Here is a 116,482-nt window from a genome sequence, read left to right as displayed (position 1 = left end):
GAGCTGAAAATAATAGTAAACTGTAACAACATAAAACCACTGATCAATGCTAATGTGAACATAACTTTTTAATAAGCAGGGGAAATTCCCGACATTAAACTAATAATCATTTACATCTATAACATTTGTGCTGTAAGAATTTACAGGGATTCAGATTGATATTAAAAACGTTAACTCCTTTAGGTGATGTTTTCTCATTAAAATCGTGCGATATCTTCACTTTTATGACGTCTTGAGCTCTCTCTCTATAGATCTAACAACAACAACAACTATAATAATAATAATATATGGATCTATTACATAGATAGGCCTATGTGTACGTAAATAAAATATACTGACGCAGGGCTCGTAGGCTATTTACCGACGCTTGGAAATGGCTGCGAATCCTTTCATCATCATATTTTAAAAATTATCAGTTTGTTAACAGTATTGAACTATAAACTGAGTATTTCTAATTGTGTTTATATTTTTGAGTATTTGTGCGATTATATGAAAAAAGGTTGTTAATTGACTTTTAACATAAAATTTTAACTTAAAACTGAGGAAAAGCTGTTTTGTTTACATTTGGGATGAGGAAAGAAATTTGTATTAACTGTCAAATATTTAAAAATAAACATGTTTTGTCTGATTATGATAAACAAAATAAGTGAGGGGGGAAAAAGTTAAGAATTGAATTCCTGCCGCTAGTTGTGTTGTGTGTAAAGCTCCTTGGAAAGACCTGCCTACCGGGTTTAGACACAGGGCTATTTTGGGGCTCTTGTCACATTGGTCGTCAGATTCATAACGCTGCTGGGCTGGGTCAGGCTGCTAGCACTCAACATTCACTTGATCGACATAAATAAACACCAAGAAGGAGCCTTGAAGCCGGGTTAACGTTACTTGAAAAAGTTCGTCTTTGAGTGTAAATACTCCGGTGTTTTCGAGACACACGACGCTTCTGAACTTTTGCGTATCGACGTTTGAAGACGAAATGGAGGAGAATGATGTTCAAATGGAGAGTACAGAGCAAATGCAGGAGCCTCACGCTTCCACCTCGGACAAAATCGACTTGTCATTAGGTTAGTAATTGCGAGGCGAGACATTGTGATTTGGATGAGTTGGCAGGAACCGTCGGTTGGTTTCGCTTCTGTGTTAACCTGTAGAGCAACAGCGGTCAGCTGTCACATAAGTTACATTCAACAACAGCTGTGTACACACATCATTTACCTTGAGTTTAGCTTTATAATAAATGACTGGAATGATATGTGACTGAATGACTAAAATGAAGCAACAGTAAAAGTAAAATAAAACCTTCATGCATCTGTACTAGCAGCAGTCAGTCAGCCATATTAACGAATACCTTCATTGTTTAGTCAACAAATTTAAAGAGATGATACTTTTAAGTTTTAGTTTTTTGTCGATTTGTCATGCATATCTGGTATATTGAGAGGGGTTCTGAATAGAAAACCCACCCATTCATTAGATAAATAAATATAAATTTAAAACATAAGGAGCCTTAATATAGCCTATACTGCATAGTAATACTGCAAATTACTACCAAAGTATTTCCATATTTAGCTCAAACAAGTAACATATCCAAATATTATCTAATACATCATTCATATCATTAATCTTTAAAATGAATGAACGCTCTTTCAATGGCTGTTTTAAAATAAACCAGAGGTATAACACTTTGTTCCTTTTGTTTTCACAGATGACATTATAAAGCTGAATAAGAAGGAACAGAAGGCAAACAGAGCTGCCAACAGAGCTAAAACTAAACATGCTGTTAACAGGAACAGCGTCTTGAAGAAACTCAACCAGGTTCCACAGCAACAGAGGGGACTCAGACAAGGAATGCAGCAGTACCAAGGCAAGCATTTGATATTTAAGTCTCTCTTATCTCTTGCATTTGTGACAGCTGACTCATCTGGACTGTTTGACGTATGACTTCTGCCTGACTTTACCTTAAAGGTAAAGATGCTTCAGGTGAATTGTATAAAGACTTGTTTCTCATAGAAGTTTGACTCGCAGGGCCTGGCAGGGTGAGAGGTTTAAGGAGTCAAAGGGGATCCAGGAGGGGCATGATGTCAAGAAGGGATTCACTAAATAGAGCTGTTGCCACTGCCACGGTATCAATCATTGTATTGTTTCTGGTTCTGAAATAAAGTTAAATAATTGAAACACAGATTACTTTTTTATTTATTTTTTTATTTAATATCTTGCATAATAAGGATTTTTATTTTTTTTCATTTTCATTTCATTTTTCAACAATGTTTCTACATCATAGACTGGTGAACAGTTTGATCAGACCACATTCACATCGAGGGGCACATTCAGAGGACAGGGAAGAGGTAGAGGAAGAGGAAGAGGAGGCGGACTGAGCAGGTTCTATACTCTTTTCTCTCTTTTAACTTTATTATCATTCTCATAAAATCTGAATGTGATTTTATGTTTTTGCTTACTTTAATATAAAAGCAATATATTAATAATACAATATACTATAATAATAAGACAATATCATACTTAATTACTAAAGATGGAACAACTGATGAATATTTCTTTTTTGTGCAAACTTATCCTTGCCAGTAAAATTCAGGAATCTCCATCTAAAGTACCTATTGTTACATAATAAAGTATTTATTATTATATTCTCTTCAGTTTAGCAGTGAGTGGAACAATATTATATATTATGACATATATGTCAACAGAAGTGATGAAGTTGGACACAGGAACTGATGAGAATTGGTTTTCTTGGGAAATAGTCTTCCGATTTATAGCCTCTTTGAAGATTCTATTTGAAGCTATAATATCTGCATAAACATAAATACTGAAAGTCACAGATGCAGAAGAGAGAAGTAATAGAAAACATTTCCATGCAGCCAAGGCTGAAATGTTTAGTTTTTTCTTTAAAAAAAAAAGCTTAGGATGATGCAGCTGCAGCTTATCATCTCTAAAAAAAAATCCGACCTTGAAGAGGGTGTAGAGACACACAAAAGCAGAGATATACACTCCCATTTCAAAGTTAATAGGGTTTTTTTATTTATTAAGTATTAAGAAATGAATAGTTCTATTCAGCAAGAAGCAACTTACTTGATCAAAGGTGACAGTAAAGATTTAAAATATAAAAAAATAAATACATTTTATTCATCAGAATCCTGAAAAAATGTTTCCACAAAAAAACAGTTTTCAACACTGATTATATATTTTTTACTTTACGCACCAAATCAGCATATTATAATGATTTCTTAATAATGTGACAGACAGACGTGAAAGACTGGAGTAGTAACTGCTGCAATTTAGTTTTGCCATCACAGGAATACATTTATTTTTTAACATATATTAAAACAGAATACTGATATTTTAAATAATAATTGTAATTTGCAGATAATAATGTTTGACAATATTACTGTTTTTACTGTATTTTGTTTGATCACATGAATACCGCCTTGGTGAGCAAAAGAGACTGGATGATTTAAAACAAAAAACAAACAAATCTAATTTATATAAAATACAACAGAACAATAAATGGGGGAAAAAAAGATGTCTTGGGTGACATCTGGTAAACTCTGTACCTCATTTTTATTAGACTACAGACAATAGGCTACCGTTAACCCATTAAGTTATGGGTTGTGAAATAAAAAAAACAAAATCTTCTTATAAATGACATTAAACTTTTAGAAATAGATCCATGAATTCACCATAGCACAGTCTGTAGTTTAATATAATTGTTTGTTTGCTGTTGTTTGTTGTTGTTGTTGTAGGGGTGCATTGTCAGCAAGAGGACAAAGGGGTGGAAGACCATTTGTATTAGACAGAGGGGTAAGAAGGACAGTCTTTATTAATAAATATAAAAACATTCACATTATACAAAACCTATACAGGGATTGACCTTCCTGTTAATATATTTTAGACCTTCAATTCTGTGTTCTTTGATACTTCAGTTTTCCGCTACAAAAAGGGCTGAGAAACTACAAAAGTATCAGACAATAAGAAGGTGAGTTTAACTACATAAGAATATGACTCTATATTCCAAAACATAATCTCAAGGTGTGCAGACTAAATGTCTCTGCTCGTTTTCTCTCTCTGTGTTTGTCACACCCACATCCACACACATACTGAAGTCGAAGAACAGCACCATCTGGCTCCACGCTGACAGTTTCCCTGCCAAATGCTAAATCTGCACCTGTCGCTGTGTGAGTAAATGAACCTTCTCACTTCTGTCTCATTCACTGGTTATACATTTCTCTTTGTTAATCTTGTCTTTGTCTCTCTCTCGCTCTTTTCAATCCATCAGGAAGACATTTAATCAGACTAGGAGGGGTGGGGCAGTGTTAAGGGGCAGATCATCTAGAGGAGCCGGTACTTCTTCACCTATGGGGATTCCTCTGCAGTTTAACTACAAAGCAACTACTAACCAGGTGAGTTTAGCCTTCCAGTGCAGAGCCTGTATACCCAGTATGGTGGGAGAGTCAGACATTTATTGCATTGTATTAGCCTTATGTGTGTAAAGACAGCAAAGTTTTGGATGATTTAACTTAAACTCTTCAGCTTTTAGAGCCTCTGTTTTTATTTTGTTTTGCAGACTACCGTGTACCTTAATGACCGTTTCACTGACCTGACGTCACGAGGGCAAGGACGGGGCTGGGGAAGAGGTGGTGGAAGAGGAAGAGGAGCTGTTGGAGGAGGTGGAAGAGGTGGAGGAAGAGGAAATATTGTTGGGGGTGGACGAGGTAGAGGACTAGGAAACATTATGGGGGGTGGCAGAGGCAGAGGAAGAGGAAACATTATGGGGGGTGGCAGAGGAAGAGGAAACATTATGGGGGGTGGTAGAGGCAGAGGAAACATTATGGGGGGTGGTAGAGGCAGAGGAAGAGGAAACATTATGGGGGGTGGCAGAGGCAGAGGAGAGGTTGGTGTGACAAGAGGAGGAAGAGGCTTGAGAAGAGGGAGGGGAGGATCAAGAGGAGCCGATCGAACAGTAACTCTTCAGTGATTAGAAATACAACCATTCAGTTTTATGAAGTAATAGTGTTTACTGATAAATGTGTTATTTTTGGTAAAAAAAAAAATCATTACTTTAATGATGTCATTCAACTAAATATTTTTACAGTACAGCGGGATAAGGGGGTTTTATTGCAGTGGACAAACAAAAAAATGAATGTCCTTTTTAAAAGAAAAAGTAAATTATTTGATTGTTATATGTTGAAGGTTTTTACATTTTTAGGTTATGGAAAAATTTAATTTTGAAAAGTACCACAGAGGGTAATGAAGTGCCTCTTCAAATACAGTGTAAATACTGTTTTGTATTCTGACATTAATAGAGGTAAATTCAGTAATAAAAGCTGTATCCTATACTTTAAACAAAATGTAAAAAATGTAAATATATCAAAAGTTGTTTACATTTGATATCATCATATCAATAAACACCAAATAATGGCCTTTTTCTTGAAGAATCATTTTGTGTCGTCTGTGTTTATTTGGACATACTGCTTAAAGGGATAGTTCACCAAAAAAAAGAAAATTCTGTCATAATTTACTCTTTCATGTCATTTTAAATCTGTATGACTTTTTTTTTTTTTTTTCTGTGAGCAATTTTGGTTACCAATGACTTACATTGTATGGACACAGTTTCTTACAGTGTCTCCTGTGAGTGAATAAATGATGGCAAAATGTTCATTTTTGGGTGATCTATCCCTTTACGCAAAAATTGGTCTTTGGCTACTTGAGTGGATATTGAGACCTTTTTATCAGTGTTGTCAAGAATTGGGCCCACTTTAACACTGTTGCTGCGGGTTGTTTTTCATGTCCGCAGGTTGAAGCGACCCCAGTAACGTGACATGTATTTCCCCCCTGAAACACTGTTCCAAGTTTTTTTTTTTTTTTTTTAAACACAGAACATTCACAGGGGATACATACAACAAAAATGTTGTTAAAAACACTTTGTGACTTATGTTAATGCAAATAAATAAAATACATACACAACCAGAATACAAAACACTGTAATATTCTACTAAAGTGATGTGTGGCCAAGTAGTGGTGTGTAGTGATGTGTAGTCACACAGTAGTGAACGCGCGCACACACACACACACACACACACACCATGAACACACACCTGGAGCAGTGTGCAGCCTGGGGAGCAGTTTGGGGTTCGGTGCCATGCTCAAGGGTCTCACCTTAGTCGTGGTATTGAAGGTGGAGAGAGCGCTGGTTATTCACTCTCCCCACCGACAATTCCTGCCAGACCTGAGACTCGAACCCGCAACCTGTCCGACTCTATCCATTAGGCCACAACTGCCCCTAAACCAAGTAGGCCAAAAAATACATAAATAATAAAAAGTACTATAAACAGAAAAACAAATAGATAAAAACTTAATATACACATCTAAAACAAAAAAATCTAATAAATAATTAGACATAAAGATGTCAACTTCAAATAATAACCTGGAGGTCACCCTTACATAGAAGTCATAATTTTTCCATCAATGCAGCTGTTTTAGCAGCTTTCTTATTAAGTGATGAGCAGAGAGATTCATAAAATAATTTCAGATCAATATAGAAAAAAGTCCTAAAATTGGGCATACAATCAGTGACTTTACACTTGTGAAGATGAAATAGGCCACAAAGAGTTAGCAGTTTTAATATATCATCCAGCTCCTTGGATCCTGATTCCCAAATCAAAAATAGTACATTAAGTATTACAAAACTAAAAAGTTTGTTGTAAGCAGAGAAAACAAGCTAAGACATTTCTTTCCAAAAATCCTTTGCATTATCACATTAAAAAAATAAGTGTGATAATGCCATGTCCCAAGTGCTATTGGTCAATTTCCAATATAAAAACTGGCAATTTATTAACACAGATATTACAGATGTTTCATTATTCTTGATGTTTCTTTTTAAGATATTTACTTTTTTTATCAAATAAAAAAATATCAACTTTTAATTAAAAATTATCATTGTTTTCATGTTGTTAAACCTTTTCATAATTTTGGTGAGAAAACAAGAGCACGAAGTGTTAACAATGAATGAATTCTATGATGTTCTGTCATTTGTGACCCTGGAGCACAAAACCAGTCTTAAGTCGCTGGGGTATATTTGTAGCAACAGCCAAAAATACATTGTATGGGTCAAAATTATCGATTTTTCTTTTATGCCAAAAATAATTAAGATATTAAGCAAAGATCATGTTCCATGAAGATATTTTGTAAAATTCTTACCATAAATATATCAGAACATAATTTTTGATTAGTAATATGCATTGCTAAGAACTTCATTTGGAACTTCACAACTTTAAAGGCGATTTTCTCAATATTTAGATTTATTTGCACCCTCAGATTCCAGATTTAGGCCAAATATTGTCCGATCCTAACAAACCATACATCAATGAAAGCTTATTTATTCAGCTTTCAGCTTATGTATAAATCTCAATTTTTTAAAATTGACACTTAAGACTGGTTTTGTGGTCCAGGGTCACATATTAGTTGTTTTGTCTCATGATGTTATCAAAATTAACATCAGATTGAAGGCCTCATATAAGCTAACAGTAAATCTGTTACAAACTTAGCAATGACTAACTTCATGTCACTTCTTGAACCAAAAACCATGTTTACTATAGTTAAACCATGGTAACCACAAATTAACCATGGTTTTGCTACACTAACCTTAGTTTAACCATGGTATCTGTATTAAAACTGTGGTTGTACAAATGGCAATCAATACGCCAAAAAAAAGGTTAATTTTAGTAAGGGTAATTAATACAAGCTCCAGTTAAATCTTGTATATCAAACATACTTAAGCAGACAGGCGCCTGGAGACTCAAACATCCGCTGCTGTCGCAGAATGAGGCGTTTTGAGCTCTGATTGGTGTTTATCACGCGACGTCACTTTTCCGCTATTTCCATTTCTAGTCTGTTCAAAATGGCGGATTAACAACAAACGAACGGTTTCGTTTTACAACGCAAGAGCTGTGTAAGTCGCTATATAGATTGTTTACAGATGTGCAACTGGTTGCAGCATCAGATATGTCTTCATTGCGTCCTCCAGCGGCGTTAATACAGTTGAGAGCAAAAGGTTGTCTGAGGTTTGAACGAGGCCAGGAGGACTGGAGACGTTAGCCCGTACGCTAACTTACACACACAGGCTGTCTGTCTCAGCCTGGTGAGCTGCACACCCAGACAGCGTTTTGGGGGTCTGTCGGCGCCCGTGATGCCCACGAACGCTGTCTAGGTGGGCAGATCACTAGGTTTGGAGACAGTCGCAGAAAGAGTCATGGAAACATCACCACCAGCAGATCTACGAGTATTGATAGATAATGTTATAACTTTATACAGCCAGTGCATGTAGTTGTGCCGTAAATTTTATGCAAACAAGGTGTTTACAGGATATATGGAGGACTGTCTTATTGTGCAGTCAAATGTGGTCATAATAGGGCTGATGTAGTAATCCAGCACCTTTTAAAGATGCTTTGCATCTTCAAAGTCCTGCATCCTGCTGTCCTCGGTCTCGGTTTAGATCAAAACGTGCGAAAATGGCTTTTTATTAGTATTAGATTGTTCTTATTCTCAGAAGTATGCAGGGTCTTGACCCCCCAGACTAGATTTTTGGAGTAGCTGCTACTAAAATGTATCATATGTAGTCCCCCAATCATGAATATATGGTTCAGTGATTGTATGAACAGCACTGCTGAAGTGATCTAAGTGCAGTACATTTCTGATGTGTTTTAGAAAGTTGATATGGCTGACAAAAAAGGGAAATCTGTGGGGGTGAAGAGGACGCTAACAAAAAGAGAGCAAGAGGAAATGAAGAAAAAGGTAAGCGCTTTGAGATACCCAAGATTATTTTTGGGTTGTTGTCTTGCAAAACATTTCTCTGTCTCACTGTTAACAGGAGGAAGAGAAAGCTGCTGAAGTCTTTGAGGAATTTATAGCTTCTTTTGACACTAATGACAAAAGTGGAGTGAAGACATTTGTACGAGGAGGCATTGTAAATGCAACTAAAGGTAAATTGTGCTTTTCTTATAGTAGATGTTAATATGTTTGAATTCGCCTTTACTATATTGAGTTTTATTATTGCCTTTGCCATTTTTATTTAGTATTAATATTTAAACTAATTCATATTAGTTTTTACTAGTTTAGATGTAGTTTTAGTTACAGTAACAAAACAGATCTAATTTATGTTTCAGTGAAATTTAAAAATATGTTCCCTACTGTGACTAAATGTCTCTTTGTTTGGGTGTTTAAGCATTTGTGTTTCTAGAACTCAGTAGTCTGACACATTAAACCAGGGATCTGGTTACTGTTTTGCTGAACCGCTCAAGATGACTTTGTGTATTAGTGTAATGCATATTTATATGTTGCTTGCAGGAAAAAGCTTACAATTTGAATTGTGGATTACTATACTATAAACTATAAATCTAAGCTGTTAGTTAAAATGGAGGAAGGAGCGAGTTATGATTGCATGTATTTGTTGTTCATTTTTCAGAGGAAGAAGCTGCCGAGGTGAAGAAGAGCAAACTCTATAGACCCGCCTCTAAATTCACTTCTCCACCTCAGAATACCTCACCTGTTCAACCTGCAGACGTTAAAAAAACTGTAAGTGACCTTCTGTCTTCTGTAGTCAGATGAGCTTAATATCCTTCGAAGAGGTAAGACTGGGTTAGAAGGAACGTGATGAGAAGACCACCATAATCGGCATAGATGAATCACAAAATACAATAATGCTAAATACAATAATTGGTCTTAACGTTTTTGTTGTTTTTCCATTCTAGACCGTTAAAAAGAAAGTGGAGGAGAAGAAGAAGAGTAATCTTGAGCTCTTTAAAGAGGAATTAAAACAGTCAGTGTTTCACTCAAAATTCACTTCATCTGTTTTCCAAATGCATGTTATTGATTTTACTGTGATTGATTCATCCCTGTATATCCCTGTAACTGATGGATAGAGTTCCTGCCCATATATATATATATATGTTGAAGTCAAAACTTTACATACACCTTTCAGAATCTGCAAAATGTTAATTATTTTACCAAAATAAGTGGGGTCATACAAAATGCACGTTATTGTTTATTTAGTACTGACCTGAATAAGATATTTCACACAAAAGATGTTTGCGTATAGTCCACAAGAGAAAATAATAGTTGAATTTATAAAAATGACCCCGTTCATAAGTTTACATACACTTGACTCTTAATTACCTGAACGATCCAAAGCTGTGTTTTTTTTGTTTAGTGATAGTTGTTTATGAGTCCCTTATTTGTCCTGAACAGTTAAACTGCCTGCTGTTCTTCAGAAAAATCCTTCAGGTCCCACAAATTCTTTGGTTTTCCAGCATTTTTGTGTGTTTGAACCCTTTCCAACAATGACTGTATGATTTTGAGATTCATCTTTCCACACTGAGGACAACTGAGGGACTCATATGCAACTATTACAGAAAGTTCAAACGCTCACTGATGCTCCAGAAGGAAAAAACCATGCAGTAAGAGCCGGGGCATATGTATGTATGTGTATATATATGTCAGTGAATATATATATTAGTTTTATTGTCATAATACAGAAAAAAAACATCTGCCCTGCATTTCATTGTGACTTTAACAGTCAAAAGTGTAAAAGTGTTCTGTCTTTATTCGATCTATCATTCAGAATACAGGAGGAAAGAGAGGAGCGATACAAAAGGAAGAAAGGTGACTCTGGAGGAGTGTACCCAGATGTGGATTTACCTCTAACACGACGATCAAGTAAGTCTGATAAACTCACGCCAAACATTTCACATTGGAAACCTAAAAATCTTTTTATGTATTGTGTTTGTAGTATTTGATGATGATCCTGCAGTGCCAAACACAACAAACTTGTACATCGGCTGCATCAACCCCAAGGTGAGAAGAGAAGGCAGTGTTTTGACCTGCTTATTGCAATATAATCCATGGAAAAATCTGGCCAACACAAAAAGTCACATGGTTTGCTTTAACAGACTGCTTAACAGTGACCATATAGCACTTGTAATTACACAGGTGTGTTACACTACGTTTAGACTCTTATTTACTAAACTTTGACTGTCTCATTAGATGACAGAGGAGATGCTCTGTAAGGAGTTTGGAAAATACGGTCCTCTGGCCAGTGTGAAGATCATGTGGCCTCGCACTGAAGAAGAGCGAACAAGAGTCACCAACCGCGGTTTTGTTGCTTTCATGACACGGAAAGATGCTGAGCGTGCTTTGGCCGCACTGGATGGTGAGGCGTCCTCAATCCTCAAACCAGTGTAAATGAAACATTAGACTGCCGTCTGTCCAGAGACGCACTTAGTTGTACAGTTTTGACATTTGAGCTCTGGTGTCTGTGTTTTGCAGGTAAAGCAATAATGGGTTTTGAAATGAAGCTAGGTTGGGGGAAGGCAGTACGTATTCCTCCGCAACCTCTGTACACCCCCATCGGGGTGCTGAAGACCACTGCCCCCCCTCCACCATCTGGACTGCCATTCAACGCCCAACACAGAGACCGCTTCAGAAATGACTTCACCAAACCACGCAGTCGCTCACAGGAAGACTTTTTCAAGGTAACCACATACACTGTCTCCTGGTGTAGTAGAATATGGAATGCTGAAGTCAAGGTATTTATGAAAGATTTTCTGCTGGCAAGTAGGGCTGTGCAAATAATCGAAGGCAATGAACTCGTCAGTAAAGGCAGTTCTGTGTTTAAATCTCCATCACGTGCTTTCAGATGGAGCAGCATTTACTATACAGAGCCGTAGTTCGCTGACAAGCTGCGCAATATTGCGTTCATATCTGCAGGTGATACATCGCCGATAATGAAAGCGTTATTGCGTAGCTTGGCAGTGAATTACGGCTCTGTGTAGGAAATGCTGCTCCATCTACTAATCACAGAACCGGCTTTACTGACAAGATGCGCATGATCATCGCATTCGATTATTTGCACAGCCCTACTGGCAAGGTATTTTGAGAGCATGAAGCATTATTGAGTAAACAAACGTTTACTTTTTTCAGCAAATAAAAAAAGTAGGGAAATTAAAGGAATGAAGATTACTGCTCGCTGGTTTTAAGTTGATATAAAAAGACTGTGGCTGAGAATTAAGATTTAATGAAGACACATTGGTATCTAAATGGAATCAGTTTTTCATTTTAGATCAAATATTTAGTTGTTTTTCTTTACTAATCAGAAGTTTGGAGTTGGTAAGATGTTTTAAAATGTTTTTAAGAAGTCTCTTATGCTCACCAAAGCTGCATTCATTTGATCAAAAATACACTAAAACAGTAAAATTGAAATTATTACTACTAAAAATAAGGTTTTCTATTTGTAATTGATTCTTGTGATGGAATGATAAGAAGCATTTCATATTATTATTGCTTCTTACAATAATAAACAATATTTGTTTATATCAATATCTGCTTAATATATTTGTAGATACTTGATCATTTTTTTCAGGATTCTTCAATAAATAGAAAGTTCAAAAGGACATAATTTATTTAAAATAGAAATCTTAGTAATAGTAATATTATAAATGTCTTTACTGCCACTTTTGATCAATTTAATGCTTCCTTGCAAAATAGTCAGTTTGTCTTTAAAAAATGGACTGATCCCAAACTTTTGTATGATAGTATATATTAGGGATGCACCGATACCGATACTGGTATCGGGTATCGGGTCGATACTGAGCTCATGTACTCGTATTCGTTAAAATGCCCCGATACTAAACGCCGATACCACGCATGTGATCAGTGCCATATTCAGACAAAGAAACACCAACAACAGAAAAACAGACAGCAGAATGTAGTTATTAGACATTAAGGTTGTCTAAAAATTTACATGCAATAAATACAATGTTAAACATTCAGTATTAATGCCTGTATAGCTGATGTGAGCAAGCTGATAAGCAAAACACTCTGAGTGGATCCAGCGCGCGGCGGCGCAGATGCGCGAGCTTGTCGAGTGAATATCCCTTTCTCACAGATATCACTGGAAAGTTTGTACTTCGGTCGGAAATGTCAAAAACGAGTAAGTAAAACAATGCACAAGTTACTTAACAGTAGGGAGAGAGAGATAGAGAGAGCGCGCGCGCACTTCTGTGGTGTGATCTTTATTGATGTTCGCTCAGCACGCATCATTTGAATTAAAACTAAATCGTAAATATATGACAACCTATAGGGGCATTCATTCACTTTAAACATCATTTATTTTTAACCTTAAGCATTGAACACGAGTGAAACAAGTGAAACTATCAGCCTGTGTGAAATGCGCTAGGCTGTTCTGTACTTGTCCCTGTCATCTGCTCCGGTACACATAAGTGCACGCGCTGTGCGTGTTTTCCTTGCTTCATGCGTGTTTCTGCAATTATATGGCTTTGAAATCTAAATCGCAGCATGTTTCAGATGAAAAAAAAAAAATTCTATATCTGAAAATGATTGATTTATAACGAGTGGTTCCCTGCATAATTACAGCAAAAAGCGTGGTTACAGCACTGAGCCGCTGCAATGGAGCAGCTCTAATGCTATTTAAGATGATGTACCATAGAGCAAATAAATAAATAAATAAAAAATTAACAGTGAAAGTAACAAAAAATTGTAAATTACATTTTAATGGGCATAATTAAGTGTGAAAAATAACCGAAGGATATACAGTCAAACCAAAAATTATTCAGAGACCAGATATTATTTTTTTTATTTTTTTTTACTAGTGGGTGCAGGACACTATAGTTAATTTAAGTAACTGAGGATAGCAAAATAAAGTAAACTGTGACAAATTATACCCAAAAATTCTTCATACAGTGGACTACCAGTAAAATTGATGCAAAAGTGAGACCAAAAATTATTCAGACCAAATAATGGAAAAAAAAAATTAAATTCAGGCTTTCATGAACCTGCTTGACAGCATCCCCAGGAGACTACAGGCTGCCATTAAGGCTAAGGGTGGGCCGACAAAGTATTGATAGTTGTGTAAATATTGTCATACCAACAGCTGTCTGAATAATTTTGATTGATTGATAGAAAGAAAGGTATTATCAAGCTAAATTTGTTCTGACACAGTTTAACTTGGAGTTCTTGTAATATTTTATTAGCATTTTCTAAACTATAGCGAATAAAATGTGAGATGTTGAAGGTGTCTGAATACATTTTGGTTTGACAGTATCTATTTGATAAATGAAGTTAATCAACTAACATTTTACATACTCATTTGTTTTCTTTACCCAATATTTTAAAAATGTACAAATACAATAAAAGTATCGGTATCGGTACTCTGTATCGGCAAGTACCAAAAATTTAAGTATCGGTATTGGGCGAGTACTGGAAAAAGTGGTATCGGTGCATCCCTAGTATATATTAAAGGGATACTCCACCCCAAAATGAAAATTTTGTCAATATTCACTTACCCCCATGTCGTTCCAAACCCGTAAAAGCTTTGTTTGTCCTCGGAAAACACAATTTAAGATATTTTGGATGAAAACCGGGAGGATTGTCCCATTGACTGCATAGTAAATTGCACTTAGCTTCATTTCAAAACGTCCATAAAAGTATAAAAAACTTTGACAAAGTATTCCATCTGCCATCAGTGGTTCAATCTGAATTTTATGAAGCGACGAGAATACTTTTTGTACGCAAAGAAAATAAAAATAATGACATTTATTCAAAAATTCGTCTCCTCTCTGTCTCTCTGTGTCAGCGTAGCGCCATTTGGAAAAGCATCTGATGGACGCAAAGTGCGTACCACTGATCTATATATAATGACTGGATCGCTCGTTGCGTTCTAAACTGCCAACAGGCAGTGGAGCCGCCGGAAGTGTTCGATCCGCCATCTTACTATTCACCCTACCAGCAGAGAGCACCATTGAGTCACATGCCAACCGCTGATCTAAAATCACCCGATTTGATGCAAATCAGTCACACGGGATTCATTTTTATGTTACGTGTATGTAAATTCATTTTTACTTCAGATGTTATCTGCAATGTTTATGGCCTTTTTGTGCAGGATAAGCAATATATTTAAATCGTTTAGGTGGGTGTGTCCACTGCGCACTGCTGACACAGGTAACTGATCCAACACAAAATATAGCCTATTTCTTTATGTACGTAATTATTGAGGAATTATTAAACATGAACGTATTAGTAGCAGAAATGTATTTGAATATACAATGAATACAATAGGCTATAGCCTCTGTTACTATATTACTCTGTTGCACTGAAATTAAAAGCAGCTTACCATGCATAATCTTGAAATAATGCTTCATACTGTATGTAGTGATGTAGTCAGTTATTTCTCTGAATAAATTATGATGTGTATATTTTTAATGTCCTGATTGAACAACATCTAGACTCTCCAAGATCGCGCACATATGTTTATTAGAAGTACCATTTCCATGTAAAATGTTATGTATGCTATTAATAATTTAACCACCGTTTAAATCATTACCTGCTTCAAAATGAATGCTATTAACGAAATCATTGTTGAAACATTTGCAGTTAGCCTACGATTAAAAACACTATAACAAAATTACATAAACAATGAATACTGCACAAGGTGAATGAAGGTACACTGTAAAAGGAAAAAAAAAAGAAAAAAGTTGAGCCAACTTAAAATTTGAAGACATCCAGCTTCAGCAGATTTTTGAGTTTTCTCAACTTGTTGTTTTAAGTTTATACAACAAAAAGTTGCGAATCTCCTACAAAAATAAGTTGAGAACTTTTTTTTTGTACAGTGTAGGCTATATGTGTATACAAAGCATACATCTTTCTTCATATTTCAGAATGAGCACTTTGGCATTTGTTATATATACACTGAGGTCGTGTCCATCTGATGTTTATCATGTTCATCTGATGTTCGCTACTCTAATGAACGTAACTTTTTAATAAGCAGGGGAAATTCTGACATTAAAATAATAACCGTTTACATGCCTAGGGTGTTTGCACTGTAAGAATGTACAGGGATACTTCAGATTTAAAAACGCTGACTTAGGTGATGTTTTCTCAGTTTGCACGATTTCCTATTAATTGAATGGAATGTATGGGAACAGTGGGGAATACCAATATGGCGGCGCGGCGGCTTCACTTTCATGATGTCATGAGCAATCCAGTTCTCTAGTATAGATCAGTGGTGCATATGCAATTGTCTATCATCAGTAAGGCATGTATACGCTGTTTCCGTTCAAATTAGCGTAAATAAACGTACAATACGTATCCATGCGTTAACTGGTGAGAGAGAACAGCGTATGCACTTTGCGTCCATCGGATGCTTTTCCAAATGGCGCTACGCTGACACAGAGAGACAGAGAGGAGACGAATTGTTGAATAAATGTCGGTATTTTTATTTTCTTTGCGTACAAAAAGTATTCTCGTCGCTTCATAAAATTCAGATTGAACCACTGATGGCAGATGGACTACTTTGACAAAGTTTTTTATACTTTTATGGACCTTACTATGCACTATGCAGTCAATGGGACAATCACAAGCCTCCCGGTTTTCATCCAAAATATCTTATATTGTGTTTTCCGAGGACAAACGAAGCTTTTACGGGTTTGGAACAACATGGGGGTAAGTGAATATTGACAATTTTCATTTTGGGGTGGAGTATTCCTTTAAATTTAGAGAAATGTGATGGAGTCAACCTTTAGCTGCAGTAAGAGAAATTATTTTGTTTCATTGTTTGCGGAAAGTTTAAATGTCAAGTCATAATGTGACCTTACTTTTTCACTTTAAAATAATTTAAGTTGGTTGACTTGACTTATATGTGCATCTTGTACCAGATTTGAGTCACAAGCAGATGAAACCAAAAAACTTTACTGAAACACTTTGGTATACTTGGTCAGTTTTAAGTTCAGTAATGTTCATTAGCCTATGGGGGGGGGGGGGGGCATCCTGTGTAACGAGGTTTCATTCCTACCAACCTGTTTGGCTTTTTAGACATTCAGATTCTGTTAAGACTAATTGGCTGCTCTCTCCATATCACTTTTTGATTGGTATGTCAGAAGTGAGTCCCCAAACATGTCAAATCCAAACCCTCCATAAAGCATCAACGATGATAACAAATCTGTAAGTATGACATGGGGAACAATATTAAATTCAAGTAAGATTATTTCGATTTAATACAAAATTGTTACCAAAATATAACATTGAGTACTTTTACATCGCAGATAATTTGGGAATTGTATCTTTATGAGGACTTTTATTTAAGATTTATTATGTGGTTTAGATTTATAAGCTTTAAGCTGGAATAAAAAGTGCCCGTGACCTTAATGAAGCCAGAGAGGTTAGAGAAAGCAAAGTTTCTGAATACACAGAATGTCCCTCAGACAGAGCAAGAAGCAGCGGTGAGAGAAACTCGTCTGTTTGCGGAGCATGTTTCCAGAGGTTTAGCTATTGCTGATGATATTAATCATGCATATTCTGCAGTTTGTTTAAATATAAACTCACTATATTTTTGTATCTTCATCATTTGGTTTGACTTCATGAACAGACTCTGTCCGAGGCCGTAGTGACAGTGGTAATCCCCCCAGAAAGGTACATATTCTCTGCCATTTATTAAAACACCATTGCTACTGAAACATACACACTCACCTGTAGTCTGACACCTAATCACAATGGTTAGTTCAGTGGTTCTTAATCTTGGTCCTGGGGACTCCCCGCTCTGCACATTTTCAATGTCTTTCTTATCTGACACACTCAGTTCAATTCATGGAACTTGCTCCCAAGGAGCTGATGATCTGAATCAGGTGTGTTAAACAAGAGAGACATGCAAAATGTGCAGAGCGGGGGATCCCCAGGACCAGGATTAAGAAAGTTAAGGTTAGTTAATCAGAAAGATACTGTAAGATATCATTGATCTTAGATCGTACCCAAGGAAAATCACTCATACGCTCCCAGATACATATACATGCCTTGAGGTTACCCACCTTTAGCAACATCAGCAACTTCTATAATCTGTTAATACAATTGCGGTAAATAATTTTATAACCAGTCATTTCTACTGTGAAAACATGTAGAACACCACACAGTAGCCTTTTTCTAACAGTAGGAGCTAACACTGTACTAAAATACACTCCCTTAACGGTCTCATAGGGCCATGGTAACATCAGAAAGCAATCTTATTTGGAGTGGACAGAAAATACAGAGCAAAATACAAGTTTCAAACTGCCAGACAGTGAAAATGAAAGAAGAAAAAGATAGAACTGACATGGTAAGGCTTTAGGGATTATTATGGAGTGATGGAGAAAAATGGAGAGGAGAAAAGAAAAGAGTGCCCTTGTTCATTCTCTCATCCCTCTCTTTTGTGGCTGATAGGAACCTGCTGGGCTTGATACACAGAATGATTGAGTTTGTGGTGAGAGAGGGACCCATGTTTGAGGCCATCATCATGAGCAAAGAAAAAAACAACCCTGACTTCAGGTATGTGAAGGGTTTCTGCTTGTTACAGAATATTTGAACCATTAATATTCTTAGATAGCTTGCATAACTTGAAATGGAAATTCTAAATGCGTGTTATTGGTAATATTATGAATAATTCATGCCATAACTCAACCTTCTGTTCTGGAGAATTTTCACACAATACTGTACTTCACAATACAGAAGTAAAGATCTGTTGCTACTTGTTACATTGCGATTTCTGGTTAAAAATGAGATTAGATTAGATTCAACTTTATTGTCATTGCACATGTAAGGTACAGGGCAACGAAATGCAGTTAGCATCTAACCAGAAGTGCAATAAGCAGAGGTACAGGATATACAGCGCCTACAATATGTTACATGTGTACAGATATATACAGATAAGGCAGTACTATGGACATAATTTACAAATTTTTAAATACTATCAGTATGATATACAGATGGGTGATATGAACATACTATACAGATGGATTATGCAGTAAATGTATGTACACTATGAGCAAAAACTATGAACATAATTACAAATGGATATGAATAAGCTATACATTAAGATATATAAACACTAGTGCAATGAACACTGAAAGTGCATAGAAAATAAACATTTCAGTACATAGTACTCAGCGTGTAGATGGATTTTTTTTTTTTTTTTTTTTTTTTTTTTTTTTTAAACCGATTTAGTGATGGGGAGGGGTGAAGAGTTTGTAGTGGTGTGTGAGGGGGTATCATCGGGCAGAGTTCAGTAGGGAGACAGCTGTTGGGATAAAGCTGTTCCTGAGTCTGCTGGTCTTTGTTCGGAGGCTCCTGAAGCGCCTCCCAGAGGGCAGTAAGTTAAACAGTCTATGGTCAGGGTAAAAATGATGAGAAATTAAACATGCATGAATTAATAATTCACAATATGATTAAGGGTAGATTTTCATTTCATGCTAATCTCAAAAGGAATAGGACACCTTAAAATTAAAATCTGTAATTTACTCATCCGCATCTTAAACAGAATGATTTTCTTTTTACTTCACAAAAGGAGACATTAGGCGATATGTTCACGTTTCTCTTTTTTCATACAATGTGAATGTAAGCAGTCTAAGCCAAATGATATTAAGGCTCAGAAATGTTTACTCTCAATTGTGCTGTTTGAATATTATGCACATATTTCACTTTTATGAGAACCAGTGACATTTGGCATCATTGCCATCCTGGTGTAGTCGCCCAACGTTCACTTTTGTGGTATGGAAAAGAGCAAAGTCAGCATTCTGTTAAATGTCTCTCTTGTCAGTTATTCAGGTTTAGAACCTGAGGGTGAGTAAATATTTAGTAAAATATTTTAAGACTTTTGAATGTCATATGTAACTCTGTGTATTTGAATGTCTGGTTGATATTGCAGGTTTTTATTTGATAATAAGAGTCAGGAGCATGTGTACTACAGATGGAAACTCTACTCCATTCTAATGGTAAACGATCCACTGCTTTTCATGGCTAGACACAGTCTTACTCTCAAAAATAAATGTCATTTTCACATCTATATGAAAACTGTTAAACATTTGTCTGTGTCTGTGTCCGTCTTTCAGGGAGAGAGCCCAAATAAATGGAGAACATCACCTTTCAAAATGTTCCGTGGCGGCTCTCTGTGGAAGCCACCTCTTCTTAACCCATATCTCCATGGTGATGAGGAACCAGAAGAGAGCTCCTTCCCTTCTCAAGAGGAAGAGCCAAAGAAAGGGCACCTGAAGGCAGAGTAAACATGTGTTCCTTTCCGACAGAAATAGATGTTGTAGGACGTCATTTTCCCTGAAATGAAATGCACATAGGCCTGCGATGTTTGAGTGCCCACATATGTTTGGTTCTGTAATGTGTGTGCATATTGACTGTTTGTTGTGTCTCAGGCACAGAGAGAGGTTGGAGGCCTTGCTAAGAGGGCTGACTCCTCACAGGGATGAGATCGGCGATGCAATGCTATTCTGCCTGGAGAGAGCGGAGGCTGCTGAGGAGGTCGTCTCCTGCATCACTGAATCTCTGTCTATAGCACACACACCACTGCAGAAGAAGGTACACATACAATTACAGTAGTACAAAGTTGGAGTTCACAAATCAGAGCTAGAGTTTGTTGCATAGCTCTTCTTTTCACTTTTGGACATTTTGTCTTGTGTATATTGCAGATCGCCAGACTTTACCTAATATCTGACATCCTCTACAACTCCTGTGCCAAAGTTGCCAATGCGTCATATTACCGCAAATTGTGAGTCAGTTGTGTTTTCAGTAATTTGTTTCAAGCCTACAGCATTGACATGATGATTGTGTTTAATGAACAAAAATTACATGGAAATTTTCTAAATGCATGTCTTTGTCGCTTTCTTAAAGGGATAGTTCAGCCCAAAATGAAAATTCTATCAGTAATTACTCACCCTCATGTCGTTCCCAACCTGTAAACCTTCGTTCATCATCGGAACATAAATTAAGATATTTTTGATGAATTCCGAGAGCTCTCTGACTCTCCCATAGACAGCAAGGATCCAAACACGATCAAGGCTCAGAAACGTAGCAAGGACGTTGTTAAAATAATCCATGTGACATCACTGGTTCAACCGTAATTTTACAAAGCTACGAGAATGCTTTTTGTGCGCAAAGAAAACTAAAAAAACTTTAGTCAACAGTTTGTCTCCTCCGTGTCACCCTATAGAGCCATTTTGGAGAGTATCACATATGTAAACAGCGTATGCTGTTCTGTGTCAGTAGCACTGTACGTGGATATGTTGTTTATGCTTTGATCTGAATGTAAACAACGTACATGCGTTGCATGCATTTTGTAAATCTCAATTTGTGTAGCAAAGACAATTGAAGGTATTACAGGTTTGGAACGACATGAGGGTGAGTAATTACTGATAGAATTTTTATGTTATTACTGAGAATTTTTGGGTGAACTATCCCTTTAAGATCTACTGCAAGCTCATTCAGATCTCTCTCCAGTCCATTCAATCAATAACCATTAAATTGAACCTCACTCTGCAATTTTTCTTTTTGATAGTCTGTTTCACTCAGAAACAATACAGAATATACAATACAGTAAAAAGATCAGTTGCTACAGCAGTAAAATCGAAACTTCAAAAACTTTGATATTGCCTCTGATGAACTCTGAAGATTTTTCTTTTTTTGTCCTGCTGTGCAATAGTTTTGAGACAAAGCTGGCGCAGATATTTGGAGACATCAGTGAAGCGTATCGGAACATCCAGGCCCGACTCCAGGCAGAGCAGTTTAAGGTGGGAACAGTCTGTTCTAGCATGTCATCTGTCTTGAGCTCCTCCCCTGCAGAGATCTTTGATCCCACTCCCCCTCTAAATTTATCTCTTTTAATTCTTTCTTTCTGCAGCAAAGAGTCATGGGATGTTTTCGTGCGTGGGAAGACTGGGCAGTTTATCCAGACTCTTTCCTGATCCAACTACAGAATATATTCCTGGGGCTTATTAAACCTGGAGAGGAAGTCATTGAAATAGCAGAGGTGAGCTGTGGCAAAGAGATAAAAGAAAAAAACTATAAATAAACTGTATATGATCTGTAAAGTGTACTATATTCATTTGCCTACCTGTTCTCTAGCCCAAATCTCCTGATCTAGATGGGGTGCCATTGGATGGTATTCCTCTAGAGAGAGGGGAAATTGATGGTACACCCCTTGATGACCTTGATGGATCACCTTTGACCTGGGATCCGTCCTCTATTGATGGTGTACCGGTTGACGATATAGACGGTGTTCCCCTAGGAAACGCAATAGACGATATTGATGGTGTGCCATGTAAGTAGAAGGGCATTGAGGTTGTTGGGAGTTTATCTTGTTTTTATAGTCTTACTGCTATTTGTAACCCATTTCCTAATCTGAACACAGTGAAAGTGTTAAAACACATACAATATTGATTTTGTTATATTGGTTTTTAAATTACACATTTCCTCTTTGTGATTGTTTTTGTTTGTCTGATCCAGTTGATGAGGGCTCAGATAAGACTTTACCCACTGTTGCACTGTCTAAATGGGAGAAGGTGGAAGATTCAGAATCCTCAGGTACAATCACATCATGAGTAGTAATACATGACTCTTTTACACACTTTTTATTTACTGCTTTTCCCAGATTATCCGGTCTATATATAATACAGCATACTTAACAAATTCAGTAGTTACTCTTTACTTAGAAGACATGCTAGGGTTCTTTAGAGATGTAATGTTCCAGAAAGTCTGCTTAATCAGTTACCAAAGAAGCATGCTGAAATTGATTAAATAATTTTGTGATTAAATGTGCAAAAATGAGTACACCTTCCTGAAAGTTAGTAAATAAAAAAAAAATAAGAAAAGTCTGGTGTAAGTTTTACAGGCACATATGTTGAACCAAAGCTTTTTAAGAGAAGTAATTTCTTGACCATTAAAAGTGTTATATAATATAGACCACTGAATCATTCTCAGACTTAATGCTGACAACAGTGAGCCCACTTGGGAAAGAACTGTCAGGAGAGTTATTTCTTAGTACAAAAGAGGACAGTGGTACAAGAGGAATACCAAATCATTGTATTGAGTGTGAAAATAGAGCAAAAGTAACAGAAATTCAAAAAGAATGGACTTGTGACAAGACACCTGAAATAATTAGGCCTTCCATTTATGCTTTCATTTAGTGATGATGAGTGATTTATTGCTAGAAAAAGAGCAGGAAAAATACCATGGAAGTGTCTCCGAGCCGGCAAAAGCTATGAAAAGAGTGACCGTTTATAGTAAGATGTAGCCTGCAGAAATGACACGTATAGGTTGTTGTCCACACTGGAACTGCCTACTGTAGCCAAAGCACAATTCATTTAACCTTTTTTCAGGCCCATATTTACAAAATATAGACTTCTGGGAATCAATACTCTGGTCTCATGAGACCAAGTCACTCATTTCGGATGTAACAGCATCCAAAATGTTCTGGTGTTGCTAGAGGAGGATTACAGTGAGAAGAGCCTGGTCCCCACAGTGAAGTTCAGTGATTGTAAAGCTCTAATATTAGGCATGTATGAGTGCTGAAGGTTGTGGCGATATGGATATGAATCCATACCAGCTTTTGCACCTTGCCTGCAAATTAGGAGGAAATGGTGGAAACGATATAAAAGAGAGGCAAAACGGAAGTCTGGGAGTGAGCAGAAAGGAACAAATGTGACGAGAACGGTACATGGAAGCAAGTGTGGGCAAGCGTGTCGGATTATTTGCTTGCGAAGACCGGGTGTGAATGCAACACCTCGGAGAAAATTGGTTGTGCATTGATTGCCGGTTTCAACATAATTCCAGACTAGTTCGCCTGCCGCAGGTACTTCAGTTTCTCTTCCTCTGTTAAAAGCCCCGCCAAAGCTACAAATCTCCTTTCCCGGTGTTGTGCCGAATTCTAACCCCTGCCAGATTACTACCCCTCTTGTATTGGTAGGTTTAGGGTTAGGGGTGGGGTTAGGATTAGGCAATCAGGTAGCGATTTCAACAACAAGGGGTAATAATTTGGCAGGGGTCGATATAGATAGGTGTGTATATTGGTTGGCCGCCCAGACGCAGCCTGTTTCACGCAGGTGATGCCACACACACACATACCCACACACCTACTGAGATTAATGCTGGAGGGATTTATTTTTATTTTTTTTTGTTGTTGTAGTTGTGTATGAAAACTTTGAACTTTAAGACTGTTTCCAAGAGATGAGTTTAAAGGGAAATGTTTTTTGTGAACACGTTTTTTGCGGTTTCATTTTCAATGGACTTGTTGATCTTGTCTAGATTGAATTGAACAAGTGAAAAGCACGTGGAAAGCCTCTTTTTCAATTTAGGTACTTACCTTAATTATCTAACTCAAAATCTAATTTGGGGGCCGCCACCATTACAAGGTATGAGGGAGTTGTGTTTTATAAATGCTGTCATGATTTCACACACCACTGTGTGATGTTTAATACATTTCAACTTTGCCATCTTTCCATGAATTGTATTAGTGATCATTAAGAAAATACATCTTTTGTGTGTATACGGAGGGGGTGTACTCATTTATGCTGTGCACTGTGTATATTCCTTTCAACTGCTGCATCCTTCCGCAAACTTTAAACTGTTCTTATCATCCTTTTAGCCAAGAATGACTCAGACACCGAGGTGAATTCAAGGTAAAACTGCTGGATGTTGTTCATTTTATTCATTGTTCTCTGCGATGAGTTGGCGATTTAGTTTTATCACAATACATGATTGGAGCATTTCAACAGCCTCATCAAATCACATGCTTTCTTTTACTACTTTCTTTATAAGGACTATCCACTAAACATTCTTTTTGTTTACTTTTGCATGTTGGCAAAGTTTTTTGGTAAATCCGGGCTATAAACATGAATTTATAAACAGGAAATATAAAAAAATAGAAAATACACCACTCTTTCAGTTTGGGGTTACCTCATTGTTTCCTGTCCTGTCTTTGCCATGCAGTGGCCTGAAGGAAAACGATGGTGACTCGGATATGAGCAGTGATGAAGCAGACAGTCCCAGCAGGTATGAGGGGGCGGAGTTTAAGAGTTCTCTGAGAAACTTTGAACTGTCTGAAAGCAAAAGGACACGCCTCCGAGAACTGGAGGTTAGTCAGTCACTCATATTTTGTCTCCCTCTCCCTCCCACACACTCACAGACAGACATGGCACTAAAGCTAACTGTGTTGCCAGATATTATAAAAGTGCGGTTATGCATATTGCAGGTGAAGGTGATGAATTTCCAAGATGAGTTGGAGTCGGGTAAAAGACAGAGGAAGTCCAGTATGACTCTCCAACAGCAAGTTCAGCACTACAGAAACAGACTGCTACAGAAGGTACTACACAGAATTGCACAACAGATAATTGTGGTTCTGGATGCTGATTGGTCAATATGCATTCCAATTGTGGTAAATGATACAAAACAACTGGTCGCCACCAAGACTTTTTATTGTTTTTGGCTGGTGAGTATTCTCATTTGACCTTGATATCAGCAAAGTGTATAAGTATTATCGATGCCTGCTCTCTGCATAAGCACAGAATTCGTGTACAAATTTTTAAACTTCTGGTAAATCGGTAAACTCGCTTATTATTTGTGTTTTTGCTTTTCTTTCTGTCTCTGCTTCTTTAGGAGTTTGACAAGGACGACCAGGAAAAGAGAGACAAATATTCACAAAAACAGAAAGACCGGTCCAAAAAAGACGAGCGTAGAGATAAAGGGGAGGACAGGAGTAAAACAAGGGATAAAGAAAAAAGTAGAAAGAGCGAGGACAGAGAACGGAGTAGAGGACGAAGTCGAGACAAAGAAGAGAGGAGAGAGAGGTACACACACACACACACACACACACTTTATTGCATCCATCCCATTATCATTCAAAAACAGTTATTCACAATACCTTGACCAAGCACAATGCATCAAGTTTTCAGTGACAAAAGTAATTTGTCTATTCACTCTTAAGACATAAAAACACTTACAGATCAGAACAGACTACAGTTCAAATGTTTGGGGTTGGTAAGTTGTTGTTTTTTTGTTTAGTTTTTTTTTGTTTTTAAAAACCCTCATTTTGACCTGAAACTGACTTTGAATTTTTTTTTTTAATTAAGTGTTATAGTATTGTAGTATGTCATTTTGACCTGGGAGGGAAGGATCTGTTACACTTTACGATCTCTTATGCTCATCAAGGCTGCGTTTATTGATCAAAAATTAAAACAGTAATATTGTGAAATATCACTATTTAAAATAAGTTTATACATTTTAAAATGTTGGTGTCACGTGATCCTTCAGAAATCATTCTAATATTCTTATTTGGTGCTCAGCAAAATGTATTATTAATGATATAAACAGTTTATTATTTTTTTTCCAAATATTTTGATGAATAGAAAGTTTAAAATAGCATTTTGTTAAAATCTAACATTATTAATGTCATAATGCCATCATTTTTAATCAATTAAATGAATCCTTGCTGAATAAAAGTATTGATCTCTTTAAAACCTTACTGCCTTCAGACTTTTGAACGGTGTTATGTTTGACAAGCAATATAGAGCGTATGTAGCCCCCCCCCCCTTTTTTTTTTCAGCGTATATGAATGAACCCATATAGTTTCACAATCTTCCCAGTCTACTGACATTTGACATCTGCTTCGAGCGTTAAATTCAACAGCGATGCTATAGAGCTACCGCAAAAACTGAAGTTCAAAGACAAAATTCTAAACATGTCTGCGGTGAGATTTATATAAGGTGAGATTTCACTGTTTGTGAGGTTACTCAGCACAGTGCTTCAGAAAGAGAAATCAGATGACCTTAGAAATATCCTGATGCTTGTGGTCACAGCTCCTTGAATTGTAATTGACTTGGTTGTAACTTTGTGTTGTTCTTGGTCATATTACCATATTAAGTGTATGTGAGGATTTTACCACAAAGTTTATCCTCTGTCACTCTTTGTCTTCCATGAAGAACAAGATCCCGCTCACCACGCAAGTCGAAACGCTCTCGATCACCATCACCGCAGCACAAATCCTGGAGGTCATCCTCCCGATCACCACATCGCTCGCACAAAAAGACCAAGAAGAGCAAACACTGAACTCTGACCCTGTGACCGCTGCAGTCGTCTCATAACACAGCCTTATGGAGCCTATGGATGGACTGCTTTTGTCATGCACATCAACATGTTTTTATTCCACAGTTCTTTAATTATGGACTGGCTGATTTACAGCTGTTCATTTGTTTCCAGAACGGTCCTCAGTGTGGCTGCTGCAATCACAACCCTGGGCTTGGCTGAGTTTTTCTAAGATGAAGTGTGAACTTGTACAGATCTTCTTTTTGTTTTGTAAACTGTTTTATTTGTGTTTTGCTCTTGTTTTAAATCCAGTGTTTAAAAAAATGCTGCAAGATTGACCCCTCCACCTCCAGACTTTACAATAAAAACAGTGGAAGGAAAAATTTGTCTTTTGAATACGAGTTAGAGGATTTCATAAAGCAGTTGTTTAACATTGTTGAATATATTTAAATGCTTTACAGTAACTTCTATTAATAGTGCTCATAGGAGGCTAAGAATAAAACTGCTAAACGTGTTTGATTTGTAAGATCCTTGTCGAACTATTGCTCTGCTACGAGTTTTTCACTTGGAAGAAAGCTGATTGTAAAAGACTTAATTTACTCTAAAACCACCCATTGATGATGCTGAGAATACAACTTGTACCTTATTAATAAACATCTCACAACAATTATATACAAATATTGAATAATCACAATACAATATTTATGTAGTCATAGTATGAATACATATGTATTGTATTTCATAAAACATACAGACATGGATTCATAAGGGAAGAACATAATTATTGGGATTTGCTTTAAATGTTTAATATGTAACGTCAGGTGTCTTGATTATAAAGCATTGCAATTTAAGTGATTTCTAATTCAGTTCTAATATGACAAAAGATGGGATACCATATGAAATTTTTTGCTTATGAATGAAATTAATAGGTTGTTTTCCGGTCTTATATGTCTTTTATTGCTGCAGAACTAAGGCATGTTTACACAGGTGAGCAGGAATCCAGGACATCTTTCTTCTGGTCAGTAGAAAAACATTTAATATTATATGGAAAATATTTCCTTTGCTCAGACATAGCAGTGAAAAATATTTTATTGCATACATGTAAAAACAAAACACAGGGAAAATCTTTATATATTTTTTTTATTTCTGGATTCATACACATAAAAAAATCAGGTTCAATTATTTTTTACAACATAAAATAACACTGACAAAGATTCAAAGATTGAAATGAGTTCAGTTAGTGCTCATGTTGGAAATGTGAGATCTCGTGTTTTCCAGAAACATTGACTTTGGGGTTAAAGTGTGCAGTGGGAAATTCAAAGTCTGTGTGTGTGTGTGTGTGTGTGTGTAGGGCTGACTACCTGTGTCTCCCACATCCATTGTGTCTCCATACAGGCTTGCAGTTTCACTCATCCATTAAAATGGCATCATTGCTCTATGCAAATTAAAGCCCTTTTTGTACATACAGTAACACAATACCTCTTCAAATGATATCAAATTAAAAAGAAAGTAAAGAAAGGTGTATAGCTGTAATGACATTTGTCCCTGCTCCTCAACCGTCCCCGCCTTCCAACTTCCTGGGTCCCTGTTCTCTGCATACAAGGCGGGGCTTATAATCTCCGCCTCCCAGAGCACTCTCCAGCAGCTGATTGGTCAATGAATGGGGGCTCAGTTAGGTGTAAAGTGGCACTGATTTTGTTTTAGCTGTGTCTGAAAGCTGAGGAGCTTTTAAATTAATTCTATATACTTGCTGGGTGTCATATTCAGCACAAGCACTCAGTATTTCTTAACATTGACAAAAACTTTAATGGCTCCAGTGAAATCCGCAGAGAGCAAAACTTCAGTGTGGTCTGTTTTCAGGGCCCCTGAGGAAAAGAAGAAGAATGGGTTACTTTTGTTTAGTGCACTTTTGTGATCTCACAATGCTATTTCCAGTCAGTACCTGATGGGATGGTCTCCGAGTCATCTGTGCTGTCACTCTTACAGTCCGAGTCTGGCTTCTCTGTCCCTGGCTTCTCTGTTCCTGCCTCCTGAGGCACAATGAGATCCGGATGCGGAGCAAAAATGGCTGAAGTAACTACGGCATTATGGGCTACAAAGCAGAAAGCACATGTAATTCAAGACCCTAAAAGTACAAACAGTAATGTTTGTTAGAATTTAACTATTAGGGGGAAAAAAATGTAAATGTGATAAAAAAACAAACAGAAAAAAACCCTCCCACACCAGGTTTTATGTGCTTGTTTGTAGGGCCAAAAAATGTGTGATACATCAATCTGACTGTAAAACAATACCAATACTAATAATAATAATTAAATCAAATGAAAGAAAGAAATTACAAATGAACAAATACATTTTTGTTACTATTATTAAGTATTAAAACATTCAATTATTGTATATTAAAAAAAAAGAACCTCATACAGGTTTTGAACGACATGAAGGAGAGTAAATGATGACAAACTATCCCTTTAAAAGCTTCTTTTTCGTTGACAGCAGCTGGTTTATAGGTGTGTATCATTACAAGTTTATGAAGATGATGCAAAAGACCCAAATGCAAAGATGAATGAGTGTGGAACAGCATTTGCTCCAGACCATGTTGCACAGAGACGAGAAGCAACAGATCATGAGCTGCTCATTTGTAAAAGAGGTGCTTTACTCTGCACATATATTTAACTGTCACTGTCCCGTATACGGGACGCCTAACTTTACTTCAATATATTACCATTAAATCCTAATCTAATCATGACAAACTATATCGTTGGAAAGGTCCAAGACTCCTAAATAGATATTTTACCACTGTTTGTTGTTAAAAATTATGTAGGAGCAGTAATAGATTCATTTATGACAAGAGCGCTCCTCAAAACATATACACCATAACAGGAGCTCTGACCTTTGACACAAATTCTATTCGTTTCCTTTTTTCCTATCACATTTTTTAGTAATCATCATATATTATATATCATTTGAAAGCTTAAAATCTCAAAATTCATCCTGTGAAAACCGTTTTGAAATCGGATATTGCGTTACCATAGAAATGGTACTTTAAAATCTTTAGCGGGCTCCTCCCCCTTAGTGGGAGGTGTCATAATCCAAAGGTATTACGGTTTTATAGAATCAAAACTTTTTATAATCTTGAAAAAATACATATCATCGGAAAGGTCTGAGTCTCAAGATTCCATATTTGGTGGTATTTTGTGATAGGAGTAATAGTGAGAGAGAAATTGATACATTTGTGACAGAAAAGTGCATAAAAAAATTCAATGGGGTTTGAAAGGCACCCGGTGGCTGTTTGTGGTATAACTCCTAAACAAAATTGCATAATAACCTCAATTTTTTTTAGATAAACATCAAATTAGGAAAACAACTTTAGACATATGGCTTTAATTTTATGCCAAATTTTGATTAAAACATTTTATATAATATAACAATTGTACTGTACATTTTATTTACAGTAAATTTAGCATTCATGAATTATAACAATTTAACTTTAAATAGTGCACTTTCAAGTCTGTTTTCAACAGTTAAGGGGTTAAATAAATCGCAGTCTTTAGATTTGATAATCGCACTCAGCCATATCACTTTTACCTTTTGATTTTGACTAATCATGCAGCCCTAATGATCATGACCATGTTTTGAACATGGCGGCTGTACAACCTTCAGTCAGTCAAACATTCCAGACATTTGACAGACTGCCAAAACAAATAATTCCTGTAATATTTATCTGTTTAACTGCTGCTGCTCTCAGTATAAGATTCATTTTTGTTCCATCATTACCTTTGATCCCTTCCCAGAAGTCATTGCGGTCTCTCCGTACAGAGGTGAATTTGCTCAGGTCGTGGTATGTGCTCCAAATGTACACATAATTGTCCTCTGAGCCACTCACAATGAAAGAGTAGTCATGACTACAAGAACAAGACGAGATCCTTGAGATTCACTCATATTTTCCAACTTTGTAAGATCAGAGATGGACATATTTGGGCTGTGTGTCATTCAGACTTGCTCTTCTCACCTGAAGCTGGCTTTGATCTGACTGCTGCTGTTCACGTAGCCTTTGTACTTCATAGACAGAGACAAATCTCTGAGGTCATACAGGCGAATGCGAGAGTCGTTTGACGTCACCAAGATCTGCAGTGAAAAAGGAAGTTAGCATGAACTGAGACTGAAAGATGGTGTCAAGTTTTATCACCTTGACATGAATAAAAATATTATTATTCATGTTATACTTAAGTAAATAAATAGGGTTTTAAGTCTATCTGCAGTCTTTTTCTATTTTCAGTCTCTTTCCTCTTACCTTGTTCTCTCCTGGCAGCGGCTCAATACCGGTGATTTTTCGGCCAACACGATTCCTGCCTCTCGTGGAGCGGACGTGGATTTGGGTGTGATATTTAAGGCGCTAAGCAGAACATGATGAAAGAAGTAGTGAGTGATTAATAATCGATATTTAGGGTTGGATTTCTAAATCACTGTTTTTCAGAATCCTATTTCATTTCAAGTGAGAATCATTGCTCCCGTCTAAATCTTACAAGAACAAACACTCACCTCTGTGTCATAAAAAATGCAGCGTCCATCGTAGGTGCCAATAACGGCATATTTTCCATTCTGGCAGAAGTTAGCTGCTGTTATCAGACGTGTCTGTCCGTCCACCTCATTCCACAATGCCACTTTCTTATCTGGAATATTCCATAACCGCAACTTTCCGTCCAAAGAACCACTCAAAAAATACCTGTCATCCTAAACGAAAAACGCAGCTATTAAAACGCAAACTTTCAAATCAGTGGACACATACACTACCATTCAAATGGTTGGGGTCAGTTTGATTTTTTTTTTAATTAAAAAGTTTTGTTTAGCAAGAACACATTAAACTGATTATAACTAACAGTAAATAAACTGATTATAACTAACAGTAAAGACATTTATAGTATCTGATTTCAAAATAAAGTTATTTATTTGAACCGTCTATTTATCAAAGGATTCTGAAGAAATGCATCATGCTTCCACATTAATATTAAGCAGCACAACTTTTTTCAACATTGATAATAATAAGAAATGTTTCTTGAGCACCAAATCAACATAGAATGATTTCTGGAGGATCGTGTGACACTGAAGACTGGAGTAATGGCTGCTGAAAATTCAGCTTTGCCATCAAAGGAATAAATTACATTTTAAAAACCCTTGATAATAATATTTAACCAGGGGCCAGATTTACTAAACAGGGCAAATCAGCATTAGAGTGCAATTCCATAAAAGCGCCGATGGGAGGGGAAAATTCTGCAGGCGATTTACTAACAATGCGCACATGAAAGAACACAGATACAGCCAGAACATTTCCATACTGACCAGCGCAATCTACCGTGAGCAGCACAAATTACCGCCTGCTTTAAGACATGCTTGTTTTTGGCGTTAAATAATTAAATACCAGTCATTTGACGAGTGCAAGTGTTAGTAAATCGCGTTGCATAATTGATTGTAATACTCTCCTCCCATAAATTTGGCACCTGGGAAACTCCTACAAATGCATATTCAATAAAGTCAGTCACAAAAATTCGCCAATTCTTCACAGCGCAGCTTTAGTAATCCTAACAGTACTATTTTAACGCCAAAAGACGGTTTGCGCTAGCACAAGCTGTTAGTAAATCTGGCCCTATATCTGCTTTTTCCAACCCCAAACAGTTGTGTACACGAGAAGCACACTTACCCTGGGATGAAATGCGATGGCTGTAACAAAATCTATGTGCTGAAAACAGCAGAGACACTCCCTTCTGGAGATGTGCCACAAACGAACCGTCTTGTCCATTGATGATGACAGCAGGAAGTAGTTCTACTCAGAAAAGAAGAGATTTAATTATGTCCAATTCATCTTCATTATACTGTAAACTTCAAATGTTTTCCACACTTAAGTGGTTCAGTAGAGCACTGATGACCATATGCTCTCACCTTCGACCAGGACAGATCCAGCAGGTCAGCAGTGTGACCCTTGTACTTGCAGAACGGAACTTGCCGGAATGGCACGTTTCTGTCCTCAGTGTCTGCATCTTCCACTGCAGCACCAGACTGAGCGAGAGGAAGCAGGAGAGACCAATATCTTTATTATATAGCTTTAAATAATCACTTATAAGCATGAAATACAAAATAAAGAACAGGAAGAGAAACCCGAAAGCTAAAATAAAAAAATAAAAATAAATAAAAAAAAAAAAACTTACCCCTCCCTCAGTATCTGATTTTGAGGAACAAAGACTCTCCTGAGAGGGAGATGGTGACACACGTCCTGCAAGATAAGAGAGACCAAAGAGATTTTTTTTTTAAAGGAAACCCAGCACAAAAATAGTAATAACAGATATTTTACTCAATATATTTTTGTTTGATTATTAGAGAATCACACCTTTAGCTAACACCAAACTTAACTGAAATCAATTGCAAGCACTCCATGCAGAGTGCTACTTGTGCTGCCTATGTAGAGAGATCCAATTCTGGTCACTTATGAGGCTTCAAGATGTTTAACATCTCACTAGGTTTTAAAACAGAGCTGGTTGATTTGCATACTTTCTACATGGGCAGCAAAACAATAGCGCTGTGCTTTGAAAGTCATTCGCTTTTATTGATTTTCAGTGTTTACTTCCTAGACAAAGATCAAGCTTAACCTTGGGCTAAACTACACAGTAAGACAAGTGGTGATTTCATTATGAATAGGTCCAATAAACAGATTTGACAACCAGAAAGCATGTGTGTGTGTCTGTGTGTGTGTGGTTACCTTCTGTGTTATATTTTATTCTCATGTTGTTGAAATAGTCATAGGCATTTTTTAGGACCCAGATCCGAACCACATTATCCTGCCCTGCTGTAGCCAACAGCCGCCCACAATGAGAGAATTTCATTGTCCAGACGGCACCCTGAGAGAGACACAGGGGAAGGAGGAGTGGTCAAATCACTGAATAATTAACTAACTACATCACAGATCACAAAACATGCTGAAGTTCACATTAAAGGTCACATACGCTCTCCTCACCATGTGTTCTCCACTCAGGTCCTGCACTACTTTGATTTGGTCAAAGTCAAAGGGCCCTTTGAAGCTGTGAGCAGCTTTAAACTTGACCGGTCGGGTGTACGGCATCCCCTCGTCATCACTGGAGGATGGGTCATCCTGGTCTGTGTGGAACACTTCATCCCGAACGCTTTTGACTTTATTTACTGCTCTTTCTCCGTATTCCTCTGCCAAGTGCTTTGCCCTCTTCACAGACTTGCCCAGAAACTTTTTCAGCTGTGTACTGAGTGAATAAAGATCATAAGTGGTCCTTCAAGATATATGTTTTTATTTGGTCATAATTACACTACCATTCAAAGGTTTGAAATATTTTTAAAGAAATCAATGCATTTGTAACAGCATATTAGAATGATTTCTGAAAGATCGTGTGACACTGAAGACTGGAGTAACGACTGCTGAAAATTCAGTTTTGCCATTACAGGAATAAATTGCATTTTAAAATACAATAAAATAGAAAATGGTTATTTTTTAAATCATAAAAATTACTGTTTTACTGTATTTTTGATCAAATAAATGCAGCCTTGGTGAGCATAAGAGACTTCTTTAAAAAAAAACATAAAAATCATATTGACCTCAAACTTTTAAATGCTAAAGTACATTTTATTTTCTCTTAATTGTGTATTTTTACTCAAAACTATGACTACAGTTATAGATAAACATCCATCTCTTACGTTCTCTGTTTCAGTTTCCCTCCATCTGTGTCTGTAAGTGCAGTCTGGGACTTTTCATCATCATCCGACTGTGCCGCATCATTTCTGCCAAAAATAAAATAAAAAATAGTGTGAGATCCCACCCTAAAGCGTTCAGAGCTGCTGGCTTTCAAAATTAGGTTGCATTTAATCCTGATGTAAAATTAGAAATTAGAAACACTGATCCAGGACCAGATCCAGCTACCCAACTGTTTCAGATTAACCACACTAACAGAAACTACAAAACTGTTATCAGCTCAGCATTATGAAGCACTTCTTGCCAAAATGTTCCACTTGTGTTCAAGTGGTTTCAAATCAGACGAGAGAGGAAAAGGAGAAGGGATTACATGCCTTCTCCCTTCCAAAGAGAAAAACAGTCTGTAGGTTTCATTCTGGCTGATAAAATGAGGGCAGATGAGAGTGTAGCGAATCAGATTACTGATAGGATTCGATTCTGCTGCCTGAGGACCCCACCACATCAGCACAAGCAGAGTGTCATAAAAGGAAAAGGATCCTTGATATTACACATGAAGTGTAAAATCAGCTCAGAAGAGTTCCAAAACTCTGTGATGGATTGTGGATTATAGGATACAGTAGGACATCTTAGGCGCCATGACGTTTTGAAAATTGGTCCATGTTTTCATGGAGCCAAATCAAAGAACTTGTGTATCTACGTCTTAGAATCAAGTGAACAGTTGGTGGTTCTTACGAGATATACTCCTTGGTTCTCCTCATGATGTGCAGTGTGAGCGGGTTGATTCCAGTCGGTAGTTTCTCTTCTGCCTGGATCAAAGGGATCTCCTCACCAGTGTCCAGATTCTTGATCATCACGCTTGCAAGAATCTCCTGCATAACAAACACACATGGATTACTGCTTTGAGTGATAAATCATTATAATAGATTCATTACATCACAGAGACAGAAAACTGCAGCAGGCCATGTAAAATACAACCAAGCAAAAGCCTTTCCCAAATGAATGAAAGCACAGTCGCCCTCCTAATGTAGTTATCACTCACATACCTGCTTTTCAGCTAATCAGTTACAACTACTGGGTGACCTAACCATATTAATATAGTCAAGCTAATAAAGTTTAGAATATGTCCCTCTCAGGTATTAGTTCACAGAGTGCTGCAGGAATGCATCCTAAAACCCAGAAGCAAGCACGGTTCCTTCATCCGGAAGTCAATGGGGTTTTGGTGAAAGTTTGTCGTTGATGTTAAATCTCGTTAAGCCGAAAGGGTAAACTCTACTCAATGGTCCACTTTTACAGTCCTCTTGTATTTATACCTACACTCTTGCAAACTATCATAACTCAAACTGTCCAACTTGTAGATTTCTAATAAAGACTGAAAGAGTTGTTGGAAGCGTAGCGGTGGTGTTGTTGACTGTTGAGTAGTACGTTTATAAGAGTTTGAAACCCACAGAGCTTATTTTCTGCAATAATCCAAAAGCTAATAGAAAAGTCCTATTGGCTGGCCTACAAAACTACATCATCCCTGCAACACTCTATTCTTATGCTCATCTTGCAACGTAGGTGCACATGAATGCAAGTTTGTGCGCACAAACATTACCTCATCTGTAAGCTCTCTTCCTGAGTTAGACCTTGGTCTTTGCGGTCCAGCAGTATCGCTTCCAGTAGGACTTGATGTTTGCTCATCGTTTTCCTGCTTATACAAAAGAACAGACAGAAAGGTACAATATCAAATATTCATGTGAAATCTGAATATTTTTATTATTTGAAATGGCTGTAATTAAATGCGAACCTGTGCAGTGACCACTTTATCACCACTAGTGGCGCTAGCGAGGTCCAGTGAGTGCTGGAGTTCTTTAGCAATACATCGTGCTGTGGCGTTTGGGCTGACCAATCCACACAGTTCATCTGCTGGCTCTACACAGACTGAACAATCATAGAGAATGTTATCGCTTTAGTCATTAATTAGTTAATAGTTCACATTTCATTTTATACCAATAAGAAGTGTTAACTGACATAGAGTGGCATTTTTACTTGTTAAACCAACAATATTTAAAAACTCTTACCTTCTAGCCCTGCAGGTCGTATCACTTCCTGGGATTTTTTAGCAGAAAAGCTGGGCCGTGAGGGGGGAGGCGGCCTTGGAGGTGGAGCCCCAGTGGGCGGAGGTGGCCTTGAGGGCGGTTGCTTTTTGGTGCTAGCTACAATATCTGGCTCCACTGTAAACTGTCTGGGAGGTTTGGAAGGGCCAGGGCCATCTGCATCACTCATATGGATCTGTTCAAGAATATCAGCCGTTTCTGCACAAGGCAGGGATGCGGGTTGCGATGGTTGACCCAAAGCGCTTGTAATGTCAGGAGGGGGTGGCATAGCCTGACCTGCTTGGGCAGGACCAGCCACATCCGGAGCGCTGTCCTGAATGTCCTGTAACCTCACTTCCTTCGGCCTTACGTCAGGCAACTGCTCAATGCAACCCGACTCATGTGGTGTTACATCAAGATCCTTTGGAGGCACCAGGGCGCCCTCAGGAACCAGGTTTTCTTTAACACTGCAGCCTTCTGCTCCTGCCCTCTCCCCTTCAGATTTGGCTGCACAGGCCTCCTCTCCTCTCAACAACTGATCTTCCACTCCACTTTTCTGACTCTCTTCTATAATACTGTCAATGATCTGGAAAGAACAATCAGAAAGAGGGACAGTCAGAAAATCATGCTTTAGCATTCATGTACAATGCAACTGTTCATCAAAACAAAAGCTTTGTTTACACGAGGCATCTAATCTTATAGTTTTTCCCTACAACATCAATAATGATTCATGTCTAAAGAGAGCTCAGGGTTCACATTTATTGATCAAGAAGACTTTGGCATCCAACCAACTTGCAATACGCACTCAGGAGGAGCAGAATTATCAGGAGAGTTTCAAACACATATACCCCGCATTGATTTTTGTTTACTGGCACAAAATTCTGAGTATGTTTTGATGCAAGGATTTCCCTTTTCTTTTGAAAGTTTATTTAACAAGCTACTTATTTTTCTATCCTAATAAAGCATGATTAGCAAGTTGTGATTTAATATTTGCATTAAGCATTTTTCTTGCTGGGTTGCAAGTAACCCGTTGACATACACCACTTAAGAGAAATGACCTGTTTTTTGGGCAGACATCCAACTGCAAACATACACTAGAGAGCACAGAATGCTTCTGTTATAATTACTTATAAGAGAAACAAAGAGAGAATGAAAAGAGAGACTAGATATAAGGAATAAAAAGCGGCAAGTAAGAACTGCAAAGCTTTATCATGGCCAAACCTGAAGAGAATCGTCATGGCGGGATTCAGGCTGAGCCAATCCAGCGGCGACTTCTTGTACCACATTCTCTGCCGGACCCTACAAGCAATCAAAAGCAACAGATGAAAAAAAAAACACCCAATTCTTAAATACAAACCTTCCTCTCAGTTGAAAAAATCAAGTCAAATGTCAAAGGTCTTTACAAAGTCAAATAGAGTTCCAGAATTCTCAAAACGTTCTTTAAAGGGGTGGTTGATTGCGATTTCAGTTCTTTAACATTAGTTAGTGTGTAATGTTGCTGTTTGAGCATAAACAATATCTGCAAAGTTGCAGTGCTGAAAGTTCAATGCAAACGGAGATACCGTCTTTTAAAATTCTGACAGTTTAATGCCCACAAAAACAGCTCGTAGGGACTACGAGCTACTTCCCAGGTTCATTACCTCACAAACCCAGATAAACCCCACCCCCGGGAACATGCAGAAAAGGGGGCGAGGCCATGTTGTGCTGCTTTAGAGAAGAGGAAGAGAAAACTAGGGGTGCACGTAGAAATCTATTCATATATGAATCTCAATTCTGTCTTCTGATGATTCTAATGTATTCACAAGTTTCAAAATCAATCTTCTAAACCAGCGGTTCTCAGTTCTGTTGCTCGCAGGTCCCTGCTCTGTATCTCTTTCTCTTTCTCTCTCTCTCTCTCTCTCTCTCTCATATTCAGCTCATCAGCTCAGCTCCAACAATAAACTGTTCCATTTATACACTTATTTTCACATACTGTAGCTATGAGAAGCGTTATACATGGACGCGCTTGCAGTTGCTGTACTGTATTAAAGCTTTAATCAGGATAAAACCGTATATTAAAAGCTAACAGAAGCAGTAGCATTTACAAATAACAGCGCATCTAAAAGTATGAGACAACAACAAACAAAAAAAAACATACCATTAAGAGCTGTGCTTGCACAGGTTCTGCGCGATCCTCTTCACTAATATTCTCTGGGTCTCAATCGGGCTCAAATTGATAAGCAATATATACGATGCCATTGTTTACAATACAACCGGAGCACCTGTCGCTGAACTGAGGGGCGGGACGTTTAGATGCGCACTAGAGGCGGTTCAGCCAATCACAACACACTGGACCAGCTAACCAATCTGAGCCCATTGCATATTTTTGAGGGAGGAGCTTCATAAAAGCAGGAAATGATCAGCACGTTTATAGAAGAAGAGAGAGAGCGGTGTAGAATAAAGGTAAATTATGTGAAAAATAATGCCTTTTTTAAAACGAAGCATTAACATGTTAGACTGCACCCCATAAACACAATCAAGCCTAGTGTTCCGAACCAAAAAAACCCCAAAAAAAACACCGTTTTTAAAATACTTCAACAGCAGTTGAGCCCTGGTTTGTTTGGCAGGATCGGTTTTATTTAAATAATTAAACAGAACTAGAGCAAAGCCTCAAATTCTACTATCAACCTCTGATCATCTTTCCATCCTGCACTCATGTGACTAAAGCACTTCTCTAAAAGCTTAAAGCTATCAACGAACTTAGACATATGCATCAAACAAACCCATACCCCCTTTCCATATTCATTAAATACATGTTTTTGCTCAAGTTATTATTATTTCAGCTGCCAATAAGGCTGTAGTGCATTTAATTCCACTTTTTTAATTCCACAATTTACCAATGCAATCAAATCAGCAGATTCTGTCTGGAACCACCCATGGGCAAGTTGCTAAATTCCTTTCTATTTGCTTAGTAAATTCTCACCAATTTTTATCACATTTTCACTTTGTAGTGCACAGATAGAAGCATTTGTGTAAATAACAGGAAACTCTTACCCCAGGCTGAGGAAGTTCAAGCTTTGCCGGTGACCTATAAGGAGTAAAAAAAACAAATAATTAATAACACAGGTCTCCAGGACACACACAGCTCCATTTTGACACATAGGCCTATGCTCACATATTGGTTGAAAATGTGTGGATTTTGAGTTTTCATTCGCTTCAGCACTGTATTAAGTCAAGTTAAGTCTAATTAGTGAACATCAATAAAGTTGTGTGTATACATAAACAGTCAGTGGGTGTGAGGGCTCCTCCCAGCACCGAGTTTACATGAGGTCTGAGCCAAATTAAAACTAGCTAGTGTGGCCTGCCTGACACAGCATTCATGAACAGACAAGCCCCTCAATCTCATTCATTACACACAGTTTATTCAGCAACTCTAAGCATAAGACCAGCAACCAAACACAAACTTTTAAATTAGCCTTCAGCAATCACTGATGACACTGTCATAACATTCCTCCGACACGGTCACAGCTCTTCTCACACGCACCTTTGACCCCAGTCATGCTGTGATAACAAGAACAGGTGGATTTTTCTATACTTAACAAGTGGAATTGTTCTTCATAAAAGAGCAATTATTTTTCTGAACCTTCATGTCTTCAAATCTTTGTTCACACTAAGACTCTGAGTCACTGGGTTTCTGAATCATTTGGGCTCCTTTTCTGAAAATAGCAGTCATGTTTGTGACTAAAACGCTGCCTGTCAAACAAGTCTCAGTCTAAATACATGATTTACAAAATGTAAGACAGTAATTTTATAAACGTATCGTATTAGTAGAGAATGGTACTTGAATACAGTGGGAAAATTGCAAACTGGACGACACTTCACCTAAAATCAGGTACATAACCTCTAGTGCTGGAAATGGCTGAGATTCACTTGGGAGGGGGACATATTCTATTTTTAAACCATAAATCCCACTATATATACATGGATGAAATTTGCATTGTGTTTGGAGGCTATTTCATGGATAAAAGTACTCTATATTTTGAAGTGGACTCCATCCCCCACATTTCCAGACCTGATATGCTTATATTATTCCAAACCTCAACCTTAATGACTTTCTTTCCTCAAAGGAACACACTAAGAAAGTTCTTTTTAGGATTTAAAAGCATTTAAAACGATTTGGTTCAAGTGAAAGCACCAAAACAACATAACAGCAACATCATCTGAACGCTACGTGTCAAGGCGAGACTGTGGCTATGGTTCAAAACCACTCAGCTGACTCGAACGGCCAAAACATACTGTCTAGGTAGAGAGCTCACTAGTGCAAAAGTCATATGACTTTATGTATCCACATAATAAACGGTATATGGCTGTACGAAATCAGTAAATCTATAAACATGCAATGGAGCAACTGTTGACAGCTTTTCATTTTCCATTCACCTGACGGACATCAGACATCAACCTGGCGCATTAAGAATAATCTGCATTTTGTTATATTTAAAATAAGACTCACGCATGAGGTGAGGGAGTGAAGTTGACATCCTCCGCCGCATCGTAAAACTCCTCCGTGTCGCTGGTGTCCGACGCCATTGAGCCCGGGCTGCATACAGAGGCCGCCGCCACTGCTGCTGTTGCTAAAGCAAACGAGGAGAAAGTCCCAGAACTTGTGAACCAGAAAACGGGAAAATAAACGACTGACACGTATCTGGACTTGCTCCTGGCGCGCGTCTATGGCATGAGTGCTGGGATAGGCCGCTCCGCTCACCTGAATATACGATAACGCAAGCAGACACACGGCCTAGATTGCACGATCTCAGACAGCAGGGTTGGCTTTTTTTTTTTTTTAAAGCACAATCAGCCGGTTATGTCGATCTAATCAGGAGGTAATGCAATGTGAAGGTCCGCCCGAAGCTTTCCATGCGGGCTGTCAGTGATCCTAGCATATCGGAAAGATCCCCTACCAAGATTTATGATCGAAAAACAAACCGAAACGAGGAAGAGAAACGGAGGCAGGTCTTCTCGCGTCCACCGAATCTCGCAATATCTCGCGGTGTTTGGAGGCATGAACCATGCACAGCTGATCTGTACTCTGAAGCATACTGCATGGACTGAGGTTGTTCCGATGAATCCTTGATCAGTGAAAAAGGGAGGGAGATAGACAGATAGACAGACAGATAGATAGATAGCTTTTGTGATATCTATTTTCCTCCACTGGAGAGTGCAGTAGACTTGGGTCAGTGTAATTCTGCATCATAGCAAACAGATAGAGATAGATTGATGTTAGATGTTATTCTTAAATTAAACATGTAAAATGAACAGTAAAGTATATTCAAGCAGTGAAAATTACTTGATAGTTTTGTAACCCTTTGTAAACAGTGCATTCATTACATAAAATTATCAATTATCACAATATAGTACAGTGCAAAGTTTTTTAAATGATCAAAATTTGGACAAATCACACTTAACTAGTCTACAGTCTGACGGATTTGCTAAAAAGTTGCCTTAATTGTGACATTATCTCATCTTGAATTGCTAATACCAGGTGAATGATTATAATATTTGTATAGCTCCCACAGTCCACCTGTAGTACGATCTACTAATCAAAGTATATTAGTAAACAATACAGTGATGTCATGCCGAACAGTTCTTCATAAACATAGATATTAATACAATACCGTCCAATTACATCCCGACTGTGGAAGAATCAACCAATCACTGCTCTTATCCCTGCGCCATGAACTTCTTTTGGTAACGGAAGTCTTTAGTGTCAAAGATTGATTGACACGAACGTAGACCAATCAGCAAGGCGTACGTGCCGTATTCCCTTGAGGCCACAGCCAATGAAAAACAAGAGAGGAGGGGCTTTGCGAGGTCCATGAGTACAGTGGATTTGGGGGTTTAAGAAGAAAACAAGGGTAAATTCCAGAGGTTGTGGTAAGTCGAAACGGCTTTTAAAAGTTTATTTGTTTAGTATTCTATCTGGCAAACTGACATATCAGTGGCATATACGTAAAGATACACATCATTCAATACGAAAAGTAGCTTGTTGTCAGCTGAAGCTAACGTTTAATGTAGCAGCAGCAGCAGAAGCAAAGCTGCGAATGGGGAGCCATGCTTCAGGTTTGGTCCTTTATTCATAAGAGCTGAGCTGAGCTTTCAAGAACGGACAAAACCAGAAGCCAGGCTACATTCAAAGCTCCGGTTCTGCCGCTAGACTGGTGTCAGTGAGGGCGTGAGGCGGGTTCTGTGTAGTTCCCACTTAAACATCGCCAAGAGTCTCTTCCACAACCCAAACTCTGGGTCTGAACTAACGACGAGTACTACAAACGCCTTGATAAAACGAAGTGCTGCCAACAAATAGATGCCTTATTTCTGTTCATTTAGGGCCACTGGGATCATCTCTTAGTTATTTGGGCTGGACCCCTGCTGTTCTGTTGGTGACCAGAGCTGTTTTCCTTTTGTGTTTGTTTGGACTCACTTTCTAACACGCATTTAAACTTTCTTTGTGCTGTTGTTATAAACTAATTCGGTAATTTTTTATTTATTTACTTAAATAGGACCTGTTTGATTCAGTATGTTAAAAGTTACTCAGTTTTATATATTAATGGTGTCTGCATCGGATTAAAGGCCATACATCAACCAGACTGAGTAATTAAGGACAATTTAACCAAAGAACTCTTGCTTAGTTGTTGACCCTGTTATCAAACAGTGTTTGATGAATTCTAAATTCATGTAGCTCCAGATACTCAGCAGTTACTTGCTCCGGCTGTCAGAGTGTGACAAAAGTTGAGCTCAATTATTAAGAGCATGATTCAGAGCAGCTGGGGGCTGTAAGGGCCACCATGTGCTCACATGCCATGACAACAGTAACATAACACTAATAGCTAAAAACAAACCCTTCTACCAGGGGCCTCTGGCTGAAACCTTAATTTAGTGTATGTTCTGTGTTGTGTATTGTCCTGGCCGTGTCATTTGTTGCTTTTATTTTTTGTTAAGGAAGCACGTGGTTTGATGTGACTTCAAGGCACTTATGATTTTTTTTATTTTTTTTAAATAAAGCCATTCAATGGAGTGTATTGTTTATATTTGCCTCTGACGTGAATATATAGCTAGTAACAGAACTATGAATACTCATTTATGGGTCCTGTGACTACAGTTCCACTCTGCTTGATTGGGGAGGGGGAGGCCCGGTTGTTAAGATAGTTACACCACAAATTCCCTGATGTAATTCCAATTTCTATTTATTATTTCTATTTTGATTTATTTTACCTCTAATTTTTAATCATGCTGCCTTTTTTATTACTGAAAAAATTATACTTGGATGTCTGTTTTTAGCATACACCAAAAATATTATAATTAAGCCTTTTTCATAAGCTGTACTTGACACATTCAAACACTTCATCGTGTGTTTGTGGAAATGGGTGGAAATCAGGATCATTGGGATCCTGAAAGAGAGGACAAAAAAATTGTAATGGTTGTGAAAAGATTCTCTTTTTATGAAGTGTGTAGTCCAACCTGAAATTTCTGAAGATGAGGCTGATATGTGGGCTGTGGTTGTTGGCTGTGGTTTAACATGCATAGTGTAGTAATGTGTCAGAAACACACATTTTGCTGACGCACATGCTTCACGGGATGATTCAACACACTTTTCTTCTGTTTTAATAGTTGTGACCTATTCAAGGTTTTATGAAAACCGTTCAGTCATGTGAAGCTTTGTCAATGGCTAATATGACAGCTTGGTATGCACTGGTGTAGATTTTACATATTGAATTTGACAGGGGTTATAAGGGGTCTTATGCCGTCATTGCTCTGTTTAATCCAGCATTGATTTCCAGCCTCGCATTCAGTTCTGAGTGATGGCATGAACAATGCAGTATCACATTACAGATGAAGAATAGCTTCTAATTTAGAGGAAGGGAAGTTGGTCTAGGTGGCCATAATAAAATGCACAGCAAGGTAGTTATAGTTATAGTTATAAGCCCCTTTCACACAGTGCGTTATTTCTGGAAAATTGCAGAGTGCCTTCTGTATGAACGCAACCACGACCCGGTATTAATAAATTTAAGATCCAAATGAGGCGTGCCTTTTACATGTTGTTATGGGATGTGTGTTAACGCACGCACAGATACCGGAAAATCACTGGCAGTGTGAATGAACCAAGAATCAAACAATTCCAGGACAAATCACAGGACACATTATCTGTTTTTTTGTTTAGTTTTTCTGGAATTGCTGTGTGAAAGAGGCTGTAGTTAACTCAAATGAAAACTAAAACCATTAAAATTACTTGAAATAAGCATTAACGGAAATAAAATATAAAAATCTTTAACTTTTTATAAGAAATTTTATTTTCACTACTTGCCAGGGCAACATTTTTATTTTAGTTTAAGTACAAAATAACTGACACTAAAACTGAAATTAAAATGAATAAGAACTACAGGTACATCTAAAAAAAAATCAAATCATGAAAAAGGTCTATTTTTTTTGTCACTCATTTCAGAAAGTGAAACCCATATATTATATAGATTCATTACACACAGAGTGAAATATTTCAAGCCTTTATTTCTTCAAATTTGGATGATTCTGGCTTACAGATAATGAAAACCCAAAATTCAGTGTCTCAGAAAATTAGAATATTACATAAGATCAATAATAAAAAAAGGATATTTTAAACCGAAATGTCAGGCTTCTGAAAAGTATGTTAATTTCTATGCACTCGATACTTGGTTGGGCCTCCTTTTGCATGAATTACTGCGTCAATGTGGCGTGGCATGGAGGCAATCAGCCTGTGGCACTGCTCAGCGGCCTTCAGGTCATCTGCATTGTTGGGTCTGGTGTCTCTCATCTTCCTCTTGACAATACCCCATAGGTTCTCTATGGGGTTCAGGTCAGGTGAGTTTGTTGGCCAGTCAAGCACAGTAACACCATGGTCATTGAACCAGCTTTTGGTACCTTTGGCAGTGTGGGCAGGTGCCAAGACCTGCTGGAAAATGAAATCCGCATCTCCATAAAGCTTGTCAGCAGAAGGAAGCATGAAGTGCTCTAAAATTTCCTGGTAGATGGCTGCGTTGACTGTGGACTTCAGAAAACACAGTGGACCAACACCAGCAGATGACATGGCAGCCCAAGTCATCCCTGTTGCTTGTGCACCTTTTCCTACCCAAATTATTCCTTCCAGTCAACTTTGCATTTAATATGCTTTGATACAGCACTCTGTAAACAGCCACCCCTTTCAGTAATGACCCTCTGTGACTTACCCTCTTTGTGGAGGGCTTCAATGTTTGTCTTCTGGATCATTTCCAAGTCAGCAGTCTTCCCCATTATTGTGGTTTCAAAGAACAAGAGATACCTGGAATTGAAATATAATAGAAATTATACAGTAAATAAATATTCTAGTATTTTGAGATACTGATTTTTGACTGTAAGCTCTAATCATCAAAAGTAAAACAAAAAGTTTTGAAATGTTTTACTTTACATGTAATGAATCTAAAATATATGAAAGTTTCACTTTTTGAAATAAGAGATTCAAATTTTTGGAGATGTACCTGTATATAGGCATACTTAAAAACTAATAAAAAGGGGGGAAATAATTTAACTAATTTTAAATTTAAAGGATGGAAAATATAAAAAATTGTGGGGGAAAAAATTAAGATATTAACAAAATTATAATGACAGGTATTTTGACAGGCCAGACAGAATGTTTCCGAGATTACCTGCAGACTTTTAGACAATTTTTAGAAAAGGTTGATTAAATAAATACAACAGAGAGTGACTGCGGACTTAATTGACATTGAAGGTTTTAATAGCACATGTGACAGAGTGAAACTGTTAGTTGAAGTCTATAAGAAGACGTACTAAACCCGAACATGTTGGTGAGGTTCGGAGTGTTTGGCACAGTTTATCTTTGACCCCTCTGTCTGTTGCTAAGACACAGTGGTTGCCACGGCAATGAGGAAGAATTGTACAAGCCATTGAAGTGCAGAAATTCTTTCCATGGTGTGATGCTTTCAAAAGTGCCTGGACAGTCGTCTTTATGGAATCAGGAACACAAACATCAATTGAACAAATGTTACCAGGTTTATGGATGCTTTTATTTTTTAAGATTCTTTTTTTCCAAAGCATTATTAGATGCCAGTTTCCTATCATAGCTATGCAAAGATTTTGCTTTCAACCACAGAACGAGTTCAAAGTAAAAAGAGGTGCTAAAGTCTGATTTTGTGGTGGCTGAACTTTAAATTAAATTATTATAATCTTAATTCAAGTGAAGAAGGATTCTGAAATTCTGACAGTAATCAGTGTTGAGTACTATTGTAAGGTTAATGCCTGCTTTAAATGTTCCAAAATGATTGAACAGTTGAAAACTAATCAAATGTAATCAGTTACATTACTTTAATAAAGTAATTGAAATAGTTGCACTAAAAGGTGTTATTACATTTTAAATAGAGTAACTTGTAATCTGTAAACTATTACGTTTCCAAACTTCCCAACACTGGACATGGGGAAAATGTTTCTTTACCCATCTGTGAGCTGTGTTGTGTAGATTTCTAGGTAGGCTACAAGATGTCATTTGTATTTTTTTTTAAAAGGTGTTGTATGTTCAGAAAGTGTATGTAATTGGTTTCAGCTTCTCAACTCTAGTTCATTCTCTGTGATTGACATGGAGAAACACAGCAAGGATGAGCCCATGTTAGATGCTCTTCTTCAGCCTTTAGTCTGATGATACATTATTCTTGCAGCAGTTGATCTTTGAGCTGCACCCTCTTGTAGAATGAAGCTGTTAAACACTCTAGCTGGTCATTGAGATGGTCACAAGCTGTCACGAGTGTGTCTGCACAGAGGTGTCATTCAGTGTCTGCTCCTCAGCTTTGTTTCCTTATCTGTGAGAGAGAACTGTGTATAGTGGCTGATGATGAGGTATATCCTGTGATGATTTTCTTTTCTGTCTCCTGATCAGACGGAAGAGAGGAAGGGGAGGGGGGAGGGGGCAGACAACGCCCCAAATATGAGCAGCTAAGTATTAATAGAAATGCCATATGCTGTACTGTTGCAAATACTCAGAGACAGCGGCAGTAATGGGAACAGCTGTAATATAAAAATTCGATTTTAACTTTGAGATTTGCTAAAGATTGCATTTAACAGTGTTATTAAATTATTAGTATTTTATGATTTAACTTTAAAGAGTAAGTTCTCCCAAAAATGAAAATTCTGTCATTAATTACTCACCCTCAAGTCATTCCAAACCCGTAAGACATTTGTTCATCTTCAGAACACAAGTTAAGTTATTTTGCTAAGTGAGGAATGCACACACAGGTGTTGTGGTATTGTCATGAACACGGGTTGAATTTTTAAATGGAAGAGAAGAAATAGTTGAAAAGTCATTATTTTTGTTTTCTTTGCACACATAATGTATTCTCATAGCTTCATAAAATTAAGGTTGAACCCCTGATGTCACATGGACTATTTTAATGATGTCCTTCCTACCTTTCTGGGCCTTGAACTTTTCAGTTGCATTGCTGTTTATGCAGGGTCTGAAACCTCTTGGATTTCATCCAAAATATCTTAATTTTTGTTCCAAAGATGACAGACTGTCTTATGGGTTTGTAATGACATGAGAGTGAGTAAATAATGACAGAATTTCTGTTTTTGGGTGAAATATCCCTTTAAGTGAGCAGAAGATGATGCCAAAAGTATCCTATCCGTAAAAAGTAATTAAATACTAAAAAATCTAATATCAGCTGATATATTGGGCATCTCTAAGAAACATTTTGGGTCATATGGAAGGGTTTGTGCCATATGAAAATAGGCATTAATTGCATTACAGCCATGAACATGACTTGCTGCTTGCTTTCTGGCTGTTTGCAGGGGAAGGATATTTCTCATTTTGAGTGGACAAAAATCTGTGTAATGCAGGAGGACTCATCAATATTTTTGTTCCAACTATAAATAATAAAATGCTTATAGCAGCTAAAAGTGAAATTTGTTAACAGTATTAACATACACTATACGTTTAAAAGCGGGGGTCAGTAATATTTTTCTTTTTGAAGAAAATTATTACTTTAATTCAGCAAGGTTGCATTAAATTGATCAAAAGTGACCGTAAAGATATTTTTATCATTTCAAACTTTCTATGCATAAAAGAATACTAATAAAACTGCTTTTAACAGTGATGATAAGAAATGTTTAATTTCTGAAAGATCATGTGACACAGAAGACTGGAGTAATGGATGCTGAACATTCAGCTTTGCCATCACAGGAATAAATTACATTTTAAATATATAAAGATGAGAGAGAAAATGTTTGTTTTGAAATGTAATAATATTTCACAAAATTACTGTTGTTACAACATGTTTAAACATGGTCAAAGACAGCTCTGTTTGAGTGTTAACCCACAGAAAATAAGTCTACTAAATTAGATGTCACCCCTTTCTTGATTATTTCCATAATTCATGATGTTCCTGTCTTTCTGCTGATGTTTCAAGGTGTTCTGGGGTTTTGTGCCTGGGCATGGACCACCCTGTGCATAGAGGAGACACCCTGTCCATGGGACTACACGACAGGTACTGTGCAATGTATGTCATCTTATTTTTCTACACACACATACTCGTACTTCATATTGTCTGTTCGTTGTCCCTGTACAGAGACACATGCGTTCTCATTTACCCTCTCTTCTGTCTGGACACCGTACTCTTGGTTTGCTTTGTGCATCTGTTTCTGTCATGAACACAATACGCACATGCTCTGAAGTTCTCCATCGGTCTCATGTGAACTGTCATCATGGAGAACATCGCTGAAACTGTGACATTTGTCCTGCTGTGTGTGTATTATGCAGTCTTCTCAGGTGGTTCAAACAGAAATATGTTTTCTTTTAGATCCTACAATATAGACTAGGCTCTCTGTTGGTAATGTGATGTAATGGTACTAAACATGCTATCTTATTCATCAATTATACATCACTCTGCCCTTCAGTTAGTTTTATTACTACTGTAATTATTGTAATTATATTAATATTACGATTTTTATTCTGAGACCGAAACGGGTTTCCATAAATCAGAAACTCTCTGTCTATATGATTAATTGTGCACGTTCAGGTTTGTTGATATTCAGTAGAGTGCTGCATGAGTAAATTTAGCATTTTTGCACTTCCACTTCCATTGTCCCGAAGTCAGTGGATTTTTGATTGTTTATACTCGCACTCTTGCAAATTTTCTAACTTAAACTTTCCAACTTGTAGATTTTAAATAAAGATTTAAAGAGTTGTTGGAAGCTGTGGGGTGATGTTGATTCTTACATGTTAAAATGTCAAAGAACTTAAAGGGGTCATGAACTTAGAAATCAAAATTCCCTTTATCTTTAGATGTATAAGAGGTCATTGTGCTATAAAAACATTCTGTAAGTTTTAGAACTCAAAACGTTCTCATTAGTCTTAAAGCAGCTGCTTGCATTGAAGCCAGTCTTCCAAAATGACAGGTTGTGGATTGTGCCACTTTATGACGTAATAGTGTTTATTTCATGAACTTTATTCTTAATGAAGTGCCAGACCACATCAGTAAGAACTTTGTCCTTTGTTCACTTCATTTTACCGCCAATTTGTTTATAAACAAGACACAATTCGACACAGGATTTTCAGAAAGTTTGAAACTAAAAGACGATGCTGTGCCGACTATATTAGATCCGACAGTAATGTCGCAGCACACAATTGTGAGTAACTGTTTCTATTACATGATCACTATTGCTTTGTCTGTTATTACAGGTCATTTGATATGAGTGTTTATGCATTTTTAACCTAAATCACAGCAGCGTCCATCTGTGAAGGATGTAGGCTGTCAAACATGCACAACTGTTAGCCAATCAGCAGTGGGCGTTTACTTCTGAATCTACAATCCACCACACCTATTCAAATGGAGCGTTCAGATGAGAGGGGTCAAAAAAGGACAAAAATAGCCTATTACTTCAAAATTATCTATCTTTTTCATGTAAAAATCTTGATGACATAAGTGGACCTCGAGCAGTACAAAATAAAAAACAAAGGCAGTTCATGACCCTTTTAATTTCTTCAATAATCCAAATGCCAATGGAAAGATTCTTATGGATTTTTGTCAAGGAAACCATGATGCTAACTTCCAGGTTGGCATGCAAGATTTTCTGACATATGTTTGGGACATTGAATTTAGTAAACTGCTGTCAGAAAGCCATATGCTTCAGCAAATGCAGTCTATTGTCTTTTGGATGTATCTCTGGAGTTTCTGTTATTAATGTTATCGTGACAAACATCAAATGGTTTGGTCACAGACTAGTGCTGTGACAAGTGAGGCTGAGAGAGGGCATATGTGCTCAAACTGCTGCTTTCAGTGCACACTTTGTTATATCATGGAGACTGTACTGTGTCTTTGCTGTTTAATTCATTGTCACACCCATTTGCAATCCAATTTTCTCTGTGGCTAACAGCTATACAGAAAATTGCCATAAATGCTCTTGAAAATGGATACCTCAGGACACGAGATAAGCCCTTGTACAAAAAAAGTAGTGAAATGCGGGTGTGGTGTTTTTTTTGTTTTTTTTTCACCCCTAACATACACTTGTTCCACTCTTTTACTAACTGCATGCTATCATACTATCCCACTGACTAGTTCTTGCTCACACAGATGATATAAGCGTGGTTCACTGCAGGCAGATGACTAAGATTTGTGTTTTCGGCAATCTACAGTCATGCCTGATTGTTTGCTGTCTGTGATGTGTAAATCACAACAGAATTACAGCTTGAGCTCAGATCACTATAAACACTAAACACTCAATTAAACAGCACAGCTCCTGAAGTGAGCGCAGCATGTTGTTTAACAGAAAAACAAAGGCGACTGTGAATTCCATCGATCTGAGCCGACGTGCCGCCTGCTGAAATGTTGCACGCACTACTCTCATTTTGTGTCTTCACATACCAATTTGGCACTAAAGGGCTGCGCATGTGGGCATGTGGATTTGTGATGACTCAGACCCTTGAGATCATCGGACAAAGACTCAGTCAGCTGGTGTGTAGGACAGTATTGACAGGGCTATTTCTGTGTTCTGTTGGAGGAATGATTTCCAAGACCTGCAGCCAAGTAACAGTCTCTCTAATGGCTCTTTTTAAGATGTATACAGTGGCGCCAAAAGTATTTGGTCACATTTCAACATGCATGTCTTTGCATTATATAAAAAAATATCAAAGAAGTGTTTATTTAAAAAAAAATGTTTTACTCTTTATTTATTGTAAAACAAAGCTAGCATACATGGCTTACAATAACTATATACAAGCCAGGGATTGCATTAAAAAAACAACAACAACACTCTGCTGAATGATCCGTGAATGAACGTTCCGAAGTTAAATAAACTTCAACGGATTTTCCCTGCTCAGGGAGTAGGGAGCAATGAACACTGTGTAGGGAGCATGTCAATCGGAACACAGTTCATGCACGTAGCTCTCTTCTAAGGAGCTGTTTATCTGAATCGGGTGTTAACTAAGCGAGACATGCAAAATTTGCAGAGCGGGGGCGCGAGGACTGGAATTGTGAACCACTAGGGTACATCATGTGTCAATCACCGGTGAGAAAACTTTATAGTACAGTTAGTAAAAGTACTACAATACCAGGAAGGAAGATTGGGTTGTTGATGTTTGCCTGCCATTCGTGCTCTATCTGCACAGCATGCGTGAACGCACTGATGACGTATCCTGTCTGCGCGAACAGGGTGCACAGAGGTATGCAAATACATACATTGACAGGCAGGTAGGAAAGCCAATTAAAACGCTCGGACCGAGCGTTTTGATTGGATGAACATTTCTTCCACAGAATATATAAATACGTTTAGACCACTTAACTTAATGATTGCTATCAGGATGTGAAAAGACTTTCAACCAGAATAACAAAAAATGTTTCTGAAGACAATCACCTATTGCACTTAAGTATCCAAGTACTTTTTGTGCTTATGTGATTGCCATATGGTGGTAGAAAGTTCATAGTGTGTAATAATGTGTTTATGTCTTCTGTTCTATACTGTTAATTTCTGTCACTCTTGTAACTCTCTCGCGCACACTGGTGTGACTCTCATCTTGCCTTTAAGCTGTTTAGGACCCTCGACCATCTGTTACGAACTTGTTGAGGTTGCCATAGAAACAGCTTCTTGGAGGAAAGTCTGAACTGTTAAAGCTGATTTCAAGTAACTAAGATAATGGCTGTGCTCACTATTTGATTGTTGCTTGATTTTCCCATTTTCTCTTATACTCTTTAAATTGAAAGACTCTTTATTGGCATATATGGTATCATGGGAACCTTTAACATCCATGGAACCTTTCCATTCCACAAAAGGTTCTTTATATATTTAAAGTTTTTCACACTGAGAAAAAATGGCTGTGAACAAAGTTTCTTTTGGGGAACCAAAAATGGTTCTTCTATGGCATTGCTACAGAAACCCCCTTTTGGAAGCTTTATTTTTTAAGAGTGTAGCGGTTTAAAGACTGTTTTAGGGTCTTTATGTTCAGCATGATGACTGGGATTCATATAAGAATATTATCTGTGAACTTTCCAAAATTTTTCTCCTCTCTCTTCCATCTTTAGCCATTGTCAGCACTCGCTGTGACACTTTTCATCCACTCACTTATTTCCCCCATCCCACATTACTTCCTGCCTTCTCAGCAATTTTTTCTGCCCTTCCTTAGGTGCTTAATCAAGCGAGTTGGTCTCTTTGCAGCGTCGAGCATTGTACCATATCGCAGACATGTTTGTTGAATGCCTGAAGATAATGGCCAATTCAGAATCCGCTTGATATGCCAGAGTTTGTGTGTGTGTGTATGCGTGCGCGCTATACTCCTAAAATGCTTTGAAAATGACAAATGCGGATTAATAGTGAATTTTCTTTAAGCTTTGCCAAAAATACTTTGCTAGCTCATACAGCCACCAAAAGCTCTCAGATCAAAACATTCATGACATGCTGATCGTTTAGAAGCTTTTGTTCCATCTTCTCTCCCTTCATCCCTTCTTAGAGAAAAGGCTCATTTCAGATGTAAGCCTTGTTATATGATGTTTTGCATAATTTCTGCATAATATTGACTAAATGTTGAAAGTCTTTAAGATTTGAACAAAATACCTTGTCAGTCATATGTTAAAGAGCAGAAGAAAAACCATGGAATATTTAAGTCTTTTTTTTTTTTTTTTGTAAAAAAATTAATCTCTTCCAACCCAGTGGAAGTTAAGAGAACTTTATGTAGGACCTTGTTTACAAAGTGCTTTACAAAAAATGTAGGTTTACAGTATTATGGAAAGAGAGAACATTCTTTGACAAGGAAGAACAATGTGTGTATTATTAATATGAATATTTCACAATATTACTATTTTTACTGTATTTTTGATCAAATAAAGGCAACCTTGGTGAGCATAAAGAGACTTTAAAAAATAATAATAATAATAATAATAATATATAAATAAAAAATCATGTTGACCGCCAACTTTGAACAGTGTAAATATAAGTGATTATGATGGCATAAATGACCAGGTATAGCATTAAATTCAATTCTTAATTCTATTTGATTTAATTTAATTTGTCAAAAACCTATTTACTATCAAGTCAAGTCAAGTCAAGTCTGCTTTATTGTCAATTCTTCCACATGTACAGCACATACATACAGAGAATTGAAATTGCGTTACCCTCAGACCCTTGGTGTAAACAGTTAACATTAAACACGTTCAAATACAGATAATACGGTTTAAACATATGTACATACAACTCTATAGCTATTATATTATATTAGCATGGATAAATGCTGATTACCTATTGTGATTCTCAGCTTTAGTAGAAATGTTGCCCTTGTTTTTATTCAGACTCTTGTTCTCACTAAGAGCAACATGTTCTTTTGAAATGTTCTCTGCTTGAGCCCACACAGTTATTGAAACTCACTCTTTGAGTGTGAAGCACAGATCTATTCACAGTGACCAGTGTGATTTGTGATTTTAACATTTTAAAAGCATTTTCATGGCCAGGGGCGTGGCTAGTGGGGGGCAAAGTGCATAGGGCCCAGAGGTCTGGGGGGCCCGCGATCGCCTACTGGCCATCGGGAGCACCGGGAGCACCGGGGCATTCTATTTGAGTAGTGGGCCGATCGCCGAAGCGAGGGAGACCTCCCCGATATTAGGCGCTGTTTTTAAATCATAGCGCATGTGAAACCGCATAAAGCAAATATTCCAAATGTGTGAAGCAGCGCTCCCCGATGCATCCGCCAGCTGCACGTCAAAGCAGAGCGGGATCAGTGCTTCTTCCACAATTTACAAGAGAAACACAGCAAAAGTCGCTTGATCCATTCAGATGTGAGACAGAATTGTTATACAGTCGTGTGATATGAGAACATTAAAGGTTCTATAGTGATGCTGGCTGAAAACCGCCACGACATTGAGGTATATTGGAAAACGCCAAAAGGCTTGTCAATTCAGCACCATAGTAATTTAACTTTAAGTTATTAACACTCAAATAGCCTATGTGTTGGCAGAAATGTATTTATTATAAGGGAATATTTTAATTTGAGGTGTTTTGTAGTTTTTTCATGTTTAATTTTTGTAACTACAAATTGTATAGTTTATTACTTATTATTTATTTTAAAAACCATATTAATGATGACCATGGTTTTACTTCCTGTGACCACCATCCTACTAATACTAGTCAGCTAAACTCTGGTTTATAAGCAAGATCTACTTTCTTTTTAAATGTTTAGTTCTAATGAATTTTAATTGATGTAAAATGTTAATTCAATAAGCGCCTGATTAAAGATAAATATCAGTGTCTTATATAAATGGTGTTTATTATTTACAAATAATAATGTTCTTAAATGGATTCACCCAAAAATGAAAATTGTCGTCATTTACTCAACATCAGGCCATTCCAAATAAATTTATTTCTTCTGTGGAACATAATTTGAGAAATTCAAGAAATTGTCCATACAGTAGAAATCGAGTAATCAAAATGGTCTGGTAACATTCTAAGGTACATTTATTAGCAGTAACTTTCCAGCAGTCTAGCTCAAAATCAATGCTTTACTGTCAAGTGCTTTTCTATGTGACAAAAATGCATTAAGTTAGTTGAATTTGTCGTGAATTCAGTAATATCTATCAGTATTCGTTTTTGTCCTGTTTTATTCATTTATTTACTCCTAATTGAAGGCCCTATGACCCATCAAAACATTCAAACAAAACATTTGTCCAGGGCCAAATTATAACCCCAGTCCAGCCCAACCCCCTGTGATTTTTGAGGGGGCCCCATAGTAAATTCAGTGCACAGGGCCCAAAATTCCTAGCGACGGCCCTGTTCATGGCAATTACCTCTGCTGTGCCATTAATATTTCTGTTTTTATAGTCAAGGAAGCCCTGCTCTTTCTCCTGGAAAATAAGTTTTCATAATAATAATTATATATTTTAATATATATTATAATAATATAGTGTCCTCCTTCAGATAGTAGGCCTATCTAAATAAACATGCAGCCTTTTTCATAGATCATGAACTGATTCTGGGAAAGTATTGGTTTAGGTTGGTTTCACTCAAGTTGATTGGTATGAATCGTTTGAATTATTCATCTTTATTAGCGAGTTTGTGACATTACACAGCTGCTTGCCACACATAATGTATTGACTGTGGTACTAGCAGAAATGGTTGTAATGTTTGGCTTCAGGCTGTGCAGGTGAGCTGTGAGAGCTGCGGAACAGGAACTGCTTTAGACAACAGCGAGGCTGTGCTGCATTAGTGCCATGTTTACCACTGTACAATGCTGTCGACATGATGGCCGAGACAGCGAGGTTTATAATAGCATCGCTCTCTGTCTCTTAAATACACACACCCTTCTGTCCTCACCCACTTAATTAAGTGCTAAATGTGTGGTGAGGGTGAGCCGTGGCTATTCATAGAAATGTATTAATAGAGTGATTAAGGGGTAAGGAGGGCAGCAAGAGGGTAGGATGTAATAGGATGAAAAACATTTGCTCTTTCACGTGAGAAAATGATGAGTGAAGCACAAGGAAAAGCAGAAACGAAGGTAGTGTGAGGTGTGTGACTATAACAGTATGTCAAATCTGATTCTTCAGGTCATCGAGCACCATCTGTGCACAGTAAAGGTTATTACTGGGGTGTGTGCATTTTTACTGTGAACCTCTCTTTCTGCAACTGCATATCCGTTTCATACACAAGGCTGCTTAAATGGATATTTCACTCAAATTAAATTTTGCTGTTTATTTACTCACCCTCAGGCCATCCAAGATTTGACTTTTTTCTTTTTATTCAGTAAAACAATCAAGAAGATTTTTCCCCATTTTCCTAAGGCTATGGAATGCAGGTAGGGCTGGGCGATTAAATCAATAAAGATAATAATAATTATTATTATTATTAGTATTATTATTTAGTAATTTAGCACACACTTTTGTCCAAAGCGACTTACAAATGAGGACAACAGAAGCAATCAATTGTAGTATTAAAACAACTGAAAACGGATCCAAAGCTAAACCTTTATAAATACTACCTATACACATTTTAAAAATAAAGAAATTAAATAAAAATGACAAATGCATACAACAAAATTTCAAAACTTAACATTTAAATGAAAAAAATAAATAAAAATAAAGCTAAAAACAATTCAAAATATTAAAGAGCAAAAGGTTTAAGAATATAATAATGATTCTAATATAACACTAAGTCAAACACCAAAAAAACAACTATGTACATACATGTGTACATACACATTTATAAATATATATATACATATATATATATATATGTGTATATGTAATTTCATTTCCATTTAGTTTAAGTATTAAGATAACTCAAATTAAATGAAACTTAATAAAAGACCTATACAGACATAATAAATTCAGACATTATTTAACAAAAATTAAAATGGATAACAAATACAAATCACGACAGTATATTTTATAAGTAATCCTAAGAAATAACACTGCCGAAGACACATGCTAAAAACAACAACTTAATTACGCATAGTAAGAAATGGTTATAAAAACTGAAACAGAACTGAAACAAGTAGTAGAAAAGAGGAGAAATAAAAAGTGTTACTTGTCCCAGCCCCGTTGGAGTCGCACGGTAGAGTCGATGGTCTTTACACTCTTCGGTCATCACACAAAGAGGCCTTCACATGATAACTGCCGCGGTAAACTAAGCTTTTTTTATATACAAAAAAATAATGATAATTTCGTTTTTTATAATTATCACGATTATAATTTTCCTCGATTAAAACGATATGAATAGTTCGGTAAATGTTCGATATAATGTTTATGCGCCAAAAGCGGAACGAGAGAGCTAGTCATTTGAAGCACGCCACACAGACCGTTTATCCACTCAGATCAAAGTTCTGCGCGGCGTGAGCTCATTAGAGCAGATATGTTTCCCTATCGATTTGGTCACTCTACATTGCTTGGGAAATACCCTTTCCTCAAATACTACTGAAGCCTTATTGAATCACGCCAGTGAAACTGGCCAATGTGAGCGGGAATCCCACTCTACATAAGGCAGTGCTTGTACGTCATCCATTCAGAATCTTTTCCTTCAGCCAACCTTCTACAAGAAGCAAGAAGCCTATGAAGAAAGAACTACTCACCGTGATCTACACGCTGCAGCGGACACGCCTTCTCTTCCCCTGCTCTGTTCCGGTGAGCTTCGGAATCAAGGATGGCTCGTGATTGCCTCTCCTGTGCGGAGCCAGTCGAATCGTCTTATAGCCACGAATCGTGCGTCTTCTGCCTGGGTAGCGCCTACGCAGAGGCGGCGTTTGGGGGGTTGGACTGCCTCCACTGCGGGGATGGGAGTCTCCGGACTCTCAGGCTCTGTGTGGCCATCGTCCAAGGCGATGAACTCGCCCAACTAGCTCTGCCACGCTCTTCCTCTGCAGCCTCTTTCAAGCCAAGGAGGAAAGTGCCGCGAGTATCTGATACGGATCTGTCAGGATCAGGGGACGAGCCTGCGCCGGCTCAGTGCCCACGTGCACATCACCCCCCTGCTGCAGGTCCCATTCCAGTGCGTTTCATGCGCTGGATTACACTGCACCCCATGGCAGCGACGCGGGGTACCTCCATCACAGTGATGTCGAGTTCCTAAGTGTCCTGTCCAAGGCAGTGGATGAGCTCGGTTTGGAGTGGGCGCCTCCTGCCGAGCTGGCCAGAAGCCGTCTGGACGAGTGATACCTCCAGTCGGATCGCGGCCGAAAGGACACCCCGCGGAGACCCGGCCCCTTTCTCCCCGAGGTGCACAACGGGATAAAGTCGTGGAACGCGCACAACCCAGGTCCCCCCTCCTGTCTTCTGTGCACGGAGCTGACCAAGTGGTGTATGTCAAATCCATGGAAGAAGCTGTCGCTGCCCATCTCTGTCCTACAGCCTCGGCGAACTAGAGAGTGAGAAACAACATGTCTCTCCCTTCTAAACCATGCCGTGCCACTGCAAACCTCGCCGGCAAGGCTTTCTCACAATAGGGGGAATCTTTGGGTGATAGATCATCACCTGTGGCTTACTCTGACCGAGTTAAAGGACTTCTGGACGCTCCCGTGAATCCCTCAGATCTCTTCGGAACGGTGGTGGAAACGAAACGCTCCGGCGCGACACATCCTGCTCGTTCGCACGCCTCTTCTGCTGCTGTTTCAAGTTGGTGCACATGGCGGGGCAAAGACCCAATCAACTGCCCGATACCAATAATTCTTACCTTACTTCAAGATCGATTTGATAGTGGTCGTATGCCATCCACATTGAAAGTGTATGTGGCCGCTATAACAGCCTTTCCAGCACGTTGAAAATCGCCCGATCGGCAGAAATGACCTGATCATATGATTTTTAAAAGGAGCAAGAAGGCTGAGCCCTCCTCGCCCTTCTACTCTACCCACTTGTGACTTGGTGCTTGTGCTTGAAGCGAGACCCCCGTTTGAGCCCATACAATCAGCGAGCTTGCGAGCACGCTCTCTCAAAACAGCGCTCCTGCTGACCTCTGTTAAGCGAGTTGGAGACCTGTAGGCGCTTTCAATTGATGACTCGTGTATGGAATTCGGACCAGGTCATTGCAGACTCACCTTGAAGCATAGAAAAGGTTATGTGCCTAAAGTGCTTTCGACTCCATTTAAAGTGCAGGTCATAACACTATCTGCTCTCCGCCCCGAAACACCGACCGGGACGGAGCCGCTTAATACACTCCTGCTGTGCCCTGTACGTGTGGTGCGCACTTATCGAGCGCTCTAGACAGTTCAGACTCTCGGAGCAACTGTTTGTATGTTTTGGTGTACCCCATAGTCAAGTCAATATTATTTGTATAGCGCTTTTAACAATGCAAATTGTGTCAAAGCAGCTTTACATCGGCTTAATATAAAGCTGGGTGGCTTTATATCAGCTTTACAGTATTTAGACGGGGAAATAGCTTGTCGAAATAGTGTCATTCTCCTCTGGCCAGACAAAATCAGCAGTTTAAATCTAGGCTAAAGCAGAATCAGATTGTGCAAAGGACTCATCTGGTTCCTGTGGTCTTGTCCCGATGGCAGTCTTGGAGACAGGGTCTTCACTGGGGCTCATCTTGGTGTCCTGGCTGTAGAGGTCATCTCTAGGTGCTGATCCACCATCTGATCTGAATATGGACTGGATCCGGGTGGCTGCAGTGACCATCTGATCTGGATACAGTCTGGATCTGGGTGGCTACGATGACCTCGGAATAAGAAAGAAACAGACTAATATTAGCGTAGATGCCATTCTTCTAAAGATGTAACAAGTACATTGGGTGTTTTGGGAAGTGTTCCCGGTTCCGGTTGACCTAATTAATGCAGCCTAACAATCTTTAACGGATTTGAATTATATAAATGCAATAGTGTATTATGTGTAAGCCAGGTTAAAGAGATGGGAGAGTGTGTCTGCTACCCGAACAGTGTTAGGTAGATTGTTCCAGAGTTTGGGCGCTAAATAGGAAAACGATCTCCTGCCCGCAGCTGATTTTGATATTCTAGATATTATCAAATGGCCTTACCTTATGCATTCAATTGCGTTTTTAATGTTTTTCTGTAGGATAGGGTACTTTCCTGCCAAGCAATACGAAATACCTCTAATTTTGTTTTTATCCAGCTGCGCTCTATTTTCCGGGCTGCTTTCTTTAGGGCCCGAGTGTGCTCATTATACCATGGTGTTGGACTCTTTTCCTTAATCTTCCTTAAGCGTAAAGGAGCAACCGTATCTAAAGTGCTAGAAAAGTGAGAGTCAATAGTTTGTTACATCAAGTTCTATTGGATCTGAGATATTGGATATGCTGAGGAATTGAGATAAATCAGGAAGATTATTTATAAAGTAGCCTTTTGTGGTAGAAGTGATGGTTCTACCATATTTGTAACAAGGAGTTGGCTTTATAGCTTTAGCTATATGAAATATACATGAAACTAGATAATGATCTGAGATATCATCGCTCTGCTACAATATTTCAATGCCACTGACATCAATTCCATATGACAGAATTAAATCTAGAGTATGATTTCGACAATGAGTAGGTACTGAAACGTGTTGTATAACACCAATGGAGTTTAGAATGTCTGTAAATGCTGATCCCAACGAATCTCTTTCATTATCAACATGGATATTAAAATCACCAGCAATTAAGACTTCTAGTTTGTCTAGTTGCTGCGCCCCACCCTGACTTTTACTTGGTTTCGACTAGGTCCTGTAGACCTGAGCTGTGTTTACCAATGTCATTGCCGCTCTCATTACGGCTCCGAATGTGAAACTTGACATACTTAGTCGAGCCAGGCTCCATCGCTCTGACACGGCGGGATTTTATACGTTGCCATGCAATGTAGAGTGACCGAATCGATAGGAAACGCTCTGTTACTCACGTAACCTCGGTTCCCTGAGATGAGGGAACGAGACATTGCTCTTATTGCCGTGTCACCTAGCTCAGGATCTTAGAATGCCAAGTTGCTTCAGTCAAAGATTCTGAATGGATGACGTACAAGCACTGCCTTATACAGAGTGGGATTCCCGCTCATATTTTGCGCGCTTGAACGCCATTGGCCAGTTTCACTGGCGTGATTCAATAAGGCTTCAGTAGTATTTGAGGATTAAAGGGTATTTCCCAAGCAATGTCTCGTTCCCTCATCTCAGGGAACCGAGGTTACGTGAGTAACCGAGAGCTTTACTTGCTCACACGAGCACTAAGCAGCGCTGTGAGATCCAGTGTGAAGCGCTTGAAATCAGCGAAGAACACAAATTGATATAAACGGGTTTACAGCCAGATGAAACAGCGCTGACAAACAGTAGAACTGTGCTCAACGAGACAGTCAGAAGGCGTTTCAATCTACAAATTGCCATAATTTACCATGGATTTACTGTAGTAACACTCACTGCACCGTGGTATTGTGGCAGAAATTTGGTTATTTGTATCAAATTTTATTATATTATTAATTTATTAAAAGAGTAATGTAATATAATTACGGTATGTTTTGTGGTTAAACTATAGCATGTGCGCATTTAGCCTATACTAAGTTTTTAAACTACTGTTTGTCATACAAATACCTAAAAACCATATAGTTATATTTTTACCATGGTATTGAGGTGTACTATATGTGTGGTTTTAATTGTTTATTATGATTTAAATGTATGCTACTAAGGAAGACCAGTGATTTAAAAAAAATAAAATAAATGCTCATTCAGAATAATTCGATTTTACCATTCTAAAATGAGGTTGCTATAATTTTTTACAGATGTCACTGATTTTTTTACAGATGTTACTGATTTGCACATTTGATGTTACTACTACTACTATCAAATGTGCATTTCTAAGAGACAAAAAAGTTATATTATTATTATTATTATTATTATTATTATTATCAGGCAACACAAACCCATTTCTTGATTTGAAACACTTATCAGATGCAGAGAAATTAATTTTTCTATTAAGATATTTATTTTAAGGAAAATTAATGGTCTGGGCCCGTATTCATGAAGAATTTTAATGCAAAAAGTAGCTCCTAGTGACAAAATTCTAAGAAAATTCTTAGAAATGTGGGCGTTTACTCTTAAAATTAAAGAAAAAATCCTAGTAAAGAAAAAAGTAATTCAGAAAGCATCTTAACCCTTAAAAGAGGTCTTAAGGTCAAACTTGTTAGGAGTACGGACGAGGACTTTTAAGGGGCTTAAGAGTTTCTTTAACAGCGGAGAAAATGGACGAAAATGAAGAGGGAGAAGAAATGTGTTGCACACAATGCATGACAGTGACTTAATAAGACACTACACATTAGTTCGTGCAGGGATCATGTTTGTGACTGATCTTATTAAAGACATGCTAACATCTCAGACACCGCGCAGAATTGCCATAGCGCCAGAAATTACTACATTAAAATATTTGGCAACTGGAAAAATGCAACTATGCAGCAGTGATGATTTGGGTCTGTTACAGCACTTATTAGGCTTATATGTCTCTGTTCATTTCCTATAAAACACAGTAAATATGCAGGGCCGGCGCCAAGGCGCCCAAACGAGTTACTGTGCCCCTCCACTTTCCATCCTCTCCCCTCCTTGCTGAACGCGATCGATTTTGAAAGCGAAAGTACCGATAAAACAGCGCACGTAATGCGATTGCACGCTTTAGCGAGCGTCAGCAACTGCACGAGATCACAGATTGCAGACCCCCACCCCCCCGACACACACACACACACACACAACGTGATTTGTGCCCCCCCCTAGAAATTTAAATGCCCCCCGATGGAGGTGCCCTGGCGCCGGCTCTGTAAGTATGACAGCATGGTAAATAATTAAGAATATATATATACATATATAATGTGTGTGTGTGTGTGTGTGAGAAAAAGAGCGAGAGGAAAAATTCCGCCTGTAATTTCAAAGTGAAGGCTTATAATATACCCTACTCTTAAAAGCACTCTTTTATTTCCTTCTTGACAACCAACAAATCACAGTCTTCAAAAGATTGTGTCATACATAGCAACGGGGTCAACCCCGCCTCCTCACTAAGATGAAAGTTTTTGTCTTTTCCTTACTCAGAGTTGCTCTCAGATCGGTCCCGAATCGCTCTTAAGCAAAGACTCCTACGTAAAAGTTTTTAAGCTAAATTAAGAGTTTTCTGAGAGGATTCTTAGAATCTTTATGAATACGGGCCCTGGTTTCTACAACTTTCACATTGAAAGAAATAAAGATTTGACACTTATCGTGATAATTATCGATATCGACTGATATGAAAAAAAGGATTGTGATCATTTTTTTTATCGTGGTAATTTTTTTTGCCATATTGCCCAGCCCTAGTTGCAGGTAATAATGTAAATAATGCACAGTTTCTTGCAGATGCCGATTGTTTCATTTCACAAAACCTCTATCATCAAGAGGAGTATTAATTTTGTGTTGCCTCTATATGTTTTTTTCTCAATGTGACTGTAAGCCACTGACTTGCATTTTTTTGAATCACTAAGGACTACAGTTTCAGCTAAAAATACTGTTATTCTTTGATGGCTTGAGGGTGAGTAAATTAACAGTAAATTTGATGTTTGGGTGAACTATCCATTTTAGCACATGCAAACAGGCCTCTAGCATGCTTTACTAGAGTGAATCACATTCATTTTTAACACTTTTGTTTTTTGTTTTTTTTTGACAACACATTTTGTGTAATTTTGTGTGTGAAAAGAAAAAAGAAAAAATTGCAACACAGTGTGTCCAATATGAGCCGTAATTCTTTTCACAAGCTAGTTTCATCGCACTTCACCTTTTCATCATCAATGGAAATCTTCCATGTGTGGAGGTAAGAAAAATGTTTGTAATTGGCGTTAGAAGCTTTTAAAATATCTTTTGTCATCATTAGTAGATGGTTGAGGAGCATTTTACACATACGCGATAGCCAGAAAACTGCCTCACTGTGAGCCGTGCATTAACGCTACATGATTTCAGCGGTGGGAACCTACTTTAGCAAGCTTTATGGTTTCTGTTGTTAGATTTATTGTGAGTGCAATTCCTTTAATTAATCATTGACACGTTATAGTGTTTCACATGAGGAAATTTATGCCATTCACCACATCTCTGAACAGATCTCACAGTGCCATGTATTGTGTAAAATGCCCCAAGATCATTATCTCTGACGCTTAAGTTTTTTTGGCTTTCTAGCTAACATTAGCTTGCTATACTCGTTATGTGTATAAATAACATGTCTTTATTTGCACTCTTGCAGCTTTGAATGGAACACGCCCCTGAAACGCTTGTGATGGTTATTGATGTGACAGACAGATAAACAAGAAACTTCATCTCACCATCACCTGCATGCTGATGAAAATACATAACTAAAAATTAATAATGTGTGATGTCGAATATCAATTTTTTTTTAATTCAAAATACGAATTTTGAATACGAATTGATATTAACTCTTCAGGAGCTTTTCAATCAAGTGACATTAATGATTAAATGTTTTTTTTTTTTATTTGTTTACTTTTTTGCATTTTGACTTGTGTAAATGTTGCAGGTTTAATAAATTCTGTATAAACTACATGTTTGTGTTTTTATTGCATACAAGTACTTGAGACAATTTGTGTGACCTATAACACATTAGTGTTTAAAAAAGTGTAGCACTTTGTGTGTTATCAGGATTAATGAAGTTAGCTAGGATTTAAAAATATAATTTATGCTCCACAGTAAGAAGTAGGTCGTACAGTTTTGGAACTGCATGAGGTTGAGTAAATAATGACAGCATATTCTAGTGCTGGGTATTTTATTCCCCCTTGATTAATATGTCTTCATTTAAACAATGTTTAAAACAATTCTTGATGTCTCAAGATCTTTAACTCTAGCCAGTGTTTTCAGCAGTTGTGCTTTGCTGAATCTATACCGCAGCCCCATCCATGGCAAAAGAAGTTAGTGTTGAGCAATTCATAAGTAAAAGACTCTGAACTGATTCTTTTCAGTAAATCAGAAACATGCAGTGCAACCAGTCAAGTGTGATTCGCAAGCAAATGACTCTGAAGTTTGTACTTTTACCGAAATGGACATTATAAATGAAATTAAACCAAATGAATCTGAATCAAAGTGCATGCTTGTGAATCAGAATTAATTTTAAAATGGATGTGTATAAATACCCAGCCTTAGAATTTAAATTTTGTGAACTATTCAGTTTTTGAGTGTTCACTGACTAACTTGCATACCTGCAAACTCCAGACCGATGGGGGAAAAAAGGTGACAGGAATCACATGACTGGAATTTGCACAAATTACGTAAACGGCCTATTTCAATGTCAAAGGCAAATTTTGCTGAAAGGTGATGGCTTCACAGGTACGCACTTGTTCTCCTCCATGGGCCATCATCTTGTTTCAGGCCATTCTATTTCTGCTAAAGATGTTCAATGAATTTGTATGTCTTTGCGTGTTTGTCTTCTTGGATGTACCTAAGCTTCGTGCTTGACTGAAATTAAAATTGACAATGGCTTGGTTCATGTCTTCTTCACTGAGCTCACGAGAACCTGCGTTTGAAGTGGCCACTGTCAGACCCTTGCGCATTCATCTACAATGCACATTCAGTCTGTGGGTTCAGTAATGCCCTCTCTGCTCCGTCCCACCTGTCTACTCCAAACACTCATCTCAACAAGATTAGAAACATGGAAAATTGCAGTGTCATGTCTTGAAATGCAAATCAGCTTGCTTTCATGTCAGCTTCATTCGGATGCGAGTGGCTTTTGATAAGGTCACAACCCAGATTCCAGATTTTCTAGAAACTATTTAAATCAGAAAAGCAGATGACAAACAATGACATCATGCTAAGCTTCTCTGTGTCATTTAGCTTACCCTTCTTGTAGCCGCTAATCAGTCACCATTATCTGTAATACCTTAATGGAGAATCCATAGTAGCTGGAGAGCGGGGGTTGAGTCAGAAGTAAGCTAAAGAATAACATTGATTTTTATTTTAGTGAGGGGTTAATTTGCTGTTGTGTCTGTTAGTGTTCCTTCACTGATTAACTCCTAATGAAGCCTTCTGTTAACAGATTCACTGTCCAGTTTATCAGTTCAGACAGTGACGCATCTGTTCTGAGCTCAGGCTTACAGCTAGAGGCGCTGTGTGTCCTTTTAAAATGCGGTTTATATCTCTTGCTGTTTGATCACTGCGGTGTGATTACTTTGGTTGAATGCATCTCACCTGCTGTCTGGTACACACATGTGAACAAAAGATTGTTTTAGTGTTGTTAACTGACTTGTGCTATTGAGAGACTAGTAGAATTAACTCACAGATTGCCTCTGATCTCTCTATTTCTAAGCTCAGCTTATAACAAGATCCATAGCAGGCCTATTGAACTTTTAAACTGTTTGTTGTGTATGCTTGCGTTACTTCTCCCCTGTGTTTCCATATACATAATTCAGTTTGCATTGCAGTGCGAGTATAAATAAGTGCTAGACGACTCCTCAAAAAGAAAATATGGTCACAGAGGTTTTGAGTAGATAGATATTTAAAAAGTTGCCAGCAATGACTACCATCCTTTTGGACGAGTATGGGGCACCTGTCTGTCTTTAGTTACATAGGGTAGTGGTTAGATGATATTACTTATCGCACATGTTAACTGCCTGTCATATCTTTAATTTCCTGGTGAAATAACATTGTTTAATTGTACATGGTTGCAATGAAAATAGACCAACTAAACTGACCATTCGCAAAGACCCGCCCTCCTTAGTTAACTGTTGCTACACTGTTAGACATTTCAAAGAGGTTTTTTTACAGTAACTTGTTACTGTAATTAAGATTTACAGTAGCAAACTGTATTTGATTTAGTTGCAAACTGTACTGTTTTACAGTAAATTACTGTAAAAAAGTAAAATTCATCAGTATACTACTGTAATTCATTCATTTTAATATAGATTTCGTCAGATTTTATCATTTTTAAATAGAATTCATTTTATTTTTTACTCTACATAGGTACTACTGGCATTCAATTAAAACAGACACAATAATTACAAAATATCAAATTCTTTATTTAAAACACTGCATGTATAACACTTACAGTCTTCCAATGCTGGAACAGTGCATCTTCACCATTTCTCCTGTCTTAGGATGTTTTGCAGTGCATTATGTTGTATCCTCTGGATTTATCCTCGCAAATAATCTTTAGGCAACAGAAACATAATGGGGGAAAAAAGACAAACAGCCAAAGATACATAGCCATCTGCAAAACCCAGGTGCTGCTCCAAAACATGGCCACCACCTTTGCTCATCATCCACTTTGTTAGTGACACAGATGTCTTCTCTGAAAAACAAGTAGAAATAGAAATGGCACTTTTAAAAGGCAAACCTCATATAGAATACACAAACCTCTCAAAACCATAGTTGTTCTCTTACCATGAATTATCAGTCTCAGGGTGGCTGGCCTGCTCCACATGTCCTTCTTGATGGTTCATTGCAGGTGCCTTTAAAACATACAATACAAAAAAATGCAGTAAATATTAAATTCCATTTAAAAACTATACGAAACTCTAAAACTAGAAAAGTTAGCTAGCCATAAAACTTGTTCAACTTAACGAGTTTATTTTCTCAATAGGCTACTGGCCAACATTAACTTCTAACACCTGAACAAAATTTCACATTAGTTAACCTAATGTTAATGTAAGATAAGCGTTCCTCGTTAAAAAAAAAATTTAATTCGCTAACTTACAAAAGTTTAATTCGCTAACTTACAAAAGCTGACAAAAGTCGTTTGAAACGACAGCACAGTTTACCATAGTAACGTTTTTGTTACTGCCATGTTGACGAGTAAATGTTACTAACGTTAGGTAAACTGGTGTGCAAAAATCTGACACAAACACACAGACAAACGTACATACGGTATATTTTTACCTTGCTTGCAGGTCTTATTCTTTCGTGAGGTGCATCGACACACAGTGCAGATGTTCTCCGGAACTTTTGCGGGTTCATCCCCGGGCAAAACCCGCGGCGCTGCCGTGCTGCTTCGAACGCGAGTGGTGCAGCGCGACTGGATAAAAAACTATATAGAACCCATTATATAATCTATCTACAGTGGATGCGGACAGTAAAGTGATGCCCCGGTATATTTCTGATGTACAGATGTACTCCAAGCGCTCGCGCTCTTTCTGACATGAAGGACAAAGGGGCAGTCGTGGCCTAATGGTTAGAGAGTCGGACTCGTAATCCAAAGGTCTCGGGATTGTAGGTGGAGGGAGTGAATGTACAGCGCTCTCGCCACCTTCAATACCACGACTGAGGTGCCCTTGAGCAAGGCACTGAACCCCCAACTGCTCCCCAGGCGCCGTTCACGGTGTGTGTGTGTGTTCACTGCTGTGTGTGTGCACTTTGGATGGGTTAAATGCAGAGCACAAATTACGAGTATGGGTCACCATACTTGGCCGTATGTCACATCACTTTTGTCACTTTCACTTAAAACGGATTTTCCAATCATTACAAGCGATGTAACATGTAATCAGTCCCAATCGGTTGCGGCATTGTAGACACAGTGTATGGCAAATCGTGTCAATCCAAATGGAAGAAATGGAAGAGAATAAAACAACCTCAATAGAATGGCGCTAAAGAGGCCGAAGAGCAAATACAGTAGTATACAGCAATTTTAAAAAATACAGTAAGTCTCTGTATGTGGGGTCTGACATCACAGAAAATTCCAATGATGCAAAGGGTATTATAGTTATTTACTGTAAAGGGAATTTGCAGTATTATACTGGGTGACATACAGTAAATAACTGCAGAAATGTCTAACAGTGTATCTCCAACAAATTCCAACAAACAATGCCGCTCTCACACTACACATGTTCTCACGCAGTGAAAAATACATCGCGGAGCAAAGAGGAAACTGGCACCGGCATACAAGACAGAGCAGGTTACTTCTGGTATGAAACAAGGTCTCAGGACTCTCAGCTTTCAAATTTGATAATTATTAAAGAAATTCAAACAAATACCGTTTTGTGGCTCTTTATTGACAGGTGACTGTATTGCCTCAGTTAAAGGGGCACGTGACTCGATCGTTTTTTTTATATTTACTTAAAGCACAAAATGAACATGAATGAACATCAGAACATATTTTATTTTAACCACAGACCACAGCATTTTTCACGTTTAAGTCCTAAGGTTAAAAAAAAAATTATTTATTGATAGTTTCTGGCTGTAGCTGTCGGACAAGATGGCGGATTTGGCATTATGATTGGTCAGATGGCCTGTTAATCAAGCTTTTTGTGAACAGTCAATTGATTTGCGTCAAAAAATGATCAGAAATCATTCTAATGCATTCTAATGCTAGGGGGAGGGGGGATCTTTGATGAGTAAAAAGTTCAAAATTAGCATATTTTTAAAAATATTTTTCAACAATTTACTGTCACTTTAGATTAATTTAATGCATCCTTGCTGAATAAAAGGAATAGCTGACCACAATTTCTTTTAAGCCGTAGTTTTAACTACATTTGGTTGCTTGTTGATGGTGTCTTATTTAAATGTAAAAGGAATTTACAATGGACCCAATGTGAGGCTTACTTGGTCACGTTTTTAAAGAATGTAGCACATCCAGAAAGCGATTGAATAAGTTAAAGGACATCTACTCTGACTTTTTGTCAGCACTTTAAATGAAGACGGACATAATCGCAGAAACGAATGTGGTAGCTCTTTCTTTTCCTCTGTCTCCTCTTTGACATGTGCTGTCACGGCAGGGGGTGAAGAGCCCCGCGGTGGAGTTTGTGCCCTGCTTGCACCGCCTAGCTAGAGATGTTTTGAAAAGACCTGTCTCTCATAATGGACATCAGAGAGCAATTCTTCACCATTATACAACACAGAGGAACAGAAGTGATGTTCTTTAATGTTCAAAAGAATCATACTTGGCTTTTATATTTCTTATGCCAGCAGTCGTGTGTTGTATTTTATGCCAGGTCATTAAACTCTTATCTGAGCTCTGAGACTCTCTCTCACTCACTAGCGCTCCGCAGTCAGCTATGGCAAGCCAGTTTAACATTTTTTCTGTACTTAAAACTAACTAGCAAATCTTTTTTTTTGTTTTTTTACTATATTTCTTTCTTAATTCTAATTAACTAATTTATTTTAAATTTTCACTAATTACTATACATCTGATAATAGTACTTATTCTGATAGTAACTAAATTATTCACTTGTAAATATTAATTACTACTAGATACTTGTAAATATTGATTACTCTCTAGATCTTATTAGCTTGTTAACACTCCTAATAGTAACTGTGAAATAATAGTGATCTGCGTTCACATATCAGCTTAGTTCGGACTAGTATATTTTCCATTTGTTATTGGGACTCGGACCCCGTTTACACTAGTTCATTGTTATTGGGACTCGGGCCTGTCGTTTACACTATTCCAGCATTTTCGAGGTCGAAAACAGAGACTGTAGACCCCGTTTTAGTTTGAAAACTCTGGGGTTGCGTTTCAGTGTAAACGAACCAAAACGGATACTTTTGAAAATGATGGCGGGGCTGCCCACATTCGCTCTGCATATCCTTGACGACCGTGTGAATAATAACAGTATGCTCATTGTTGTACCCATAGATATGTATAGGTAGATTCCCATTCGACCGCTCCAAGCATGCAGACGCGTCCGTCATCTAAATAATAGGGGATCTACCTATACATATCTATGGTTGTACCTGCATGAATGGTCATGTGACATGCGTTTTAGATTGTGTAGTGAAGATGGAGATCGTTTCTGGAACGCAGTGAAAACTCCAGTGTAAACGAGTATCGTTTTCATTTTAAAACGAAAATGCACTAGTGTAAACGGGGCCTCAGTTACCAGTAACTATTCCAATAGTTTTCCATAGATACTGGTATCTGTACATGATAGATGTATATATGTCCTAGTTTATAAGTAATATACAGTATATATTTTATTATAATTGGATTGTAAATTATCATATTTAATGTCTAGTCAGAATGGCTACTTCATGGTTTAATAAAAATCATAGTAGTATAATTTAAAATGTTGAAAAATGAAATTTATATAAAACTAGTATTGCTACTAAGAAAAACACAATAGATAAAGTAACTGTTTGAATAGTTAATCATAACTTTTCAGTGAATACTAGTAGGCTACTAATTATATGTTACTAGTAAAACTGAAGCAGCAACCAATAAACATTAAAGTAGAACAGATCACCAGAGAATTTAGACTAATGGCAAACATTAGTATGTAATGAAAAGCTACTATTACAGTAGATATTACAAGGCTTGCTGGGCTTCTGTAGTTATTAAAAATAAGTGCTATTAACCTACAATAGATAGTAGATAAGTGAATGAATGTTAACACGGCTTGCCATACTCAGCCTGCATTCAAACAAGGTGGCACTATAGCTGAACATCCAGTGCACCGACCGCGCATGCCTCTTCCTTGCACTGACCGGACGCGACGGTGTCTATTTTTTTTCCTCCCCTCCATCATCATCATCACCATCATCCCTCTCTCTTTCTCAGGAGATGATGCTCGGCTCAGGCACACCTGCTTTTCACCTCTCGGCTCAGGCTTAAGTGTCATTCCTCCCGGTTTTCCGCCAACCTTCTCTGCGGTATTCAGACAGAGCTGCCTCACTCAGAGAAGCACTGCCTCAAACAGAGCTGCCTGTGTCGGCGGCTGATCCTCCTCTTTATTTTCCTCTTCCTCCTCCCTGCTCTCGGTGAGGGCTGCCGGGGATGGATGCCCGCGCTGGTCGCCTCTTTATGGACTCGCTCTTGACGGCTTTTCTCATTCGCGTTGTATCTCAGAGGTGCTGACTGGATAAACATGCCGTTGAAATGGAAAAGCGGTTCGCCCGTCAGCTGGAAATTTCCCGTACCCGTCCTTAAAACGTCCAGGTCCTCTCCACTCTCGCCAGCATACATGTAAGTAGCTGTAATATTGACGCGTCAAAAAGCGTGCTTGTGTGTTTTAAAATGTGACCGTCAGTAACCGAGGGCGCATGAGTGTGTTTATATTCCGTCTTTACTCTTCCATTAAGGATGCTGCTGCTGTGCTTGTTTCGGGGTCGGTGTCGTCTCCCTTCATTTCTCTGTAACCTAATTGTGAACGTTTAGAGAGGTCTTGAGACCCATTTTTACAACGTTTAGCGTACTTCCGCGCACCGCCTAGTTTTCTGAATCCACATAGTGCTTTCTCTACTCTGAATCCTTCTTGTGGCTCTGTTCTAAGCACCGGGCCGCGATAACAGCCGGCGAAGCAGTCTTTTGTCCTGACGTGTCGTGCGCTCTGGATTGGAGCGCTAGTGTTGTGGTGGTGGGTGGGGGCCCGGTGGGCTGCTGGAGGATGCAGCACTGATGCTGGATGATACACGGAACATGACCGCTAGCGCTTCCGCTCGGCACGGTTTATACACCAATGCACGACTAACTTTTAATGTGTGCTAGAAAAGCAGCAGCGTGTCTTTAACATGATCTTCTTTGGATCAGTGCGCACTAGAGTGATGTACATCAGTGCCCCGTTAAAACGAACCCATTAAGAAAACCTTTTATTATTGAAAAGATAATTATCAAATCCCATTTTATTATTGTATATGCTTTCTTAACTTGTTGGGCTTTTTCCAAGTGACTTTCAGTGCACCATCAAGCCACTGAATTTAATGAGACATACTAATAAAAAAATGAGTTTTGAACCTTTTTGTCAACAGCCATGGCATTTTGATGGATTAAATGTTTTTGTATACCATGTTCAAGATTATCACATAGTCTATCATAAATTAATATAAGAATGTAGTATCATTCATTTAAATTCATAAGTCCTTTTCACATCGCATATAGTTTCAAAGCTGCTGCAGAAAATGCATGTTTCAAATGTTGCAATCAAAAATCCAGATGTGACTGATTCAAGGGATGATATTTTGTACTAATGAAGGGAGCCCATCATCTGGCAGCAAAGTAATGTCCATGTGGCAATAATATACATCTCTAAAATAATACAAGTCATGTAATTAGAGAAAGTCATGTTCTCAGACAAAATGATGCTATCCTTTTACAAGTTGAGACAATGATTACAGCTTGTGATCGTAAAAGATTACAATATAAGGATAATATTTGGCGGTTTTGAAAGCCTATCCAGTTCTAATTTTATTATCTATACATTATCTGATAAGACCATACTGCAATTTATCTCTTTTTATTTATTTTAGATCTTAAAATTTTCCTCAGGCACAAAGTTGAAACCATGACCAGCTGTTTGCGGGAGCAATTTGAGAGTTAACTGTGAAGCGAGAGTTTAAAACGCTGGTATGTCTCGCTAATCATAGGCTATATCTGTCTTCGTTTGAAAGTGGTTTTACTAGTTCAATTCAACTTAAAGGCTAGATCTGAGAAAATCCTTTGGTTGTCTCTTTTGTTTTGATGATAGTTTCTTTCTCCTGTCTGTCTGTATTTCTGTCTTTCTTAGTCTTTCTAGCCGTAACTCTATTGCGCATATACAGTCCTCCTAAATTTCCCCTTGAGAATCAATAAACTCTTTTTGTATATGTGTCTGTATCTTCTCAGATTTAAGGTTTGAGATTGTGGATTACAGTGTTGAGTTCCCGACCCTGCTGTTGCCTCTCCCAGTCAAACCTTGCCCAGTAAAAAAAAAAGTCTATTTTTACTGCTTTGGCTGTGTGTTGTGTGTGATTACAGGGTGAGCTGTGGTCTCTGTATTTCTTAATGGGTGGAGAGATGCCTCTTGGACACATGAATCATTCTCTTTTTGTGTGAGTGTGTATTGAGACAGAAAATGTTGAACAACAGGATGTTTTTGCCAGCTGCTAAAAAAAAAAATACTTATGAGTTTGCACATTCACGTCGAGGAAGAACTGTGAAGTTTCAATAATTGTTTAATTGTAAGAGAATACAGAAGTCCACACCTCAACTGTAATGACACAGAGGAACAATATCATAGGAATCTCTTTCAGAATTTATTTTTCCAGCTGATGTTACTATATTATGTTATATACAATACTACATTGACATCCAGTCAGAATCTACAACTTAATGAGCCTGAGCATTTAAATTGGCAGATGGCAAGATTAATCGTAATAAAACCGAAATTGCAATGTGGCTTTTTGTGTTTTATCAAATTGCAAAGGTTGCAGTTTAATTAGATAAATATGTGCTGTGTGTTTAAGAGTGAATGTTTTCTAACAATGTCTGCAGTATGTTGAAGAAGCTCTATTTGCGGTAAATGCTGCTCCACACAAACTCATTCCCTAACATATGTCATTATTGTTATAACTACTATTGACGGTGAGAATGGGCTTTGAGGTTTGTGTTTTTTTGTTTTTTCCTAAAAAAAAGTCATGTGTCTTTCCATAGGACTATATTCATTTAATTGAGTGTACTCCTGAAGTGTTACCTCACCTCTAAATATACCCACTGCCTGTAGTGAGGATTTCACGCTCTGTAGGGCAAGGGAGAGGTGTCCATATGCAATAAAATACTTGCACAATAAATTGCAAATAATTGTAAGTGGATAGTGTATAATCGAGCATACATCACCACAAAACCTCAAGACAAAAAATAACTTTCTTATATTTGTGTGACTTGAAGGATTCTTGGGCTTCAGCTTAAAAGAGTGATGAGGAGTGACAGCCGGAAAGCTTCTGCCGCAGGGGGGAAGAGAATGACGCACACAGGGGTGTGTGTTTGTGTTGTCACAGGTGAAGACGGTAGACAGTCATGACAGATCTAAAGTCCTGCTCATCTGCTGCTAAAGGGCCTTGACCTTGGTACACATTATGATGATGAAAGTTTAACCTGAAATTTTTGGTGTCAGGGTCGTCCAAGAAATTCAGGGCATGTTTGTTTTGTTGCCAGCACTTGTCTCATGTGCTTTAGTCTCCTGTGAAGACAGTGTCAAACCCATAGAAATGTCGAGAAATGAGCAGACAGCAGTTCGTCCTTTTCACATTCACCTTTCACGCTGAATTCTGTCTGTGTTTCAGCTTTTCATTTCTACCTTGTGATCTCAGATGAAAGGGTGGGATGTATCAGACTTCTTGCTGCCACAGATTGAGAGAAGGCTGCTTTATACATTTATTTGGATTTTTTTTTTTTTTGTACACTAACTTTCAATCGAAATTCTGTTTGGAGGAGACCACCAGCTGTTGTCTCTAGTATGTTTTACATCTGGGTTTATGCTGACCTTTTTTTTTTTTTTATCTTTTCAAGATAAAAACTATTTCAAATATAATTAAATATGACATTAAAGATCAGTTTCTACCGCACTGAACTGCAAGTAGGGATGGAGTCCTGTATGCTAAGTGCATTTAGTGCGCATAGTTTTTCTGTACAATCCAATGAATTAATGTTTTGTATTGTTTCAGTAAGTAATATTTTCATAGGATATTGCTTGCAAGTTGCGTGATTAATTTCAAATATTTATTTTTTACTGCTGTTACAATGTTTGTCCACTTTGATTGAATGTTAAAGGGCATCACAAATTATCAATACAAATCTTATTTTTGTTTTTCAATTCCATGTTGTGATTTACATTATTTGCAGGACATTCAAACACTTGGGTATAGTTCTATATATTTTTCCAAAATGTGTGCATTTATTTTATTTAAAAAAAACAATTCTTTACCTAAATGAAAGTTTGTTTTCTGACAGGTGTTGAAGTGTGTTTTGAGTAATAATATAGTGGTACGGTTTACAGTTCTATTTATTAGAAATAGCCTTTGGCTTGCTGTTTTGATCATGTGACCTCACCAGTATGACATGTGAGCAGGGTCCAAAATTAACTTTCTGCCACACCTGTCAGTGGTGGTTGAATTGAGAGAATTTACTGGTCATGAATATTTCTACTGGCTATGAAACTCTATTAGGTATTATTTTATTGAAGAACAATAGTAAGTGGCATTATATATACCTCAATTCAAAAGTTTGAGGTCTGTTTGAGGTACTTTTGTTCAACATGGATGCATTAAATTAATAAATAGATGACCATAAGGGCATTTGTTGCAAAGGATATAGCGATATAAGGATATATGTTGCAATTAAATGCTGTTTTTGTTTTTTTTATTCATCATTGAATAGAATTTTGTTCATCTGTTCATCAACTTTCTGTTCATCAATTTTTTTTTTTCTCGTGGAGAAAAATAAAATCACAGTTTCCACAAAGATATTAAGCAGCACAACTGTTTTTAACATTGATAATAAGAAATGTTTCTTGAGTACCACATCAGCATATTATAATGATTTCTGAAGGCTCATTGGACACTGACGTCTGGAGTAATGATGATAAAAATTCAGCTGCCATCACAGGAATAAATTACACTTTGAAATATATTAAACTAGAAAAGTGTTATTTTATATTTTGTAGTAATAGTTTATAATATTATTGTTTTTACTGTATTTTGATCAAATAAATGCAGCTTTGGTGAGCATAAGAGAGTTCTTAAAATAAATAAATATATAAATCATATAAATAAATTCATCAGATTCCAAACTTAGTTATTGCCTTGCATATGTGTGCCAAACAATGTAAGTCACTGACACTGTGTAAGAGATGAGACCCCTGTCACAATGTGCCATTTGTCTGACACACACAAAACAAATAATAATTAAATTACAAAAATAATACAACATACTGTTTCATAACTGTTAGGTAATGTTTATGGCGCACACTCTCCCTCCTATTGGCCGGTGAGTTAAAGTTCATTTTGGACCCTGCAGTTCTTAATAAAGCTACCAGCCAAATGGTGAGTAACTCCCAATCCCAAAGCCAATTTTTACTTTCATTTGGCACTTGGTAAGTGTTAATTTTGGGCGCTGCATGTGATTTGTATTAATTGGATTATATTGAATAAAAAAGTCAGTTCTGCAGCAGTGTGTTGTTTGGTAAAAGTCACGCATCTTCTTGCCAGTCAGGAGATTTAAAGTTTCTTTCCCTAATGATTTCTTAATGTAGTTGTACTCCCACACCTTCACTGCTGCCTCTGAACTAATGTGACATGCACACCATACATAATTTCAAAACTATATTCATCATCTGATGAGTCTACACTTCCTCTGACATTAACCTGGCGGAAGAGGCAAGGCAGCTGATTTGTCACCTTTTCACTTTCTGACCTACTATCACTCTTTTTGTATGTATCCATCTTTTATTCACAATGGTTTAATCATAATGCATCAGAGAGGAAATGCAGGAATCACATTTTCACCTCAAGATCACCTCAGATGATGGAGGAGGTTAGAGAAGAGGGTTGGCAAGAGGAAGAAATGGAATAGAAAAAAAGAGATGAGGAAAGAATGAAAGATGAAGAGAATGAGATTGGAGAAGGAAAGAGGAATGGCCTAGGTGATGTGAAGTTTGAGGATGGTTGGCAAGAAGAAAATGTGTGAAGGTGCAGTGGAGGAATGGAAATGGAAGAAATTTAGTGCAAAATATGAAGCAGAAAAAAAAGCCTGGTACTCTCAATAATTGCTTCTTTTTAGCTTTAGTTTACTGTGTGATCAACTCAGATCCAGCTTTTTGAAGTTCAATTAGCATTGTATTTTTTGAGTAGTGTTTTAAAATGTTATGTGTAACTGCAGTAATGCTGATATATTTTCTCTCATCTTCTCAGTCGGTTTAATTTCACAAGGTTGTAATATTTATAAATCCATAATTTATGACCTTGAGTCACTCACTCCTTCACAAAGTGTTACAAAAACTGAAGAGATGATCATTTCTGATTCTGATTGTAAAACAGATGCAGAACTTCTGCAGCAGATGGCTTGTGTTCATCTCCCTGCATGTGTGACAAAAAGTAAAGCATAACTCCTTTGAACCCAGTTTAAGGCCGGAACAATTCATAATTGCGGCAGCTGGACGTCCCTGAGTGGTCACGTGATGACATAAAAACAGCACCACACGAGCTCCATTGAGTCGGGCCTCGTGTTTACCAAAGCCGTTTTGCAAATAATAAGCATATTGTTTTATAAAAAAAAAAAATGGTTGAAGTGTTACAGACGCAGATTTAAGTCACAATGATGAAGAAATTGTGAGCAGCCCCTGGTCAAGTCCAGAGCGGATACTCTGAAGTTCCACTGTAATTAGCATAATCGTGTGTTAGATCTGTACAACATTATGGAAGTCAGTGGAAACACAAGCACAAACAAATACACTGTGTACGCTTCAGCACACACTCATCCATAAGGGGCCTTTATGCACAATGTAAAATGGCAGATGTGAGATGCTTGTTTTATAGTTTGGGAAATTAAGTGAAAAATGTTGAGCTGCAGGGATCTCAGTTTTTCCCGCTTGGATACGTTGTTAGGTTGTTTTTGTGTATTACGTGACATTTGTGCTGTATGGTACTATTTAACTGTGACTTCAGCTGTGTTTACACTGATCTGAAATCAACCTTACCGTTGTGTAATCACAGTCCTTCACAGGTGTCAGAAATTTTCCATAAAAGCGTAATATTGAGCTGATTTAAATATTGAGCTGATTTTTATTTATTAAAGGAACACGCCACTATTTCTGAAAATATTTTCCAACTCCCCAAGAGTTAAACAGTTGAGCTTTACCGTTTTCGAATCCATTCAGCCGATCTCCGGGTCTGGCGGTAGCACTTTTAGCTGCAGCTTAGCATAGACCATTGAATCTGATTAGACCGTTAGCATCTCGCTCAAAAATGACCAAAGAGTTTCGATACTTTTCTCTTAGACTCTTCTGTAGTTACATCGTGTACTAAGACTGAAGGAAAATGAAAAGTTTTGATTTTCTAGGCCGATATGGCTAGGAACTTTACTCTCATTCCGTCTTAATAATCTAGGAACTTTTCTGCAGCAGGCGCAATGATATTATGCAGCGCCTGAAAATAGTCCCCAGCTAGGTAACTTCCAACGTGACCTGTGTTGTGCCCTAGTATTGGTTGGTTTAGTGCTAGGATTAGGGGTGGGGTTAGGATTAGGCAATCAGGTTGCGATTTCAACGAGATGGGGTAATAATTTGGCAGGGGTCGAAAATGGGCACAACACCGGCACTAAATTAGTGTAGCTGAATCGTCTCTCACAAATGTTTCCATGGTTGCAAGGCAAGCAGGTGGTCACGTTGGTTATGTAGGCGAAAGTTAGCCTGTTTTCAGTCTTAATATACGATGTAACTACAGAACGGTCCAGTTTTAAATAGGAAAAATATCGAAACTCTTTGGTAATTTTTGAGCGAGATGCTAACGGTCTAATCAGATTCAATGATCTTTGCTAAGCTGCAGCTAAAAGTGCTACCGCCAGACCCGGAGATCGGCTGAATGGATTCGAAAACGGTAAAGCTCAACTGTTTAACTCTTGGGGAGTTGGAAAATGAGCCTATTTTCAAAAATAGTGGCGTGTTCCTTTAATGTATGTTTTAGTTAAGGCATTTAAAAACATTAATATGGCAAAAAAGCAATATTGTAAAACTTCTATTTATTTGCATAGATTCCTCAATTCAGATTGAAAATTATCTATAAAATGAAATCTCTGCATTTTTCATGATGTAATATGCATTGCTAGGCCTGGAATAGAATATTAGGAAAATACATCATATATATTTGTTAAAAACAATACTAAGGGCGTTGAAAAAAAAAATACTTTCAGCAAGGATGCATTAAATTGTTCAGACATGTTTTTTGTTTTAATTTACCTTTAATTTTTCTAACAATATAAAAACATTCATTGTATGGCAAAAAGCTTAATTGTACTTTATTTGCATACATTTCTCAATTCAGTTTAGTATCTATAAAATAAATTGCATCATTGTCACATTATTCTATGCTATGCATAATTAGCCTTAGGGCTTATGATGGAGGTTAAAAATGTATTGTAAATTTTTTCATGACATTCACTGTTTTCGTATTTTGCTGTAGCACCATCCTCTTCATGTGTATCATTTGGACTGTATTAATTTTGGACTATATTATTTATTTTTTCCTCCCCAATTTTGAACAGAAATGTCTCTTGTAGCCTGTTGTGCTCGTTTGATCTCATTGTTTCATGCTTAATCTGTCAGTATCTGAGCTCTTCATCAGAGTCAGCTGTTTCTGTATCCTCACCCTTTCAATCAGCACGCCAATCTCCTCATTATATGGGGCATAAATCTGTTTGTGTGTGTCACCGAGCGAATCTGAGTCGTCATGTGAGTCACGCACACCCTGGCATGAAATCGGGAGGATTTTTATGGAATTTCAATATGCATTAAAACAAAAAATTAACCCCACATTTCTGCCTACAAATTACTCAGTCCTTACATGCACTTTCACATCAGTAGTGTGAAGCCACACACACTGGATGATAAAATAATGAGTGGCATATTAGTCACAATATTCATCAACAATATAACGTCAGTAATGTGTAATCAGATTCACTTAGAAAAGTAGTCCCACCGCAAAGGGACAATTCAGCTTCAAATTCAACTTCAGCAAGGACACATTACATTGATCAAAAGTGGCAGTAAAAGCATTTACATTGTTGCAAAAAATGTATTCAAATAAATGCTGTTCTTTGAACTTTGTTCATCAAAGCATGCTGTATCACAAAATGTATCACAGTTGCAAAATATTAAGCAGCACGACTAAAAATGATATCTTAAGGATCATGACGACTGAAGTAAATTCAGCTTTGCCTTCACAGGAATAAGTTAAATTTTAAAATATATTTTAAATAGTAAAGTGTTATTTTAAATTGTATTTGAGCAAATAAATGCACCCTTGCTGAGTATAAAAGACTTCCATTGTAAGTGCATTAATGTGTTTCCTGTTTTTATAACCTGAGGGGGAGAGTTGACATGATATCCTGAGGTAACTCACAACATTATGTGGATACAGTCGAAAGCGCTTAAGCTGTTCCTGGAAAATTCCTGTAACCCTTTCCTTTAATCGACAAAATCGACACCTTGATCTTGCATTGCTCCAGTTGGAACATAAAAACTTAGTCATAAATCTGTGGTTCCTCTAACAGCAGGTACATGTTCCCTCCCTCAAGCCTTTTGTCCTAAATTTAAAGTCGTCCTTCACTATGTCTTTTTAGGAAGAACGGTCTAGAAAGGGCACAACAGAATGCCAGTTATATTTAGCTGCAAAAACACATTTTACAATATCAAACCCATCATATCTCTCTCTTGCTCGCTCTTTTTTCACCCATTTGCTAATGTTTGATGTGTCATTATCAGACAGACCTCAGGTGGGTTTCTAATTCTCCTCTCTAAGGAGTGAATGCCCAGGGTGACTGAACTCATTTGCAGAGATATGATCTGAATCAGGAGAAAAAGAGAGCAGAAGTGTGTGTGTGTGTGTGTGTGTGCGTGTGTGTGTGCGTGTGCGCGTGATCAAATCCTAATTAACAGGCAGGGATCTGGTCCAGGAGAGTTGAAAAGGATGTTGGTTAATCAAAGCAGGTGTCGAGGTCCGTGTGCGTGTCTGTGTGTGTGTGAATGTGTGACAGGCCAGCTGTTCTCTGGTCTCGTTCAGCTCTGTTCTTCCTGTTCTCCATAATACAGAATTATTAAAGAATGCTGTTAAGCTAATGCTCTTTTGCTTGCCCTTATTCTCTCTATGTATCTCTCTCTCTTTTACTCTTTATGCATAACCACCATTTATCTAATTCTCTCCCCTCTTCACTAAACATTGTCTTTCTCCATCACATGTTGTGGATGGTTAGTTGTTAGATCATGAAACCCATCTTTCTTTAGTGGATAAAGGTTTGCGTGTGTTTTTGTCGTGTCATCTCGATCCCATCAGCAGAGTCAGTTGTGTGTGTTATGCTTTGCCATTTCATGTCAAGTTGTCTTCATCAAGCCGATTTGCTTCACTACAATCATCATTTAATTTGTCAGTAATTTAGAGGCTCAGATCAATCTAAACTGCTTAATTGAATGAATACCCTCGTGATTTCTCACTCTCTGTCTGCCATGTTCTTGAGTTTGTCGAATTGACACTTGTCATTTGTGTGTCTGTGCAGCGTACGCTTCGTGCTATGTGTGTTTGCATGTTTTCTGGGAATGTGCGTGTATTTAGTGATGCTATATCTCTCGTTGTTTTTGGCAGCCACCAGCACTCGTTTGTGGTGTGGACCACCCACTCTCTGCTTGCTGCATCTCCAACCTATCACCTGACAGGGTAATGCACCAATCAGCTGCCTGTGATATGTGTCATGTGACTGTGCCTGCCATTTTGGCTTATCTCTATTTTTTTTAAACCTTTAATTTGACCAATTTTTCATTGTCTAGTAGTGACTCCCTGACCTGCTTGACCCTTCCTCTCGACCCCAGTTGAACTGGGAATCATCTATGTTCCTTCGTCACCATTCTATGTTGATACTTGGGTCATGATACAGTTCATCATTTTTGGTTGCAAAAATGTGCAACAGTGCCGGCCTACTTTTTCAGTGGTTTTGGTGCTAGACTGTGTGATCTTAGGGGTTGGGTGCTAAAAAATTATTTATTTATTTTTCTTTTTAAATCTCTGATTAGTGGAGATTTTTTCACAGAATTATGGGTAATGTAGTTTTTAATAGTCAATGCTTTGAAATGGAAAATAAGTGCTACCAGTGTATTGTTTCTGTATCGTGACATTAGTATCACAATACTGTTTTTCTTTCATCTTTTTAACCCATACCTCCAGAGTTTGTGCTACAGCATGATTGATCCCAAAACCCCTGGCCCACATTCCTTTCATCCAAGATGGTGTAAATCCGGATGAAAGGGAGATACGTCCTGGTTGGATATCCTGGTTAGATATCCTTGTTAAAACCATGAAGCTTGAAGTTGTGAGGGGAAGAAATAGGTGTCATAGTGCTGGGTTGATTGAAGTCTTGTCCCAAGACCTCATTCATAAAACTTTAGAAGCTTTAGAGGCCGTCTTTGCCTAGCCCCAGAGTAACAGTAAGTGCTTATTATGAGGACTTTTAATTATTCATCATTTTATATGCTTACAGGGTCCAGAATTAACACTCGCCAAGCACCAATTGTGAAAACAAATTAGCTTCAGTAAGTAAATAAAACTCAGCCAGCTGGCTGGCAATTTTATTAGGAACTGTAGCACTTGAAGGTTTAAATTAAATTGCAAGAACAATAGTATGACCAATCAAATCGATGAATGTGATGGAGTGTTTTGAATTCAAATTACTTTGTCTTTGATTATGTCAAAGACCGCTATGCCTCTTAACAGCTTTTATGTAAGTGAAAACTTGCCATCAAACTTTATCTTGAATTTGTCTTCTCCAGAACCTAAAATATGGTGAATTATATAGTATTTGTAAAAAGTATTCACTCCCCCTCCATAGGATGTTGTGTGTGTTTTTAAGACTTTCCTGTTTATCTTGGGCTTTATTTTGAAGTTGTTGTTTTCTTGGAGGATAAATCCTCCATCACAGGTATCTTGTAGACTCTCAGGCTTTCATTCAGGATTACTCTGTGTTTTGCTGTATTCCTTTTACCCTCTCAAGGCTTCTAGGTGTACACAGAATTATCTCTCAAGAATGAGGCCGCAACTGCAGTGTTTTTCTGAGTCGGTTTAATAGCTTGTGCCAAACATTAGTATGATAGCCAAAAATCTATTTTACTCTCATCAGACCACAGAACCTTCTTCCAGCTGTCCTCAGTGTCTCGCACATCCTGGCAAACTGTAGCAGAGATGTCATGTGACATTTCTGAACAGTGACTTTTCTCTTTGCCACTCTCTGCTTAAGCACCTGGGCAAGCAATGAAGCTTGTAACTCTTTCAGATCTGTCATTGGTCTCTAGGGGGTCTCCCCCAGCGGTCTCTTTCTTACCTTCATTTTAATCGTACTCCAGTAGATATTCACTGGCTTGGAAAAATTCTTGTGTCCATCCCTTGACTTGTGCTTTTACGTTTACAGGGCAGCTTGGAGCAGTTTCAGGAGTGTTTTCTCTCTCTCTCTCTCTCTCTCTCTCTCTCTCTCTCTCTCTCTCTCTCTCTCTCTCTCTCTCTCTCTCTCTTCATGGACAGTTTTGGCACAGTAGTGACTCACCAGAAGTTGGACTGTCCAGACACTTGTGTATTAATTTATAAGATGTCTGAAACCAGTCAGTTGCTCCAGAGAGTATTTATGTGTATTGCATTAAAGGGGGTGAATATTTATGAAGTCTACCATTCAAACACTACCATTTTAAAATTCGGGGTCAATAATTTTTGTTTTTGTTTTTCAGTGAACTCAGATATACCAAGGCTGCATTTACTTGATTAAATGTAGAGTAAAAAACAGTAATATTGCAAAATTCAATTGCAATTAAAAAAACTGTTTTCTGTTCATTTTAAAATGTAGTGCATTGCTGTGATGACAAAGCTGAATTTTCAGCAGCCATTAATTCAGTCTTAAGTGTCACATGATCCTTCAGAATAAGTGTTAAAAACAGTTGCTCTGCTTAATGTTTTTGTGGAAACCATGATGTTTTTTCAGGACTCTTTAAACAGAAGGATCAAAAGAACCTTTTGTAAATCTTTTGTAACATCAAAAATGCCTTTACTGTCACTTTCGATCAATTTAATGCATCCTTGCTAAAATTGTAATTGTAATTTATTTTTTAAAATAAAGAAAACATTCTGACCCCAAACTTTTAAGCAGTCCTTTGTTTTAGAGCATTATAGTTGTACAATTTTTGTGAAATGTTTCTTTCATGACACAAATGTGAGGAACAACATGCGCAATGTCAAATTTTTTGAAACTGACATCTCGTATGTGATGCTACCAGTGACACAATGTCATGCGCTATTTGTCACAAATATATTAAATATACACTTCAGTTATATCAGAAAGAGAGAGAAGAAATCAAAGAGATAAGTCTCTATGGTTTTGTTCCTCTGTTATCTGGAGCAGTGGTTGATCTTAAAATGTTCTGACTGTTGCTTTTTCACCATTAGGCTTAGAAAAGGCCAAGCAAGCTGACCGCAACATCTAAAGGAACGTAGACCAGTTTAATTGGGTTTCATGATGCTTTTTTATTCATGTGCCCTAAAAAGTAAGGTTAACATGCCGAAACAGAAAAAAATGTTGTCTTTAGTCAATTGGCAAAACAAGATTTCTCATGAATATGAGTTAGGTTCTGTACACTAAGAAGCTTATCATTTCTGAGACCTTGACTATTTAATAGTGGGGAAACAGCCATTCTATATATGTTATGTGTAATGAACGTTCAGTTGTGTGTGTGTGTGTCTGTGCAACGTGTGAACGTGTTTCTGTGCTGTACTTGTGTTGAAGAATCAGGACGAGCCACATCTGTTTCAAATCTAATGAATCAATATTGTGTTTGCAGTCAAAATAGGTTCGGTCTTTTCACACAGTGCTGTCTATACCCCTCTCAAGCTTGTTATTTCCGCATATTAACCTTTTTTCTCTCTCTTTCTCTGATGGGCAGATCACTGGTGGAAGATGATGATGCTCAGATGATGAAGGTGTCGCTGGGATGCAGTGAAATGGGGCTTTCCTCCCACTTGCAGGCCTCAAAAACAGGAAACACACGCTTCTTTACCAGCAACACACACAGCTCTGTGGTTTTACAGGTGAGTGTATGTGTGTGATTACATATGTCTTTTACTAAATGTCAGGGTGGGTATGTGGGGTGTCACCATCTGCCATTCCGGCATCATATCACACGTTAGAGTTTGTGTGTGTGTGTGTGTGTGTGTTTGGAAGAGACTGTGAAGGTCATCTCTGCTGTTTCTGGCAGTCAGGCTTTAGTTCACACATAAAGATGATAATATTATGATCATCATCCTCATTGGTGGTGGGCTCAGTCCTGCCTGAAGTCCAAGAGAACATTCATTAGCACCTACCTGCGGGTCACCTGACAAGTGTCAGCATGTGCTTGTGTGGGAACAAAGGTCAGAATTTAATTGGAATTTGCCAGTGAGTCATTGCAGACAGATCAATAAGTTAAGGTCACCTGATTCCCTTTGTTTGTGTGCATCTGTTCAATATTTAACCCTGTCTGATGCATGATGTCCTTTTCAGTGGACTATTTTTATATAATAAAATGTTAGTTTAAAACTAAGTGAGGCATTGCAATAATGGCCATATTTCTAATATTAATAATAATTCTAAATGATATCTAGTGTACAAACTGTGGCACTATCAGAATATTGCTTTTTTTTGACTAGCAGCCTGGAAACATTTTTATAAATCACACACTTGGTCTGTGAGAAATAATGTGTTTTTACAAAATATACTTTTTTGCTGTATCATTTATCAAATAAATGCAGCCTTGGTGGGACTTCTTTTAAAAACATTGAAAAATCTTATCAACCCTCAACTTTTGAACAGTAGTGTAGCTTCACTGTTTGTTTACATGGGATAAGAGTGTATATACATGCATGTACACACAGACAAATTCATGTATTGCGTGATTCCTAGATGTCATTAGCACTGACAGTTTATATTGACGTCATGAGGTCATTCTATTGATCACAATGTCAATGACTACGTTTATATGGACATCAGTAATCTAATTATTTACCTTATTCTGAATAAGACAATATTATGATTAAGGTGTTTACATGAGCTGCTTTTAGAATATTACTTTCATGTTGCCGTTTTGTTATAGTACGTTATAGATCGATTAATGTCATTCGTCATTTCATCATTACATCACCACACGATGCCATCCGAAGTCCCCTCCGGAATTTCACGTATAGTTCATCTTTGTGATGATGCCATATACAGGTCCTTCTCAAAAAATTAGCATATTGTGATAAAGTTCATTATTTTCTGTAATGTACTGATAAACATTAGACTTTCATATATTTTAGATTCATTACAACACAACTGAAGTAGTTCAAGCCTTTTATTGTTTTAATATTGATGATTTTGGCATACAGCTCATGAAAACCCAAAATTCCTATCTCAAAAAATTAGCATATCATGAAAAGGTTCTCTAAACGAGCTATTAACCTAATCACCTGAATCAACTAATTAACTGTAAACACCTGCAAAAGATTCCTGAGGCTTTTAAAAACTCCCAGCCTGGTTCATTACTCAAAACCGCAATCATGGGTAAGACTGCCGACCTGACTGCTGTCCAGAAGGCCATCATTGACACCCTCATGCAAGAGGGTAAGACACAGAAAGAAATTTCTGAACGAATAGGCTGTTCCCAGAGTGCTGTATCAAGGCACCTCAGTGGGAAGTCTGTGGGAAGGAAAAAGTGTGGCAGAAAACGCAGCACAACGAGAAGAGGTGACCGGACCCTGAGGAAGATTGTGGAGAAGGACCGATTCCAGACCTTGGGGGACCTGCGGAAGCAGTGGACTGAGTCTGGAGTAGAAACATCCAGAGCCACCGTGTACAGGCGTGTGCAGGAAATGGGCTACAGGTGCCGCATTCCCCAGGTCAAGCCACTTTTGAACCAGAAACAGCGGCAGAAGCGCCTGACCTGGGCTACAGAGAAGCAGCACTGGACTGTTGCTCAGTGGTCCAAAGTACTTTTTTCGGATGAAAGCAAATTTTGCATGTCATTCGGAAATCAAGGTGCCAGAGTCTGGAGGAAGACTGGGGAGAGGGAAATGCCAAAATGCCTGAAGTCCAGTGTCAAGTACCCACAGTCAGTGATGGTCTGGGGTGCCATGTCAGCTGCTGGTGTTGGTCCACTGTGTTTTATCAAGGGCAGGCTCAATGCAGCTAGCTATCAGGAGATTTTGGAGCACTTCATGCTTCCATCTGCTGAAAAGCTTTATGGAGATGAAGATTTCATTTTTCAGCACGACCTGGCTCCTGCTCACAGTGCCAAAACCACTGGTAAATGGTTTACTGACCATGGTATTACTGTGCTCAATTGGCCTGCCAACTCTCCTGACCTGAACCCCATAGAGAATCTGTGGGATATTGTGAAGAGAAAGTTGAGAGACGCAAGACCCAACACTCTGGATGAGCTTAAGGCCGCTATCGAAGCACCCTGGGCCTCCATAACACCTCAGCAGTGCCACAGGCTGATTGCCTCCATGCCACGCCGCATTGAAGCAGTCATTTCTGCAAAAGGATTCCCGACCAAGTATTGAGTGCATAACTGAACATAATGGCCATTCTTTTATTGGTCGGATGAAATATGCTAATTTTTTGAGATTTTTGGGAATTTTGGGTTTTCATGAGCTGTATGCCAAAATCATCAATATTAAAACAATAAAAGGCTTGAACTACTTCAGTTGTGTTGTAATGAATCTAAAATATATGAAAGTCTAATGTTTATCAGTACATTACAGAAAATAATTAACTTTATCACAATATGCAAATTTTTTGAGAAGGACCTGTACAGTTTTGTCTGTACTGCACTTCAATAATGCGACTAAAATAGGAATACTCCACGTCTTAATTCGATGTGTGTTCACTTAGATTATGACTTTAGCCGGATTAAGGTAATCAAAAATCTCTGTTTACATGGTAGATTCTTAATCAGAATATTGTTTTAATCGTATTAAAATCGGAGTATTGATGTCCATCTAAACGTAGTCAGTGACAGCTGTCATTCATCACCTGATCGGCATTCTGGCTTAAATCAGCTACTGCTGTTAGAGGAGGTGAATTGTGTTTATATGGACTTCAAATTGCAGTTTATTAAGATCGAATTAGTTTGTTAAATCAAAATACCGTAGATAAACAATATTTGAAAGAAGCTGAAGTTGAAGACAGCCTCTCTGAGATAATGACTTAATTTCAATTTGAATGTGTCACATGGCACGTGTCCTAAAGCACAGCAGCCCTCATTATCCTACAATATCAATAACCGCTGGAAAAATGATTTGATTCATTCCAGTGATTTGTTGGGAAACCGCACTCAGTTCATTTGATTGGATGTTTATCCCCAGGCTCTGTGTGTCCTCGCATACCGAACATACACAGAATGAGAGTTTTAGTCGAGGAACCAGGTTTAGTGTGTGTGTTTTAGCAAATGTTTTGTGTTGTACATCCATTTATTTTGTAAAAAAGTTGACAATTTGTGCTGACAAAACAATCTTATAGACCTTTTCTATTTTTATTTATTTTAATCTTGTCATCATAATAATAATATTAATGTAAAAGTATTATTTTTGAAATATTATTTTAATATAAATTATTCCATAGTGACACAATAAACACATAGCCCACACACCTACACACAATGTTTGTTAATGTAGACTCAACACAAAATGCTTTTACTGTCATATTAGATGCAGCATTGTCATCTTCTACATTTTACATTTAGACATCCAAAGCGACTTCTGAATGAGGCACATCACAAGCAAAGCTTTTAGTTTTAGATTTTATCAGACGCTGATGTTATGAGGCAGGTAAAGACAGCCTGTTGTCTTTTCCACATTTATCGAGGCATGTCTGTTAAACTCCAGCTCAGAGTGTGTAGTACAGTGTTTGGCGCTTAAAAAGCTTATGTGTAATTTCGGTGAGTGCAGCACTGATTGGATTGTGCCTTATTTCATGTCCTATCACATGCTTGGCATTTGCTTTTGCACATGCTGCTGTATTGAGCCTGACACAGCGGCTTGGAGAGTGTGCGTGCGAGTGGACGATGGCTCTGTCCTGTTAATTATGGCTCGTCTGTGCCATGGGAGCAGTCCCCTCATGCATCTGACCTCCTGTTCATTAATTAACCCCACAATCTTTTATTCAGAAATGACGCTCATGGGACACAGTAATGATACAGCTCCTTAATAGTCACACTCTGTTTTTATGGGTGATAACAGATGCTTTAGTGTTTTTGTTGTTTTTTTTTCAAGACCATTTCGGTCAATGTCTATCCTCCTGCCCGGTGAATTCATTAAATGCATTACAGAAATGCTCGTCACTTTCTCTGTTTTATTTTCTTCCTTCTGTCTCTCAGGGTTTTGACCAGTTGAGGATAGAGGGCCTGCTGTGTGATGTCACGTTGGTGGCGGGAGATGGGGATGAGGCGTTTCCTGTTCACCGAGCCATGATGGCCTCCTCCAGCGACTACTTTAAAGCCATGTTTACAGGTGAGTGAAAGAACAAGACATGGGATAAAAAAGGATTAGGTGAGGTGAAGCCAAGTTTCCAGGTGAGGAAGGGATAAAGGAAGGAACCGATAGGTCAAAGTTTGATAGAAGAGAAAGAGAATCGAGACTCCAGTTAAGTTTGTAATGAACAGATAATGTTGATGCACTATGCTGTACTAATCAGCTATGCTGGATTGTTTTTGTTTGTGTTTAGTACTGTCACTTTAAATCTTCTTTTGCTTTTTTTTTTTTTTTTTTAGTTTGTTTATCATGTAAATATCAGCAACATATCAGTCTCATTTAGTCACACCAGAGACTTTCCCTCGGAGATCAGAATGTTCCTGATTCTCCCTCCATTCACCCTCTTTCTCTTTTAGAAGCGCGCACTGTTTCTTGGGAAGAAAGAACAAAGCAAGAGAGCAAGGGATTAAAAGCAAGGGATTTGCTCTGGGTTATTTGGGAAAGCATGTTCAGAGATAAACTGTTCGATGGAAAGGACTTCATTTCATTATTTGAATTGAGTTCAGCTATTCCCTAAATAATTATGCCATTTAATACGGCATACTACCAAATCCTGGATGAATTTTTAACACAAAACTATTATGAGAGAGCACTAAAACAATTATAAAGAAGCAGTGTGCCCAGGGAATCCTCTTTCTGCAGGCTTATACCATTTCGTAACTAGAGCTGGGGGGAAATCGGTTTATCGATGCATTGTGATTCTGAATCAGTCCACAAAAATTCAGAATTGCTCCAAAGTTTAATTTCTATATCATGGTGGTATGAGCACTTAGTTGCTTAGCGATTTACTAATCTGCCATTCAAATCTTTTAGATCAGTAAGAATTGATATGCTTCTTATAAATGTTTATTTGTTTATGCGAATCACTGCAATAAGATGCAATAGAAAAATATAATGCTATGCATTCAAGATAGTACAGATAGTTCGCAAATCATGTTTAGACTGACAGCAAGTCATTAATTAACTTAAGTGCCTTCTGACTTCTAACGGCTCTGTCTCTGTAGTGTTGTGTGCAAGCAGTGGTGGTGAGAGAACGCGCTTGAGAAACAGTTTAGAGAGGAGAAAGGGTCATCTAGATAAATATTTTTTTACCACTGCAGATAAGTTAGAAATTATGCATCGCGACACAAATGCCAACTTGCATCCAATGCATACTTTTTTTAAATCAGTGCATCGCATCGTTAACTTTTATGCCGATGCACTGATGCGAATCTGTGAATCTTACCATTCCTAGTATGTAGCTGACAAATGTGGTGTATCTGTTATCTTATAAAAGGTCAGAAGTATTTATAAGCCCATCAAAGTCCTGCTCATACATGTGTGCCAGAACAGCTTTGTCTGCAAGACTTCCATAATTGCTGTCTGTATTACTTTCTTTCATTCTCCCCTTGTGTTCTACTTATCCCTTTTGCTCTTGTTCTCTCTCGCTTTCCTTCTCTCTTTCTTCATCTCGCCATAGTTGATAAATCACATCTGAACTAATGAAAGTGGTTTGACTTATTTCAAACGTGGCTCTTGAGTAAGTGGCTCATTATCATGGTTAAGAGAATTGGTGACAGCTTGCAGTGAGACTCGCTTATCTTCTCTCTTATTTCCTCTTTCTCTCGTTCTCCTTATTGTTTCTGTCACTCTCCCTCTCTGCCTTTGATCCGCTCATTTGCAACATTTTTTGCCAATCCCTCCCCCATTCTTTTCTTCCTCATTCTCTTCATCTGCTTTTCCCCTTTTTTATATCTGTTTTGCTTGAATATTTCTATGCACTGATTTTCTCTTGCTTTCATCTCCTCCCTCCGTCATCTTTTCCTCTCTTTTTTTCCCCCAGGTGGAATGAAAGAGCAGGATTTGATGTGTATAAAGCTGCATGGCGTGAATCGAATAGGGCTAAAGAAGATTATAGATTTCATTTACACCGCCAAACTCTCTCTCAACATGGAGAACCTACAGGACACCCTAGAAGCTGCTAGCTTTCTCCAGATTCTGCCTGTCCTTGACTTCTGCAAAGTCTTTCTCATTTCTGGGGTAGGACACTGTTCAAACCATTTCTAATAAGAATGCTCTAATGTACTTTGTAGTATTAACACGCAGTTCTTACCTCCTCTTAGGTGTCGCTGGACAACTGCGTGGAGGTGGGGCGCATCGCCAACACCTACAACCTCACAGAGGTGGACAAATATGTGAACAACTTTATCCTGAAGAATTTCCCCTCGCTACTCGGCACCGGCGAGTTTGTCAAACTTCCATTAGAACGTCTAGCGTTTGTGCTCTCCTCCAACAGTCTAAAACACTGCAGTGAGCTGGACCTATTCAAATCTGCGTGCCGCTGGTTACGCTACGAAGAAGGCCGCATGGAATACGCCGCCAAGTTAATGCGCAATATCCGATTCCCCCTCATGAGTCCAACAGAACTCATAAACCACGTACAGACTGTCGACTTCATGCGTACGGACAATACATGTGTTAATCTTTTATTAGAAGCCAGCAACTACCAGATGATGCCATACATGCAGCCGGTGATGCAGTCGGAACGAACTATGATCCGTTCAGACAATACCCATTTAGTGACGCTAGGGGGCGTGCTACGGCAACAGCTGGTTGTAAGTAAAGAATTGCGACTTTTTGACGAGAAAGCACATGAATGGAAGGCACTGGCACCCATGGACGCCCCGCGCTACCAGCACGGGATCGCAGTGATCGGGAACTTTTTGTATGTAGTCGGGGGACAGAGTAACTATGACACGAAAGGTAAAACAGCTGTGGATACCGTGTTTCGATACGACCCGAGATATAACAAGTGGATTCAGGTGGCGTGTCTTAATGAGAAGAGGACCTTCTTTCATCTGAGCGCTCTCAAAGGACATCTATATGCGGTGGGCGGGAGAAACGCTGCTGGAGAGCTGGGTGAGTCAGGAAGGGATTTTAGTGTCACAGCAGGGGACAGATTTCTAAGGGACATGCTGTGATTCATTTGTTGACATGTTTTGTAAATATAACTAGTTACTATAATTAGTTACTTTTTTAGGGAGTAACGCAATATTGTAATGTATTACTTTTAAAAGTAACTTTCCCCAACACTGGAGCCGTAGTATCTCAGATCAATCATATATTGTCGTAGTACTGTGTTTATTAGTCACGTTGAATCAATGGAAGCAGTTAAATCTTGTTTATTCAGCTACTGATTTCTTCTACAAGCTGATTTCTGGTCTTCGGATGGAGATTTACTACTGATCACAGAACTGCGCTTCACTGATGAGATGCGCATGACTATCGCAGCTTTTGTCTTATCGCGATTGCGATTACATTTCGATTTATCATGCAGCCCTACTATCCGTCAGTTGTTCGTTGCATTAACACAGATCTGAATGCGAGCTTGCAGTGGATCAGATGGTAAAGTCCATCATACATCACCAGAGAGGACTGTCATATCACTGGAATAGCAAGCTGTGAGATTTTGATCAAAAATTATGACTTAAATTTTAAAAAATAAACAGGAAAAAATGGATGCATGGATGAATTGTTCATAATAAGATCAGAAAATGCATTTAGAAAATATATGGGATGATGGTCCATTTTCATATTGAGCCTACAGTATCTCATGATAATAACATTACTGCATATTGTTGAGCATATGTGGTTAACTGTAATATTAATATATTTCAAGGTTTGTTTTTAAGGATATTGTTGTTTACTGTGTACTGTAAGCAATCGTGGAACTTTTTGGGTCACAACTCAATTTCAGGCGTAAAACCCTAAAGCAAAATCACCCACACATTTGAACTCATTCATTTTTAAGGAGGTCAAATTAATCCTTTTATTGCAGAATTCAGTTATGCCAGGATTTGAAAAAGCTCTGTTAAAAAAATCTTATTTGGTGCTTATTAACTGCGGTGCATCATTTTGTTATTTGATATTTATTTGTTGATTATACTTAGAGTATTTAATATGCCCTCTAATACGTTTTCAAGACAGATAGCAATTAGATCACCATAGGCTACAGAAGTTTGGATGCCCCAGAAATGACAGAAAGTGAGGAATCATTGGTGATGCACATGGATGGAGCACCCGTGAAACTCAAAAATTAATTGGCATTGGGTCAAAAAGAGTTTTCAGCAAAAAATATTAATAGTATACAGGATTTATGTCCGCACCATGTACTTTTATAGTCATTATTCCAGCGGCTATGGTTGTATGAGTGCATCAGGCAAAGGTGGAAATTAACCAGAGATGATATTTCTCAAAGGGTGAATATCCTAGTGCAGCCTGGGTAATTAAAATGCAGGTTCCATATAGCAGGACACCAGAACGTAGTGCAAACACATTAATATCTACAGAAACAAAAATGACCCTCCCATCATCCACAGCAATGCTCCTCATAACAATGCACACAAACACACTCACACCAGATATGTACAGCACCTCCAAATTGACAGGAAAGAGACAAAAACACATACAGATGTCACTCTACAGAGGTTTGATGATGGACTCTGACACGCTCACTTCCACAGCAAGACTGAGAAAAAGCACCCAAAAAATTTACTTACAGCTTTCTGCATGCAATTCACTTTGACACACACACACAGACACACACACACACTGGCCTTTCTCATGTTTATCAGCCGACGGTCAAGCCCCTAGTGCTCAGTCGCCCCATGTTTCTATAGTGACCTCCTTCATGGCGGTTAAGTGGAATTTATTGCTTTGAGTTGAATTTAATCTTTTTACCCCGTACTGTTTGAGGACTCAGTCTAATATTACTGCCCAGTGTGTTTGATTTGTCACTCTCAGTACAGGATTTGCAGGAATTTGCCATTACTGCAGTTAAAAATGAATGACAAGTGATTGATTTTAAAAGCTAAAAGCAGTGTTTTTTCTTCATATTTAACTTGCTTTAAAAATGTGGACTGACAGATCCTGATAAATTTGTCATGAGGATTGAGTGAATGAATGCTGTGCGAGTGATATTTACGATCATAGTTTAAAGACGTAGTCTCTCAGTGCTGCTGTCTCGCTCATTAATTTACAGATATAAAGCGTCTGAAAGTTGTATTTTTGGTTCTGAATCAGAACAGATGCAGACTCTCCTGTTGTCGATCATTAGTGGAAAACAGGCTGTCTGTGTTTGCTGTAATAAACAAATTTAGACCATGCTGGCTGCTTTTGGCAATTCCATTGAAAAGTCAAGCACATCAGTTTTAGAAAAACATTGAAATAAATAAGTAGAAACTTTCTGTACACAGTGAACTTATGCTGTTGTGAAGTATGATGAACAAATTGTCTCTCATAATTATTTACATTTATTCATTTAGCTGACGCTTTTATCCAAAGCGACTTACAATTGCTAAATATGTCAGAGGTCGCACACCTCTGGAGCAACTAGGGGTTAAGTGTCTTGCTCAGGGACACATTGGTGTCTCACAGTGGATTCGAACCCGGGTCTCTCACACCAAAGGCATGTGTCTTATCCACTGCGCCATCACCTATTTATTTATGTGTAATCAATGAGGGAGTCATAAATCTTCACTGCTCATTTTCGGACCACTCATTTTCCACCTGCAGCTGTTTAGGATTTTACATACAGTTGGTAGTAAACTGCTAATAAGTACTTGGAGAAGCTTCATTTTATGTTGTTACAGTTTCTTATCCTTTTATCTTTTAGCCAGAAGCAGCATTAAGAGCTTGTTCTGTGATTGGTTTTATATTCTCTTATTTAAAAGTGACATATTCTGAATAAACAAGTCCCCAAAAATGCTGTTTTCCCATCTCAGATTTACCTTGGATAAAGAGAACTAGAAATGAATATATCATCTGCCTGTATCAGATCTTCTCTTTATCATCTGATCTGTGTGGACAGGTACTTTTATAAACCTATGAAAAGCATTGCTTCTGATTTAGAGAGATTAGATAAGAACAGCGAGCAGTTTTTGTGAATATTTAACAAGGTGAAGTAGCGGTTTCTGTGGATAAAGTGGTGTTTTTAGCATTATTGGGTTTATGTTGTATGACTCCTTCAATGATAGTTAATAATAAATCATCATCTCTGTGGGAGAATGTCACTGACTCTATATTAATGGTCATCAGAATCTAAACTTGCATCTGTTCTGTGCGCTGTGAAAGTACATTAGTTTGCTTGTGTATAATTGAGCACTAAAGCATCCCTATTCTCTCTGTTTGTGAGAGCATGATTAATGTACAAGAACTCATTTTTCTCCCCTTTAGACCTCTTCCTGGATCCACATTAACTCAGCTGTTAGTCTAGTCATCTTTCTTGGCATTCAAGAACTTGTTTTCATCTCTAATTCTCACTGTCTCTTGTCTTTCTCTAGCAACTGTGGAGTGTTATAACCCCAGGACAAACGAATGGACGTATGTGGCCAAAATGAACGAGCCACATTATGGACACGCAGGCACTGTTTACGGAGGATACATGTACATTTCAGGTACCTGTCACACAACTGTATGTTTGTTAGTTATGTATGTACACTACTGTTCAGGGACAATAAGATTTTTAAGATGTTTTTGTATTGTCTCATGTTCATGTTTTGTATTGTCTCATGTTCATGTTTTGTATTGTCTCATGTTCATGTTTTGTATTGTCTCATGTTGTATTGTCTCATGTTCAGACTGCATTTATTTGATCCAAAATACAGTAAAAATGTTAAATGTTATTACAATTTAAAACAACGGCTTTGTGTTAATTTAATATAAAATGTAATTTATTCTTTTGATGACTGAATTTTCAGAATCATATCATTCTGATATGCTGATTTCATGCTCAATTAACATTTCCTATTATCAATGTTGAAGGCATTTGTGCTGCTTAATATTTTTGTGGAAGATGTGATATATTTTTTCAGGAATTTAGTTTTAAGAGTCATGCTCAAACTCTTGATTCCAATTGCATTTAGATTTGATTCAGATTCATTTTAATATATCAGTTTTAATGAAAACCACACACTTCACCTTATATGTGCACAAGTTCAAGAGAAAAGTAGAATTTAATTACAAACACGTATCCTCATTCGCAAACACATTTTCACAGATCAGGTAGCTTGTAAGATGTCGTTGACAGGAAGAGGAATATCTGGAGGGTGAGAATGAGATGTTCTCACCACACACAAACTGATCCTCCATAGATCAGTGTGTGTGTCTTTGTGCATTCCCTCTATCAGATGGCAAGAATTTAACTTCTGTAAACACAGAACACAGAGACACTCTCTCACAGGGTGTTAACCTGCCCTGTGCATGATTGTTCCCATCACATGCACACTTTACAGGATTGCAGCTCAAATCCTGCTTTATGGAGATGAGTCCTACTTTCACTGAGAATGATAAACAGAGAGAAAGAGATGGTTGGATGGATAGGGTGGCGAGAGGAGGAGATGTAGTGATGACATGAATCAGAGAAGTGTGTTTCTGTGTGATAATGAACATTGCGGTATGTAGGAGGAGTGTGATCACACACACACACACACAAAAAAAGAGCTGTGATAATGCTGCTCAAGGCTTTCTGTCTTCTTCTCCCACACACACATTAACCACTCCATACATTAGCTTTCACTCTTGCACGAGCACGAGACAGATGACTCTCATTCAACCCTCCAGCAACCTCTAAATAACATTTTGAACTCCTCAACATGATATGTGAACACTGTATACGAGGCAGTGTCACTGTAGTAGGGCCCTATGATTTTCTCCGATACAGAAAACGAGAAATCCAGTCATAAAAACGGAGTCTACAGTATAACATGGTATGTCACCGAATTTGCCAAATTTTAGACAGGTAAATCAAAAGTAGGTCAGAATATATATAATATTTACCGAACAAAAAAAATATTTAGTAGAAAAAATTAAATACACAACACATTTTTCTGAATAAATAAAACAATAAATAATTTTTGTATGAAATAAATGAATTAGGCTTTGATTAAAATTTAATGAGAACTTTCAAATGGAATCCAGAAAAATAATGCAAACCGTATTCGGTTTTCCATTTAATAGGATCTTAAAAATCTTTTTTTTTTTTTTTTTTTTTTTTATAAATGTATACACATTTTATTTTAATAGTTTTGCCATTTTTTTTTTTAATACAATTTATTTATTGGCCTCTAAAACAGATATTCTATGAACACACCCAAGACAATGTGGATAGGGAAAATAAATGTTAATCATAATATCATCTAGAATCAATATATCTCATTTAAAAACCAATCAAATCCAAATGGATAAAATCATGTTCCACTCTGCCTTTTTTCTGTGCTAAATATTGTTTCACTCAGAAATGTCACATTATAAAGGTTCAATGCTTTCTGCATGGTTGTCTGAGCTAATGAAAAATATGGAAAAACAAAACACTGATTTTGATCAATGTGACATTTCTAGAGAGTTAATAGCTGTCTAAAAAAAAATCTGCACTTGTAATTATACAAACTATAACCTCCATGTTACAGTCTCACTCTATTCTGCCTCAAGCGTTGTGTATTTATGCACTCATAAGTCTTTGTCTCATACTTCTTTCCTCCTTCCTCTCCTCCACCCATGTTGTTTCTCTAGAGTATTTTTGGAAGTGCTGATCCTTTTGTTTTTACTCTGGTGACTGTGTCCTTACTCCTGCATGCATGTGTCTCTCTCTCTCTGTCAGTTATATAGGTCATGAAGCAGTGGAGTATTCAGCTCCTCACTCACATGAGCATTAGTGTGCATGCATGAACCAGTCTCATCTTATGTGCTGCCTCATGCTTTGTTCTTTGTCTTCATCTCTCTAGTCTCACCTCTTCTCTCTCCTTTGCAAGTTTCCTCACCGTTTCACTTCAGACTTTCTTTATTTGTGTTTTGATTCACACAAATGCACTGGAAGAGGATAGTGTAGAAAGTCTGTGGGTGTGTTTGACTGAATCATTCTCTTCTCTTAGTAAAGGAAAGAATGGATGGATGGATGGATGGATGGATGAAGAGTTAGAGGGCAAAAATAGGATGGATGGAGAGAGAAAGAGAAGAGAGGGTCTGGTTGGCTGATGCCCAGGTGCCTGATGGGACGGTTCTCTTTATTTTCAGCCCTCCCTGTAGACATGTCCTGTTTTCTTTTTCCTCTTGTCTTTTTTTCTTTTGCTTCCCTCTCTAGTTAATTTTGGTGAGAGTGCGGACCTGGTTGTGTGTTTGTGTGTGTGTGTTTTCGCAGATGCATTATTCAATCTTAACTCTTTCCTCAGCAGCCCTTGAGAAAGTTTATGCATTATTCATTTCTTGTTTTGTATATCTAATGCTCCAAAGAACATTCACTTACAAAGCGTCTGTTTCAGCATAGAAAGTGATGTGAATTCTCTCTGCGGTGTGTTGTGCAGGTGGAATAACCCATGACACCTTCCAGAAGGAGCTGATGTGCTTCGACCCGGACGCCGATAAGTGGACTCAGAAGGCTCCAATGACGACGGTCCGTGGCCTGCACTGCATGTGCACAGTGGGCGACCGCCTCTACGTCATTGGTGGAAATCACTTCCGGGGCACAAGCGACTACGATGACGTGCTGAGCTGTGAGTACTACAGTCCCGCCTTGGACCTGTGGACGCCGATCGCCGCCATGCTTCGCGGACAGAGCGACGTGGGCGTGGCCGTGTTCGAGAACAAGATCTATGTGGTGGGCGGCTACTCGTGGAACAATCGTTGCATGGTGGAGATCGTCCAGAAATACGACCCCGAGAAGGACGAATGGCACAAAGTGTTTGACTTGCCTGAGTCCCTGGGTGGCATCAGAGCCTGCACTCTGACGGTGTTTCCGCCCGAGGACCTCTCGCTCGGCGGTTCGCCGAGCCGCGAGTCTCCTCTGTCGGCTCCTTGAGAATGGACGGAGGGAGAGTGAGAGAGACAGGAATAAACCGGATGGACGGATCGGTTGGCAGACATATACAAATGGATGAGTAGATGCAGATGCATTCTCTCTTGTTCTCTCTCTCTCTCTTTCTCCCTCTCTCTCTCTTTGTCTCCACAGGAAAAAGACAATGTTTGCACTCCCCACTGATATACGTTTCAATGGTGTCTGTGGTGAAACCCCGTCCCTTCCCTCAAACGATTCCACTTCTCTTCCTCATCCCTCCACAAATGCTGAAAAGTCCTTCCAGCCCCTCTCGATGAGAAAGAAAAATGGAAGCACTCCCAGGGTTGGGTGTAACTACATGTTAACATTGCATTTGGGGGGGTTGTTTCGTCTCTTTTGGCAGGAATCACCTAGACTTGAACAACAAGTGACTTTGCAATTCAACTTTTCTACCTGAGTCTCAAGAGTTTTGCTATGAAGACTATGAAGTTTCCCTGATCCTGCCTATTCTGAGGTCGCCTACCCCCTCACTGTTCACTCTCTCTTTACATTATGCCTGCTCATTTTTCCCGTTTCTGTCCACCCTCGCCTCTTGCCCAGTTTTTTTTACCCTCATTCTCTTGTCTCTCTCAGGGGGTTAGTTGACCTTTGACCACAGGATGAGGAAACGGTTTTAAACTCAGGGGTTGGCCTGCCCCCATCCCTCCCTGCCTAACTGATATTACATTTCTCTACTCCTGCTGTTATGAACCATTAACAGAATTGTGTTTTCTAAATTTAATAAAGATTTTGAGAAAAAATAGAAATGGTGGTGTTCTGATTTTCTTAAAAGCATCTGCTGTACACTGACCGTCAACATCATATATTGTGAATACTACAGTCACAGCTTGAAGGGCTGTTTCTAAACACAGTGTGTAGTAAAGGCCTGCAACGCCTTTAGCCATGACTGTTTTCAAAATACAGAAAGGGCTTCAGTGCCAGATTGCATTTATTCAAAGATTACTACACAATCGTATTCTGTATTTGACCAATCAGCATCCAGGATCAGAACAGGCGATTTTATAGTCAAGAATCCACCTCAGTATGAATCTGGTTTATATGGACTTGAGTGGACCAGCATGGACAGAGACACCAAGGCTTTTTGAAAAGTTTGATACAGTCCACATCACCAGTGTCTGCAAAAGTAAGTGTGGACATGCAAGATAGTTGTGACCATTAGACAGAATAAAGGTAATGTGTAGCATTTAAAAGCTGTTTATTTTCTGGTGCATTTGTATGATTTGTGGTTCATTTCAATGGGAATTCACAGGTTCATCTGTTTAGGGGCCTGAGCACAAGCTCAAGATATTTTCACATCTTATTCTAATCTCCCAAGTTGACACATAATAACTCTTGCAAGCTTATTGCTGTACTCAATGTCATTGATTACATTAGCATTCAATTTGATGATAGTGCCACCTGTTGGTCAATAGCAATTGTATTATAAATAATTCCACAAACTGCTTTTAAGATGATTTTCCTAAAATCAACACTGGGGATGTTTTGTCCAATAAAATCTAACTTTTATGCCATTGTTGTGCATGCTTCTCTCTGTCTCAGGCAGGTGTTCGGCTCAGCCCATCGTGCTGGTGGTGCCCAGGTGAACTGCCATCTGTGTGAGTGTGTGTGGCCTCCCGACGAGACATATGGTCACTAATCTATTACAACTTAAATGAAGCACAGGGCTCGGCCCACACTCGCTGTACAGCCCTGTGGGGCACAATCAAATACACATTTTACATTGGCTAATAACTCTGTAAAGCAACAGACCATTGTGCTCTAGTTAGTCAAATATAATTGACTCTGATTAGTTGTTTCAGTGTATGTCACACGCATTTGTTTATACATTTAATTGCAGTTAGTCCAGTGAATGTATATGCTCCTGGCGTGTGCGGGGACTTTCTGGCCCAGTTGCTGTTTTGGCCTTGGGCTGCATCAGTTGTTGTAAATTGCATTAAAGCATCATGGGAAAACGGTACTAAGTGCAGGGTCAAGGGCTGCCACAGATGAGAGCCTAAGGAGTATGTGTGGACAGTAATGCTGATACTATTAGAATAAGGGCAGTTTTTAAAGCACACTGAAATTCTCTGATAAATGTAGCTTCACCGGGGATGCCTTTAGGGCTGGTGTGCACCCATAATCCCAGCTGTCCTCCATAAAAGCAGGATTAGTAAGAAAGTAAGGGCATTATATTTTGGTTTTTGTTCCCCTCCCCCATTTAAAGGGGTACTCCATCCATAAAAAATTAAAATTGATGCCATCTCAGATATGACATATCTAATTCGGATGAATGCAAGATTTTTAACCATCGCTAATGGTCATTTGCAGGTTAATGGGAGCTTTGTGAAATGCAACATCAGTGTTGTGAAGCGTGACGTAAGTGCGAGAAGTGACATGGACTGCATCTGAAAGCTGAAAAATGCTGACTTCAGAGGATGTATTCAAAGGTAGGAAGGAATCAAAGCACTGTGATATCTTCACTTACTGTCATCTGAGATGCCTTCATCTGGTTTTTGAAGGTAGCATTGATATATCCTTTATAATAAAGGTCTTAAGGATTATTAGAAACATTTAAGTAGCATCTCAAATGATGAACACTTTTTTTTTTTTTTTTTTTTTTTTGCTACAAAGTGCATTTACACAGTTTAGTGAATACATTTTACTACACAGAAGCATTTGTTGTTTGTTTTGGATCTTGAAAGTACAGTTAGTTTCTACTTTAGTATTCAGTTCCGCAGTCACGGATTGTATTCTTAAAACAGTTACAAACAATGTGCATAACGATCGACCTACTGAGCAGAAAACACTGTAATCATTAAAAATGAATGATCTGATAAATAATTGATTTAATCATTTAAAATGGATGGTGTGTTTGTTGATGGTCAGACTAAGGACCTGAAATCATGGATTTGCAAAGCACTGTTATGCATGGATGCTGTAACTCATAATGACATAATATCTGAAGCATGAAATAGACTACAGCTTTGACCTTTTATTGCAATCTGAATAAAATTCAGGTGCCATGACCTCAAACTTGTGGCATAAAATCAGCCGAGGTCATGGGAAGGAAAGATAAATGGCATTTTATTATTCCTAGATGTAAGATATGCTGTCATTCCTCATAAATGAATATTATGGTGATGTGACTGATTATTTCTGTCTGGATGGAGCTCATGTTTGTAGTCTGTGCTGATGGTGTGGTAATGTGGTGTCTAGTGTGTCTCACAGCTGCTAGTATGCTAATATTGGATTGTGTTTTGTTTTATTCATTGGGGTGGGGGAGATTGATTTCTACATATTTATAGTTTGATGTTATCTTGATTGCCTATTGCTTGAAGCAGTTAAACATTTAGCACTCATACTGTCATAATAAACCGGCAATTAGAATGCATTCAATGCCTTATTAGTAAAATAAACTCTGAATATGCAAATATATGTGACGGTTTATTTAAATGCTTCTGAATATAACAATTATGCATAAAAGGGTACTGAGACATTTTAGAATATGCATAAACATGCCTTAATATATTTAATATGCATAATCAAGCTCTTGCTATGCTCTTTCACTCACTCCGGTATATTTTGTGTCCGATGAATGCTAAATCTTTGAATTTAGAAAAAAAAAAAAAATTCTTCAGCAAAGCAGCATTAAAGTTTTATTTTTTTTAAATAAATAAACAAAAGTGACAGTAATGACATTTATAATTATTGTTTGTAATGTATTTTGATCAAATAAATGCAACCTTGTGAGCAGAGACTTCAAAAACAAAAATATCTTATACCAACCCTAAACTTTTGAACGTCAGCGTATATCATTCTTGTTATACTTTCTTTAACATGATAATATCATAACTGATATCATATCTTCATGTTTTCTATCTGAAAATAGTGTCTTTTGTTGCTCAGAAGCCTCAAAGCAATACCTTGAAATCTTTCGTAAGAACTGTGCATGCATTCATGGCATTGTAAGTTAATGAATTAGTCTTCTGTTTTCAGGATGAACAATGCGACTGCCTCCGAATTTCTGCCTAAAGAGCAAAAAAAGCCACTCTTGACAACAAATTTGTGTGTTCAGTGTTCCTGTTTTTAATGAGTTGCTTTGTGTCCAAAAATACAATCCACAGAGAGGCTGAAACAAGTTTTCAAGACATATGAACCAGTTTATGACATTATACAGTCTCAATCTTTCAATCTTTCTAATGCAACTGTATCACCAAGTGCTTTAGAGTGATTGTCAACAGAAACATCAGATTATTTTGGATGTCTCAGAACTGCGACTTCCGTTTTCTCCTAGAGGCCTCCAAATCAACCAGTGACCCAGATATGTGTGTACGTGCTGCTTTGTTGTGTCTGCAAGGCTATTGATTTGCATTAAATCAGCAAAAATCATATTTTTGAGCTCATATTTCTTATGTGTCTGAAGCACAGCTGGACTGGAGAGAGTCACAGTGAGCCTCTGCTCTTTGTATTATGGTCACATGATGTGTGTTTGAAAGTGTAGGAGCTCTTTGGATTGTAGCAGAAAGAGAATCACTAGCTGTGTTTAAACTAAGAACATCATTCACAGAGCAGCTCTGCTTCCACTGACAGACTGCTGAAATCTGTGTGAGAGGGTATGAACAAAAGCCTTGAAGGCAACGCATATGGTTAGTTTGGTCTATTTTTATTTGATTTATTTGTATTTATTTATTAATTCTAGAAAAAAAACATGTTTATTTATTCGAAATGTTACTATTTCAAATGAATGTTCTTTTGAACTAAATATTCATAAATATTCAGTAAAGAATATTGAAAAAGATGTCATGGTTTACACACAAATTTTAAGCAATACTCTTTTCAACATATAATACAGCATAATAATCAGTAATGTTTCTTGAGCAGAAAATCAGCATATACATTTTTTTTCAGAGGGATCATGTGACACTGAAGACAGGAGAAATGATTCTGAAAATTGCAGCTTTGCATCACAGGAACAAATGACTTTTTAAAGGGGTCATGAACTGAAATACTTTTGATATATAAGAGGTCATTATGCTATAAACACTTTCTGTAAATTTCAGAACTCTCTCATTAATCTAAAAACAGCTTTCATTGAAGCCAGTCTGTCCAAACGACAGGTTGTGGAATATGCCGCTTTATGACGTAATATTATGGCTAAACACCGCCTCTGCCGAAGATGATCAACGCCTGCTTCTACATCCCTGCCTGTTCAGCCCCTCCCACCTAGTAGGTAAATAAATAACATAGTAGGTAAATGACAAGAGCAGTAAATGTCTACGCAGAAACAAACAATAAAATTTATTTGATACGTTTTATTGTTAATTAAGTGCCAGACCACTTCAGTAAGTACTTGGTTCTTTATTCACTTAATTTTACCGTAGATTTCTTTACAAATGTAAGGGAAATTTTATTATTATAGGTATTATTTGCTTTACTAAAGAGTGTTCTTTAACTGTCTAAAGGCTTGCGTTTTCGATGAGCTGAGAGATAACTGTTTAATGTGTGTGTGCGCATGCGTGAAAGACAAGTGTGAAATGTTATTTTAAACAAAAGGGGAAATTGCACAGTGCTACGTTCAGTAGCTTCTGTTGTTGTCAAAGTTGTCTTAGAGGAGGAAATTTTATTAAGAATAAATGCATGAAGAAACAAAGATGAGGGTTACAAGCAGGTCTTGCCCATGTCATGAGGTTGGGCGAAGAAGTATGTAAATAGAAGGGATAACCAGTTTGTTATAGGATTATGTGATGCTTATAAAACAGGTTTAGCGGGCTTAAACTGTAAAACTTGAGTTTCCCTGATTAACAACCTTTGTGAAAATTCACTAGGAAGAACATGGTGAGCAAAAATTGCAGAAGGTGTGTATCATTAGTTATCAAAGAATGATAAAAAGGGAGGAGTATAAGGGAAATTTTTATTATTATAGGATTTGCTTTACTAAAGAGTGTTCTTTAACAGTCTAAATTCTTGAGTTTTTCGATTAGCTGAGAGATAACAGGATCTCAGATAACAATCTATTGTGAAATGTTATTTTAGGCCTAGCTTCTTAGAAAATGATTCGCATTAAATACTCAGAAACGTATCCAGGGGAGATAGTTAGATGCATAGTTAGATACTTTAAATGGACAAAGCTGTTGAATATGTGTTATGATTGGATGAAATGGAAGCATCCTGACTTGATTAAGGTATAAAATCTGAGTTTGAGAATTTCCTGGTCGTCGCACTCTGCAGCCATGACTGTATACGACTGTATGACTGTCACCTTTTCTTGCAAGAAAATAAATCTTCAAAAGACTTTTGTCTCATACCTTCATTGAAATGGAAAATTGCCACAATAACAAACAAGGCACAATTCGACACTCAATTTTCAGAAAGATGGAAACAAAAAGAAAATGCTGTGCTGACTATATTGGATCCGATGTTGCACCACACAAGTGAGAGTAACTGTTTTTATTACTTGGTCACTATTGCTTTGTCTGTTATTACAGTTCGTTTGATGTGTGCTGATTATTTATGCGTTTTTAAACTAAAACACAGCAGCGTCAAATTTTTCACCAAAATACAGTCTCCAGCATATTCAGTTGTCAGACATGAAATGGGACTGGCTTCTATGGTCAGATGAAACAAAAAAATTAGCTTTTTAGCAGCAAACACTCAAGATGGGTTTGGTGAACACAGGGATAAAAAGTACCCCATGTGTACAATGAAATATACTGCTGTATTTTTGATGTTGTGGGCCTATATTTCTTCTGGAGGCCCTGGACATCTTGTTTAGACACATGGCATCATGGATTCTATCAAATACCAACAGATAAAAAATCAATAAGTGACTGACTCTGTTAGAAATCGTATAACTATATAAAAAAAAATCAAAGGCAGTTCACGACCCCTTTAAAATATATTCAAATAAAAATTTTCTTTTAAATCAATAATATTTCACAATATTACTGTTTTAACTGTGTATATTCAAATAGAAGCTGCCTCGGTGAGCACAAGAGACTTTCAAAAACATAACAAATTGACCAATCCCAAATATTTGATACATTTGTTAATCAGATAAGGCTTCATGGGGATCGTTAGGCTATATTTGTCATGTCTGACAGCCAAAATGAAGTAATAAGAATTCAGTGACAGAAACAAGACATTTGCACTGTGCTCATTTGTTATATTCATGTTTTTCATCTTTGAGCCTTCAGTCACCAAAGAAAATCTTTGATTAAAAACTTGTCAGCAGTCATTTATAGCATCATTCATTGACATGAAACAGTCTCTGCGACACAGTTTCCACCTTCCCACTCTCCTGAACTATTTCTGTTCTCTCAGTTATTTTCGCGCTCTCCAGTTCCATCTTTGCGTGACCTGTGTGTAATGATTTGGATGCCCCTGCGGTGACAGTGGACTGGTGTGCTCCGCTGAGCTTCCTATGGTAATGCGTCCCAAAGCCTCTGGGCAGAGACAGACAGCACTCAGGGTCACGCTCTCTGCTGATCTACACGCGCTCACATGATGTGATGGAGCCACTCAGGAGGAGGGACAGGAATATCTTAAACCAGCGCAAAACCGCATACTGTCTTAGATATTCTGTAATACTCTCATAGATACAAACAGCATTGGTCATGAGTCGACATTCTCATGGGAAAGTGATACAATAACTTTCAGGAAAACAAGTACAAAGCTATCAATTGGGTGGTAGTTCAAAATCTAAAAGGTACAACTTTGTGTTGGCCCTTTTTTTCATGAGTGTATAACAAAACAAACCATTCGACTTTCCATTCGATTTGGTGCTACTGTGGACTACTTTCTAATTTAAGCTGTTTAGTGTAAATAACAGCTATTACCTGAAAATATTTTGTACTTTTACATTAGTAGTTTCATTCCTCAATTAAAATCATTAAGATACTTTTAAAAGACACTGCATATAATGTACAAATAATATTATTGTAGTCATTGATATTTGGGCATGCTAAAATGAGAATCATTTCAATATCTGTAATATTTGTGCAATATATGGCTATATAATTGGCTATATGTCACTTCACTCACTCACTCACTTATTTAATATTTTTATATAATCTTTATTGTAGCATTTAAAAACAGTGCTGAGCAAATGACATCAAACAAAGATATATATATATATATATATATATATATATATATATATATATATATAGGCTATATATATATGAACTACATCACTGGCTAAAGAATAAATTAATGTTTTATACAGTAGATGCAGATATATATTTTGTAAAACAAGAAATATCCCTATACATATTCTTTAACATATATTTTTAAATATATTAAGTTATTAAATTTATTATTAAAATCAAATAACATTTATTATGAACTTCAATAGCCTTTTAAATAGATTTTTAAGTGTCCTAATACTTTTTGTTACTTTGTATATCTCTTATTCGCTGTTTTCTCTTCTTCTTCGTTCTTAAATAATGGTTGATATAGATTTCTGACAGAGAAAGGGAAAAATCAGTGCAAGGAGAAAAAGGGTGAGAGAAGGAAAAGTAGAAAAGTTCATAGTTCAATTATATCAGGAGACTAAGAGAATGAAAGAGAAGAGGCCATGTTTTTGTTGTTATGGATGCCTGTAATTTCATGCTTCTTGTCATCTGCTGTCCGTGAAGAAGCAAAGCGAACTGAAGTGAAAATAGAAATTCTGCCCCGGGTGTGTTGACTACACCAGTGTGATACAAACATGTTATGACATATGACACGACGGTTTATATCAGCTGACACCATGATCAAATCTGACATATAAATATTGTTTAGAGCTGAAGTTGATGTATCTGTTTTCCTGAATGCTGTCTGAGACACGCCACAGGTTCTTGCATGCAACTTTATTTATTTACTTTTAACAGATACACTGACAAGTTCAGCCAAGTTCAGTGTCTGGCCAAATGCAAACCACTTCATAAGTGCTTTAGAAAGCAGCAAGAGCTCAAACTAATTACTAAATTCATTTTAAATGGCTTTAATTATTTGTGATTTACTAGATGAAAACTGAATGACTGAAGTATGATTCAAAATAAGACTGAATCACTGACGTAATTATGATTGATAGCTGTACATGCGCATTTGTTGCTGCCATAAAGCAACCCGTCCTTTTAACGAAATTTTGTACGCATTCACCAAACTTACATTCTCCCAGAACAGTTTGTGAGCGTGGGAAAGAAACAGAAGCCAATCAACTTATTACAAGTCAGTGCACCATCAGGACGATTTCAAACTACTATTTCAATGTAATAAAAAGTACATATAAGTTAGCTGCTTTTACAAATTTTCTACAGAGACCATTTATGTATAGCAATTTAACATTTTGGCCTCTGAGACAGCTTTAAGTGCAATTGAGCTTAAACTGCAACTGTGATGACTCAAAAACATTAATGAACATATCTGTGTTTGTGTGGCATCATTGTCGCTGATGTTTCTTTTGATAGCTGAATATCCAGCTCTCCTTCCTCTTCCTCTTCTTTTGCCCCTGTCCAAGTGTGGGAATTGTGGATCTGGGGTAGCTCTGTTTGTGTCTCTGATTGGCTGAAGGGGCTGTTGTCATGGTGCTGGCTGCTCAAACCACCCTGGCCTAACTGAGCTGGCAGCCATCCTGTCCCTGACAAAATGATTTTAAATTATTCATAGACTAACTGGGCATGGGTTGAGGTAATGTTTGTGACAAGGCCATGCCAGCCTTCAGAGGACTAGAAAGGGGTGCATTTCCCAAAAGCAACTATTGTCGCAAGTTCTGTCATTACCAACGTTTCCCGAAACCATAGTTCAAACGAACATTCGCAAACAGCGTCACAGACTTATGTGGTTGGAACTATGGGTTGGAGCTCTCGACCTGTGGTTAAAAGCTTGTTAGTAAGACATTATGCTCTTGGACACAATAAGCAAGCTAACAGGCAGTACAGTCTATATAGGCCCTATCATACACCCAGCGCAATGTGATGCCAGGCGCGACACAAGTGTTTTTGCTAGTTTCAGCCCGACGCAGTTATCATTTTCATGCACCACGTTGTTTAAATAGAAAATGCATTTGCCTCCATTTGTGCGCTCATGTGCGTGTTGGTCTGAAAACGAGGGGTGTTCAGGTGCATTGAATCAGAATCAGAATCAGAATGAGCTTTATTGGCCAAGTATGTTTACACATACGAGGAATTTGTTATTGTGTCCATGATCATCTCCACAGTTTTGAGCGTGTTAAGCTCCAGGTTGTTAAGACTGCACCATACAGACAGCTCCTTAACCTCCCGTCTGTAAGCAGACTTGTCACCGTCCTGGATAAGGCCGATCAGTGTGGTGTCATCTGCAAACTTTAGGATGTGCAGTCGTTGGTTTAGAGGGTGAAGAGCAGTGGGGAGAGAACGCAGCCCTGAGGAGCTCCAGTTCTGATGGTGTGGGTGTTGGATGTGAATTTACCAAGCTTTACTAACTGCTGCCTATCTGTCAGGAAGCTGTTGATCCACTGACAGACAGATGTGGGGACGGAGAGCTGTGTCAGTTTATTCTGAAGGGTGATGGTGTTAAAAGCGGAGCAGAAGTCTACAAACAGGATCCTCACATAAGTCCCTGGTCTGTCCAGATGCTGCAGGATGAAGTGCAGTCCCATGTTGACTGCATCATCCACAGACCTGTTTGCTCTGTAGGCAAACTGCAGGGGGTCCAGTAAGGGTCCAGTGATGTCCTTCAGATAATCCAAAACCAGTCTTTCAAATGATTTCATGGCCACAGACGTTAGAGCCACAGGTCTGTAGTCATTAAGTCCAGTAATTTTGGGTTTCTTTGGGACGGGGATGATGGTGAAGCGTTTGAAGCATGAGGGGACTTCACACAGCTCCAGTGATCTGTTGAAGATCTGTGTGAAGATGGGGGCCAGCTGGTCAGCACAGATTTTTAGGCAGGCTGGTGACACACCGTCTGGGCCTGGTGCTTTCCTTCTTTTGTTCTTTCTGAAGACCTGGCGCAGTTTAACTTCACTTAACTGAATTGTTGGCGCGTTGCTATTTTGAGGCATCTGAAATAGACTGCGCCATTGACTTTAGACCAGGTTTTAGTTGGTCAATGGTGCAGTATTTTTTGTTATTTAAAGGGACGCTCAGTAGCACACAAACATGCCACATATTAAAAATTAAAGGATTACAATGTAAAAGATTATTATTGTGTAGGCTACATAAATACAAAAAAACCTACATGTCATAATGGATAGTCATTGCATGTATCAGAATCAGGCTACCTATTTTCTCGTGCACGAGCAGCTCCCTTTCCTCTCTCGAGACGCGCTCAGTCTTTGCTCTTGCAAATTCCGCCAGGGAATAGGAGATGAGACTCTGATTGACTTATTGCACATAATGCCCAAAACACACCACTTACTCATTAAGAAAATAGGGACAACCCTTTAGACCATATACCAGGCACGCCGACCGTTTTTCCTGTCGTTAAACTAGCAAAAGTGGATTTGGACACCCTGCGCTGTGCGCTTTAGACCATGCACTTAGATCATTAAAACAGGGCCCTATATCTTTCATTCTGTATACATTTTAATCTATATATTTTTGCACGTGCTCAACAAGTGCCATTTTTGAAGAGTGCGCATGTGCTAAAAACCACCCCCCAGTATCACACCCCAGATTGGTACATTACAACTACAGATGACAGATTAGTATTAATATATGATCCATTATTACCAAAGGACTTATAATTATTACTAGCTTGTTACTTGTTATTGCTAATTAGCCTATTAACTTGCGAATTGTACAGAGATTGTTGTGCATAGTTTCTGGCCACAAATTCACTGATTATCACATTTAAAAAAAAATCTACTCAAACTATTTTATTAAAATTAAATATTAACTAATTCTGAATTTGCTACACATGAGCAAATGAGTATTTGAAACTAAATATTAAGACATATATTGTATTGGTCAGCACGTTTCTCTAGCATTAATTTTGAGAGAATGAGAAACAGAACACATATGCTGTAATGCTGCCCATTAACAAGAGGGCATCAATGAACACTCACAGACTTTCCTGCATAATCTTTCAACACTGTCTGTGTTACCATGACTACCATACAGAAAGAGAAGTATCAAAAAAAGAAGCTTCACTGTCTCTGTTCTCTTGCAAATGGATTTAACAAATTTAGTAGAGAGAGTGCAGAGAGAAAGATGCACATTTTTGGGAAGACCTGAAAGAGATTAATTTCCACCTCATCTTTTCAATCCCTGAGGTTTTAGAAGGATATTAGTAAATAAGGACTATATTTTTTGAGAAAGTAAGCTATAAATTTAGACTAATTTTCTATTTTATACACTCATAATCTGCCAGTAAACTGACTCTTTCATATTTCTGTAGTTCATTTTCTTTAATTGGTTCCCTCCCTCTCTGATGGAAGGAATGTCTGCTGTGCAGTAATGAGAAAGCACATACTGCATACTGTACAGTAAGCGTGCACTCTAATCAAGGTCACATCGTTTGATTTTCTATGCGAGCGTGGCCTTATTCTATCAGTTCGTCTCATGACAAAGATTTCCTACATATGTTTTTGCTGACTCAATTTACATTGAACTGAATTTCACTGTTCATTTTCATTGCCATATATCATTATTTAGGGGAAGTCGTGGCCTAATGGTTAGAGAGTCGGACTTGTAATCCGAAGGTTGCGGGTTCGAGTCTCTGGCTGGCAGGAATTGTAGGTGGGGGGAGTGAATGTCCAGCGCTCTCTCCACCCTCAATACCACGACTGAGGTGCCCTTGAGCAAGGCACCGAACCCCCAACTGCTCCCCGGGCGCTGCAGCATAAAATGGCTGCCCACTGCTCCGGGTGTGTGTTCACGGTGTGTGTGTGTTCACTGCTGTGTGTGTGCACGTTGGATGGGTTAAATGCAGAGCACGAATTCCGAGTATGGGTCACCATATTTGGCTGAATGTCACTTCACTTCACTTCATTATCTGTCTGCAATATAGCAAAAAGCTGTTTTAGTACCTAATATATCAACTATCTTGGAAATGTGGTCAGTAAGATTTTTTTATTCAGAAAGAATGGATTAAAGGGATAGTTCACCCAAAAATGAAAATTCTGTCATTAATTACTCAACCTCATGTGTCAGAGGCCGTTTCTCAATATGCGTACTTGTCTGTACTTGTGTTCTTGTGGACTTGTGAAACGTCATCAGTCGCTGCCCAAGTACTGTTCCAATTCAAAGTTCATATCTAGCCAAGTCCAGTTCAAATCCCCGGATGTGTTCTTGAATCCGCCCCTTTTACCGAGGATGCATTGAGAGGTGACTTGTGCGGACTTGATACGGGCCATAACCCAGAATTCAGTTCGTCCTCCCGTCCTCGAGAGTTCGTTCTTCTGAGTCGAACTTGGCAAGTCCAAACTCGAAAGGACGGAAGTCCAGACTCTGCGAACTTGGTATTGAGAAACGGCCAGAGAGTCACCGCAGTCTCCACCAACGACACTCACCAGATCCCAATCCCCTGATTTCTGATCACCGCCACCTGTCAGCACTAATCAGCAGCACTATATCCCTGCACTCCTCCCGTTCACTCACTGTCTGGTCTCAAACATTCTATGTTGACTAACCTGACCCACTTACCTTTTGTCTACGCACCTACCCACCCACCCACCTACCTACCTACCTACCTACCTACCTGTGTTCCTATCCCCGTTCTCCATTGCTCCAGTTCTGCACCGTCTCCACGCTCCGCTGTTACCTCTGGATCCCCTGGAAAAAGGAAAAAGGACATTCACACTCAGATAAGCCCCTAGAGACATTCCCATTCCCTGCCTGCTTACCTGGACATTCTGCTCATCTCATTCCCCTCTGCTGCTACTCAGTAAACCTGTTGATTGTATTGCAGTTACCTCTGAGTCCTGTGTCTATCTGCTGACATCATGTCGTTCCAAACCGGTAAGACATTCGTTCATCTTCGGAACACAAATTAAGATATTTTTGATGAAACCCGAGAGCTCTGTGACCCTCCATAGACAGCAAGGGTACTACCACGTTTTAAGTTACAGGGATGTACCAAGAACATAGTTAAAATAGTCCATGTGACATCAGTGGTTCAACCGTAATTTTACAAAACTACGAGGATACTTTTTGTGCACAAAAAAACCCCCATAAAAATAATCACTTTATTCATCAATTATTTTCCTCAGCATCACCTTAGCGCTATATTTGGGAGTATCATGACACTTGTTCTAGGTCAGCAGCACCACGTGCATGCGTTGTTTACGGCATGCGCTGTGGTACCCTCCAAAATGGCGCTAGGGTGATGCGGAGGAGAAAAATTGCTGAATAAAGTCATTATTTTTGTTTTCTTTGCCCATAAAAAGTATCATCGTAGCTTCATAAATTTACGGTTGAACCACTAATGTCACATGGGGCCCTATCATACACCAGGCACAATGCAGCGCCAGGCGCGAAGCAAGTGTTTTTTGCTAGTTTCAGCCCGACGCAGTTATCATTTTTACGTCCTGCGCCACGTTGTTTAAATAGCAAATGTATTTGTGCCCATTTGTACGCCCATGGGTGTGCTGGTCTGAAAACGAGGTGTGTTCAGTTTTTTTTCTAGTGATAAATGCTTGAGATATCTGGCGTTGGGTGTGTGCATTTAGTCGGTCGTCCTTTTTCCCCAGAAGTCCCATCCTTCCCTGGGTATCAGTCTTTGATGTGTTTGCAAGTGGGATGTTGATAATTAGCAGTGTTAATACCTAATTAAAAAGGGAGCATAATATTAACCAACCTCCTCACTTAATAACCAAACGCCATCTGGTGACCAAACATGGAACTACATGTTGGTATTCGGAAAGACAGCAGGAGGCACAAGAATGCAACTGTCCCTGATCTTGGCATTAAAATTGGCATGTTAAAGTGAATGCCCACAGAGCATAATGAGATGACTACCCAGTTTAACAATGGAGACCACACAGTAACTGACACTCACTAAGAAATCTTTCTAGGCTTAAAGTCTAAACTAGAAAGCTTTTATTGGACACATACTGTACGCGGCAACAAATTAGAATGTGAAGGGAAGCTGTTTTCCATTTAAACAGCACCAGCACTACCTTCACAGACCCCTAGGGGTTAAACAGCCTGTGACGTGACATGTACAAGCATTCACACTATTCAAATTATAGGAGCAATTCATAACTGCTAAAACCTTATATTTACCTTATTCCTTCTCTTTTACTTCAGGTCTGTCTGTTTGTTTTTACTGTTTTGTCTTTTCTCAATTAGCCTCTCCTGACTCATATTCCCATAAGACTCCATACAGTAATAAGAACATTAGATAATTTCTGCTTGGTAAAGCTTGTGTTTGGTGTGTGGTGAAACAGCAGCTGTTAGAATCTGAAGAGTTTGATTGTCTTATCTCGTATTCTGTATCTTTCTCTCACTCCCTATCTTTCTGCATTTGGCTAAAATCTGAATGAGTCCTTGTTAACAATATGATATGATATCATATAATATTATTCTAAAGTGAAGATTGTGATAACGCCCTAGTAATTACTGAAGTCATTGTAAACTTTTAAGGTTTTTGTAAGGTTTTGGTTAGTAATTCATTTTGCTACATTTGGCAACACTTAAATCATTACTAGTGGGTTACCGTGATCTTCACTTTAGAATTAATTATTCATTATGCATAATTCACATTAATTATGAACCTGTATACAGTTGTTCTCCCGGATATATAGCCTATATATAAAAAATAGTAGTTATTGATTAGCTAATAGTGAACTACCAGTTTCAACTGAGCACTATTACTTACTAAATCAATCAGTTTCTTGTTAGGTAATAGTAGTTACTACAATGTTAATAGTGCATTAGTGACTTGTTCCTATTCATTAACAAAGGATCAGTATTCAGTAAGTGTTACCAAAAGTCTTTGTATTAAGAGTTAAGCCATAAACCAAACCAAACAGCTACAATGTGAATTAAATTACAAACTTTAATTCAAAGTGTTTGAAAAAAACTGACAAAAAGAGAAAGATACAAAACTGTGTAATAAACAGCTTTAATGCGGGAAGAACATCCCATGACACATTGTGAATGACATAATGATGAAGTAT

General features: G+C 38.0%; 4 protein-coding genes across 14 annotated transcripts; 3 read left to right on the top strand and 1 right to left on the bottom strand.

Annotated features, from left to right (window-relative positions):
• Nucleotides 1-685: 685 nt before the first annotated feature.
• LOC306869439 (uncharacterized protein) lies at nt 686-5,437 on the top strand. Its single transcript, XM_079416218.1, has 9 exons — nt 686-1,058; nt 1,694-1,852; nt 2,014-2,111; nt 2,270-2,367; nt 3,744-3,801; nt 3,924-3,976; nt 4,104-4,175; nt 4,277-4,400; nt 4,565-5,437. Exons 1-9 carry the CDS (start codon nt 971-973, stop codon nt 4,973-4,975), a joined length of 1,161 nt encoding a protein of 386 aa, XP_079272344.1. The 5' UTR covers nt 686-970; the 3' UTR covers nt 4,976-5,437.
• A 2,442-nt stretch (nt 5,438-7,879) lies between these two features.
• On the top strand, nt 7,880-27,554 carry LOC306870220 (U2 snRNP-associated SURP motif-containing protein-like). 2 transcript variants are annotated; one of them, XM_079417355.1, is made up of 24 exons: nt 7,880-7,948; nt 8,704-8,790; nt 8,867-8,978; nt 9,461-9,570; nt 9,747-9,814; nt 10,616-10,710; nt 10,784-10,848; nt 11,038-11,203; nt 11,320-11,525; nt 17,432-17,475; nt 18,256-18,360; nt 19,736-19,802; nt 19,920-20,086; nt 20,235-20,397; nt 20,508-20,587; nt 21,518-21,605; nt 21,716-21,844; nt 21,940-22,135; nt 22,321-22,398; nt 24,458-24,491; nt 24,802-24,946; nt 25,064-25,174; nt 25,468-25,658; nt 26,790-27,554. In XM_079417355.1, the coding sequence occupies exons 2-24, from the start codon at nt 8,713-8,715 to the stop codon at nt 26,914-26,916; spliced, it is 2,625 nt and encodes an 874-aa protein (XP_079273481.1). In that variant the 5' UTR covers nt 7,880-7,948; nt 8,704-8,712; the 3' UTR covers nt 26,917-27,554. The 2 variants fall into 2 exon arrangements, with proteins under 2 accessions (XP_079273481.1, XP_079273482.1); XM_079417356.1 differs by lacking the exons at nt 7,880-7,948; nt 8,704-8,790; nt 8,867-8,978; nt 9,461-9,570; nt 9,747-9,814 and adding an exon at nt 10,309-10,451.
• A 410-nt stretch (nt 27,555-27,964) lies between these two features.
• LOC306869233 (WD repeat-containing protein 44-like) lies at nt 27,965-41,736 on the bottom strand. 2 transcript variants are annotated; one of them, XM_079415910.1, is made up of 20 exons: nt 41,411-41,736; nt 41,159-41,279; nt 39,703-39,736; nt 37,891-37,968; nt 36,655-37,255; nt 36,381-36,514; nt 36,189-36,281; nt 35,327-35,463; nt 34,600-34,683; nt 33,893-34,151; nt 33,638-33,776; nt 33,090-33,154; nt 32,824-32,940; nt 32,585-32,707; nt 31,429-31,620; nt 31,181-31,282; nt 30,899-31,014; nt 30,664-30,791; nt 28,835-28,984; nt 27,965-28,757 (listed from the first exon to the last, which is right to left on the bottom strand). In XM_079415910.1, the coding sequence occupies exons 2-20, from the start codon at nt 41,233-41,235 to the stop codon at nt 28,669-28,671; spliced, it is 2,718 nt and encodes a 905-aa protein (XP_079272036.1). In that variant the 5' UTR covers nt 41,236-41,279; nt 41,411-41,736; the 3' UTR covers nt 27,965-28,668. The 2 variants fall into 2 exon arrangements, with proteins under 2 accessions (XP_079272036.1, XP_079272035.1); XM_079415909.1 differs by having other exon boundaries at nt 41,159-41,690.
• Nucleotides 41,737-42,494: 758 nt separating this feature from the next.
• LOC306869198 (kelch-like protein 13) lies at nt 42,495-101,153 on the top strand (the record flags this gene model as incomplete). 9 transcript variants are annotated; one of them, XR_013784150.1, is made up of 9 exons in its annotated part: nt 42,495-42,579; nt 49,122-49,199; nt 85,952-86,096; nt 90,401-90,533; nt 92,377-92,573; nt 92,657-93,452; nt 96,875-96,988; nt 99,890-100,873; nt 100,993-101,153. XR_013784150.1 is itself a non-coding variant. In XM_079415848.1 (9 exons), 8 exons carry the CDS (start codon nt 49,147-49,149, stop codon nt 100,381-100,383), a joined length of 2,004 nt encoding a protein of 667 aa, XP_079271974.1. In that variant the 3' UTR covers nt 100,384-101,153. The 9 variants fall into 9 exon arrangements, 8 of the variants coding, with proteins under 8 accessions (XP_079271976.1, XP_079271974.1, XP_079271979.1 ...); XM_079415848.1 differs by adding an exon at nt 82,623-82,694 and having other exon boundaries at nt 42,499-42,579; nt 99,890-101,153; XM_079415854.1 differs by adding an exon at nt 47,597-47,651 and having other exon boundaries at nt 42,533-42,579; nt 99,890-101,153.
• Nucleotides 101,154-116,482: the final 15,329 nt, after the last annotated feature.

The sequence above is a fragment of the Barbus barbus genome (genome assembly GCF_936440315.1).
Source record: "Barbus barbus genome assembly, chromosome: 5".
NCBI lineage: Eukaryota > Metazoa > Chordata > Actinopteri > Cypriniformes > Cyprinidae > Barbus > Barbus barbus.
This window is presented reverse-complemented; position numbering and strand designations above follow the sequence as displayed.

Bases quoted from the DNA above. Each gene is read 5' to 3' on its own strand.
- LOC306869439 (XM_079416218.1), top strand. From the start codon at position 971: ATGGAGGAGAATGATGTTCAAATGGAGAGTACAGAGCAAATGCAGGAG. The intron at 2,368-3,743 runs GTTCTATACTCT...TTGTTGTTGTAG, and splicing joins AGAGGAGGCGGACTGAGCAG to GGGTGCATTGTCAGCAAGAG. The intron at 4,176-4,276 runs GTGAGTAAATGA...TCAATCCATCAG, and splicing joins AAATCTGCACCTGTCGCTGT to GAAGACATTTAATCAGACTA.
- LOC306870220 (XM_079417355.1), top strand. From the start codon at position 8,713: ATGGCTGACAAAAAAGGGAAATCTGTGGGGGTGAAGAGGACGCTAACA. The intron at 8,791-8,866 runs GTAAGCGCTTTG...CACTGTTAACAG, and splicing joins AAGAGGAAATGAAGAAAAAG to GAGGAAGAGAAAGCTGCTGA. The intron at 10,711-10,783 runs GTAAGTCTGATA...TTGTGTTTGTAG, and splicing joins ACCTCTAACACGACGATCAA to TATTTGATGATGATCCTGCA.
- LOC306869233 (XM_079415910.1), bottom strand. From the start codon at position 41,235: ATGGCGTCGGACACCAGCGACACGGAGGAGTTTTACGATGCGGCGGAG. The intron at 39,737-41,158 runs GTGAGTCTTATT...TACTCCTTATAG, and splicing joins TTCACTCCCTCACCTCATGC to GTCACCGGCAAAGCTTGAAC. The intron at 36,515-36,654 runs GTAAGAGTTTTT...ATGATTGTTCAG, and splicing joins ACGACCTGCAGGGCTAGAAG to TCTGTGTAGAGCCAGCAGAT.